Below are 101,103 nucleotides of genomic sequence, written 5' to 3'. Positions count from 1 at the left end.
GAGAATCAGAAGTGAGGGGAGGAAACAGCATTAAAATTTTAGATAGGGTAGCCAGCAAAAGCCTCACTGAAAAAGACAAATTTTGAGTAATGACTGAAGCAAGTGAGGGAACTAGCTATGCAGATACCTGAGGAAAGAGCATTCCAGATAAAGAACATCAAGCGCAAAGGCACTGAGGCAAGAGCCTATAGAGAACAGACGCAGGTGGACCAGCCAGACAGCCACGGGGAAAAGAACAGTCATGGTGATGGTGGGTGGAAGTGATGTCGGGTTAAGAGAGGACTGGCAGGGCCCCCAAGGGATATAAGAAGCCGTTGGAATGTTTTGAGCAGAAGAGAGACATGGTTTGACTGAGGTTTTAATAGAATCATGCTGGTGTCAGTGTGGTGATTGGCTGAAGAGGAGCCACAAACAGAAGCAAAGAAACCGGTTAAGAAGCTATGCTGTTTCGATAATAAACCGTGGAGGAGGGCACATGCAGGAGCAGAGGACTAGTTAGGAGGGGACTGCAACAGCAAAGGTGAGATCAGGAAAGCTTGTCCATTAAGGAAGAATGCTAAAGCAGTTGCCAGGTCTGATCCAGCAAATACCAAAGAGGCCAAGGGGAGAGGCATTTCCTGCTTTCTGCAGGGTAAGAAGTAAAGTCCTTGCCTGACAGCACTATTCTGTTATATTAGCTGGGGCAGGCTAACTGTTGTATCTGATGGACTACAAAACTTTGGAGACTTAAGTCAGTATACATTTGTTTATAGCTCATATAAAATCTCTCTCCTCCAAATGGTAATTTGAGAACTCAGGATCCCCCTTTCATCTTGTGGCTCCACCACATTCAACATAAGGCTTCCATAAGGAAGCCTGCAGCATTAGCTACAGAAGAAAGAGACAAAGGGTCTCACTTGGTAAGTATGAACGAGCCAGACCAGGACACAGTCAAGCACTTCTGCTCAAATTCCACTCACCAGAACTCTATCATAGGCCACACCTACACTGCAAGGAACTCTGGGAAGTACAGCCCAGCTATGCGCCTAGGAGGAAGGGGAGGCTGACCTAGTGAAGAGCTAGCCGTCCTCTCCAGCTATGAATGAGCATGCTCTTCACCAAACATTCCCAGGCCTCTTTCTTCAAAGTGCCAAGGGCCAGTTCCTCAGCAGATTTTGAATTACAGGGAGCTGGCTATTTGTGTGCCCACCAGTGTTTTCACTTACCAGCCACAACTCTTAAAGCTTTCTAAATAAGTCTAAGTTTTCCTCAGTGTAGTCTAGAATAAGCTGAAATGAATGAACTTGTAACAAACTGAATGACTAACAAACTTTGCTTTGAGAAATATAATCCTAAAGGGCTCCACCCTCATTTCCTAGAGTGCTTTATCTGCACAATTGCTTTATCATTTAGAAATAGATAGGGAACCCATTTTACATGTATTAGAATGGATATGTAAAACCAAGAACAACAGAGATGAAAGATCTGCTTTTTAAATTACACTTGTGTGCACAGTCAGTGCTTTATGATCTGTGTGAAAGAAAAGGAAACTTAGATAATCTAAAGCAATGCACATTATCTTTTCTTCTCTTAGGAATTTAGTCACTAACACATATATGCCTACCTCCACTCAGTCTGATTTTCAGAGCTGGCCCCACTGTCATTTATGACAAATGATCTGTAAACATTTGTTAACTAACTATAGGTTACACTCATAGACTGCTTTGAAAATATACTTTGAACTGCAAAATAAAAACATTACAGTAACAGTGGATGCCCATTTCAATCAAAGCCTACATTCTTTAGGCAAGTAAAGACAATTTGGTTATTTTGATAGTCTGGTACGTAACCAAGGTTCACACATGTTGTTTATAAACCATAACCCCGGTGCCTCCTTCTGCTTACTTATTAAAATTTTATTACAGTAGCAGTCTTCTGGAAATATCCCAAAAGCTACAAAAAATTTTTAAAACAGTGCATCATATAGTATTTAAAATTTAATGAATAAATCTAATGTTTTTACAAAATCTTAGGTGATAGCCTATTAATAAAAGTATCCTTAGTTTCTTACCTTCCACAAATATTAAGTGCTAATGCAGTCATCTTGAATGGGTAATAATCATATAGGTTATCTCTTCAGTAGCAGGTATTCTAGGGGGGAGAAAAGATACGCAGTGTTTTAAAAGAGCAAGTGAGAGAGATGAAAGATTCTTACCATTGGTTATTTCATAGCTACCCAAGGTAGAGTCAGAAGTCTACTGGAGGGGCCTAAAAATCTGTATTTTTTAACATTTGTTTCCAGTGATTTTAAAATCAGGCAAGTTTGGGAAACACCAACCTAGTACAAATGTAACTCCTCCAAGAAGACAGAACTGCCATGTGCTGAATTGTTACGTAAACCTACAAGGTACACTGAACATCTACCAATACATAAAATTTAGAGTAACACATAGAACAAATACAGTATATGCTAAAAAAAAATTCCAAAAAAAGCACGACTGAATAGTTTTACAGTGCAAATATTTTTGTTTTAATTTTTTGTCGTTTTGTTTCAACTACATCATAAAAATATAGCTTCTCTTGATGATATATTATTTAGTCATTCCATAAGATACAAATTATGATAATTCTCCTATCTATCTGAAAAGACTTTTATCATGAAATCATGAAATGAAATGCACAAATTTGAGTTAAGTATTATTTAGACTTAACTGTCACAGGACTTTGTGATATCAAGATATTGATTGAATACACAGAATAAATGGTTGCACTTTAATTTCAGATAATGCAGTTGATTCATAAAGCAGTTCCATAGCATTTGAAATCAAATTAATCAGAGCTAACATCATGATCATGGTGACAATCCTTCACAGTTGAAAACCATTTTTATTAATATTTTCAAATGATTGGAGTTTATAGTAAGACAATTACAATATTGACTGTTACCGTAATTTAAGGGATGTTCTCATAGCTCCACATGTCATTTATAGCCTGTCTTGGGGATATAAATTTTACATACATCTTAGATATCTGAACAGAAGGACGTTAAAAAGAAAATGATTTATCTGAAACTCGTAGTTTGCATTTTCAGTGCCAAAAAACCGAAGCCATTACATTTGGCAGGGTATAGACATATTGGGGTAAGAGTTAGTAGTCACTTAATCACTGTATTCATCACATTGCAATCATGTTCTTCCTCTGATGATATCAAAGATATTATTTAATTGTATAGAAAATGCACATTGGAAAACATTTTTAAAGCATTTAAACAGCAAGCTCACAAAGTACTTCCAACAAATTTCCTAAAATTCCTTTTTACCACCTGTACACTTATTTAGCATCTACTGTTTGTAGAATACGATTCTAGGCACAAAGGATATAATCAGAAAACCTTTGCCCTCAAGGGGTTATCATTTCATTGGGGAGGCAATAATAAATATCAGAAGAGATAGGTTACATGTAAGATGTTTCCCAAACTGCAGCTCTCTGGACAACTGTATCAGAATCATATAGGGTGGGTGTTAAAATGAAGATTATTTACCTAGACCTACTAAATCAGCATCTCTGGAGACATAGTTCCATGAATCTGCATTTTAACAACATCCCAATGATTCTGACTCTCAGTAAAGTTTGAAAATCACTAGTAAAATTAAATCCATAACAGACGGACATAGAGTAAGAAGTTGCAGATAACGATCCAGTCTTCTCTCAAAGAATGAAAAACACTGAAAAGAAATAACATTGCAATTATTCACAGGAGAGATTATTGTCTCAGTAGAAAATCAAAGAGATTCTGTGGGAGTCCATGATTGGGCAAAAGTGCTCTTACAACAGCTGGCCTATGAAAGCGCTAATGCAGATTGCCAGGCAGCTCTTGCCAGTATTCAAGCTCAAAACAAAACTATAGCCGACCATGTAAGAGCTTGCCAGAATGTGGGAACTGAAGCCCATCATACTCAGGTCCTTGCGGCTTTAATGAAATCCCCTTCTGCTGTGACCTGCTTTAAGTGTGGTAAACCTGGCTGATCTGTCATTATATGGATGACATTCTTTTAGCAGCTCCTTCACAGACAACTACTCTCCGCTTATAAATTTCTATAGTCCTCTTTGGCTTCTTTTGGTTTACAGATAGCTCCAGATAAAATGCAAATTGAACAGCCTTGGAAATATCTAGGTTACATTGTTTTCCACCGAACTGTCCGGCATCAACCTATTCATTTACAGACAGAAAATCTACAAACTCTTAATGATTTTCAAAAATTTCTCATGGCCATTAATTGGATTCGTCCAGTTCTTGGCATCCGTATAGGTCAATTGTCTCATTTGTTTAATACCTTAAAAGGGGACCCTGCTTTAGACTCCCCATGAACACTAACTCCGGAAGCTTTACAGGAAGTCGCTCTTGTGGAGCAAGCCTTGTTGCAAAAGCATTTTTCTCATGGACAAATTGGAAATCCCGTTTATCTATTTCTTTTTCCAACCCTTCACTCTCCCACAGGCCTCTTAGGACAGCTGATTAATGGATTAAGGTGCCTTGAATGGATTTTCTTACCTCATTCCTTTAAAAAAACTGTAACGAACTTTAATGGCTTATACTCAACAGCTTACAAATATACTCTTCAAAGGATGACTTCGCTGTCAACAACTAACTGGTTATGACCCTGATGTTATCTTCCCTGAAATTTCACTGGAAAACTTTAAGACTCTGCCACACCTTGGCTAGCAGCCTCCACCTGGGCAATTAACATCTCTCAGGGCCAGATAAAGAAATTAGAGTCTCAGGCCACTAAGGTCATGAGGGAGGCAAAAGTGCCTCACACTCCAAAATACAGGCTTCTGGCATATCTAGCAGTAATTTCTCATGCATCAGCTCCAGTACTGTTGCTTCTTTTACTCTTTCTGTCACTTCCTTTAAGTACAGGGGCCCATCTGTACTGGGCCCATATTATTGACCCTCCAGGTTTTCTGGTTAGTCACTTGGTGGGATGCAGAACCCCCACTCAGCACTAATGATACTCAATGGACTGGAGGAGTCTGGCTCATTCCTCAAAGTCACCTGTTAGAAAATCGTGATTGGATGATGTTAAATGAAACTGCTTCTTTTATCTCCTCTCCCCCCCCCCCCCAATTTGTGTGTCTAATGTCCCTTCATCCTTTTGCTTATGTGCTAAGACCCGTACTTATTTGTATTGTTTACCTAAGACTGGCACAAAACCTGCTAACTTAACTTTCATTTTTGCTGCAGCTTTTGACATTAATCAAACAATGTCTGCAGCCTTCCTCCACCTGTTGCTCGTTGTCATATGTCTAAAGAATGGAGTCCTCATAGTCAATCAGTCTCTTGGGTCCCTTGCAGGGCACCCAGTCCCCGTGGAGCCCCACTTTTTAACTATACAGTCTATGATTGGAGCCCACAAGGATATCTTTCTTCTAATCATGCTCATATTGGTTTTGGCCTTCCAGCCACCTCCCAAGTAACCTGGACAGATGGGGGACTCTCTGGGCCTATTTTACGCCTCTCTAACTCTCATGCCCACAGTCCCTGGCACATTCATCTCTGGCGCATTGCTTTGCCTTTCTTTCCCAGGACTCTATCATATGGTACGTATGTTACTAACACAGTTGTTAATACTCAGTTTTATTGTATTGATCTAGACTCTCATGTCTCTGATCATGTATTATTGTGTACTACTCACCCTTATGTTTTTCTTATGACATGTTCTATTCTTAATGTTACATTAGAAGATGGATTTTATACTACCCATGTCCGGCCTCCGGCCTGGTACACTTTTGTATTAGCCCAATAAACATTACTTCTCTCAATATCTCACAAGTACTCATTCTAAAGCAACAACCTCAGATTTGGCTACCTGTTAACTTAACCCGCCCCTGGGAGGGCAAAAATGGTTTTGTTAAATTAACTCATGCAATTTCAAAGTGGAGACCAAAACGCTTTATTGGTTGGCTGATTGCTTTTATCATCTCAGCTGTTGTTATTCTTGCCACTTCAGTAGCAACTGTGTCCCTTACTAAATCAATCCATACCGCTCAGGTTGTTAATCATGTTATGACTAATGTTACTCAGGCTATGATAACTTAGACTCAAATTGGTGATGGAATTATGCATTGGCTTCAGGCCTTGGAACGTGCTTTGGAATGGCTTGGTGACTAACAACAGCCCCTGCAGTGTGATTGGCAACATGATAAGATATGTGTTACTCTTCTTAAATATAACCACTCCCGGTATTCCTGGGACATTATTAAAAAACAACTTCAAGGAGTTTTTGCCTCTGATTTACAGAATAATGTTGATACTCTTTCTGCCCAGCTGCATTAGCAGCTCATTTACATTCAAAAGGAGACTCAAACAAATATGGAACAGGAATTATATGATAATATGAAATGGCTTAGCCCTACCAACTGGTTTAATGGCCTCAACTCCCACATTTAGGTTATTATTGGATTTTATATAATAATCGCTTGTGTTTTTCTTAGTCTGCAAGGTAATTTACTCCCTCCATGCCTCTTCAAATCAGGAGCATCAGGTGATGATGTCCCTTCTGCAATCAAGAATGATCCCCTTCAATCAAAACAAAAAAGGGGGATATGTGGGAGCCCATGATTGGGTTAACAAATTGTAACAATCCCAGCCACTTATCTCCTTAAGGAAGATGTGCTCAGTAACTGCCTTGAGGTTTTGGCAATGACTCAGGCTATAAACGCTGGGTGTGCCTGCTGTTAGTCTTCTATTCCCAAAACAGCCTTGGGCTGGAAGGGTAAAAAGCTGCAGACTCAGAGGTGAGAAAGCTGATTAGCCAATGACAGGGTAAGATCCCCTGAGGGGGCGCAATCTAAGACAGGCACAGCCGCCTGAGTCCAAGAAAAATCTTGTTAAGCAGCTGATTCTCATATGTTCTGCCTTGGTAAGCTGAAAGGCTCAACATGAATATGATTTACCAAAAAGGGTCTTCTGACTTTGAGCCAAACACCAACAATAAACAAAGCCTTTGTACTCATTGTGATCCCACCCTGTCCTTCCCTAAATTCCTGCAGTCCTCCTTTGACTGTACTCAATAAATATGAGAGATTTGAGAGGCTCATGGAGTTGGCTCCCGACTCCCTCACTCTCTTGACATTTTCCCACAGAGTCTTGAATAATTCATTCCATCTCGGTGGGACTTCTGCTGGCCAGAACCCACAACTGGTGATGAACCCACAAGATTCTACAGACAAATTCCTAAAAGAAGAGTTTAATAAAAACGAAGGATACACGGTCATTACACAAAGATTAATAACATTCCTATTCTTACAATTAGAAAATGTAACTTAAAAACACATATACCATTTATAATAGCCACAACAGTTACAGGGCTCCTAGGAGTAAATCTAATAAAATACGTGAAAGACCAAGCCAGAGAAAAATCAAAACTTTATTAAAAGACAGAGAAGATTTACATAAATGGAGAAATAATATCATGTTCATTGATGGGTCACCTCAATATTCTAAAGATGGCAATTCTCTCTAAATAAATCTTTGAACTTTAGGGCAATTCAAATCAAAATCCTAACAAAGCTTTTCACTGGGGAGAAAAAAAAAGCTGTTCTTAAAATTTCCATGGAGAATAAAAGAGAAAACCCAAGGAAGACAAATAGTGGAACAGAATAAAGAGCTTACGCAGAAAGACATGTGTGTGAGATCTTAACAAATGTCAAGGGACAGGGGAGGACACCTACCACTCACCTCATAGCAAAGGGCCAATCTTCCTACATATCTATTAAAGGCCTCCTAGAAGTTGATAAGAATAAAACAATAAAGGCTACAACCTGATAGAAAAGTGGAGAGTAGAAACATTCTACAAAAATGGAAATGTCACTTTGCCTTTATGACTTTAAAACATATGAAACAGATGCTCAATCTCACCCATCTTAAGGGAAATGCAAATGGCAACTACAGCAATATTCTGTATTTCACTTATCAAATTGACAAACATCCAAACATTTGAAAATAAATGTTACCTTCACTATAGGTAAGGCTATGGGCTGGGTGGGGGGGTGCTGGTGGCGAGGACATTTATACGTTGCTGTCAGGAGTGTAAATTAATGCAAAACAATATAGTGGGCAATTTGGCAGTAGCTAGAATTACTACAGATATGCTTACTCTCTGAACCAGCAGGTCCACTTCTAGGATTTACTTAGTGTGTGCAAGGTTATTCATTGTCACACTGTATGTGGTTAAGAGCATGAATGCTACAGCCTGACAGCCTGGTTTTAAATTCTAACTCTATCACTTTCTAGCATAATGTTCTTGGGTAAATCTTCCCATGCCTCAGTTCCTTCATCTCTGAAATTAATGTAATAATAGTATCTATCTCTTTGGGTTGGTGTGAAGATTAAATGAGTTGATCTATGTAAAACAGTACTTATTAACATCACAAGACTATAAACAACATACATGTTCATCAATAGGGAACTTGTTAAATAAATGATGGTAGAGTTATACAATATAGATGTAAGAGAGGAATAAGTAAGGTTTTTACGAAAGCATATTTTGTTTAGTGAAAAAAAAGTGCAAGCAATATGTATTTACTGCTTGTATAAAAATAGACAGAAACAGGAATAATACGTTCTGTTTAATTTTTTTTTTTAATCCCTTGAAGTATATTAAAAGGCATGGATGGGAGATGAGGTTGAGGGAGATTTTGTGACTTTTTGATATATAAGGCATGTGAATATATTACCTGTTCAAATAAAACAGTTTAAAAACAATTCCAGATGGATTAAAGATATAAATTTAATAAGGAAAAAACAGATTTTAGAAAACAAAAATGAGTATAACATTAGAAAAAGAAAACATTTCTCATTTGATAGGCAAAAAGCACAAAGCATAGGACTAATACTGATAAATTTAACTACATTTACATTTTTAAAATACAAGAATAACAAAAATCCTTGTAAAATTAAAATGTAAGTCCTAGACTGCAAAAAGATTTTGTGAAACATATAACAGACAAATCGACAAGAAAAATATTAGTTGGTATGACTAAACTAGTACTCATTTTTATAAGCAAATGACATGAAAAGGCAATTCAAAGAAGATATCTCAATGGTTAAAAAAATATAAAGAGATGTCCAGTGTCTCTAGGGATCTTGAAAATGTATATTAAAACAATAGTGAGAAACCATTTCACACCCATCAGACTGGCAAAAACATAAGGTCTGAAAACACCAAATGTTGGCAAGGATTTAGGGAAACAGGGACTATTAATACAATGTGGTGAGAGTGTAAATTGGCAACACTTAGGAAAGTCTGCCAGCCAGGGTTCTTGGTTGCAATCCATAGAAACTAACTGATTTAAAGAGAAAAGATGTTTATTGAAAACATTGAGAGCTTACAGAATCTCCACAAAGGCTAGATAATAGGCATGGAGAAGGTAGGAATGAAGGCAAGCTTTGCTGACAAACCAGACCTATATTTATTCCAGTGAATTAGTCTGGGAAGCCATCCGCGCCACTGGCAGACACAACCTGTCACTAATTTCAACTTCAGAGTCCTGGGGGTAGGAGCAGGGGTGAGGACAGGAAGTGGGGGTATATTGCTTGACCCAGATTCAGTCACAATTGTGGGTTCTAGCTGCCCACAGGGATTGCAAAGTGAGTATCATGCATTTTCAGCTTCTATAATGAGAGGTGAGCTCTGCCTTGTATGAAGTCATAATAGGAACTTCCTCAAATATAGGAAGAGGGCTCAAATACAGGGCAGCTAAGAAATAGCAAATGTCCGTAGAGGAGAATAATCAATTCCACGACCAGCAATCCCATTCTAAGTACAAACCCTAGAGATTTTTCTCCATGTATACGTTCCTGTATATTTACATGTATATTCTTGTCCACATTGTCTCCAGAAGGGAAAAAATTAGAACTAACACAATTTTGTTCATTAGCAGGCAAATGGATAAATAGCTTGGTCATACAAATAGAATACTATATCTTAATTAAATAAATAAATGAGACCTAAATGAATTAACATGAATAAATCTCAAAAAAAGTGTTGACAAAAGAACAAAGTTGCAGAAGAATACACACAGTATGATACTATTTACGTAAAATTTAACCATATACAACATTACTGTATACATTGAGCTAGATATAATGAAAGTATAAACACATGCATGGAAATGATACATAGCTACTTCACGATACCTTTGGGAGAAAGAAAGGAATTAGGGTGGGGTGGAACTTTAACTGTAACATTTATTTTCTTAAAAAAAAGAAGCCAAATTTGGAAAATATTAACATTTGCATACTGGACAATATTATTGTTTCACGCAGATCCCTCTGGATCCCTTACTGACTTCAATGAATCACTTGCACACAACTTTCTGTCTCAGGTCTGCTTCTGGGGAATCTGACCTAAAATAATCTGTTAGCACAAGCTCCTATCTCCCCAAGTCTGTGCCTGTAACTCTGCCGTCCCTCTGTTGCCTCTGAGTGAATGTGCACGTTCAGATCTAAGGCCAGATGCTCTACCTGCGCACCAAATCCCTCCCCTCTCACATACTCTCAAGGGCATCACTACAATAGTTGTCCTCTCTTTCCAGCATTATCAGTTTCCCCTTCTCTACTAAATTTTTCCAAAGTATACAAACATATTTTAAATATCCATCTTAAAAAAACAAACAAAAAACCTCTCTAGACTCAATTCCCTCCTACCATTACCTCATTTCTTCTCTCCTTTTTACTACAAAAATCCTTGAAAGAATTGTCAAAACTCGTTTTCTCCAATTTCTCTCTTCCCATTTACCCTTGAAACACTCCATTCAGGTTTTCACTCCTTCTATTTCCCCAAACCTGTTCTTGTCATGGTCAACAAATGACTTCTATATTGCTAAGTCAACGACCAATTTCTGGTTCTCAGCTTATTAAGCAATCACTTCCTCCACTTTGAAACACTTTCTTCCCTTGCTGTGATAAAAGTTTGAATTATTGTTCAGCAAATACTCATTCTCTTCACCCTTCCACTATGGGTTGAATATGCTTCCCACTCTCCTCTGCTGTTGGATTTGGCTCTGTGACATACTCTAGCCAATGGAGTATTAGCCAACTTGATGTGAGTAGAGGTCTTAAGTGTGCTTCAAAAATGTGAGCAGAGGCCCCCAAAGCATGTGGGTTTTGGATTGGCTCTTATACCCCAATAATCTACCATGAGAAGCTCTCCAGATGCCTGCTAACTTTGCAACCTGGGCTCCAGAATAAACACACATGGAACAGACTTAAGCTAAATCTGCAACCTAAAGCAGAGCCACCCAGCTGAGCACAGCCTAGGTCCACTGACCTGGAACCAACCTACTGACTCGTGGGCATGAGAACAGGTATACTGCTATAAGTCACTGAATTTTTGGGTGAAATACTGTAGCAATAGCTGACCAACACACCTGCTTTCCAAGAAACCACACTCTTCTGATTTTACTCCAGTCTCAGGACTGTTTCTCCTCATTCTCTGACTGCTCAATACTGAGTGCCCCAGGACACAGTTCTGAAACCTATTCTCTAGTCTCACTCTTGGTGCTCTTGGCCATTCTCAGGCCATTAAATACCATGCGGAAGCTGACTTCTCCCAAATTTATACTACCAACCCCAACCTCTCTCTTGAAACTCCAGACTGGTATAACCAACTGCCTACTTGACATTCCCACTTGATATGTAATAGGTATCTTAAATTAAATCAGCCCCCCCAAACAATTCCCAATTACACCCCCCCCCCGCCGCTGTCTTTTCTCAGTCTTGCTTTTCTTAGTAAATGGCAACTCTCACCTTCCAACAGATAGAGGCAAACACTCCAGAGTCCTTTGACCTTTTTTCCCTCTCATCAGATCCTCAGGAAATCAAAATATATTTTTAAATTTTGACCGCCTCTCAGCACTACCAATCAACCTGGTCCAAGTTACTTTTACCTTTCATCTGGATGTTTTAAGAGCCTTCTAGCTATCTACTTGCTTCTATCCTTCCCATCCCACCCCAATCCTACTCTCAAAAAAGTTGCCAGGGTATACCTTTTAAAATGTTCAGTTAGACGATGTCACTTCTCTACTCAAAAATGCTTCTCTTAAGTCTTTGAACTCACTTGTTACTACTGTCCTCACTATCCCCAATTCAGCCACTCTGGCCTCCTTGCTATCCTATGAACATGATCATCCAGGGCATGCTCATGCCCTCGGCCTTTAGTCTTGCTGTTCCCACTGACTGGAATGCTGTTACCCAGATAGACACAGGCTCGCCACCTCATCTCTTTACAGCATTGGCTCAAATGCCTCCTTAGATTGAGGTCTTATCTAGCCACTTTACTACGGCAACTCTCGACCTCCCACAACCCCTATCTCCTCCCCTTCTTTATTTTTCTTCCTGGCACTTATCACAACAGGAACACTTGTATTTCACTTGTTCATTCATCTGTGGCCAGTCATTCCCCAACTAGAATGAAGGTACACCCCCACTAGAACAGAGAATTCTTTTTGTCTACTTTGTTATCTGAATCTTCAGGGCCTGGAACATAATAGAACCCAATATATATTTGATAAATGAATGAATCTATTTGATCTTCTGCATAGTTGAAATTGTATAAATATATATAGATAGGTAGATAGTGACAGATGCAAAGGCAAATATTATTAAGCAATTATCTCCAATTCCCAGAGGATTTCCCAAATCTACTAAACGGTGTGTTTTTATTATGAAAGCAAAGTTTATCTAAAAAGAAGGAGAAATCTTTAGTTTCCCTGACTCTGGGATTCTCTTAAATTTGAGGGTTCATGTCCTCCGCCCCCCACCCCAGGCTACTAGAGGGGCTCTTAACGTTTTACATAAAACATTTAAAATCTCTTGTTGCTGCCTTAAGATTAGGTGGTGGAAGGCGACACCTGTCTTGGAGAAGGAAAACAAGCTTATGGCCCTCTGAGTGTTCTTCTTCCTATCCTCCCTCCGGGGTAGTCTGGACCCTTTTGTTGCGATTTCATGCTTAAAACTCACCGCACACCCACAGGCCACGTCGGTGAGGTGCTTGGGTCGGAACTGCAACCTTCAGGTTATTACTCAGGCTTCTAGAAGACAACTCAATTCTAGCTCTTGGTTTTTGCCTCCTCCTGAGCGAGTAACTTCTTTGGACCCTTATTTTGCCTTCCAGCTATTGATGCCAGCGCGAAACATGACAGCGATTAGGAGGCTCCTGATCAGACACCGAGCCCGGTTAAGTTAAAAAAAATAATGGAGCGCGCATACACACACCTAACATTCATCCTCACCCCACAACCCAGTCTAACATAGATAAGGAGAAATCTGTGTACCAGACTTTGTTTGCTGCAGCAGTTGCTGTCACTAACCAGGATGAAAAAAGTTAACTTAGATTATATACAATTTGCTCTTCATAGATTTAAAAGCCCCCCTTCACTCCCCAATATTTGCGGCAATTCTCCAGTTTTTACCACTCAGGGCTGGAGCTCAGCCAAATTGGGCTTCTCGCCGCCGTTGGGCCTGGTCTCCATTTTAGATAATGAATTAACCCTCCGAACAGCCTTTTCAGGAGCAAGAACTCCCCCTTTTCTCCCTCTGGCCCGCCAGCCTCACCCTCCGCCAGGTTTTTCTCATTTCAGATTTTTCTACAACTCAATCCTGAGTCATGCATGACGACAGTTTTATGTTAAGCCTCGAGATGCCCTCAGGTGATGACACTTGTGCTCAGAAAGAAAGGTAATTAGTCCGGAGGCCAGAACGGATCTCCCCAGGCGCCCATCCATCCCTGGTCCCAGCCACGGGGTCCGAGCGGCGGGGCGCCGAGCGGGGCGGAGGTGCAGCGACAGAGGCTGCGAGCCCCTCCCAGCCGCTCCCTCCCGGCGGGCGGCGGGCGGCGGGCGGCGCTGCGCGGCGTCACGCAACGGGGTGGGAGAGCGGGCAGGTGACACCCCGGCAGCCTCCGCCCCTTATCTAGCGCGCTCAGCGGCTGGGGCAGCAGAGGCCGCTGTGAGGAGCTCGGCGCTCGCGTCGCCGCCGGCTGCAGCCCGCCGCCGCCCTCTGCTCCCGCGCTCCGGCGCTTCGGCTTCGCTCCCAGCGGGGTGAGTGTGGGACTCCCAACCGGTGCGCTGGGGCCAAACTTTTCCGGGGAGCGGAGGAGAAGAGACGAGGTGGAAGGAGAGAGACCCGGGGGACAGGGGTCCGGAGACAGCCGAGTGGAGGAACTTGGGCGCGCCATGCAGGGAGTGGGATCCGGGTCTGGGAGACTCGTGAGCCGGACAGGCCCTTCCTGGACTCCGGAGGGCGTTTCGGAAATTCCCGCCGCACCGCCTGCGGGTGCCGAAGGCCGGGGCCCTTCCCCGCCGGAGGGCGGGGCCGCCGCGCTCACCTGCGCCCTCCCGGGGAGACCTCCGCCGCCCCCGGCGTCTCAAAAGGACGGCATTCCCCGCCGCCCCGGGGCTTTCAGCCTACCCCGAGCGCTCCCACGGAACGGGGCCCTGCTGTTCCTGGAGGGAGGACAAAGGTGTTCGCCAGTGGGAGTGGGAGAGAGAGGGACCTGCTCGACCTTGACCGCCGAGGTCACTTTCCCAGCTCCGGCTTCTGGCTTCGCTTATCACCACCCCGTCTCCCCCGGAATCCTCGAGCCCCTTGTCTTCTGCTTCCTTTTCCTCTGGGGCACTTTTGAGACTGGAATGAACTTGGGGCGCTGTGCTTGCAGCGGGGCGCTGCCTCTTTGGCTCCCCGAGCTGCGTCCTGTCCCGGCAGCGGCTGCTGGCTGAGGACAGTGATGAGTACAGAGCGGTAGAACAGGTCGTGCCGGAGGTAGAAATCGGGAAGCCTGTTGTTTCATCTTCCAAAGTATCGTTGATTAGGAAATGGGCCATCCCCCCTAATCAGCCAGGCTGATTCAAATTTACCGGATGCCGAGTGAGCGCTCTTTCGAGCTCCCTGCGGGGAAGCTGGGACAGGAAGGATCTAGTCTCTACCCTCATCCAGCTCACTGTGTGGTTGGGAAAACAAGTCCCACACCGACTGAAGAATAGTTTTGGCGAGCCAAGCCTTTTCCTCTTGCTGCGATATCCCCTCGAAAAGCATTTTCACTTAACCCTATACTCGCAGGTTGCTCTATTTCACTCCTCGATTTTATTGTTTAACTGCTGAGAAAGAGTCATTGATACTTTCTGTTGCCTCCGTCTTCTTAATCACTTGCTTGTTAAATCCCTTACTTTGTAGTTTCTGCTCCTATTGGCCAGAAAATTTACCCCCTAAGATCACCGAGGATTAAAAAAATCTTTTTCCTTCCAATGGCAGACATTTATGAAGTGCTTCTGTGGCCGGCACTGTTCTAAGAACTTGTATTAACTCTTTTAATCCTCGCAGCAATCCTATGGGGTAAATAAATGATGACATTATCCTCGTTTTAGTTGAGGAAACTGAGGCACGGGAACTTGCCCAAGGGCAGACAAGTACCTGGAGAGGATTGGGGGAGGGTGGGGGAGAGAAGACTCGGGGGCTCTGGTCCAGCGCCGTGGCTGTTAACCCGGGTACAAAGTGCGTCACCTTGAATTCCTTTCTTCGTCCTTACTTTTCTGAAGTCCTGTGCTGTTTCACGCTTCACGGACCAGGCTTTAATTCTCAGATTCGTCTTTTGACTTCTTGTGTGACTTTGTACTCTTTTTTTTTTCCTCATAGAACTTTGTTTCTTTGGTTATCACTGCTACTTTCCCACCTTAAGATTCTGTGCTTTCCATGTATCTTATTCAGTTATATTGTAGCATCTGTCATTGCACATTGTTAATATTCCATTTGGCCTTGCCGTGCTTTGCCCCAGAGCATTTCTATTGAACATAATTTATGATGGCCTCCCTCCCTTTTATCCTAATCACGCAGGTGCGAGACTCCTTGGTTGTCTCTCACGGTCATGTTTCTCCCAATTGTGAAATCTCTTCTATTCAACTTTTACGTTGTCTCTTCCTTGTAGCCTTCATCATTCTCACCCTTGCTCCCCTACTTCTCCTCCCCAGTTTCCCTCTCCCTACTCCTGGACATGCGTTAATCATTTATGCCATATTTTACTGTTGGTTATCTTCCATCCTAAATGTTCACTGTCCACAAAAAGATTGTAAACAATTTAAGACATTAACTCTTCAGGCCTTATAACTAATAGTTCCTTGATAGATGTTTGCGGAATATGATGCAATATGAATTAAGGTAACACAGATTGGGTAGATTGGATGATGGTTGAAAACTTTTTGAAATTTTTAAGCCAGGTTTTGTAGGATGTTAAGGAGTTTGCATTGGTAGACATAGAGGAGCTGGCAGGCATTGTGGAAGAAGGGGAGGAAAGCCTCTGCCGACTCCATTGCTGCAGACAGGAACCCAGATGTCCTGGCTGAACATTCCATTTAGAAGTGTAATGAAGTAGGACCATATCAGCAGAAAGCCATGAAACCTAACCTTATCCTAGCAAAACAAGATATGAAACCACAGTGAGTTATAAGAAAAACCCAATGTTATTGAAAAAGTAACACATGTATAAAAATGCATAAAACATAAATGAAGAGATTACCACAGTAGATATATTTAGCAGTAGAATGACTGTCTTATTCTGGCAGTAGATAGGAAGGTTGGATGAGACTGCAGAAAGGCCAAATAGGAATCTTTTCTTACAACCTCTGTGTAGGGTAATGTGGGCCTGTTCTAATTCTGGAGAGCCTTGTCAAGAGAGAATTGGCTGTGCTTGGGGAGTTTTGCAGTGAGGAGGAGTGGAAGCTGGAAGGTGGTACCAAAATGGTGAGATTAGGCAACCAAGAAGAAAGTTTTGACCCCTTGAGCATGATGCTACCACAATAAATATTTTGCCATTTTTCCTTTGTCTTTCTCCTTTTTTTCTGTGCATGATTTCCTACATCATACTACAGATAGAATTTTAGTGTTTTGTGTTTTTCTTGTAATGCATAGTAAACATTTTTCATCTTACATAATTTCCAAAACTCATATTCGTTGCATTATGTTCTGGTAATTATAATGCTATTCCCTTAACTAATCCTCTCTTGTTGGACAGGGATATTAGCAACAATTATAAACAACTTAAATTACAGGAATGCTGACCTTTGCAGGTATGTCATTTGACAAACTGGGGTTTCTTTATGCTAGACATTGGAATATACATAAAAGAAAGCCTCTGTCCTTGGATAATTTCTGGTTAAGTTGAAGAAATAGGACTTTTTAAATTTGTTTAACTGTTTATTCTCCTTGGTGTGCTACATGTGTAAACATCAGCTGTAGAATACGAAAGAATGCCATTTACCAAACAAATAATTCTGGAGCTTTTGTATATATGTATCATGTTAAATTGAGAACTAATCTTGAATTTCAATAAAGCACACCATGTAGCATGGAAAGAAGTATGCTGCAAATACATTTTTAGAGAGAACCATGTCTTGGCTGTATTTCTGTGACTCATCCAATTTGGACCTTTCACACGTTATGAAAAAGCTGAACACTAATGCAAATTTAGCACTTTATAAGACTGGTCTTTTTTTTTTTAATTGAAAATTTTAATTATTCCTTATTGATTTGGATATATTAAAAGCATATGTTACTACCTTGACAAGTAAAATTATCCTGTTAGTGTCAGAAGTAGACACACTGTCATCAGTATTTCTAACCAGATCATGATTCAGATAAGCTAGGTCATCATGTAACATGTGACCACGTTAAGGACAAATTTTCATCCACTTGGAGAAGCATCCGCAGGCCTTAAACACCAGCAGCCCAGCTCCTTTATCCCCTCTAATACAAACCCAGCCAAAATTAGGCAGAGGAGGGTGTGAGATAAGGTTGTCGAGGCATGCAGGGCCAAATTACTGAGAGCCTTGTTTGACCTAGTCAAGATTTTGGATTTTATCCTAGAAGCAATGGGGAGCCTTTGAAGACCTTTAAGAGAAGGGACCTGTTAAGATCTGTCTTTTGAAAGCACGCCCTCTGGCATATGCAACTTCACCTTTCTTGAACCTCCCTTCTCCCTTGGAGGCTTTATCTCATTTCTCTATGTGACCTGGAAAGGACAGCTACCTTCACTGTTTACATTAGGTATCTCAGTTATGCTCAATTCGCATAATATTTTGGGACTAGAAAGTGAACTTGTGCCACATGTTTACAGAATGCTCACATTTGCATTTAAATTTTTACCCTCTTAGTGACAATCATGAGGTGAAAAGTTTGGGCATCTTTTTGCCCCAAAATTTGAGATCTCAGCCATAGGTACACTCAGACACTTTCCATATATTTTCTCATGAATCTTCTGAAGCCAGCAAAGTCTGCACCGGAATCCTCACAGCACACATGGGTGCAGGAAGGTGAAGGTGAAGAAGCAGAAGCACGCTCATCCAGCGTGCAGTGTTACAAGTGTACAACCAGGATTGAAACCCAGGTGTAATTATGACTGAGACTCTTCCCACTCTGCATATTAACTGCAGGTTGATCACTCAGAGGGTATAAGAGATACTAGGGCTCTGATATTGTATAGTGTTGTGAGGGAATAAAGACAACCATAATCATAAGCCTGATTTGGATTTTTTTAGGGTCAGTGATAAAAATGTAAGAACTGGGAAAAGAGGGTTTGGCTAGTTGTCCCTCATCTAAATACAGCCCCTCCTTCCTCCTTCCTTTCCATCCCAAATTTTGGGATTTTTGTCTTAATAGTAGAGTTATGATTTGTTTGCTTATTGTAATTAAATGACATGTCTGTCTGGGGGCTTCTCTGCCCACTCCTCTTCTTACCTTCTAGGCAGGCAGTGCTGTGTGGGATCCTGTGAGACGAAAAGATTTATGTCTCAGAAGCACACAAATTATTGCTGACCTCACATTTTGATCCCTCTGCTGTTTATCCTTTAGTTCACTAGAAGGCACCTGCTTTTACCTTTAGCCTTTGAAAAATTTCTTTGACATTCTAACAGATGTGACTTTAAGGTAAAGAAAGAAAGAAGATAGAAATCACATTCTTAGGAAACCAGAGTCAAATTACTGATTATTTAATAGCCAAAGGGGTGTTCTGAGCAGATGTGGAATTTAAAAAATAAAGTTGTGAGAACTACTATTCATTATTCAAAGGAAGGAAAAAAAGGGGGTAGAAGATATAATATTTAACATTGAATATAGTCAATATTTTAAAAATTAAAAAATAGAAATATTAGGTTGAACGTATGGAATTGCCATTTCTCTGGGTAAAAACAGTTGGATATTGGCAATTACATATGGTTCACCCTAACATAAAGACAGTCCTCTTGGCATCTAACGAGTTGGTCCTGTGAGCCCATGCTCTTCGTTTCCCCATAAAGCAGACCAGACGCAGCCCGAGGATGGTGACCCCGGGCTCCTCGTGGCCTGTTCCCTGCCTGATAGCTGGGTCACTGGCTATATTTATTGCAAACCTGTTGGTGCCAGTTATGCTTATTATTGTAGATAATTAAAAGTGTGTAAGTCTGTGAAACATACGTGCAAAAGGAAAGAGGATCATTGCTTCTGTGAAAGGAATCTTGACTTCTTTGGAAAGATTCCATAAAAGTGAGTGACTAAACAGTGGCTGGGAGAACTGTAAAGAATGGAGAGAAAATTGTGAAAACTTGAAAGATAATATCCTGAGCTTGTTTTACAAGTTTTTGTTTGTTTTGGTTTTGCTTGTTTTGGTTTTTGTTGTTTAGTTTTCAGTCCACTTAGAACATTAAAAGTGGAAATTGCGGAAAATGAATTCTGAGTATGGTTTACGTGAGAAAAATATTGGTGAGGAATGAATCATTCCTCAAGGAAAATCTTGGAACTACTTTAGAAAATTGGGGAATTAATGCATACTTACATGTCTTATGGTAAAGTGAATGTTTATGGTGTGTACCTAATTTTTTGATTCTTTAATGTATATAATTTTTTTGATTAGCCAGCCAGAACCAGTCAAAATTGCTGCTATTAGTCTGACTGTAATCGTTTACACTGTAGCATAGTCATCAGAACTTTTGCCTCTGTAATTATTTTATATACTTACATTAGTAAAGACAAGTGAAACTTTGACATTGGGGATGTAAAAAGCAGAGTACATGCAGCTTTTTTCTCCTCTTTGCTTAGCATTCTATGCTGTTGGTACATAATCAACTCATACATCTTTTTTTAAATTTAGGCTTTTAGTATCCATGTGGCATTTAAGCTTATTTTAATAATATGAACCAGTATGTATAACCTAGAGCTGGTTCCTCCCTCACTTAAATGACTTCCATAAAGATTGAAAGCAAAAATACAGAGGATAGCATTAGCTGGAGTCTATTAAACTTGTTAAATTTCTTAGTGCTGTTAAGCTGACAAGTTGAATTGGGCAAGGTATAATAACTTATTCTAGATTCAAATATTAATTATAGAAGTAGAGTAATTATTTTCTGAAACATTACAAGTTAGTAAAAAAAAAAAAAAGCTACCAAACTTATAAAATGAGAAAAATAAAAGTACATTTTATAATAATAGCATTTATTGAGCATTTGCTATATGCCAGGTACTGGGCTAAATTCTACATATGCCTTATCTCATTTAATCTTCACAGAGGCCCTCCAAAGAAGGTGATATTGTTTCCACTTTATAGACAAGCAAATGGATGCATATAGAAGTTGAGTAACTTGCTTAAGATCATGTGGTTAGTAAAAACACTGGAAATCAGACCCCAGACCCAGTTCAATCTGAGTGCCCACGCCCATTTGCCCATGCTCTTACCACTTTATAATGTAGTACTCTAAATCTGAATTTATAATACATATATATTATTATTATTATTTTTTTTTTGGAGAGGTGATCCTAGACAGTACCAGCAGGGTGTACTTGTGAAGATGGTACTACTACCACCGTTGGTGCCTGGGCTTCCCTCCAGTTGGGATATGCCTCAGAGTTAACCCACCAAAGGGGCAAAGAAGTAAAACCTTTGCTGGGACATGAGTGTGTAGATACTTTTTTTTTTTTTTAATTGCCTGATCAGCTAAGGTAGGCAAGGTTAGAATTCCAGGTCAGTGTTCCCATAGCAGCTTTCACGGTCCAAGGCTACTTTCCCAGACAACCTCAGGCCCTTCCTCAGCAACAAAGATGGTTTTCCTGATGCATTTTTCTTGGTTGAGGCTGGTTGGATTTCTGGTTACCCCTTTCTCCTTTTAATGTGCTGTTTCTCCGTTACTGTAGTGGCTGAGAAGCATCCGCGAGGGCCAATGAGCTTGCCAAGTTGCTGTCTGAAGCCCTGCTTGTCCTTGTGAAGCAGGCGGAACTGACAGCTCCACACAGATGTCCAACAAAGGGCCTCGGGGCAGGACAAGGCAGCAGTCTCCCCCCATGTAGATACTTTTTAAAGACCTGTTAAAGTGCTTTGAGCTGGAAGGGGCTTTAGAGGCCCTTTAGGCCAACTTCCTCTTTTACAGATGAGGAACCAGAGGCCCAGCAAGGCCAGGTCACTTGGCCAAGGCCACAAGCCTATATTGAATCTGCTGGGCCAGAAGCAGGTTCTCTTGATTCTACTCCAAGTAGTTTTCTAACTTGCTAATTATTTTGTCTTCAATAACCTTAATTCTGATTATGGCTGTCCGACTGAATTTTTGAAGCTCATACTTGGCCCTACCCCAGTTTTGTCCATAAGTAACAACATTAACTAGTCCTGTAGACTTTACTGTGGATTGTACTTCCCCTGTGTTATAGGTAAGAAGATTGAAACTCAAAGCAATGCGATGGTGTACCTCATCCTGAGGCCCACGTGTTATAAAATCTAACCCGGAACCACGACTGAAGTGTAAAAGAAGAAAAATACATTATCTTAGCAAAGATGGCTAAACCATCCAGCCCAAGCCAGGCTCTCTTAGCTAACAAGCCCCTCCTGTCATCATTCTCAGACCGTAGCCCGAGTTCATCCCCTGTAGGTGACTGCCTGAGAACCTCATGGAAGTAGCATCTGTGGGGCTGGGTAGGGGTGAGGTCAGGGGAGAGTTGGTGCCCACTGCTTTACTGGGCACCCCCTAAAAATCATCAGCCCCCAATATCCAACTGTTTTTACCTAGAGCAAGGATGGGTTGTTAGTCATTTCCTTACTAACAGTTGGGTACATGCTGTTTCTCCTCCTTGTCCTCCTTTGCCTTTATGTGTCATGAAAAAACTGTATGTGTCATCTCAGTTTTTATTGGACCTTTGTGTGATATGTATCTTAACTCAATTATAGAGAAAAAAATCTGAGAATCCAAGAAATTTAAGTGATTTTTGCTAAGTTCAGCTGGATGGTAAGTGGCAGACCTGGGTCTAGAATACAGATATTCTGACTGTATACCCTGCCACTTACTACATGTGGCCTTTGAGTCTATTTCCTCATCTTTAGGAAAAAAGCATGAGGGAGGGCAGATAATATGCTTATAAAATAAGAGAGTTGCAAAGTTTGCATGTAACAGTATGTAACTTACATTTCATTTTTTTTCCAAAAAAAATTTGAAATGCTCACAATAAATATATTAAGATCCAAACATAGAAAGGGAAAATCTAGGTGATACAGTTGTGATAAATGGAACACTAATTTTTAACTATTAGCTGGGAGCTCATACTGAAAGAGTAAGGTAATGTTTCTACAACTCTAATGGTTTTTTTTTTTTTTAACATAAAACATAAGTTTGTAAGGTAGTATTTTTTTCTTCTAGAAATGGGATTTATCAAGTAGGTTCTTATAAAAAGGATCTGGAATCACCTTATATGTAATACTTTCAATAAGAGTTTTGGTAAAGATGGCAAGATATTCTTTTAATATTGATTCTTGATAACTCATTTATTATGGACATTAATGAAGGTAAACTCTTTAAAAGCATTTCTCCAAAGGCACCAGGGTGAGGCTAATAAAGTCTAGGGTCTCATAATGATATACAATAACAACTCAGACTCAGACTAGGTAGAGTAGGGCTTCTTAACCCTGAGATTTGTCTGTGGGATGGATTTTATAAGGTCCATGTAAACTCTAAAAGTCAAATTTGTGTGTACGTGTCATCTCTAGGGAGGAGGCCCACAGCACCATAGTCTCAAAGGTTAAAGGCTATTGATTTAGGAAAGACATGAAGTAATATGTGTAAAATGCCTAATAAAATCTAACTTACTGGATACATGTAAAAGGTCTAGCCTTTAATGCATATAATGTTGATATGAATCAACTGTGTAGACTTCATCCAGGTCACAAGGACACAGTACAGATAGTTAGGCCCTAGAAAAGAGATATCATCTCGTGCACCCATGATAGTTTTCATTTCTGGCTTCCTGGTTTTCTAGGAAGAAAGGTTTCTACTTTTTAAGTGTTAAATGAATATTCACTTTTTTTGTATATGTATGTATGTATTTATTGAAGTATAGTCCATTTAAAATATTCACTTTTTAATGAAATAAACACTGGCTGTTTTCTCTGTGCTAGAGTCTGGAGATGTAAAAATCTAGAGGGCAGCTCCTCTCCTCATTTCTCTCTTTATCTCATGCCCACATCCAAGCTAGCAGCAGTCATGTCAGCTACAGCCACAGAATGTATCCTGAATCCATCTACTTTAATAAACCCCTAATCCTGCTGCCTCCAGACCATCAATTCTCTACCAAGCAACCAAATTAAATTTTAAAAGCGTAAGTCAGATCATGTCACTGCTTTGCTGAAAAGCCTCTGATGAGAGTTTCAGTTTTATAAAATGTAAAGGGTTCTAGAGATCATTGGAGGTGGTGGTTGCACAAGAATAGGAGTGTGCTCAATACTACTGAATAGTGCGCTTCAAAATGATTCAGCTGGCAAACTTTATATTATGTGAATTTTAACATAATTTTTAAAGAAGAAAAATAAATAGTTATACACAAGAAAAACGCATCTGATGGTTTCCCACTGCACCTAGGATAAAACCCTGGCTCTGTCACTGAGGCCTCAAGACCCGGCATGCCCACTTCTCTGACTCATCTAGCATCACTCTGCTTTCTGTTCCTCTGATGTCCTCAGTGTGTTCCTGCCTCGAGGCCTGTGCTCTTGATGTTGTCTCCTCCAGGACTACTTGTCCCTCGGCTCTTCTCAAGATGTTCTAGACCTTTCTGGCTACCCTTCTACTGTTGCAGCCCTCTGCCTCTGGTGACCCTGTTGCATCAGTCTGTCGTTTCATTTCTTCATAACATTTGCCACTGTTTGTCTTATTTATGTTTGTGTCTGTCTCTGTTTACTTGTGTGTCCTCCCACAAGAAAGTAACATCCATGAGAGCAGGGATCTTGCCTTATCCCTAGTGTCAAGAAGGGTGCTTGGCATGTGTTGGGTACCCAAGTATTTACTGAATAAATAAATGAAGATGTGGTCCCTTCCCCCAAGGGCCTTGTGCTTTATGATACTGAGTCTCAGGAGATCTGAGATGTGATTGTGAGCGAGGCCTTTGAGAGCCTCGAGGTTGGGTCTCACGTGGGGAATGGGCAACCAGTTCTGCCCAAAATAAAGTGATGTGGGGAACAAGCAGGAGAGAATGATGTAGGGGCAGAAGAGTCAAAAACACATGAACTATTTATTCTCATTTAAGAATGGAGAGAAACCTTTTCTCTCTTCTAACTTCTCCCATCTAAAAGAAAAATAAGAGAAAACAAAAATATAGCTATGTATCAGTATGCAGGCACGAACCCTGCCCAAGCCAAGCTTAAAATGAAGATGATGTAAGATATCATATATCCCATTCCCAGAAACGCCTGCCTCCTCTGGACCATTTGCTCTTAGAGGGTCCATTATGAGCACTCAGTTGTATTAGTCGATAAGACCGTCTTGCCAAAATGAGACCAAAATCTTCCTAATCTATCTCTCACTCCAGAATTGTCTTCTCTAGCATGTGTTTCCCCACTGACAATCAAAACTCACACGTTCCATACTGCTTTCATACCAGGATAGTTCTGTGAATAACTGGACTTAAGCTGTTTATGTTTTTCATTAATATTTTTCATAGTAAATATAGGAAAAGATTTATGACATTAGACAGATTCTCTGTGCTTGACATATAATCATATAATCATAAAAATCAGACTACTTTCTATGATAATAGTGTATGCTGACTTTAGAAGTATGGAAAACTAGTAACAACAAAAAAATCACAAAACAAACCAAAACAAACTTGTAACAACAACAACAACAACAACAAAACCAGACATTACCCATAATCCCACCAACCAGAACTTACCATTTCTAGCATTTTGGTAAATTACTTTGCAGCCTCTTGTAGGCATTTTTAAAAAGGTTGTAGAAATTTTTCTTGGGGAAAAAATTGGGAACTATTTAGTTGAAGAACAAATCATTTCCTAGTATACTTAAAAGATATACTTATAAGCAGTTTTAGCATGGAAATTTTCTTTCTTTTTTAAAAACTCATGAAAATTTCTAAACATTTATAAAAGTAAAGAATAATATAATAAGCTAGATGTAGACATCACCCAGAATCATGGCTAATCTTATTTCCTATGTAAATATTTCAGTATATCTCCAAAAGATAGGGACTTAAAAAATTATCACAATACTCATTGTCACACCTAAAAAGTTAAATATAATACATTAGTGCCATTGAATATCCAGTCATCAGGAAGTTTAAAAGATAAATATAAATCAGGTTATAACTAAAAGGGAAGTAGTGTAGAGATTTTTGGCTAATAAGATGATATGCAATCCACTTCATAAATTATATAAACAGTTATAAGAAAAGATTAAAAACAATAGAAACTTACTTGACAGTGCTTATTTCATGTAGGTAAATATTAATATGTTATAAATAATCTGACACTATACTTTGGTAACTTTGCTATTTTTTAATTCTCAATGTTCAATTTAAAATGCAATGTCCACTTATAACAAATGAATTTTTAAAACTCTCATCCATTTTGGGGGCTAGTACAGGGCAAAAGTATGAACTGGGCATGTAAAAGACAGCAGTTTAAAATGTTCCCATAAGGTCCCATACTATGTACATTTCGTACCATTTTCCTGAAGCTATAAATCTTTACCTGAAGTGGGATAAAAAGACAATTTTAGACACATGCTCTTTTACATTAACAAAGCAGAGTAAAACCATTTATTCATCTAGGTTTATATGAGTAGTAGAAACCATTTTTATGCTTTAAAAGTACATGATAACTTTTAAAAGAAAAAAAAAGCAAAATCCTGAAAATCTCTGAATAATTTATTCCTATTTCAATTATTGTGAGGGTTTAAGAGAGAGAACCCAGGGAACAGCAAGAAAATTTACTTGATTAAGAGAATCATTGGGCAATTCAGGTTGCTGGCTTGTCACACTGTCAGTGTAGAGGAACCTAGAGGGCAAAACAGGGGGGACTGATCCCTTGGTCTAGCACAGAAGCTAGACAGATTTCTGCCTGTGTGGATGGAAAGGAACGAGAAGGGCAGAGAAAGTGAAGGACAAGTGAAGGGAAGGTAGGTCTAGATGAGAGGGGGGTAGGAGGTCAAGTTTTGGAGCCTAGGAACGTGAGTAGATCATGGTGCCAAGACTGGTCCTAGAGAAACTAATCCGGGGCGTGTTTTGATTGAGAACCTGGGAATTCTCTTATTTCTCTTACTTGTAGGTTAAGCGAACAAATGACATATTCATTTGTAGAATTTGAGACGTTTACTCAGGAACCTCTTCTGGGCAATTCCTTCATCGGGTATTTAGAGATTTAGTAATTGTTGAGATATTTCAAAGATCAGATGGTTAAAACTGATAAGTAAGTCCAGAATGTAGTGAATTGTTAAATCCAGAATCACTAGAATTTCTCCTTTGCCTCTCCTCCCCCACCAAGGGAAAAATCCATGGAAGTTATTCAAGGATTTCATGTAAAACTAAATAGAAAGAAAAAGTCCTTCTTTGTTTACTTAGAAAGATATTTGTAAATATTCGCTGTGACCACTTTCATAGGGCAGTCATTGTTTTAATCTTGCATTGTCTGCAATTTCTGTTTGTTGATGTTGAGCTGTTATTCGAAAGGGCCATAGCTGTAGGTGCCCACACTGAGATAATATTGAACTCAACTGTATTTTTCCATCCAGATAAATAGTGGGAGGAAATGTTACTCTTTACAAGTTGTTGCTTTGGGATCATTTGCATCAAAATTATTTAACTTAAAAATTAAGTAATGCTGTTTAACAGTACTATACTTCATTATAAATGTATTGTATTTTACATACATTATGCATTAAATCAACTTATCTACTACCCAGGAGTGTAACTGCACTTTCCTTGGGAAAATCTTTTCTTTGGTTAAAATAACCAGATTATAAATTTTGTTCTCAATTAGAGGTGTCTTTTGCAGACATATAATAACTGCAGATTCTCTATTGTCCTAAATCTGTGTTCATTTTTAATTTATTAAACAGCATTGAGACACCTTAAGAACACTTTATTAGAACTGAGTAAAGAACATGATGTACATGCAGAAACGGTCTACTAATCCAGGGGCCATTTATCATGACATTTCAGTACACAGAATGCTATTGAAAATCAGTAAGAAAGCAGGAAGGTCATCCCTAAGCAAAGAAAAGTGTCCTGAAGTCCACTGAGTAAATCTGTACTGGGTCTATATGGAGGTCCTCTGACTTTTTATCACAGCCCATGCAGCATTATTTTAAAACATCGTTGGAGTACCTCCTCCAAGAATAAATCAATGAGTAAACCTAAATACCTCCCCCCACCAAACAAACAAGCAAAAACATCGTTGGAATAAAATATTATTCCAACATCATTGGTTATCTAACTTCTCATCCCATAGCTGACTAGGGACAGCAAATTAGAATGGAACCTTAATGGAAACAGCAATGCTGGTGACAAACAGCATAGCTGCTAACAAGCTGATAGGGAGGAGACAGGAAATCCATCAAAAGCAGACACAGGTATTTGAAATGCCTGGCAATTTGGAACTTTTTAGTGCAGGGCAAAGGTCTGTAACCATAGACTTGGGTGGTCCCAGGGGGCACTGCTGTGGTATTACTGCTCTTAATAGTATCCCTAAATTATCCAGAAAAGTTCAGTCTACAAGATGATTGAAATCTTTAAAAAAAATGTTTTACATTTTTCTATCAGAAGCAGTTTTGAAGTGATTCCACCACAGACAAGCATTTCAGTTGTCTAAGCATTCACTTCTAGGGAGTGCTGTGGTCCTGGATGAGGCTGGGTAAATGAAGTGTAGAAAGCAGATGAATTAATTTAATCTTACTGTTGGTTATTTTTTCTTATCCACACTTCTTTTTTAGATTTTTTCATGTATTTTTTATTGACATATAGTTGATTTACAGCATTAGTTTCAGGTGTACAACATAGTGATTCAAAATTTTTATAGACTATATGCCATTTAGAGTTATTATAAAATATTGGCTATATTCCCTGTGCTGTACAATACACTTCATTTTGAAGACTTTTTCTTCCTTGTATGGGCTTACTCTGTGTATTTTATGGACGTGTACTATTATGCATATGTATATTATAATACCTTCCTTTTGTTCAAATTTGCAATGGGAAAGGCCATTATGATTTTTGTTCTGTCTAGGAGTTATCAATCCACATCACCTACCCATCCACTTCTGGGTACCATCTCCCTCCCCTGATGGGGCTCCTTGCCTTTTTCCGATCTCTGAACCTGCGAGAAGGTTCATCCATTCATCCACTCAAATTTTTGCATGTCGGACAGATCCCAGGCACTGTCTCAGGTGCTCAAGAGGCAGTAATGTACAGAACAGAAAAAAATCCCTGCCCTCGAGGAGCTTATATTCCAGTGTTATTGGAAAGTGGAGGGAATCAGACAATAAACAAATAAATATAGAATACTTGTGAAATATATGTAAATAATGGTGAAAAGTGTTGTGGTGAAAAATAAAGGAATAAAGACAGGGAAGTGCTTGTTGGTGGGGTGGTGAGGGTGACATGTTTGGAGAGGTCTGAAGGAGGTGAGGGAGTGGCTGTGGCAGATGTCTGCAAAAGAATTCCTCATTGTTGGGACAGCGGTTTCAGGTGCTTTGAGGCAGGAGCATTCTTGGTGTGTTCAAGAGATGGCAAGGAGCTCAGTGTAGCAAACGCTAGCTAAATAAAAGAAGAGACGGGAGGGCAGGAAGGTCAGAGAGGTAGTCAGGGCCCTGATCACATCAGGCCTTGTAGCCCCAGACTGCAACTCTGATTTTTAGTGTGAATGAGTTGGGAAGATGTTGGTGCATTTTAAGCAGAGAAGTGACATGACTTGGGTATTTTTATTTTGTTTTGTTTTTAATTTAGTGTGGCGAATACATCGAAGAGGGACAAAAGTGAGATCCAGAAGACCAGTTGAAAGGCTGTTGCAGGGATTCAGATGAGGAAGGACCACCCCTAGAGGATTCTGGAATTCTAGAATATATGTAGAAGACAGAGTTGTCAGGATTTGCTGATGGGTTTGAGGAAGGGGTGAGAAATATAGAGAATTTTTCTCATATTCAGAAGTCCTACGTGTGTGGGTGGACTGGCCACAATGCCCACCTCTTCATGTTGCCACATCTGAATCAAACTGTTACTTTTTCATTCTACTGGCAAATAAAACAGAACTCCTTTTTTGGATGTCTCCCTCTAGGGCTTTGATCTCTCTCTGCCTTTCTTAACTCTCTTTCTCTGTCCTTTTCCTCTTCAGTTCCACATGCATTATGGACATGGCATCTGATTTGTCCCCCACCTTCTGTTGCTCCAGGAGAGTCCAAAATGCTTTCAGAGGCCGACTTAGGAGTAGCCTTGTCTGACAGAGTTCGCTGTCTGACCCGATTGTGGTCAGCTCCACCACACTGTAACTGCCTGCTTTCAGAGCCTGTCTCTGAGCCTTTTCACCTGGAAATGTGCCAAGAAGGAATCATCAGCTCTAATAACCTGTCTTCAAACCCCAGCCTCTGGCTTATCAGCTTTCTTACACCTCCCTTCCTTCTTTTTTTTTCCCTCTCCCAGTTTTATTGAGATATAATTGACATTCAGTGCTGTATAAGTTTACAGCATAATGATTTGACTTATATACATCCTAAAATGATGACCACAATGAGTTTAGTGACCATCCATCATCTCATATAGAGACCAAATTAAAGAAATAGAAAAAAAATTTTTTTCCCTTGTGATGAGAACTCTTAGGATTTACTTTCCTAACAACTTTCATATATAACATACAGCAGTGGTAATTATATGAATCACGTTGTACATTACATCTCTAGGACTTAATTAACTTATAACTGAAAGTTTGTACATTTTGACTGCTTTCATCCAGTTTCCCCTCCTTTCATCCCGTGGCTCTGGTAACCACAAATCTTGTCTCTTTTTCTATGAGTTTGTTTCTTTTTGAAATATAATTGACCTACAACATTCTGTTAGTTCCTGGTATAGGACATAGTGATTTGGTATTTCTGTACAGTTTGAAATGATCACTATGGTAAGTCTAGTTACCATCTGTTACCATATAAAAATATTATGTAATTATTGTCTCTGTTCCCCACGCAGTGCATTTCATACTCATGAATCATTTATTTTATGACTGCAGGTTTGTGCCTCTTAACCTCCCTCACCTGTTCCTCTCTTCCCCCACCAACCCCCATACCTTCCCTTCTTTACTCTCAGAGAGACCTTTGTTTTCCCTCAGTCTCTCAGCTCTCTACTTCTGTATTTACCTGGAATATCCCTAACTCTAAATTAACCCTCCAGTCGTCCTCTGTATACCCAGGCAGCTGAACAGTATTGCGGAAAATTGGATAAAAAGGTAAATTGATCATCTGTTAGTGTATGGTTTCCAGTCTCAGCTAAATTCTGACCAACATCACTCAACTCTTTCACTCAGTGACTCAACCTTGTCTGCGTAACAGAATTGTCCCAGAACTTTAAAATTTCTCGAGGCCTGGGCTGTTCAGGCCAGCTAGATCTGAAATCTGGGAATGTGATGCCAGCGTCAGTATTTCTCAGTGTGCTCCAGGTGATTCCAATATGCAGCCAAGCTCGAGAGCCACTTCTTCAACGTGTCCTGGAAATAATATTTTCATTTTCCATTCTTCTCAAAGGCTAATCTCTTCTTTCACTACTCTCCCAAACCTCCCTACCTAATCCTATTTTCTTATCTCTTAGCCATCAACTTCACCGCCTACTAATTGGTATAAAAATTGAAGCTTTTTTTGGTGATTCTTTTTAAATTTTTGTCCCTGTTTCATCAACTAAACATTTAATTGGGGCCACATTAGTGCCAGACATTGTGCTGGGCATGGGGCATAGAGTGGTGAGCAGGATCAATACTGGAGCTTACAGTCTGATGCCACAGGCAGGCAGGTAAGTCAGGCAATTACACACATGGTAAGCCTGTGGTGAGGCAATATGGTGTCTTTGAAACACATGGGAAGGGCCCTAATTCAGACTTGGGCTGGGAAGGCTTCCTTCGCCCTTATTAACTCCTCTTCTTCCTGCTGTCCTTTCTCTCTGGCGTCTTGGAGGATGACGTGCCACCCTGTGCCAGTGGAGGCTGAGCATCACTTTGCTGGCTTCTGTCTCCATCCCCTCCATTTCCCCTCCAGATCTTCTTTGGTTGTTCCTCCTTACTTCTCCCCACTGTTTCTTCCTGTCACTGTAAAAGTACTTGAGGTTTGATCAGAATGGTAACGCTTGGTCTTGCGTCTCCTCCCTTTTCTCTAGCCATCACCAGCTGCCTCCAGAGAGTGACCCGTTCAATGTCTTTTACTCCTCAGCTACCTTTATATTCAGCTTTTGTGTCTTCAGTGTGCTTAAGTGTCCTCCCTTGAAGTCACAGGAGTTCCCAGGTTGACTCAAGTCACCAGAGACCCTTCAGCCCTGTCACACTGGACCTCCCTGTGCATTTGACTCTGTCCTCCCTGCCACCTTCTCCCGAATCTCCCCCACTTTTGTCTCTGTGATTCTGCCTGCACTCAGTTCTCCTCGTGCCTTTTTGACTCTTCCTTTTTCATCTTCTTTGTGAGATTCCCTCCCTCAGTCTGTCCCTTAAACGATGATTTTCACTAAGGGTTTGTCCTTAGTGAAAGGACCCCTTTCACTTAGACCCCTTTTTTCTCATTCACTCATAGCTATGGTTTTAATCTGCAGCTGGATGTGAAACCTTCCAAAATCTGTGTCTTGAGCTGTGACCTCCCTCCTAGGGGACTGCTGGACATCTGCACCTGGATGTCCCACAGGCTTGACACACTGGAATTAATGAGTTCCCTGCCTCTTAAACCTCGTCCTCTTTCTGTGTTCCTTACCTCTTCTGGTGACACCACCATGCACAGTGTCACCCCAGCCAAACCAGAAACTTTAGTCATGCTACCTTGTCCCTTTATCTTGTCTAGTGAATCACCAAGCCCTTCCTGTATTGCCTCATAAATATTTCTTGATTTTGTGTCTGCGTCTGCCAGCACTACACAGCATCAAATCCTCTTTGCCCTTGTTGACGCCTTTCAGCATTTCTCCTTAGGATGATTGCAGTTAACTCCCTGCCTTTAATGCTGCTCCCTGAGATTCGTCCTCCAATAGCTGGGTCACAATGCTGGTTTAAAAGCCTTCAGGGGCGCCCTCTGCCTTTTCTGAGGCTTGCAGACTGCTGAGAGGGTGCTTCTGGGGTAAGCTTAGGGGAGGAGTGGTAGGACTGTGACAGAAATGTCTGGTTGAGCTCTTCTACATGATTATGCTTTGGTGTAATATTTCGCCTTTCCTTTTTGCCTGTGCAGCATCTTTTCTTGCTCTTTCTGCATCTGCACTCTTTCCTCAATGTGTTTGCCCATGCTGTCACCCCAAAGTGCTCAATTCCTGCCAGTCACTAAGAAGTAGCTCAGACTTCATGTCTTTTCAGGAATTATTCTTATCATTCACATCTTTATTAATTTATTCACTGATATTTACTGGACATCTGCATTGTCTCAGGCAGCTGATAACATCCCCAAAGGTGGAAGATGGGAACATGCCCAAGTGCATTAGAGCAGTGTTCCTCAGATTACCTGTGGTGGTGGACTAGCTGAGTTTCTCTGTGTTTGTTTTTGCTCTATCATCGACCAGTAAGTGGTCCTGTTGCACACGATGAAGATGCATTTTGCGCCACACATGACTCACTGCATTAATTCAACAACACCCAAACTGGTTTAAACCCTGTTCAGCAAGTATCACATACTTGGATGTCACCACAATGTCAAATTGCCAAAAACATTTCTAAATACACTTGATTTCAGGACTTACCTTGGGCCAGAATGGTGGTAAACCACTTGTGACATCAGCACCAGTCCACAGGCCGCCTTTGAGTATCACTGGAGGGCTCACTGTAGATGCCATGGTAGAGAGGAGACAGCTTCCATCAGGGACTCAGAAGACGTGAGACAGAGCAGTGAGGGGAATGGAACCCTGTTAGAAGAGGACATTTAAAAAATGAGGTCTGTTTACCAGCCAGGTGAACAAGGCTTTTTAACCAGGAGGAGAAATTGGAGCATAAAAAAAATAGGGATGGGGAGCAGCTGGGACTATGGGTAGACAGAGCAAAGTGAAGTGGCTGCTATAAGGGAAGCGATGAGGCTGCAGAGTCAGGTGGGGTTCATTTTATTCATTCAGCGAATACTTTCTGAGAATTAACCATGTATTGGACTCTTCCTAGACACTGAATTTAGAAGCCCAGCAGAGACAGCTTTTGCTCTAGTAGCACTTAGAAGGGTTGCTAAAAATAGCCAAGGAGTTAGAATTCGACTGTAGGCGATCTTGAAGGATTTTGAACTGGAACATGCATGATCAATTTAATCCTTAGAAAAATGGTGGATTGGGGGAAATGGGCTTGGGGAAATGGATGGCTATTGAGTCAGGAAAGTTAGTTGAGTGAAAGTCATCACAGTCATCCAGGTAAGAGTTGGTAAGGGTCAGGAAGTAGCAGTTGGGGTTGTGGGAAGAACTGGGAGTGAGGGAAAGAGAAAGGGACTTTGAGGAGAAATGTTATTAGAGTGATATAAATCCTAGGTCTGGAGGGGTCAATAGAGTTTAGGATGGCTTGCAATTTCTGACTTGTAATAAGGTTGGTGGTCCAGTTCATCGGGAGTGGGGCATCTGAGGATGTCACACCAGTTAGGCACCTCCTTTCCAGACTCCTGCAGTGTGCTGTGCTAAATTCTATCAAGAGAATTGTTCAGTGGGTTTCTGTACTTGTGAGCTCCTTGAGAACATGTGCCCACTTTTCTATCCTAAACACTTGGCACAGGGCCTAACATGGAACAGGCTCAACAAATAAATGGTTCTTAAGCTGAACAGAGGGTGTCTTCATTTTCTACTACTGCTGTCATAAATCATCATATATTCGGTAGATTAAAACTACACAAATTTATTATCTCACAGTTCTGTAGGTCAGAAGGCCACGTTGGCAAGGGTGATCGCTTTACTCTGTGTTTCACAAGGATCTGGCCATCTTGGCTCTTACCAGAGGCTCTAGAAAGAATCTTGTTTCCAAGCTCATTCAGGTTGCAGGCAGAATCCAGTTCCTTGTGGTTGTAGGACTAAGGTCCCTGTGTGCTTGCTGGCTGTTGGCAAGGGCCTAGCTTGCTGACAGGGGTCCTAAGGGTCTTCCTTCCAGTCCTTGAACATGGGCCCCAACATCTGAGAGCCAGCAGTGGTGTATTGACTCCTCATGCTTCCAATCTCTCTGCTTTCTTCATTTGCATCATCTCTTCTGTCCTCTTCTTCCAGCTAGAGACGGTTCTCTGCTTGTAAGGCTCATGTGATTACATTGGGCTCACCTGGATAATCCAGGCTACTCTCCCTACTCTAAGGTCTATAACCTTAATTACATCTGTAGAGTCCCTTTTACCATGTAATATAGTCACCAGAAACCAAGGTTGGGAAATGAGGTGAGTGAGCAACAATGATGACTAACACCTGATTTCTGTCAGCTGGTTTTCAGTATATTGAGGTCTCCATCAATTTTTCTTAAATCTGTGTCATCTGCTGGTGAGTTTGGCCTGTCTTGGTAATGTTTTCTTCTCTTAGTGAATAATCTGTTTTTAGCACGCTGTAGCTTCAAACCATGTACAAAGGAGTCAGCAAATGTGTGTATTTATCATCATTACTGCTTGATTCACACCCTTCTATGTGGGGTCATAAAATTTAGGAAGCATTAATAAATATGTATTATTGTTGTTTTAATTTTTAACTTTATTTCAATAAGTAACCAGTATTGCCAATTTCTTATTGATCTTTCCAGAGACATCTGTGCACATACAAGGAAGTATTTATTTTGTGCTTGGCATTAATTATATTGTAGTGGTGATTCCATAGCCACTTAGATAAAGCTACTTTATTCCTTTTTATATCAACATAGTATTTCCTGGTATCAATGTGTTAACAAGTCTTACATTGGTGGACATTTGAATAGTTTTCATTTTGTTTGCTATTAAAAATTGTTGTAAAAAATCTTATACACGTACCTTACACACAAGTGTTAAGTATACATATAGAACATTTGCATTGCTGCAGTATTGTCACATCACTCCCCCAGAGGTTGTACCAGTTCACATCCTACCAGCAATGTATGAGAGAGCCTGCTTTTCTATACACTGGCCAGCAAAATACATTATCATACTTTATGATCTTTGCTAATCTGTTAAGTGAAGTGGTATTTCACTCTGATTCAGATTTGAATTTGTCACATTGCTGAGTAAGATTGGGCATCTTTTTTGTATGTATTTAAGAGTTACTTCTATTTGCTTTCTATAAACTGTTCATATCTTTTATCCATTTCTTTGATGGGTTATTGTTTTTTCTTATTCATTTGCTGGCAATCTTTACATATTAAAGAAGTTAGCCCTTTGGGAGATGGGATACATGTATTTTTCTTTTTGTTTGACTTGTCTTTTGACTTTGTTTACATAGGCTTTTGACATACACAAATATTTAATTTTAGGTGGGCATCTTTAATTCAGCTTTTACATCTATAACTTCCGAGTGTTGTGCCTTGGTTGGAATGGTCATCCTGATTTCAGTATCATACCATATCGCAGGTTTTACCAAGTTTTTATTTTTTATTTTGAAATAATTATAGACTCACAGGTAGTTGCAAAGTTAGTACAGAGAGATCTTGTGTACCATTCACTCAGTTTTTTCCCAACCACAGAGTATTTTTATAGTTTCATTTTTTACTTTTAAATTTTTGATGCACCTGAAATTTATTTTTGTATGAGATGAGACTTTTTTGATCCAATTTATTTTTTTCCAGTTGGTTACGCATTTGTCTTAACATTGGTTTTGTTGTTGTTTCTGATGGAATTAAAATATTTATTTTGAAATTTTAGAAGTGATTTTCACCTTCCCATGATTATAGAGAATACATGAAAGATGACTATACGAGGGGCAAGATAGTCTTGAAACTAAAGTAAGTTTCAGGATTTCACATCTGTTAAGTGAATAGTCAGAAAATTGGGTTGTATTTAGATTTTTTATTCTTGGCTTTTAAAATACTTTCGACACACACTAGTAAATGAATCAATGGATGACTTGATAGACAGGGGCAGTATAGGGAATGAAGGAGTCAGGTTAAAAGTGCCCATATTAACAGTGCCCTCAAATTTAGCCCTGAAAGACTGACTGAATAAAGATAATTGGCCGCACTTACAGTGGTCCACATACTCACTGTGCCTCAGAATCACTTGGAGGGCGTCTTAAAACAGGCTGCTGGCCCATCCTCAGAGTTTCTGATTAATTGTGTCTTGCTAGGTGGGGTTGAGAATTTGCATTTCTAACAAGTTCCCAGATGATGCTGATGTGTCTTAACAGTATTTGTTGAATCTATATTTTCCCCAATAATTGAAAATGTTGATGTGTCAATCGTGGGGTAAAAATGTATGCTGGTTAATTTTTCAAATGTTTAAAGTATCTTGAAGTATCTCAACCTGAAGAGATATTGAACTGTCAGCGTTTATTTTTCCAAGAGCTGCGTGTTGAGATGACAGTGCTGGCCTTGTTTCAAAATCCGGTCATGGCGTAATTTGGCCTATTTGTCTAGAATTGACTTTGCGTTGTTGTGGATTGTGCTGGGATACAGGTGAATAACATGCATTTTTTGGCCTCCAGGAGTTCATCTTAGCTTATAGATCCCAATTTGTTAAGGTAAAGCCTTTAAACTATGTAGTGCTTGGGGTTAACCACGCAGTTAATCTCACAAAACCTTTCTTGGATTTATCCCCATCTTGTAGATAGGAATAGAGGCTCAGGAAAATTAAAATTACCCAGACCTCAGGCCATAGAGCAAGCTCAGACAGGTTCCGGTGTGTGATTATTATTATCCCACACTGTCCTAGGACCTGTCCGAGATATCTCTTTACTCCATCGATCTCAGATAAAAACTGTCTAGGCTGCAATATAACCCTATTGTTCCATCTCAGCCTTTGCAAACCTAAATCACCAGTTTTCATTCCTGCTTTTCAGTGAAAGATAGATGACTTTTCCAAGGTTTTTCTGATTTCACTCTGAGCAATGCTAAAAGGAAAATAAAAAACTCTTCTGCTTGTTTAGTTATCTGAATTTAGGAGGTAGATTTAGATAATTCTTAAATTCTTTCCCAGCTTTGTGATTCTAGATATGTTCTTAATTTTACTAGTGCTTTCCATAGTTTTATGTTCCTATATAGGAGAGAATGAACAAAAGCATGTAAAGAATGACAAGTATTTTCATGTGGGTTATTTCGAGGGAAAACGTGTTAGAAATTCTTTAATCCAATTAAAAATCACATCTGTTAAGGGAAATCATGTAGGCTGGTTATTGTATGATATAATAGCAGCCTTGGTTTCGGTTCATTACATTAGCTTGCTAGCATATATTTGAAGACCATCACTTAAAATTCTATATGTGTTCAAGTTTTAAGTGAAGTTTAAGATTCTCAATTTGTACATCCTGTAAGGTCCTCTTACAGGTTCCTAACTGTTAGCTACAGTGTAGTCCATGTGATGCTCTTCATGGGACAGAGATTGTTTAGGAGAAGTAAAGCAAGTGGGTCTACAGCTCTGAATTTTCCACTCACTGTTAAGGATCATCACTATGGCAAAGTGAGGTCTTCCAGATGATTTTGGCCTCTTCTGTTTGAAGCCATCTCTGTGTGTGGTCTCTATGGAGAGCAGTCAAACTGGCCAATTTGGGTATCTGTATACATAAATCATTCAGTGTGTTTGGTGGAGAGGAGTATATATATTCTTAGGGTCTAGGAAGCTAATACAAAGCCAGCCACACCAAGAAATCAGTTCATAAACTAAAATCCCAAGTCATTCATTTTAAATTGGTTGTAAAAAGAACATGTATATGTAGACAAAAGCCAAGATTGAGTAAATGTGCCAGTGGATAATCCTGCTCAGGAGATTCAAGTCTAGATAAAAAGATAAAGTTAAAGCAAAGAGAGCTTGTCTAATTCCATTCTCCTCTCTAGAGATGATTCTGTCTTTTAAAACCTCCATTCACAACACCCTTCTATGCAGAGCTGAAAAACCTTGGTGAGTACTTTACCAACTGTGTTTGTGAGACTCTGAGGGGACCTCTGTTGTTTAGTTTGCGTTCAGTTTACATCACCTTTGCTAATTTAAACAGAACTGTCCCAGCCTACAAGTTTATCGTGGAGATATTGCAGGTTTGGTTCCAGACCACTGCAATAATGCAAATATCAAAATAAAGCAAGTCACATGAATTTTTTTATTTCCCAGTGCATATGAAGATTATATTTACACTATACTGCTACATGTGCAATAGCATTATGTCTAAAAAGCCAATGTACACACCTAAGTTTTAAAAACACTTTATTGCTAAAAATTACTAGTCATTGTCTAAGCCTTCAGTAGGTCATCATCTTTTCGCTGGTGGAGGGTGTGCTGACTGATCAGAGTGGTGGTTGCTGAAGGCTAGTGTGGCTGTGGCAATTTATTAACATAAGAAAGCAGTGAAGTTTGCTGCATTGATTGACTCTTCCTTTCATGAATGATTTCTCTGTAACATGTAATGCTGTTTGATAGCATTTTACCCACAGGAAAACTTCTTTCAAAATTGAAGTCAGTCCTTTCAAATCCCGTCACTGATTAATCAACTAAGTTTATGTAATATTCTAAAACCTTTGTTTGTTGAAATGACAATCTTCCCAGCATCTTCACCAGGAGTAGATTCCATTGCAAGAAACCACTCTCTTTGCTCATCCATAAGCAGCAACTCCTCAGCCATTCAACTTTTCTCATGAGATTGCAGCAATTCAGCCATACCTTCAAGCTCCACTTCTCATCCTAGTTCTCTTGCCTCTTCCATCACATCTGCAGTGACTTCTTCCACTAAAGTCTTGAACCCCTCAAAATCATCCATGAGAGTTGGAGTCAACCTCTTCCAAACTCCTGTTAAGGTTAATATTTTGACCTCTTCCCTTGAATCACGAATGTTCCTAATGGCATTTAGAATTGTGAATCCTTTTCAGAAGCTTTGTTACTTAGTTTGTCCAGATTCATCATAGCTATAGCCTTATGGCATGTATTTCTTAAATAATAAGACTTAAAAGTCAGAATTACTCCATGGTCCTTAGGCTCCATAAGGGATGTTGTGTTGGTAGGCGTGAAAACAACATGAGTTTTATTGTACATCTCTATCAGAGCTCTTGGATGACCAGATGCCTTGTCAATGGGCATTAATATTTTGGAAGGAATCTCTTTTTTTGAGCAGTAGGTCTCAACAGTAGGCTTAAAATATTCAGTAAACCATGATATCAACTGCTGTGCTGTCATCTAAGCTTTGTTGTTCCATTTGCAGAGCACAGGCAGAGTAGATTTAGCAAAACTCTTATGGTTTTTCAGAATGGTAAATGAACCTTGGCTTCAATTTAAAGTCACCAAATGCATTAGTCATTAACAAGAGAGTCAGCCTGTTGAAGCCAGGTACTGACTTCTCCTCTTTAGCTATGAAAGTCTTGGATTGCATCTTCTCTTTATATAAGGCTGTTTTGTCTCCATTGAAAATATGTTGTTTAGTGTAAGCACCTTCATTAATGATCTTTGCTAGATGTTGATAACTTGCAGCTTCTACATCTGCACTGTGCTGCTTCACCTGGCACTTTTATGTTATGGAGATGTCTTCTTTCCTTAAACCTCATGAGCCAACCCTGCTAGCTTAGAATTTTTCTTCTGCAGCTTCCTCACCTCTCTCAGCCTTTATAGAATTAAAGAGAGTTAGGGCCTCACTCTGGATTAGGCTTTGACTTACGGGAATGTTGTGATGGTTTGATCTTCTATCCAGACAGCTAGAACTTTCTCCATATCTACAAGAAGGCTGTTTTGCTTTCTTTATCATTCATGTGTTCACCAGAGTAGCACTTTTAAATTTTTTCAAGTATTTTCCTTTGCATTCACAACTTTTTGGCTAACAGGCACAAGAGGCCTAGCTTTCAACCTGTCTTAACTTTTGACATGCCTTCCTCATTAAGCTTAATCATTTCTAGCTTTAGATTTAAAGTGTGAGATGTGCAACTCTTCCTTTCTCTTGAATGCTTAGCAGCCATTGTAGGGTTATTAATGGACCTCATTTCAATATTGTTGTATCTCGGGGAATAGGGAGGCCTGAGGAGAGGGAGAGAGATGGGGTAATGGCTGGTTGGTGAAGCAGTCAGAACACATACAACATTTATCGATTAAGTTTGCCATCTTATGTGAGTGGGGTTCATGGTACCCCAAAATAATTACAATGATAATATCAAAGATCACTGATCACAGATTGCCATAAAAATATAATAATAATGAAAAAGTTTGAAATATTGTGAACATTATCAAAATGTAACACAGAGACACAAGTTGAACAAATGCTGTTGGAAAAATGGTGCCCATAGACTCACTCGATGCGTGGTTTCCACAGACCTTTAATTTGTAAAGATCACAATATCTATGAAGCCAGGTAGAGCACAGCACTATAAAACGAAATATGCCTTTATTTTGATGGACTGCCGAATTGTTTTCCACAGTGACCACACCATTCTACAATCCCAAAAGCAGTGTATGATTGTTCCAACTTCTCCACATCCTTGCCAACACTGGTTGTTGTCTTTCTTTTTGATGAAGGCTCTCCTGGTGGGTGTGACGTGCTTGTCTGGTTCACTTCTGAATCCTCAGCATAGGGCCCACTATGGTGTTAGTAAATGCTGATTTATCGGCTAAGTCTGTTTCGCCATCTTTCTTTTCCTACCACCTCTGCCTAGGAACGTGGTGTGCTTTGGCAGGCGAGCGTAGACAAGTCCTGCTGAACACTGAACATGTGCTCTGGAACATAATAACTGTGTGATCAGAAACAAATTACTTAACCTCTCTTCAGTTTCTTCATCTGTGATATAAAGATAATGATAGCTCTTTCCAAGGGTTGGTATGAAGATTAAGGAGATAACGTGAATGAAAGGCATAGCACAAGACCTGACTCAGGGCCCTTGGTAAGTGGGCACTGTTGTTCTCTTGGATAACATGGGTAGCAGCTGGCCCTACTCCCTTGACTCGGGAGATAGAGGCAACAGTTGATTTCAAATGGGCTTAGTTGTGCTGCCTGTGGTGTGCTAGGTCAGCTCCCTTTCTTTCTTCAGGAAAACTCCCTGCAAATCTCCGCATAGGATCTGTTACTACTGCTTTGGTTCTTGAGTGGTTCTGCAAGATAACTGCTGAGGTCTGATGAGAAAGTTGATTGTCATTTGTGGTTTTGCTGCTTCTTTAGGAATATCGGCTTACACTTTAACCCACCCATTTCATAGATTTGCCTGCTTCTGTCAACTCATCATTAAAAGTGTATTCTTTTCAAAAGCAACAACTTTTAAAATGTTAATTAAAACAGCTTTTTTAGCTGTAAAAATCCCTGATAATGAGGATTCCAGGTTGGCACGGGTTGATTTGGGCAACTGAGAAAAAAGTCTTTCCGACCTTTGTTAGAAAAGTTGCTTGGCAGAACTTGTGGCCGCCTTGTTTGTGGTTAATTTATGAAAGCAAAGGAACTGCTTTCATCTGCGACACACAGTGCCAAAGTTCCCACGGCAGGAAGTGTTTGACCTTACAGATCTCATACATAGTGGTCACGAGGGAGACGTTGGTATTTTGTTTTACTTGTTTGTGTTTTATGGTGATTTCATGATTGTTTCAGTGCTTTTATCCGAGAGCTGAATCTCTAAGATAAATAAATGTGACACACTTGCCCTTAGGGATATTCATTATTGAGCCTCAGTCTAACTGTTTGGTTTTATTTGCCTCTTCTCTTTACAAATTCTTATATTCTTTACAACTAGACTACTGGTCTTTTAACAAGAACTCTCTGAAATTTCCAAGTTCTCATTTCTGGTTAGTAGAAAAAATGTGATAGGTATAAAACCAACAGTTGATGACTTTTCAGGTTAAAAGGGAGGGGAGAGGACAGGTGGGAAATAGCTTGTTGGGAAAAGAGACAGAGAGATTTTAACATTAGAGTGTAGTAGGGAGTGGGGGTGGTGAATTTGAGTGGGGAGGTGGAATCAGATAAGGGCATTGAGAATTTGGGACTTGATGTGATTTGTAATGGGGAGTCATTGTAGGTTCTTGAGAAGGAGGAAAAAATGATAAAAGTGATATTTTAGGATCTTTTTTTCTGGTAATAATGTTAACCCTAAGCATGAATTTAAAGGCAGTAAGAGCAGAGGCAGGAATTGTCCCGGCCCAGTTGCAGTAATACAAGGAGGGTGAAGTGGGGTTCTAGTTGTTAGCATGAAAATGGTGGAGAAAAATTGCATCTAGGAAAAATCAAAGTAATTTGTTAACAGTTTGCAAGTTAGAGGTAAAAGAGCAGAGTCAAAGATAAGTCCAGTGTTACGTTTTTATTCATTATTTTATTATTTTAGTTTGGCAGAGGGGAGAGGTAATTAGGGTTGTTCATTTTTAGAGGAGGTACTGGGGATTGAACCCAGGACCTCATGCATGCTGAGCACGTGCTCTACCACTGAGCTATACCCTCCCTTGAGTCTAGTATTTTAGATCAGGAGGAAAATCAAGCTATTAACATCAGTGTATATATTGGATAAAGAAACCAACTGGTAGAAGGTAGAAGCTGGATAAGATGAGTTCCTTTCGAGATTAGTTAGGTTTCCTGGGACAGTGGAATAACCAAGTTGTAATGTTTATGGGCAGTTGGGAATAGTGGCCTCTGACATGCATGAAAGGTTAGAGTTCAGAGTGTAGATTTGGGAGTCATTATCATAGGAGTAAGAGCAAATAGGTAACAAGAAAAGAAAATGCCATGGATTGAGGGGAGAAAGCCCCAGTGCAGGAGTATGAAGAAAGGGACCGGTGGAAAGGCATGAGGCCAGTAAGAAAGTGCTGTATTCTGAAAGCCAAGGTCAGAGCTTCAGGAAGGAAGGAGAGGTCTGCTATGTGGGACAACAGGGAAATCAGGGTAGATAAGAACTCAGGAAAAGCTTTTGGGTTTAACAAAAGGGAGGTCTCTAACCTTTGTGTATGCTCCAGTGAGAAAGGACACATTTAACCAAGGGAGATGGTTGTCCGAGGACAGTCACACACTCCATCAAGCACCCTTGAGAGACATGAGGGTCCAGAATCCCCACCATGATGAATCACAGTATGTCAGATCTACTCAACAACAGTCTGTCTCTCTTATCTCATTATCATATGCCTTTTCCTCATTCTTTCCCCTGGGATTGGCAGCTCATCTGCTCCGGCCTGGCCAGGGCTTCTTGCTGTTGTTACTGGTGTACCAACGCAGGCCACAACCAGTTAAACTTTTTCCTATCACACACATGTTTTATGATGAAAATTAAATGTGTACAAATAGTAAATTTGGCTCTCTATTATCAAACTTACTGGGGATCCTTTTGTGACTTTTGCTCTTCCTTTTTCCCCTTAAGATAAGTTTTTATTGTTTATATTTCTGATTTTTTCTTTTTCCTAGGGCTTGTCTGAGATTAAGATTGAATTAGATAGAGAAGCATTCTCAGAAGAGTATAAAGAAGGGGAGCTAGGGTTATTAGGTCAGTTGTGGCCAGAAAAGGACTTTGCAGAGTTAATGAAAAGAGGTTGCGTTGTTACTGTTCTCAAACTCATAGCTCAGCCTTCCAAGAAGCCCATGAATGATGTTTGAGTGAGAGGTATAAGATCAGTACACTTCATAAAAGTATGATTCAAGGTTATATTGCTCAATTTTTTTGGGGGGGGGGGAATCACAAACTCTATAGCTCAGATGACAAATTGGAAGAAATCCAATGAATATTGCCTCTATCTAAGGTGGGAAATAAATAAAAGAGTAAAGGTGAAATCTTTTGTCATTTCAGTGGTGTGATTTAGTGGTAGGGCTGCATGTTTATATTATGATGGGTTATCTGGGATACTGAACTCTCTCAGGAAAAAGTTCCAGGTGACAAAAAAGGTAGTGCTCCTGTATCTCTAACTATGTGGCTATCAGACACTTGGAATTTGTTAGATGATAAGGATCTCTATAGTAAGTTACTCTGAAAAGATACTATGTGGCCTTATTACCCTGAAGATCTTATAACTTATTTATGCCAAAAAGTTTTTCATATACTTTATTGCACTTAAAAAAACCTTTGATATATGCTTAACTTATGTTTGGTTAAATTAGTAATATATAGTAACGGAAGGGTAAGGAAACATTTTTATGTGCAACTTGACAATGAACTCATCAGACTTTGCAATACCTGTATCTTTCTATTTACTGTCCAAAAGGAAACACATCAAATTTCCAGGGAACTCATGTTAGTAATATAGCAAGGAGAACCTGCAGCAGTACTGAATTTTGGTACCTTTTGTATTTTGTACTTTGGCTCAAAGTTGAAGGCCAAATGAAGAGAAAGGTTGAGCTACCCAGGCCCTGATTTCTCAGTTTCTGATCTTTATTCTTGGTTTTCCATTATTCATTAGCCTACTTAACAAAATACAGTGGGAACGAAAAAGAGAAAACTCAAGTTAGTCCTGTTGCTTATCAGGAGTCAAGTGAACTACTTTAGAAAGACTCTGAAGTCAGTAAAGAGAAACACCTATAGTGCCCAGTACAGAATTAGCTTTAAAAGCTAACTTAATGATACTAGCTTCTATACTATACTATACAATACATAATATTAAAAATATATAATATAATGCTATATTCTAATTTAAATGTATCATGTCTTCCTTTAACCCATGTGGATTTCATTAAATGGTCATAATTCAAATGAATAAAATTCAACTGATCTTATTTCTAGAGTTAAAAAAAAGTACAGCTGACCTTTTATAAAAACACATTCCTCAAGTTTTTCAGAATCCAATCCCATTAAAGGAAATCTTTTGAGAAGATCAAGGACAGCCTCTCTGTAAAAGGCAGAAAGCACGAGTAAATCCATTTAAACTCCAAGTAATTGAGAAGTTCACCTTGTCTTGTGAGTTATTTACGGATAAATATGCCTTACTTGCTGATGCTTTGACTTAATTTGAAGCTGAAAAAATTGGACCTTCCTGCTAGCCAGTGAAGCAAAATGTGGACATCAGCTCTGATCATTTACTTTATTGACTGATTGATTAACACCATGGTTATTTATTTCTTGCCTCACCTCCCCTGGTTTAGTTCTATATGAGATATAAATTTGCACATGATACCCCCCCACACCTTATCCCACAAGAACTTACAAGAGTTTTAAGTGATGCACATGTCTACAAATAAAATTAAATGGAGTTATGATGACTACCAAATATAGAGGTACAAGTGCAAGCAGAAGTGAGAACCAAAGTAATTAACAACCAGTGTAGCATGAATGTCCAGCCTACCAGATAGAACGCCAGCCATGAAAAACTGATCTGGTTGTCCCAATGCACAGGAACAACATATCAGTACTGGTTACATGTACTGTACCATAGGATTGCATGTGATTTGGATAATTCCATAACTAGTTCAGCTAAGTAATAATAAATGATATTGGCTAATCTATCATCAGTTTTGGACAAAACAATATTTCTATCATGAATTCTTTATAGACTCTGTTTAAGCAGAAGTTTAGATAAGCAGTAGACAACAGCTAAGCAGTAGGCTTAGAAAAACTAGAATGCATGAAAGGCCTTGAATGAATGAATGAATGAACTCACCTTCTCTCTTCCCCTTCAGCATGGGACTCTAATGTCAGTGTCCTCACGCATGAATGTGAAATGAGGGTGTGTGTTAAGTATTAATATATAGCAGAGAGACGGGCCCAGGGGTACTGCCCCAGGCTGGGCCATCCTGCTTCTTCTTGTTTTGCCCCCAAACATTTTCCTTCATACTGTAAGAAGTGCTTTATTTCATTTTTTTTTTTTTGAGTGAAGGTAGATTTATTCAGAGAGATACATTGAAAGGCAAGAGAAAGGCCACGAGGTGTGGGGGTTGGGTGCTCAGATTAAAAGTAGGTACACATTCCATAGACAGAATGTGGGCCATCTCTGAAGAGGGAGAGAGTGAGGACCTATTTCATTTTCTTAAGTACTTAAAACACTCAAAAATTCATTTGTGTGAGCAATGTTTCTCTAAGTGTGGTTGAAGGACCACCAGAATGAGATTGCTTGCGGGGGAGGCCCTGGAAATATGCCTTTTCAGCAAGTGTCTTAGCAAAGTCTAATGCACATTAAAGTTTAAAAGTTACTCTCTTGTTCTAAATAGTGATGAAATTCTTTTCTTTCCAGTATCTTTCTTTTCCTTCTGTTTTTTAAACATGAGTGTTCACTGAGATGCTGCCCTTTATCATGTTTCCTCCTACATTATTTATCACAGAAATTTATTCTGCTTCCATGATATCACCTCTCTTTATTTATGCTTAATGAGAACCTTAATCCTGAGCTCTGATTCTGGGTGTCTCTCCAAGTTGGCTGAACATTTTCACTTATTGTATTAGTTTGCTAGTGCTGCTGTAACAAAGTTCCACAAACTAGGTGGTTTAAGTAACAGACATTAATTGTCACACAGTTCTGAAGCCTCGAAATTCAAAAGCAAGGGGTTGGCAGGGCTGGACCCTTCTGCAGGCTGTGACAGAAGGATCTGTCCCAGGCCTTTCTCCTGAAAAAGTCACCCTCTAAATTCCTAGAGGTTGAGATTTTAACATACGAATTTTCAGGTGTCACAGTTCAATGCATAACACTTGATTATTCATTTCATGCCACAGATATTTTCTGCTTCATGCCAGGCATTGGTCTAGGCACTTGGGAACACAAAGATAGTTTGGCTCAGTCTCTTCCCTCTTGATGAGTGGAAAGATAAGATTTAATCAACAGGCATTTTCACTACTGTGCAGTGTTATCATAGATGGGACAAATTGTTATGAGAATGCCTTAGTGAAACACCTGGGCCTGATTGATAAAATCAGAGATGACACCTCCGAGGAAGCGAAGCTTTGGCTAGATTCTTCCCAACAGGATGCAGTCTCCACGTTGCTATTTTCCCTGCTTCTAAACCACTCCCTCAGGCACACAGCCCTAAACTCTACCGCCCAGATAATCTTTCCGAGCACCACTTTGATTAAGGCATTCCCTGATTGGGAAACCTGTAATGCCTTCTCATTGTCAACAGAACTAAGTCCAAAAAGATTCTTTAGCCTGGCTTTTGGTTCATCCACTGTCAAGTACCAACACTAGAATCTACCTTTCCTGTCTTGATCTTTCTACTGTTCCCCTCCTTCACTCTGTCCATTGCCAAAATGGACTCAACAAACATTCTGGAAACACACTTGGAGCTTTTCTATAATTTTGCTTTTTGTTGTTGTTGTTGTTGTTTGGGGGGGGCAGTAATTAGGTTTATTTATGTATTTAATTTAATGTTTTGCAGTGGAGGTACTGGGGATTGAACCCAGGACTTCGTGCATGCTAAGCACATACTCTGCCACTGAGCTATACCATCCCCTCTCTACAATTTTGTGAAAGCAGGAGTTTTGTTTTGTTTTCTATTATATCACTGGCACCTGAAACAGTGCTTGACGTATGACAGACCCTGAAAAATATTGGTTGAATAAGCAAATGAATGATTCCCTCCCTGGGAGATCCCTCTGCTTGTGATGTATGCCTCTCTTCTCTCCCAGGTGCACACGTTTTTGCCTATTGAGTTCTTGTATTCAAGGCTCAGCTCACACGCCCTCCTCTGCTGTTGCCTTTCTTCTGGTCACTTGTCCCTGGCCTGAACCTTCATTCCTAGAGGCTGTATTCTGCGTGACCTGTTTGCGTGGCTCTGCACTCTGCTTTTAGGTATCTGTATAGGCATTTATTTCTCCTGCCAAATTGAAAGTTGTTTGAATTCAGGAACCAATAACGTTGTATCCTGTATGGCACCTCCTTGCACAACAACAGATGCGCAAAAATTACTTTTAGTTTGAAGAGAAAATGCGTGACAGGAGCATTGCTTTCATTTGAATAAAAGGTAGAGTAGGTGGCCTAAGGGAGTATTTGGTCTCACCCCCTTGCCTTGCCTTGTTTTTCTGAGTTTGCACTTTAAAATTAATTCAGCAGACATTTATTGGGGACCTACCAATTTTACTCAAGGCGTTGTACTAGGACTTAGCTTACAAATAGGTATGAAACTGCTCTTAAGATATTTATCACTTTTGACAGAAAAAGGAGTCCCATTGATCCTGGTGGTCACTTTAGTCTGTTAGTCTAGAGGGTCACAGATATGTAGTATTACATTTTCCAGAAGCATCTAATCTGTATAATTTTTCAGATGCTTTTCTCTTCTTAGACTTACCGAATTTTCTGGAATCCTTCCACATGTTGAGGCTGCCTGAGGACAGGTCCCCGTCTTCATCCTCCTGTCCCCTGCTGCCTGGCCCTGAGTTTTGCACCTGCTGGTGATTTGAACAGGTCCTTTATTTCCCCTAAAAGTTCTCTGGCTCTTCTCTAAGTTGGCCTTGTCTCTCCAATGATAGAACGCTGCATTGGGACTGGAGACTTGACAAGGATACTGATTGCTCTGCTTAGCCTGGGAAGCCATTTTTTTTCATTAAAGTAGTAGTAAGCACAATACATAGTGTGTTTAGCATTTTGCTGAAGGTTTTTCTTACGTGAGTTGTATTTCCTTGTGGGGCCTGTTGTTAATATCACAGGTTTCTAACAAGCTGTCATATTAACATGCTGAGGTTGTTAAGTGAACATCTAAACTCTCTCTGTCTCCTTGTGCATACTCATGAGTCAGGATGATGGGGCAGAGTCAAAACAGGAAAAAAACCTAATGTATATAATGTGTGCATGTATATAAAGTGTAACTTAAACCAGTCTGGTGGGTCATGCATATATAGTATTAGATTTTCCAGAGGCATCTCATTTTCATAGGTCCCTCTATCAATGGAAGGCAGAGATATGAAAATCAAGATGAAATAATGGAATCATAAGGAAAGGAGGGGATGGTAAAATATTTGTTCTGAGCTTTTCTTGACATGGAAATTACTACTCTTAAAGTTGACTGAAGGACAGGCCTAAGTCTATTCATATAGAGAGAGTGTTAGTGTGTACTCCTATGTCATTGTCACTGAGGGTAGGAAACACCCACTTTACTTAAACATGCTGTAGACCAGTTGGAACAATGTTAAGTTTATGAAAGTGGTAATAAGAATTACAATGGTGAGTCTAGCTCTATGCTGTCTGTGTTTATGGACTTGTAGTATGTTATCCATATCATCAAACAGACTGTGGCACAAGATAATTCCAAATAGACATGAAAATTCTCTACAAAGTTTTATGTGGTGCTGTAAAACATGCCTAACTTATTAATCATGTTTTGTTTAAACAAAATGTTTCGGGTTTTTAAAATTTGTTTCTCATAGAGCTCTATGGTGGCATATAATAATAGGTACTCTATATAAATTAAATTGAAAAATTAAGCTCCAGCAGATTGCACAGGTTGACTGTTAATAAATATATCTCTAGGTAATTGTGCCCCAAGACTAGCTCATGACCACTCTCCCTCATCCAGAGAACTATACAAAAGTAAATACAGGCTTGGAGGAGTGGAAGGGAGAACATGCCCAGTTCCATGCTGTAAGTTCTCACTCATACCAGCCACCCGTGCCCTGTTTCTCTCCACTGGTTTCACCACAGGGAGCCCCGCGCTAACTGGACAGCTCAGACAGGAAGGCCTCTCTCCAGTCGAGCCTTCTCAGAAGCAAATGGGATTAACAGACACACAGTACTATATATAAAATAGATGAACAACAGCACTTACTTCATAGCACAGGGAACTACATTCAATTTCTTGTAATAACATATAATGGGAAAGAATCTGAAAAGAAAAAATATATATGCATGTATATGTATAACTGAATCACTCTGCTGGACACCTGAGACTAACTTTGTAAATCAACTATACTTCAATAAAAAATTTTTAAAAATCAATAATAAAACAGATGGCCACGTACCTACCACCTAACTTAAGCAATAATTCCATTTCTTAAAAAGCTATTTTTTGTGATTCTTAAAAAAAAGAAAAATCAAGATTAGTTTATCCTGAGCACACATCACTAGGATGAGCAGAGAGTAGCACTTAGATGGATGGGCTGGCTCGCTGTCAGAGCTTCAGTCATATTTGAAATGTCACTGCATAGTGAGCTCTTCAAGTCACAATTAAACCAGACAGTGTTTCTCAAAGCTATTTCTCTTTCTTCCTTCTGGGTTAACCACTCTTCTCTCTTTTTCAGGCATCTCCTTCCTTCCTGAAGCTGTGTGCTTCCCCATGTGTGCAGGGTGGGGATAAATGCAATACCAGTTACCCTACAGAAAACCACTGCAGGCCCAGTCCTTCTTCAGTGGTTGGTTTAAATATTGGCATGTGAACAATCCTGGGAGGAGGTATTTAAGGGGCTTCTGGGAACATTGGGGAAGTTTTTTGGTATTTTTTTTTTGTACTTAAAAAAATTTATTGAAGTACAGTGATGAATAATGTTTCAGGTATAAAGCAAAGTAACTCAGTTGTGTATGTATATGTATATGTATATATATTCTTTTTCAGATTCTTTCTCATTATAGGTATTACAAGATATTGAATTTAATTCTCTGTGCTATACAGTAGTCCTTTATTGTTTATCTGTTTTATATTGGTAGTGTGTTTCTGTTAATCTCAAATTCCTAATTTATTCCCCCACCTTTCCCCTTTGGTAACTATAAGTTTGAGTTGTATGTCTGTGAGTCTATTTTTATTTTGTAAATAAGTTTATTTACATCATTTTTTTAGATTCCACAAATAAGTGATATCATATGACATTTGTTTTTCTCTGTCTAACTTAATTAACTTAGTATGATAATCTCTAGATCCATCCATGTTGCTGCAAATGTCATTATTTCATTCTTTTTAATGGTTGAGTAATACTCCATTACACACACACACACACACACACACACACAAATACACACACATACATGCCCATGTATACACACACACACACACACATATATTCTTTATCCATTCATCTGTTGATAGACATTTAGGTTGCTTCCATGTCTTACCCATTGTAAATAGGGCTGCTATTGGAATGCATGCATCTTTTTGAATCCGAATTTTTATCTTTTCCAGGTATATTCCCAGGAGTAGGATTGATGGATCATATGTAATTCTAATTTTATTTTTTTAAGGAACCTCCATATTGTTCATAGTAGCTGCACCAATTTACATTTCCACCAACAGTGAAGGAGGGTTCCCTTTTCTCCACACCCTCTCCAGCATTTATTTTTTGTAGACTCTTTGATGATGGCCATTCTTACTGATGTAATGTGATACCTCATTGTAGTTTTGATTTGCATTTCTCTACTAATTAGCGATGTTGAGCATCTTTTCATGTGTCTGTTGGCTATTTGTATGTCTTCTTTGGAGAATTGGCTTGTTTAGGTCTTCTCTCCATTTTTTTATTGGATTGTTTTATTGGTGTTTTGTTTTTTTTTTTGATATTGAGCTCTATAAACTGTTTGTATATTTTGGAAATTAATCCCTTGTTGGTCACATTGTTTGCAAATATTTTCTCCCATTCTGTAGGTTGTCTTTTTGTTTTGTCTATGGTTTCCTTTGCTGTGCAAAAGCTTTTAAGTTTAATTAGATCCCATTTGTTTATTTTTGCTTTTGTTTCCATTACTGTAGGAGGCAGATCCAAAAAAAATATTGCTGGGATTTATGTCAGAGAGTGTTCTGCCTGTGTTTTCCTCTTGGGGTTTTATAGTATCTGATCTTAGATTTAGGTCTTTAATCCATTTTGAGTTTATTTTTGTATATGGTGTTCTAATTTTATTCTTTTACATGTAACTGTCCAGTGTTCTCAGCACTACTTATTTAAGAGAATGTCTTTTCTGCATTGTGTATTCTTGCCTCTTTTATCATAGATTAATCAACCATAAGTGCATGGGTTTATTTCTGGGCTGTCTGTCCTGTTCCTTTGATTTATATGTCTATTTTTTTCTGCCAGTACCATACTATTTTGATTACTGTAGCTTTGTAGTATAGTCTGAAGTCAGGGAGTGTGATTCCTTCAGTTCTGTTCTTTCTCAAGATTGTTTTGGCTGTTTGGGGTCTTTTGTGTTTCCATACAAATTAAAAAATTTTTTTTGTTCCAGTTCTGTGGAAAATGCCATTTGTAATTTGTTAGGGATTGCATTGAATCTGTAGATAACCTTAGCTAGTATGGTCATTTTAACAATATTGATTCTTCTAATCCAAGAACACGGTATATCTTTCCATCTGTTGGTATTGCCTTCAGTTTCTTTCGTTAGTGTCTTACAGTTTTTGGAGTTCAGGTCTTTTGCCTCCTTAGGTAGGTTTATTTCTAGGTATTTTATTCTTTGTGATGTGATGGTAAATGGGTTGTTTCCTTAATTTCTCTTTCTGATATTTTACTGTTAGTGTATAGAAATGCAGCAGATTTCTGTATATTAACTTTGTATCCTGCAACTTTACTAAATTCATTGATGAACTCTAATAGTTTTCTGGTGGTGTCTTTAGGATTTTCTATGTATAGTATCATGTGATCTGCAAACAGTGACAGATTTACTTCTTTCTTTCCAATTTGGATTCCTTTTATTTCTTTTTCTTCTCTGATTGCTGTGGCTAGGAATTCCAAAACTATATTGAATAAAAGCTGGTGAGAGTGTGTGTCTTGTCTTGTTCCTGATCTTAGAGAAAATGCTTTCAGCTTTTCACCATTGAGTATGATGTTAGCTATGGGTTTGTTATATATGGCCTTTATTATGTTCAGGAGTATTCCCTTGATGCCCAGTTTCTGAAGAGTTTTTATCATAAATGTTTGTTGAAGGGAAAGGACTTACAGCTCCTAAAAAGAGACATAAGGGAAAGACCCTCTTGCTGTCCTGGAGGGTGGTCTATGAGAATGTGATATTTGGAATGACTGTCACCATCTTTTTCCATGAAAATGACAAAATAGAAATTAACTCAGAAGAAAATTTCCTACCTTTGAACTTCTTTTTCTGTGAGATAACACATTCTCTTACTGCTTAAGCCATTTTGAGTTGAGTGTTCTGTTGCTTGCAGATGAAAGCATTGTCCCTCATACTGTGACATTCCCATCTGAAAAACAGAAAGTTAGGTGTGTAGTATCTTATTTGATATTTGTGTTGGTCAGTTTTGTTTGCCTAAAAGACAAGACTTATATTCTAATTTTCTGTAATTTACTAAGACCTAAGATTTAGCAATAATTTTCTCTTTTCACAAATGCTTAAGAACTTCAGGCTTATCTTACCCTTGAAATAGGAGTTTAGTTTCCTTACATCCTAGATGTATATGCTGACTCGAAGATCTCTGGGATTTCACATCTGTTATAATTGTTTTTAATCACCAGAGGCATCTTTTCCAGTACTGACTGCACCTCCTGTTCCTGACCTTCTTGACCCGCATGTCCAGGTGATATTCACTAATTGAATCCTTTGTCATGAATTTTATGCCTATTCCTCATATTGTGGGTGTTGTCATGTCTGCGAACGGTTTATGAAGTGTTAAGAAATTCCCAAACCTATCTCATCTCAGGCTCTCCCGAACATCCTGACTGAATCCAAATCTCTCTTTAAGTAATTATGACAATCAACCAGGTCTGCAACCACTGGTGTAAGGGATATAGAAGGGAGGAAAGTTGTATTGACCAGATCCCATACCCAAAGTAAATGGTTACAAACCTTCTTGACGAAGTCAGCTATATGAGAACACAAGTTTATTTCTTTGTAGCTTTACTTTTAATTTTTAATAAAGGTTTCTTTATTCTTTGGGGTGGTAGGAACCTATTTCAGTCAACTCTAAATGTGATCACCCCTCTCTCTGTCCCCTTCTCAGCAAGTTAATAAAAGCTTATGTTTATCAAGTTAGTTGGGAGGAGTCCTTTGGTCCTCCGTGTCCTCTGTTTACATTGCCATCCCCTGAGATGTCCAGGGTCCCATCAGGTCTCTGACCAGTAGTCCGTGCAGGTCTGTGTTGTTGCTAGTTACATGACTCCTTCATTTTCTATAGCTCTTCTGTAGTGTTTCCATGTCAGAAGTACCCTCTGCTCTTGCTTCATGCTGGACCAAAAGAAACTCTCTGGCTACCTAAGGCCCCATTAGCCACCTGTTCCTGCTCTACCCAGACAACAGAGCCTGATCCCTTCTGCCCTCTGTTCCCATAATCCTACTTGGCACCTCCCCAGGGCTTTTTGCCCTTCTCTCTGAAGTCTGCACTAATTGCTTTTCCTCTGACTCTCCCCTCTCCCAAGCCTGAAGCATGCTCTTCTGTGCTGGGAGGCATGGAAACTTCAGAGGTTCCTCCCAGATCTTTTGTCTCTGCCCTTGGATTCTTTTGTATGGCTGAGTGTCTAAGCTTTTGTAACTCAAAATTTCGGATAAAATTTTCTATTTCTTTGCCTTCTCTGTTGAGTTTTATTCCCATGGCAATTTGAATAACCTAGCTGATAAAAGAAATCTCAAAAAGAAACAGAAGTTCGTGTATATACGTATACATATATCTATATCTATCTATCTATCTAGATATAAAAGAAACATTAAAATAAAACACACATCATGTGTGGAAGGTGTAAGAAATATGTTTTTGCTTTTGAGATATGTGTATGTGTGGCTGTACTACGTATGTGTACGTGTGGCTATACTACAGATGTGTGTGTACTAATTAACAAAACTGAGAATCTGTCATTTGAAATAAACTTTTACTGAGCCTGTTCACGTTCTAGATTTACTTTCTTTTAATCTGAGTTTATAACAGATGACAAAGAGAAAAAGGGTTTAAAATAATATTCTGGAAAGTACATATTGCACAGAGTGGGACAGGGTTCCTATCCATTTATTCCATTCATATTGCCATAGCCCTGAACACTTCTGGATTTGTTCCTTTGCAATTGCCTTCACATTAAAAAACTTCAATTGAAAATGTCAGTAGTAAATTGTGATTCATCCCACCTCTGCTTCCCCCATTCTCACTCCACTGACCAAGCTGTAGCTGAGCGAGATCCATTTGTCTTCAAAACCATTCTTCACTGAATTAGTTACAAGTTTGATTTTTAGAGGCAGTAGACAAAGATTATTCTCCCTTAAAGCCAAGTAAATGAAATTCTGAAAAACTCTGAAGTTAATTTATACAGAATAGCTCAGAAACTGTTCTGAACCACAGTATCACTGAAATAAATATATACTTGCTAAAGTGATACCCTGAAGCAAACAAACTACTTTTATTTGGATGAATTAACGTTGGTCATTGGGTGTAAACCAGTGGTTCTCAGCTGGGGATGACTTTGCCCCCGAGGGGACATTTGGCAATTTCTGGAAACCTTTTTGGTTGTCTCAGCTGGGGAAGAGGTGTTCTTGGCATCTAGTGGATAGAGGCCAGGGTTGAAACATCCTGCAACGCTCAGGACAGCTCCCCACAACTGAGAATTGTTTGACCTAAAGGTCGATGCAGCTCAGGTTGAGAAACCTTGGTTTAAACAGTCACTTCATAGGCATCCCTCTCGTTTTAACTTTACACTTAAAGTTTCTGACCCCCTTTGCCCAGCCTCAGTCTTACTAGATTACTGGGACAGAACAAGCTCGAACACCCAGATCTTTCTGTCCAGCACTCTGGTGCATGACCCCTTTGACGCTTTGTTTCTATTTTAATTGCTGAGGGTAAGGGTGGGAGGGGAAGTGGTTCCAATGAGAAAACAGATGGAGAGGGGGCTCTCACAGGAAGGGAACTCTTGGATTCATATCTAGGTGGAAGTTTCCCTAGCGATCTAAATTCTTACTGAAAAGTGTATTTCTTAGCTCAGGGTTTTGTTTTTGTTTTTGTTTTTGTTTTTACTTTCCCAAGATGGCAGAAGTGGAGAACCCCCCTAGACTCTGGTTTTCCAGAATCACAACCCAGAGGGAAGCCACCTGTGATCCCATGTGGAAAAATCTCACCACCCAGCCGACTGAGGTCCCATCACCCCATTCTGACTCACTGTTGAACTTCCCCCATCCTTTTCTGATGAGTCAGGGTGTGCTGCCTTTTCCTTTTGCCCTCCAGACTGACCCTGCTCAACTCCCTTCCACACCGTCTGCCTTTGAAGGCTTGTTTCCTGTATCAGTTCTCCAACGTGCAATTACTGTTTTGTGGAATAGCTTGATTTTGCCCTGTTCTTCCCTCCACCTTACTTTATACAAGGGTAAAGTTTTAAACCACTACCTCAATGTGAGCCAGACTTGGCTTCCCTCAGGCAGGTCAGCTCTTTTGTTCTTACCCTGTTATCCTCGCTTCCATCTGTCTGCTGCAACCTTCCTACAGCTCATTTCAGTTTATGTGTCCCCAAGCATCATCTGTGGCTTAGCCAGATCCATTCTTGCAGGTTTCCCGGATGTCTGATTTCCAAAGCAGAGATCATTGGGGAGCTCAGAACCTCCCAAACATCAAAAGAAAAAGGGAAAACCATATAGCTGTGTTCCGGGATCACACTCATGCCCTGGGAAAGCCATATGCTAACGTTGCCCTCCTTTCCCGCTAGGAGAGTGTCCTCAGCATCTTTTGCAGGGTTTGCACAAATCTCTACACATGAAGATTCACCTGGAAATGGTTGCTCATGGCTGTAAATTTCTGGACTCCTGCCAGGTGCTTCTAGTAGGGGCAGTCCTAAGGTCGCATCTCCATCTGAGTGAATTCTAGCAAGAAGTCTTCCCAGATAAGTGCTGTCTTGTGAGTCCTGTTGAGGTAGATCCCAGAGTGATCAGATCCCTCAAGTACACTCTCTGGGTTCTGGTATTCGTATCTAAGTGGCTTTGAAGAAACTGCAGGTAAACTGTATGCAGCAGGCGCATTTCTCACATTTGAACTTGACGTATTTAATTTAGGTCTAAATAAGCTAGTCTGGGCAGATTAAGACCTTCCTTTACCAAATGACCCAGTCACCACGTGATACTGTCTTAAAACAAGGAGCAGAATTCATGGGTCAGTTGGTGGGCAGTGGAAGTACCAGCACCAGTTTCCTATCAGTGAGCTCCTGCTCTAATCCTGCAACTTTGAAACCTTTGCATGTGGGCTAAACTCTGGCAGGGAGACATTTTCTTCCACCGTAATGGAGGTGTGGTGATTTGTCTGCTGTTTTTAAGTTTTAAGTCTCTGCTTCACATACATGAGAGCCCTGACTTTCCTGGCATCTCCAGACCTGCAGTGTTTTGGCATTCAGTATTTTAAACAGGTCATGAAGGTCCTAGTTCTGCTGTTAGCTCAAAGATACCTCTATACCTTCACCACACTGAATAAGTTTCTTCCCATTTCTGTGTATCATTTCTAGCAATCAAGTGTCTGGGTGAAGTCATGTTAAAGGTGGAGTTCTGGGGTGAGGGGCTGTGAGGTAGGCCGGGCTTTAGCTCAGGAGTAGCACTGTATTCACAGGACCACTCAGGTTACCCCAGATTCAATTGTTAACTGTTTCCTAGACCAGTCCCTACAATGTAATGTTAGCATCCAGTCCATCACTATACCAGCTTACAAGGAAATTCTCAGCAGTTTGTTTAGCTCCAACAAGCGAAAGGGGTTGGGCTTTCTGTTCAGGCCCCATCCCTACACAATTGTGCCCATTCCTGCTCTTCTTGGGGGGCCCGCAAGTGTTAGGGACTGTTGGATGGCAGGTTATCTATAAGTAAATGTTCAGTGAGAGAGTCCCCACTCTAGAAGGCCTGGGCCAACAGATCCCATTCCCCCCTCTCCAGCCCTCCACCTCACCTGCTTGAAGGACACCTCCTTCGGCCCCTCCTTCCCATCTAGTGAGTTACTCCTCTGACGACCTTCTTCCTCCTTCTCCATCTCAGTCTTGTGAAGTCTTTTGGATTAGAGAAATCAGCTCTTTTTGCTGCCTATGACTATTACTGGTGTTCATTAGACTGTGGATTCTTTGAAGCTTTGTGCTTTATTGAAGGCTGGAGAGAGGAAAATGGCCTATGTGGAGCAAGTTGGGGGAAAAAAAGGGAGGCAGGAATTGCACAGAAAACAGAATAATACTTTGAAATGTAACTCCATCATATGCCCTATAAATCAGAATCTTTCACTCTGACTAAATAATTTAAACAGTATTATTTTGGCAGTTTAATTAGAGTAGTGGCTCGAGATCTGATACATCAGTGGTTAAGGGACTGGGAAAGTAGCTTTTATCATGGTCTAAAACTCTCCTACCAAAACAGTTAGAAAACATCAAGGGAAGTCATGTATAATCTGTGACATACCAGCTCCTTGAATGAAAGTAGTAGACTTTTCTCTAGAGTTGTTCCGTATACTGCCATTCAACTGTACTAGATAGTGAGTTTGGCTGGATATTTTCCATTTAAATTGGTACAATTTATCTCTCAAATGATAATGTCTGATTTTGATTGAATGTTCATTCTTTGCCAGATTCTGTGCTCTAAACTTTACACATACATATTATCTCAAATCGTTCTCAAAACAACTCTGAGTTTATTTTATCTTGGTAGGTTGTGGAATTGCCATTCTGCACATAAGAAAATTGAACTTTAATTTTGTCCAGGGTCACACAGCTAGTCAGTGGTGGGATTCAAACCCAGGGTTTCTGCTCCTACCCCCTTATTATACCTTCACTATAGAAACAGTCCACAGGAAAACTAGAGTCCAGGCTGACTCTGGCAAGATCCTGGCATCACCACAGCGAGTCTTGAGTCTGAACTCAGCTTCAGAACCCTGGGTGCATCAGATCAGAGACTGTGCTGAGATACCACCCTGGACTTAGAAAGAGCCTCTACAGTAGACAGATCTTTGAGGAACTGAGACTAAAATCCCTCTTTTGTGTTTATGTGCATGTGTGTATTGGTGTTTTAAGCAACAAGGTGCAGCTGATTCCATCCTTTTTTTTTTCCTTTAAAACATTTTAATTTTTTATTTTTGATAGGTAGTATATTCAGATGAGTCAAAATCCAAACAATATAAGGTCTTCCTTCCACCCCCTTCAGCCCAGTTTGTGCCCCTTCCCTTCCCAATGGATATTTTTTCAGAGTTCCTTTTATGCTCGTAAATAGATGTAAATTTATATGCTTACTCCTTTCATCCTCTTCTGTGTAAAAGGTGGTTGGTTGAGAATTCTGTACTTGGCTTTTTTCACATAGACATTTATCTTAGGTAGCTTTCCGTGTTAGCACACAGAGAGCTTTCTCATTCTTATTTACAATGGCATAATATTTCCTAGTAATAGATGTATCTTTGTTTACTAACCAGTCCCTTTTTAATAGACATTTGTCTTATTTCCAGTCTTTTACTGACTGATGCGATGAGTAAGTTTGAATGTATGTCATTGTGCATATGTGCATGTATCTTTATAGGAGAAGTTTCTAGAAATAGGATGGCTGGGTTAAAAATATGCATTTATAATTTTTTTTTAACTGATAATGCCAACTTGTTCTCACTAAGGATTATACTCATTTGTACTCCCACCAGCAATGTGTGAGTTTCCCATAGTCCTTCCAACCAGAGTGAACACATTTTTGGATTTTGGCCCAACTGATTGATTAAAATGTTTGGACTTTGGCCTATCCAATGTAATAAAATATTGTAGATTTCTTACTATAATTAAAGTTAAACAGCTTTTAATATGTATAAGAGCCATTTGTATTTCCTTTTCTGTAAAATTTGCACATTTTTTTCTTGGCTTACAGGTCATTTTCTTTTCAATTTCTAGGAGCTCTTTATATATATATGAGAGAGAGTAACACTTGTCTGTATTATGAACTGAACATTTTTTTTCTGTTTGTGATTCGGCTTTTTCTTTTTTTCCCTTGATTTTCATATGATTAAATTTGTTAGTCTTCTCTTATGTCTTATAGATTTTAAGCCAAAGTTTAAAAGACTTTTCTACTCCAAGGTTATAAAAGTGTTCTCCCCACTGTTGTCATCTAATACTTTCATGGCTCTTTTAAAAATTTTATTTAATTGTCTTGTCTACTTGGAGTTTATCTTGGTTTGTAGTATACTTTTTGGATCCAACTTTTTTTTTTTCAGGTGGCTATCTAGTTGTACCACACCATTTACTCAATAACTAATTATGTCTAGTGGCTTGAGATGCCACTTTTATCATACACCATGTCATTTTTTTGCCATGGGAGGTACAGTCCATACCTGATATATGTTGTTGCCATAAAAGGGAAATAGATTCTCCTATGAAAGTTCTTAGAATCATTTACTCCTTTTGTATCTCGTACAGGCTGTCAGCCTTTTTCAGTGAAGTAAGCATTGTCCTTATGATGGAAATTCTTACATGTTTGCAACTGTATCAGGGTTTAATGTGGTTCACTAATGCATGTACCCTCAGTAAGTTTGTTGTTTTGCCAGTTATTCCTATTTAATTTTTAGCATTTTTAAAATATTGTATCACTAGAAAGTTGGCTTTATTTGTATCTGTAGATCATAAACACATTTCTTTTTTGTTTTACTGGGGAACACAGGATAAGATCCAGTAAATCCTGTGGAAGATGGCCTTCAGTGATTTTACATCAAGGACCGTGCGTCTTTATGATAATTGGATCAAAGATGCTGGTAAGTAAACAAATTTCCTAATGGTGGCTCATCCTTCCTTTTTCTGTTAGGGTCTTCTTTTTTTTGTTTTTTCCCTTGGGTTTTCAACTTATGCAATGATACAGATTGCATATAGATTTCCTTAGGGGCCATCCTTCTCTGAAAGTTTACAGTAGGTCTTATAAATTCATTATTTAATTTAAAAACTATTTTGGAGGTTTTGTTCTAATGGTTTTTATTTATTTTTAAAAATACTGATATTTTAATTTCTTTTCAAAGTAGAGGTGTACCCATGCTACCTGAACTCTTATGATTTAAACTTGGGAACCAAGTAGTTTGGATACATTTTTTAGGAATAGACTTGTTTGGAAGAACAGATCCCTTGCTTTCTAACTCTTGCTATTCATTATCAAATGCAGGAACCCAAGAAGGTCAGATAATCAGTGTCCTAAATCAAGAGCCAAATAGATTCAGATGATGATGGGCACCTATATAGTGTTAGAGGTACAAAATGTTTTAAAGTGAACTGCTTCTAAATTCCCCTTCTGCTTTTACTCATGGGTCTACTCTTAACTTTTTCTTAGGAATAATTACATTGAAAAGCTCAGTAATAATAGATCAGAAAAATAAATGACAAAAGGGTGGAGGTGAGTAGGGAGAGAGGAGAGTCCTGCAGGGAGGGTGAGGGAAGAAGCAGGCTATGCTCCCTTTCTGAGACGATGCTAATTTGAAGTTTTGGGTGAGGAGGGAGGGTGTGTAATGACAAGACCTAGATTTAAGTTTATCATCTGTGAGTCTCAGGTTCTTTGTTAGCAATGGTAAGAATGATATCACCGACTACCAGATAATATGCATGAAAATGCTCTTTTATTTTGGAAGTGTGCCAACACAGTGGTAGTGGTGGTTGTTCTAGATGATTGATAGAGCATTTCCATTTTCAAACAGGGCCCTGGAGATTGAACCCAGGACCTCGTGCATGCTAAGCAATCTCTCTACCACTGACCTATTACCCTCCCTCACGCCACCTTCAAATGCTTTTAATGTAGCAAATCACTTTTTAAAAAAGTTTCTTCACATTTTTTCCTCCCTGTCAGGGTCTAGAAGGGTCAAAGTGTTCTGTGGTTAAGATTTACAACTTTATGAGAACACTATTAAGTGTAACAGGAAAGGTTTTTGCTTCTGCTTAGTGTGATATTGATCTCTGAGAGCCATTAAATCTCTGGCCATCTTAGTCCAGTTTTACTTTGCTTACCCTGCAAAGGTCTGAGCCCAGGATCAAGTGCCAAGAATTTCAAGTGTATTCTTGGCTTTGGCCCTAATCCTGAGTAGCCTTTGGGAAACCTACTGATACTCATTGGTTTTCTGATAGCAAGAAAAGTAGGGGTCATGCATAGTTCTTTCATGTGGAAAATTCCACAGCTACAGAATTATAAAAATGGTTTAATTAATACTTAAGCCAAAAGAGGATTTATTGTGATTCTGAGGTATGAAATGTCAATTTTTGAAATAATGCTACAATGTTTTTAGTGTTAAAAAAGCAGCTTTTCTAGTATTTGGATAGTAATAATGATGACTTTTCAGACTTAGTTGTGATCTTTGTGCAAGAAGACGGAGTCTGAGTAAGATTGCTGCCACTTTGAACCTTTAATACTTTACAAAGTCCCAGAGGAACATGTTTGCTTTTCCTTCCAGCTTCTGCATCGTCTTGGTGCTTGGAATTTTAAAGGGTGTACTCTCTGAGCTAGTACATGCCACTTAAGAGAACACCCTCGTACAAGCAGCGGATGGAAAAGTTCATTAATATTCTATATATGTGGCCCTTGTACTCCCCTGTACTCTCTTCCTGGAACTCTCTTAGAAAAGAATGATCAGGCTAGTGATAAGTCAGAACTTGGATGATCACTGAGATATGGACTGTCAGGCAGCCTGCCTGCCCATCCTCTGCTTTCCTCTCGGCTCTGCTCGCAACACTGCCACCCAACTTGGATGCTAAAGGGAAGGTACAGGAAGTTCTCCCATCCTCAACAGTCTCTTGTCTCTAGGGAATTCAGTGCTCGCTTCACCCCTGAACCTTTTGTAATTTGTGGGATCACAGACTGAGGCAGACAACTTTAAATGTTGTTGAGCAGTCCTTTCTACAGCCCCTTTGTCAAGTCAGCACCCACAGCCGACTTGCGACTTGCAGACATCCCATTGTAGGGTGCCCCCTGCCTCACAGGGGAGTGGGCTCCCTATTCAGAGAGGTATCACTGCTGCCGAGAGAGAAGGCAGGAAACATGAACAGTCCTCAGAGTCACAGACATCATGTTAAAGACTTTAAATTTGATTTGCTCAGTAGGGAGAGCTAATTTAAGCAGAGGGATAATCTGAGCAAAGCTGTACTTCTAGAAAGTGAATTTGACGCTTGCATAGAAGACAGGATGCAGCAGATTGGATCAGGAAGCAGGGAATCCACAGAAAAGATTGCAGAGCACTGAGCGAGGGACACTGAGGCCCTCAGCGTAAGTGAAGGAAACACTGAACCCTCGGTTCATAACACGAAGGGTTCATCATGGTCACCTTGGCAGCTTTTTTCAAAATATGTTTGCCTGGGACCCATACCCTAGGATTCTGATTTGGCTGGATCAGGGTCTTTTTTTTCACCCCCGTTTGATTTTTAAACATTCCCAAGGTGATTCTGCTGTGCTGACAGAATTGAGATCTGCTGAGGTAATAGTAGATAGCTTACTGAGCACTTAGATTGTGCCAGGCTCTTTACATGTAATCAGTCACTAAATCCTTACAAGATGAATGCTGTTTCATGCCCAAATCACAGATGAGGAAACAGAGCACAGAGAAGTTAAGTCATTGGCCCCAGGTCACATAATGAGTCAGTGAACCAGGATCAGAGTGCCACTGGCACACTCCAGAGCTTTGCTGAAATAGGATTAAAAAGCTTGGTGTTTTGTTCTGCTATTTCTTTGAAAATAACATGAAATTTAATTAACCAGCTTTTCCCAAAAGATAAGATTTTTTAAAAGTCTATAGAACTTGAAAGTCACACTCAGGGTCTTAAAAAAAAAAAAAGTGTGCTTAAAATGTTAAATTACAGGAAAAAGTGATTTATTTAAAATTATTTTCTTCTGCTTCCTGAGCCAGCCCAGCATGCTTTTCCTGGCTTTTTTTTTCCTACTGCCAGTGGAAGAACAGAAAGATAATGTCATTTGATATCTACCCCCAACCCCGCCCCTGCTGAGCCAATAAAAGAGTAAAATAAAGTATCTCTAATTCAGGAATTCCTTTACTGACAAAAGGGAAAAAAACTAGCTTTCAATCATACCTGTGATGTCTATTAATAAGAGAACCATTTAAAATTTCTTATAAAGAGAAAGAAAAAAATCATCTGTATTGTCACCATCCAAAGGTGATAATGTTACCATCCTTCTAGAAGTCGTCTTTTGGTACTGGTTTTAAGTCCTTACTTCATTGGAGATAAAAACTAGACATTTTAATATGGCTTATGATATTCATATATCTAAGGTTTGGACTACCCACTGTTGGAAGAAATCGATCAAAGTTTGATCAGTTCTAATTCTATCCCTTGGTCCCCAGTTTTGTGGGAACTTTTCTTCACTGAGATTTCCCTGGTGAGTTACGGGCCTGTGGCTAGGGCTCCTTGTGACCTTTTTAATTGTACTTGGCACCCATATATCCTGGGAAACTTGTTAAAAATAAGAAGGGGTACTAATAGAAGCAATAAAAGACCTGGGTGATGTGTACCTGGGGGGTTGATTTCAGAGCTTTTCCTGATTTAAAACTGTGACGATCTTGATAGAAATTTTTTTTCAAATTTTGAGAACTTTGTGTTCATATGAACATCAGCAAACTTTTGCTGAGTTTCCTTTTTGTGCATGAAACTTTACTGAAAGTGTTCCTGCTGAGAGCATCAATCCGGAGACACTTCTCAGCCCACATTTTCCTTTACCTCTCTGCCACATTTGATACCTTGACTCTTTTCAGAAGTTCACCCCTCCCCTGGTTCCAAGATTCCTTACTTTTGCGGTTTTCCTTCTACCTCTTTGGCTGCTCCTTCCCAGTCTTCTCTAGTTTCCTCTTCTACCACTCCTCCTTTGAATGTTGAGTCCTCAAGATTCTGACTTCGGTCACTTACTCTCCTTGCTCTGCCCACTTTTCCTAAGCTAGATTCACTCCTTTTTTGGGTTCATCTTTTATGTGATGACAACCTCCAAAGCTGCATCTCTGGCCCAGATCTCTCTCCTAATTCCAGATCCATATATCCAGGTACCTTTGGGGGTCTCCCTATGAATGTTTTACAGGCACCCCAGGTGTAAGATGTTCTCTAACATAAGCCATCTCTCCCTGACCAATCTGGTTCCTTACCTTGTATTCCTAATCTCAGTGAGAGCAGAGTTATCTAAACAAAACAAAACAAAACAAAAACTCAGTGTTTTCCTTCACCTCCACCTGTCTCTCATTCCCCATACTTGACTGTTTATACAATGTTGTATTTTCTGCCTCCTTACTAGATCTCAAAGTGATCTGATCCTGTTGCTCTTCTCCTATCATTGCTTAATTTTGATGGTTTCATTTATACATTTATTTTAGCAAAGAGGGCTATCTTTCCTAAAGTGTGTTCCACAGAGCGTTAGTTCCACAAGGTGTTAAATGGTATTCTACCAAAAAAAAAAAAAAAAAAAAAAAAAATCAGGGCTCCATGGCCAAGGAAGTTTGAGGAATGCTGCATACCACCATCCTCATCTTAGCAATTCACAACAAACACGATGCACTAAGAAATCCTGCAAAAAAGCACCTTGTTTAACTTAGCATTCCTAGTAGCCTTTCCCCACTTTTTGTGGAAAGACTTTAAATATCTTTCTTACATTGCATATTTTGGAACATGCTTAGATAGGATACAAGATAAGGAACAAACTCATTTTTCTCCCAAGTATTCTGTCTCCTTTTCTCTCCCTACTTGTTTATGGGACTTTCTTTATCATATTTTAAATTTCTAAATATTTTGGGGTCCATCTTAGAGCTGACTTTGAGCTTATTTAATATTTTGAGATAGGGCATCTGTCAGTATTTTTGAGGGAAGTCCATTTCAGTATGGAATAAATCATCATTAATAGTTGCAGCCATACCCAAGATCATTTAGGAATCAAATGTGAGCTTTCCAGCAATAAAATTGAGGCCAAGTGAGTTATCAATCATGGAGTCTATTGAAGAAATTTTTGCATTGGGTAAGAAGCCAGATTTTAAAGGATATTTGAGTGTTTTTCAGTAATTGGTTATATCATTAGCAATGAGCAAGGGCTATATTGCCCACTCTTCTTTTCCAGTTAACAAGGGTGATGGTATATAGCAACCTAAGGTTAGTCAAGACTCAGTTTTGAGTTAGATGCACCTAGAAACTTGTCCATACTTCCTTTCCTTTGTACTATTCTGGCTTCATGCGACAATTTAGGAAAATTGCACCTGAACTTCTTAAGGTTATAGAATTAATCACATTTCCTCTTGAGTTGCAATTTTTAATTGGTCTAATTCTCCTGGCTTGGAACTAGCAGTGACCGTGGGAATTTCTTTTTAACACAGTTGTGAGGCTATTATGTTTTTTTGTTTGTTTTTGTTTTTTTGCTTAAAATGTCAGGTTGGTTTGCCCACACTTTAGATACTTAAATGATGCTAATGTCCCTTTCAATTCTATGACACAGTATATATGGAAATGTCCCACTTTTCCTGGGGGAAGAAGAAAGTTAAGAAATAGCAAACCTGGACATATTTTTATATATAAGAGAATGTCTGGATGGAGAACCTTGACATATTACTTATGGTTGTAGATGGATGGTAAAACTTTGCTCGATGTCTTCTCTTCTTTAGATCCACTCTGTAGCCTGCGCTGGGCCCTGGAGAATGACCAGTAGACTATATCCATGGGCTTGCTCCCCTGCCTTCTGGTTTCTGGTTGGGTTCAGCCAATGGAGAGCCCCACTGAATTAGAGAGAGGGAGGAGGTGGGGCTGGGATATTGATTCCCCTGGCTCCTTACTACCAGGATTGGCTTGTGCTGGCTAAATCCCTCAACCGAAGGTCACAGCTCCTTACCTGGGGGGCTTCTTCGCATAACTCTCTACTGGGTTCTGGTAACCACTACCTCCGTTTGCTCCTTGAAGCCCAGGGTTACTCCTTCCAGCCCCATCACTATCCCTGGTGATTTCCCTTTACACTTCCTGAAGATTGGGGTGATCACTGACCAGACAGTTCTCTGTCAACATTACCTTCTAGGTGCTCACTTAAATGCTGGCTGCTGTCATTTACCACTCCACTAAATGGATGTGCACTTACATCTTGTCTTCCCCTTAGATCCAAGAGTTGAAGACTGGCTCTTCATGTCCTCGCCTGTGCCACACACCGTCATCCTGGGGCTCTATGTCTATTTTGTCACTTCTCTGGGACCAAAGCTCATGGAGAATCGGAAGCCCTTTGAACTCAAGAAAGTGATGATAACGTACAATTTTCTCATAGTACTCTTTTCTGTGTATATGTGTTATGAGGCAAGTGTCTTCAGTATTCCTCATGGGAGAATTCTGCCTGAGTCTTTGTGTTTAACTGTCATGATGTTTCTTGTTATGACTGCAAGGGTAACTCTCCAAGATTCAAGGGGTTTCAGAAACTTAGCTCACTAGAACCGATATTTGCCAAAAAATTGTGATGTATAGACCAGATATTTAGTATGGCCTACCTCATGGGTAGTGAGAAAAATTAACATTAAGTTTAGGGACTTGCACATAGTTTATCATAAAAGACAACTGAGTGAATCCATAAATGTTGGTTTTAAGGAAACTCAGTTGTAGAAATTAAGTAACTCACTCAAAGTAGTGTAGCTGGTAGGTGGAGGACTAATGTTTGAATCCAGGTCTGTCTGATACCAGAGCTCATCTGAGTTTGTAATGAGTTGTCATCATCATGGGAGGAACCTTTTGTTTCTGCTTGCCCTGATGAGCTGTAAGACAGTGGACTGTTTTGGTTTGGTTTAGCTGGGCTTTGGGGGGACAGGGAACTTAGACTCATACAAAGCAGCAGGTGAGGGAAGCTGTCCCTTACTTGCCAGTAAAGAGATGGAGCTCTTCCATGACCCAAAAGCAGACTCAAGAATTCTTTCTCTCCCATTCTGCTGATAACAGGTCTCAGCCACCCTCTCTTACCTCCTTTCCTGGGAGTCCTTGCTGCTTTTCCAGTGCTGGCCAGCTTCCTCATCCTCTGCTCCTTACTTTCCTCCTCTGCCACACAGCCTGTGCTTCCTCCCACACACCTGGGACTCAGGAGGGCCTAGCCTGACCCCTCTGGCTTCTCTGAACATTTCGGGCCTCTGCACGTGCATCCTTCCAACCTGATTCCTGCCACAGATAGATCTACCTGATCGGATCACCTTAAATCTGCTCTGGCCTCATTTCTCACAGGCCTCTCTGAAGTCCAGACTTACCTTGCTGCCTTCTACTTTATTTCCAAAATTAATTCACAGGTCATCTTACTGTCCTTTCTGGAGCATAAGCAACTGAAAGAGAAGAAGTAATAGAGTAGAGATGAGGAGCAGCAAAAGTACATGCTTTTAGCAGGTCATCAGAGATAGAATATAACCTACTATAGGACAGTGCTAAGAAAAGGCCTGAAAGCCAGGAGACCAGGGACTAGTTAGTCCCAGTTATACTACTAACTACCTAATTTTGAGCTAGTCTCTTAACGTCACTAGGTCTCAGTTCTCTCATTTTATAGAATCAAGATTGAACAAAGGTGTCTCTCAGGTCCCTTTATACTCTGTGATTGTGTCATTTAATGTAATGTCCCCAAATAAATTTCTCAGGAGGGAATCCAATTATAACCAGTAAGTTTTGGTTCCTATTTTAGTAATTACAACAAAAGATTTGAAAATATCTGAATCTGAGAGTTTCTATCTCCCATTAACCACTAATACTGGAGTTACTTATATGCCAGTTTTGGGGGTTATTACCTGCAAAATATAAATTATTACTCTTCCTTTGTGAAAGCCTGAAGTAGAGACACATATGTCAAAAGCTCCACAGACTTTTGGAATGTTCTTAAACTTAGTATCTGGAGAGCATGAAGTTCCACTTTCTGTTTAAGCAGAGATTTTTGACAGCTGAGCAGCGTGTCACCTCCAGGACATGTCAGAACACATGGTTTATTGGGTGGAACATGACTGCATTTGGTATACAGAGTGTATACCTCCACTAGGAACGCTGGGGCAAATACAGACAAGGCAAAAGGGAGTGCATCAGACTACCAGAACCCACTTGCCTTATTGTGTACTGATGGTCTGAAGGTGCTAGATACTTGGCACCTGTCAGACACTAATGAAGAGAGAGCAGTGAAGACCCCACAGAAGCCACCACATCACACAGCTTCTCCTGTTTAGCACGGCGCTTGTTTGGGGGGTAGGGCAAAGTGGGGGATCGGTCATCCCAGGCTGAGTAAATGGACTTAGAGTGTTACTTGCATCAGTCAGAAGTGAGTCCAAGTGCAAGAGAATATGAAGACACTCACTGACAGATCAGGATTTTGTAAAACAGAATTAACTACTTCTGTCCCACATTCCCTTGTTCCTTTGAGACAATTAATAGACTTGTTTCTGTAAGATATTTTTCTCACCCAGGAGATGTGTCTTACACTTTCCTGAATCTTAATTTTCAAGATTTCATAGCTTACAAAGTTAACAGTGTGATTAAATTCTATTAAAAATCAAGTTAGGAGCTAATATCAAAAAAGGATAGTGTGTTTTTAAATACCGTAGTCTAAATGGTTTTTCTTTCTCCCTTGTTTCTTTTCTTTTCACCATTAAAATCTCATTCTGATAATGCCTGACAAGCTTTTGCCTTTAGGAGTTAATTTATCGTGAAGTTGTCATTTCAGCTTTAATAGTAATTAAAAATTGAAACTTGAAATGTACTTCAGTGGCAGGACATGATATAATCATTATGCTGAAAGAGAAGACGTTCTAGGGAAGATGTTGGCACCTGTGAAAATAGAATGGCAGAGAACTGGTCATATCGTCAGAACCCTAAATTAAGCCAACCATTTAATATATACATTAATTTTAAAGTAGAGTCCTTAGCTTTACATTTTCAGATAGTCTTTGCAAAGGAGACCTTCCCACTATCAAACTGAAAGAATGTCAATATACTCTTTGAATTATGGTTCAGACTTATCAATAATGGGCCTTTTCTTCTCATCACTAGTCTAAGGTCACTTTGTGGGTGTGTTGGAATTAAGGCTTGCCAGACTGCACTCTATTGTTAATATTTTCATCTCTTACTTGTCATGGGGATCTAAAGGAAAACCAACATGTGAGTCTTGTGTTTGGTCAATCTTGATTTAAAAGCCATAGACAACCACTTCACATTCCATCCACTAGCCAAGACAGGAAAAACCCAGTTGTTGTGGTCATCGGAAGAGTACATTGAGAAAGTTGATTTGCCCATTTGTGTATTGACTAACTGCAAAGATTGGAAATCATCAGAAAAGACTGAATTCAGACTCAGTCACCTCCTTCAGAGTACACAAACATAGGCGCAGACACATATAGATATACACAAGGTAGATTACCTACCAGTATTTGCTGTTTAAACAAAACATCCCTAGTGTTTTATTCTCCATTGTATTAGAATAGTCATTCCAAGAACCAGCCATTTTAGTCAGAACACAGTTTATATAAATATGACTTTACGATTCAGAAAATTCTTGATGCTTTGATATCAAGCAAGTTCCTGGTTTGTAACTGTTCTCGCCCACTTTTCCTTCTGCACTGACTGCTGACTCAGCGGGTCATAATTTCCTTTGTTGTAGCTGTTGAGAAAATGCTTCCTTCTTTAACATGCGTGTGCTCTCTTGCAGTTTGTGATGTCTGGCTGGGGCACAGGTTATTCATTACGATGTGAAATTGTTGACTATTCACGATCACCTACAGCATTGAGGGTAAGTTTCTCTTTGGAAAAACTTGTAACTCAAAATCAATGTTAAACCTTTGGGGGCTCTATTTGTAAACACTGAATGTGAAATCAGAATGAGTAAATGACTCAGTTATTAGGTTGTACGTGTTAAGAAAAAAGCTAAAACATTATAAGAAAAAATCAAAGGTGTATAGTTTTCTGTAAAATGAAGGCTAGTGCTTTTCTTTTTGAATTTCTTGGATTTAAAAGTAAGTTTATATCTGGTTCCTCAGAAGATTAAAAACAGGACTACCGTGTGATCCAGGAATTCCACTTCTGGATATGTACTTAAAGAACTTGAAAGCCGAGACTCAAAGAGATATTTGTACACCTATGTTGGTAGCATTCTTCACATTAGCCAAAAGATGGAAGCAACCCATGTCCATTATTAGACAAATGAATAAATAAACTGTAGAATATACATACAACAGAATATTATTCAGTCCTAACAAGGAAGGAAATTTTGACACCTGCTACAACATGATGAACCTTGAGGACATTATGCTAAGTGAAATAATCTAGGCACAAAGGGACAAACAAATACTGTATGATTCTGTTGTATGAGGTCCATAGAGTAGTCACATCCAGAGAACAGGAAGTAAAATGGTAGTTGTCAGGGGCTGGATTCCCAGATGGGGACTTATTGTTTAATGGGTACAGAGTGTCAGTCCTGTAAGCGGAAAAGAGTTCTTTGGATGGGATGGTGGTGATGGTTGCACAAGAATGTGAATGTACTTTACGCCACCAAACTGTCTGCTTAAAAATGGTTATGATGGTAAATTTTATGTAATGTGAATTTTGCCAAAATTAGAAAAAATAAAGTTTTCTTCTATGTTAAAAAAAATAAAATTCATATCTCTGTGTGTTTCTGCAGATGGCACGCACCTGCTGGCTTTATTACATCTCCAAATTTATTGAGCTATTAGATACTGTGAGTATGTAGTCACCATATTTGATAAATGTTTGATGTTTCAATGAAAGCAATAAACTGAGTGTTCAGTTGTCTGGTAACTTTGGTTATCTCTCTTTCTCAGGCAGACCTACTATTATCTTCTACTTTTTATTATCAGCAATTTTAGAGAATAGATAGGATGAAGTTATTTTTCAGTCTCTTGCAAACTCCAAAAGATTTTCTTATGTATCTACACATCTGGCTAAGATAAGAATGTAACTGTCACATACACTACAAAACTGTGCATCTTTATAAAGACTGATGACAGTTGTTTTGTGAAGTTCAGGAAGCAAGAAGCAGGGAATACCTTTCGTTCTCTGTATCAAAGTACTGTGTCATTCATACTCCTTTAAGAGAATAACTGCTTCAAAATTCATAAACTTACACTAGAATATTAAGTTACCCCTGGGTAATTTATCAATAATTTTGGTAATATCAAAACTGTTTCCAGCTGCTTTTCTGAAGTCCATGCTTCCTGGGTCTTCTCCCTTCCTGTGCATCAACTCTGACTTTGAGTGACGGGGCCCTGGGAGAAGCAAGTGCCACAAATTAGGATCCAGGATGAGAGGAGAAAGCTCTGCACCTTTGTTTCCAGAAACAAAGGAAAGTTGGATATCCGTTGTATCTTTGTGGCATGTGGATCTTAGTTGTCTGGAATCAGTTCTGGATGTAAGACTGATAAGTGTGTTCTCTCTTCAGAATATATACAACTACATTTCTTGTAGCAAATCTCAACATGCTTTACCTTCTCAGCTGGCTGCACAAAATGTTAGAATTAGAAAGGAGAATTTATTGAGTATAGAATCCCAAGGTTCCCAAACTTTAGCATTCATTAGAATCACCAGGAGAACTTGTTAAAAACACATGTGCCTGCACCCCACCCTCAGAATTTCTGATTCAGTAGGTCTCGGGTGGGGCTCAAGAATTTGCATTTCTGTCAAGTTCTCAAGTGATGTTATTGCTGTTGACTTTAAGAGCCCCTGCTGTGGTCCAGTGGTTTTCAATCCTGTGGTACTGTAGACTTAATAGCATTAGAAAACAAAAACCTGCGTCCCACCCACAGAGATTTGGAGTCAGAGAGTCTAGACTTAGAGATCATGCGTGGCTATTTAAAAAACCAACAAGAGCGGGTGGGTATGTATGCTCAGTGGTAGAGTGCAGGAGGTCCTGGGTTCAATCCCCAGTCCCTCCATTAAAAGCTAACAAACAAACAAACAAAAAACCTTCTCAGACATTGTAATATGCAGACAGGGTTGAGAACCACTGATCTAGCTCAGAGCACTCAATCTGAAAAAAAAAAAAATGGAAGCCAGAAAGTTACAAGACTCACCCAGAGGAATGCCGCTACTGACTGGGACTGGGACCCCAAATTGCTGGTTTATGGCTTTTTCTGTTGGACCACATTGCCTTCCTCCATGTGCATAAGCAAATGCATTTTCGCTTCATGGTTTCTGCTTTGCATGTTCTCAGTGCCAGGTTCCATAAGGAAACTGTTGCTGCCTATATGTCCTCTGAACCACGTTTCTCAGATACTCTTATGAATACTTTTGTTTCTGCTACTCTGTTTAGTCCCCTATTTAGAAGTCTGACTCATCACTGATCTTCTGAATTTTGAATATTTTTGAACATTTAATTCTGCTTTTGAATATTTTTTGGGGAAAAAAAAAGAATTTCCCCCTCACAGCCTTCCTATCCTACATCTTTGTTTGTTCATAGAGTTTCTGTAAACCACTGGGTTTCAACCTGGTTGGTGCTTTGGTTGCCCTTCTCATTTTTCCTAAGCAGCTTTGCTTTCTTTTCCATCCTGTTTCCCCTATTAACTCTTCAAGTATGTCCTTCTTCATCTTTCTTTAGTAATAATTGGCTAACTTTTGACTTGCTTCAAGTTCTCTTTCAGTTTGCTTGATCCCTTATCTGGATTAGTAGGATATGTTAAGGAGCAACGTAGAATTCCAGTCCTAGGACTTAAACATCTCTGCTTTCCCATATATGTCAAAATTCACAGAATTTTTTTACCAGTAACATTTTTTCAGTAATTTTTGGTCATATTCTTCACTTTGTACCTTTGATTTTAAGTCTACATAATATTTTTTTAACCCGTTGATTGGTTCTTCCTTGACTAAGCATCATACCTAAGTTCTCTCCTACTAATTCGCTTTTGAGCTGCCCCTTAAAGAATCAGCAGCTTCTGTAAGCCTTCTATAAGCCAATTCTTTCAAAGCACATTACAACATGAAATAGTTTTCACTTTGTAACACTAGATAAATTATTGCATGGTTTTATATGAACTTGATTTTCTTTAAATTATTTCAGATCTTTTTTGTTCTACGTAAGAAAAATAGTCAAGTGACTTTCCTGCATGTCTTCCATCATACCATCATGCCATGGACCTGGTGGTTTGGAGTCAAATTTGCTGCAGGTAGCCAAGGGAGAGTTGGGATCATGTGTTATAAATGATAATATTTCTGTATGCTGTAAGCATAAATTCTGTTCTTAACTGTGATTTAAAAGAATCTCAAAACGTCAAAGAATTACTTTAATCAAACTTCTGACTTTCATTAATTATCTGAGACATAAACATAGTACTCCAAACTAGATCCCTCCCCCACCCCACACTCTTAAATGTGCATGAACTTTGGGTATAGGCTTCTACACATATCCTTTAGTTGTTTTGATTGGATTTTATTATTTTCCTATAGAGTAGTAGTAAATTTCTTTCAATAAATAAATAATAAACAAATAAAAATGTAAAAACCTTGGGTTTATAGGAATATAGTTAGATAACTATTCCTCGTATGTTTCCAGGAAGTTACAGTATTTATCTCAAGTTCTGGGTCTTCTTTGTTTCCAAATTTCCAAAAACTGATACACATCCCATCTCCATAACAACTTGATTTTCTTTATATTATTTATTTACTTTAAAGAAGATGGGTCAGATTGAGGTTGTTCCCCCCTCACCAAGCACTTTCCCATATTAAAGGATGTCTTGATACTGTGTTTTAGGTCAAATGTAGTTTAACTCAAAAGCTTGGCAAGAAGGGTCTTTAATTAGTTTTGGTTTTATGCTTCTGAACATCTAGAATATGAGATAACAAGCAGGTAAGTAATCTTACCCTATCCATAAAGTTTAAATAAGGGATATCCTCAAGGATATATTGTTATCTTATTAGCAAAGGTTAGTTGGGGCATTTATTTGTGCCAGTTTCTTACGTTTAAGAAGGCTTCGCGTAGGCCTGCAACCCATACTAGGCAATGAATGCTTGGACATTTCTGTGAATAGCTCACATCAATCAGGCATTCTGACTTTGCAAGACAAAGAGAAGAGAAACCACAACTGAGAAACTCCTGCTTGAGTTTTAGACTCCCTACGCATGGAGGGAAAATCTGCATGTCTCTGTGTATGCGGGGACATGGATAAGCCAGAACCTCAGGGAGCCAAAATGGCTGTCCCTACCATGGCCTAAGGACGTAGGATTTTCCAGTATGTGAGGTATCTCCTTGCCCTAAATTGGCATTTATCTGTGGAGAATTTTTTAAAGTAAATGTAGCTGTTTTTCTTATAATGTACATATGTTAATTTAAAAATTGAACTCACATTATAACAGGATAGTCCCATTTGTATCCATTTCACAGATCAAAGGTAGTTATATTATTTAATCTCCATTTTTTTACTTATCTTTACTTTCTATGTTTTTTTTCTCTCACTTGCATATTGTGCCTCTCAAGTTCTTCCAACAGTGATGTTCTTTGACACCTTATTTCTGTTGGTGAAAATTAGAAGATACCTAAACATCCAATAATAGAATAGTTGTGACGTCTTGTGTGTATAATTGTGAAATGCAAATGCTATTGAGAGGCATTTAACTCATCTTCTGTTAAGCAGCCTGACTCCTAAATTTTCAGAGATAGATGCCTATTCTGACTATTCTGTTTTTAAAGTATGCTAGACAAGGTGCTTTCACATCCTTATAATTTATTTATTCAGATTTCTTTCATAAGACCAGAATATTCTATTATAACACTGAAAAATAAAAATAAATAAAATATCTATAGGAAGATAATAACCATAAATACAGTGATTTATAAATAACTGAGACAAAAGTGGTCTCCCTCTCCTTCTTTATCCATCTCTGTATTTTCTAATTTTTCTAGTTTGACTATCTGTTAGTTCTACAATGGGAAAAATAAATTTTGTTTGAAGAATAGAGTTGAGCATTTTTCTGATTTCTATCTTTGAGTACATTGTTAGTCTGGCTTCCATTTCAAAAACAAGCGATGTTTTCAGTGATGAACATTTAAACATATACTATGCCTCAAGTTTTCAGTGTTACCATGTTCATGGACATAAAGCACTTTGCAATGGGTTCATTGTCTACATCTTGATCCCCCTTCTGCTTTAGAAATTGCAAATAGTAGAAAATTATGTTTTCTTCTCTCTCATGTGTTCCATAAGTTGGCACTTCTATTCAGTCTCATGTGGACGCTAGTAAACACTTGTACACCTGATGTCTGTTCAGTGACAAGCACAACAACAAGACTTGAGTATTTCCAGAAGTGTGGTGTGGCATTGGCTTTCATTCCTAGAATGAAACTGTCCAGTTTAAACTGTCCTTTTAGAAACTTGAGCACAGCTGATCTCTATCTGGTATTTAATTTCCTGTTTGCCTATTGTCTTCCTCTCTGGGATAATAGCAAGCCAGATTTTCTTTTGAATATGATGAAAATATTTTTGTGGCAGGTTTTTATATTAATTATGTATGTATTCCCTTCCAGAGATACGGAGAATTGTGATAATTACACAGGTGGTTCCTTTATTTTTTCCAAACCAAAGGAGTAAAATGTGATGGTACTAATTATAATTCATTCTGAGGTGTTTGCTTTTCAGAACTGTTATAAAGAAGAAAGTAAGCTTAGAAAATACTTTATTAGAAAATCCTTCCAAAGAAGATATGAAAAGCATTACTTATTAAAATGTGATTGTTCTGTGAATAAACATTAAAATAACTAAGAAAATATTCATTATTAAGGCAGGAGGGTATAGCTAAGTGGTAGAGTGCGTGCTTAGCATGCACAGGGTCATGGGCTCAATCCCCAGAACCTCCATTAAAATAAATAAATAAATCTAATTACCTCCGCCCCTAAAAAAAATTTAAATATGAAAAAATTAGAAATAAGTATCATTACTAGAGAAAATAAGTAAGTTAATTTTATTTGATAGCTTATTTTGATCAGTAAGCCTTACTAAACACTCTTAGCTACATTAGTGCTTTCTTAAATTCCTGTTCATAAGACCTTATTTTAGAATATTTAAATGGTGAGACTTTCTGAGTGGAAAATAGAACTCTTCTACCAAAAATGGGAGAAGTGTCTTAGTGAGAAAGGCTCTATCTGATGTAGTTCATTATCAAGCGTGAAATAGATTTCCTGTGTGTATGTAATTGTGAGACAGCAATGGACTTGAGGTGTTTGGCTTGTCCCCATGTTAAGCAGTTTGATTCCTAAACTATCAGAAATAGACAACTTTTCTATTTTTAAATTACCCTAGAAAAGGTGTTTTCACACCACACTTACTTATTCAAGTTTCTTTTGGGAAATAAGACAAATCCAAATGTAAATAATAGGCTGGGAAGTTGTTAATAAGCTTCATTAATTCAGTTTTTTCTGACTTGAAATTTGTGATAATTAACAGATTAGCTGAAATGTGAATTTACTCTATTCAGGGGAGGCAAGTTTATGAAGCGCAGTATAGCATAAATGAGACTTTAGGGGAATAGTTAAACTACTTAAAAGTAATTATTTAAATTAGGTTCTTTTAAGGGGGTACTTTAGCAGTGGTAGTATTTAGAAGTATCTAGCATTGCTGCAATTATGAACGGTTTTTTAAAAATAACTATTTCTACTATGAAGCAGTTTTTATGACATTTCTTCTTAGACTATATTCAAAGTAATAAGTTTGTATTTTGCTTTAAGCTTTCTATAACTCAGTGTTCATGAATTCAGTCCTTCCTCTAACATAAGCAGGCACATTTGTGAGGTTTTGCTTTATTTCTAAAATTAAAGAATTCTAGAATAAAGAAAACAGAATATTTTAGAGAAAAATTTAAATTCCAGGTCGACATTACTAAGCTGAATGAGGCTACACTAAAGAATGAAGATTCTTCTAGACTGTGCATCTTAGGGAAGAGCCTTGTTTTTTTTCCTCCACTGTCAACTAATTCATTAGTTGATGAACAGCCAGTGGTTTTACTGCCAAAATTTTGTGGCACTAAAAATATTTATTGAAAATTATGGAGAGTGCAAAAATTGAATTTGATTCCACATAATGACATGTAGAAAAATATTCTTGTGGCTTTATTTATAATAATCCCAGTTGGAAACAACTCAAATGTCTTTTAATAGGAGAATGGGCAAATACGTTATTATGCATTCATATCATGTAATACTACACAGCAGTAAAATAGCAATCTACTAACACACACACCAAGACAGATGAATCTTAAACACAGTATGTTTATGGAAAGGAGGTAGCCACAAGGAATACATCTTGTGTAATTCTCTTTATATGAAGTTTTATAACAAGCAAAACTAATAGTTGATGATGGAAGTCAGAATAAAAGTTCCATTGGGAGGGGCATATTGTTGGAGAGGGCACATGGGAACCTATTGTAGTGTCAGAAATGTTCTGTATCTTGAATTTGGTGGTGGTTACATAGGTGTCTGGTTATATAGAAATAATCATCAAGTTATACACTTAAGATTAACGTACTTCGTGTGCTTTAGATATGTTAATCATCACTAAAATGAATTTAATTACTATTATTTAGCAGTATATTATATTTAAAAGGTAATTCAATTTGTTAAAGTAAATCTAAATCATAAGATCATCTTAAGGTTAAGCTATAACAGAACAAAGACTTGCTAAATTTATTTTTTAAGATTTGTATTTTATATTTTAGTAAATGAATGTATTATCCAGCTCTGTCTAATTTGATGGCTGTTTAACAAGAGTGATATTTCATATATATATTTTTCTTCCTGCTAAAATTAAAGAAATTATACTAAAACCTGAGTTTAGATTAAAATACATCTCATTTTAAGGAGCAGTGCCCCCATTTTACCACCTTTTTTTTTTTCCAGGTGGTTTGGGAACATTCCATGCCTTTCTGAATACAGCTGTACATGTAGTTATGTATTCCTACTATGGACTGTGTGCGCTGGGACCAGCCTACCAGAAATATCTGTGGTGGAAAAAATATTTGACATCATTACAGCTTGTGAGTAACGAATTTTCTTTAAAACCAGATATGAAACTAAACTGGAGTCACTTGTCTTCCTTATCAATGAGGATACTAACTAAATAAAATACAAGGTTTACAAAACATAGTGATATAAAGTGTCTGGCCCCACATGGCAGGCTGTCATCACCTTTTCTGTATTATGTGAAGTTTGTCAAGAACTTTATTGAAATAAAAGCACATTTAGTAACCAGGAGGCTCAGTCAATTAAGCCAGCATGTGTTTCTTTATACCATTTTATACTATTTTATGCATTTATATAAAATAAATATATTTATGGTCAAAATAATCTCAAAGTTATGTAAACCTCAACAGGCATAATATTAAATTAGAAGTTAGAAATTCCATATTCTAGAGCTAAATGACCCTGAGGGAACGTAACTTTGAGGGACTTAGGAGCCTTCCTGTAGGGCTGCCTATCTAGTAATAACAATTATAAGCCTGTTTTTGTACCAAATAGTAAAAGTACTGTGGGGATTAAAGGTGTAGAGTGGTAGTGTCATATATATACTGAAAGAGTTGAAAACACCCTAAACTACCAACTATAAAGAAGTGGCTAAATATGTTATTTTAATTTCTATTTTGGAATATTACAAAGTCATGAAAATTATTTACGATTTCTCTCTAAGTGTCTTTTTCTGATAACATCAGTTTAAATACTGTCCTCAAGTAAACAGTGTTCAAGGGAGCAGAGGCACTCAATTTAGAGCTAATAATACTTTCCAAGCATGAATCCTAAAAATACATGGCATGCAATTTTTTTGAAGAGTAACCATGGATTGGAGATGATGATTTGCTTTAAATTTTGCCTTCTGTTAAGATAAGAATTCTATGATTCTCGTATTTCCAGACTTACAGTCTGTAATAAATTAGTGTCATATTCTGCCAGCAATACTAAAGAGAAAGTATGGATTTAGGTGTAGATAGCCTGTTGAAGCTTAATTTCTATTAAAATTCTGTAACTTGTTAAATGAAATCCAGCATATTCATATGGTGTGTTCTCCCAGATGAGAGAGTGAGGTTTTAGTGTATCAGGATGTTAAATCAATATCATAGCATATCCTTGCAGGGTTGTTTATTGTATCCAAAAGTGACAACACCCTAAATAATCAACCATAAGGAAATGGTGAAATAAATTATTTAAATTCCTACTTTAAAATATTATGAAGTCATGGAAATATTTCACAATTCCTTTCTTTTTAATTTTTTTTTGTGATTGTAAAGTAATATATGCTCATTGTGGTGAAATGAGATAAGCAAAGAGAAAGAAAAGCAAACATAATTCTGCCACTGAGGGATAATCAGGGCTGATTTATTTCATTCACATTTGGATTTTCTCCTCTATGCATATGTGTGTATGCTTTTTGCATGATTTGTATTATATTGCATATAGAATTTTGTATTATGCTTTTTTCACTTAACATATTCTTAAATGTTGTAAAAACTTTTTCATAATGTGAGAAAATACTTACATAAAAAAAGGATAGATGTTTGTTCATTATTATTTCAAACATTTTGATTGTACACAAACATACCTGCAGAGAATGTTGAAGATATTGCTTAGGTTTCCTAAGATTTCCTCATCTGCAAAAATGAGAGGAATAGTTGTAGTCACTGCACAGGAATGTCCTAAACATGCCTTAAGATAATGCAAGGAAAGCTGATGATGATGATAATAGAAACTAGGTGAAAATCTTAACTATGGTTATAACAGAATGGATTGTGGGTAATTGTAATTTATTTTTAGGTATAGATTTTTACTTTTCTAAAGTTTCTACAGAACACATTGCCTTTTAATTATGAGAAAAAAGATGTCCAGAAAATCTGGACATGAGCCCAGAACATGTCCCTCTTAAGACTGTGTAGAACATTCTGGATCACACAGCCCTTGGGCATCGCTAGGAGGGTCACCAATGCTCACTCACCCCTTGCAGATTCTCTGCTGCAGTTGGCAGATGGGACATAATTTTGTCTGTGACATATTTTTATCTAGAATAGGTGGCAGATATGAGGACTCAGAGATGCTTTGGCTCCTACAAAATTAACGGGTCTCTAATTAAAATGTTTTTATTTCTCCCCAAATAGAATATCTGGTCTATCAACAGGATAGAATGTTTGAAATCAAAACTGTCCTAGAAAATTAGGCCATAAAGGGGTGTGTGCATTTCATCAGTCAAAAACTCAAGTCAGAAACTGATGGTTTTCTGAGTTGGAAAGAGCTGCAGCGCTGCTCTGCTCAGGGACATTTACATAGCACCCCCTGGAGCTGTGCACTTTGTTGGGACTGAATACTAGTCTCAAATTCCCATCTGCATTTTTGACAGTGTTCCACCCACTATCACTCCCATGGAGGCTAGACTGAAAGATTAAATTCCCTGTCCAACAGTAGGCTAGATGTGGCTGGAGAGTGTTTAAACATAAGCAGGCAAAGAATGCATTAAATAATTGCTCCATTGTGACTCTTCATCTCTGAACAATACTTTTCATTCTTTCATCTGTTAGGTCCAGTTCGTTATTATCACCATCCACATAGGCCAGTTCTTTTTCATGGAGGATTGCAACTACCAGTTTCCCGTCTTTCTATACGTCATTATGAGTTACGGGTGCATCTTTCTGCTGCTCTTTCTCCATTTTTGGTACCGTGCTTACACCAAAGGTCAGAGGCTACCCAAAACCGTGAAAAATGGAATCTGCAAAAACAAAGATCACTGAAATTCAAGCACAACGTAAGTCTATGAATTAGACTGATATCTTGTCTTCCTTGACAATCGAGATATTTCCATGTGCAGTGCATTTTATATATTTTTCAAAATCAAGATCTTGTATTTTTATGATAAGTTATTGGGGTTTCTGATATTTGAGAGCCCAAAGCTCCCAGATAGTAAAGTCTTCTGATAATTAGAGCCTGAAGCAGCCAGTTTTTCAGATGCTTTTAAACCTAATCTAAAAGTTTTATTTAATACATTTTTTTTAGAATGAAAGAAGGATATGAAACAGTACAGTAGTCTTCAAAGAAGTCCAGTATAGATGAAAAATATCATTAGATATTTTGAGCATGGACAAATGTCCATTCCGTACAATAGATTCCTTCTGCTAGGTCTGGAAACCTCTAACTGTGGACTCTGGCTTTGTTGCTTGTTGACTATATTCAGAAAACACCATATTTACTCTAGAGTTAAATTCCCATTCTAAAGAGCTAATGTGGATGAACGTTAGTGAAGTTTTGATCAGTTATCATTTAAAATCACTAACAATAATTTGTGCTGGATCTCTTGGGTAGGCTGGCACCAGTTCTGCTTGTAAGACTTCTTCACAACACTTTTGTTGGGTAAACTTTAAAAGTAATGATCCTTTAGGTTAGTACATGGGTGCACTTGAAACTAAGGTTAAGTTAATATTTTGAAAACGATGGATTGTTCTGATGGCTTAACAAACACGTTGCTATTCCTGTTTTACAGTAAACTTCGTGTATTTCTGTAAAGAGATGAATTTGTCAGTGGAAACAGTATTCCATGGTTCAGTGGAAAAAAATCTGTTGTCTGTAGTATTGTAATGTCACTTTCTCGTATTGTCATGGTTTAAAGGATTATCTTGGTTAAATATACATTGATTGGATGTATAAATGTTCATATCATTAGCACACATTAAATGGTTTTTAGACCACTCAGTATTCGTTATACACAGTTTCCAGAGATGGATGAGAGTGGCTTGTGAAGTAACTGGAGGCACGTGGTGGCACAGAGATTATCCAAGGGAGATTTAGTTACAGGGATCTCTCTCATAAAGAAAGAGAGTGTGAGAGACTACATAATAATTATTACAGATTCACTGCTTGAAAAAATATCTTCCAGAATTAGGAATTAATTAGCAGCCTGCATATCTTTTTTTCAAACTTATAAAGTATATAACGAAAGATGGACATTCATTTGTGTAGCTTTCATTTCTTTATAATTGGCTATTTTCTGAAATTCTCTTCTCATGTTTTCTTGTTGGAGAACCCAACTACTCATCAGTAGAGTTTTGCCCAAGAAGCAGCAATATTGATGTTCCTGAATTTTTCCTCATTGCCTTTTTTTCTTGTTATATTTATTCTTGATTTTGAAGGACTCCTTATACTTGTATAACTTTAAGCAATTAGTACCCCAGTTACTGTGTAACACACAGTGATACTTAATTGTACTAACTGTAAACTCCCAGTGTTAGGTGTCTCCCTCCTAATCCATTAGTCTCTACCACGGCCTTTTCTCTTCACACTCACCAAATTCATAAGGTTATTTGCCATTAAGTGACCTTTAGTGATTTCACTTGCTTACAGTGTGAGAAGATAAGGGTTGATAAATGGGGAGAATTTCATTTTTTTAAATAAATAAAAAAGAACATGAAAGCAAAGATAAAAGAAAGAGAAGTTCTAATTTTCTCTCTGAGATCTCAGGGTTCCCTCAGTGTTTTCCTGTTTTGGCTCTTTGGATCCAACCTGTAGTAATACGGGGAGGTAAGGCGAATGCTATCACACATACGTACAATTGCCAAAGACCCAGAGACTTTTTGGGCAAAAACCAAAAGGAAGCAAAAATAAAAGAAGATGAAACAGGAGAGTTTGATTTCTTTTCTTGCATACTTTCTGACCTATGCTGAACAACCTCTTCTCATAGTCTTTAAAATGTTTGAGGTGCCTCTGAACTAGCAGCAACACGTGGTACAGCCGCATTCTACATTCTGTGACTGGAGGTGGAGAGCTAGAGGGCTACACGAAAAGAGATCACAGCTGGTAGAAGTAACTCCCTACGAACATCAGCAGATCAGGATGGGTATCACTTGGTGTAGGACTGGATAGGCATTGTGTTGTTAAAGGAGTTTCTGCTGGGGATTCATCCACTTTTCAGGACCTCGTTGCCTTTGAGTTTGCTTACCTAACAAATAAAAGCCCAGCTACAAAACCTGGTTTATGACATAAAGTTCTATAAATCCTTTGGAACTTACATGTATATTATAAATAAATATAAAAATAAAATTTTAAGTATCTATGGGGCATTTCCAATTTACAGTCTTAAATTGAGTAGAATTTTTAACTGAGCAGACTGCATTGTGCCATAAATTGTAAGATTGTGAGGTTATATTTCTTCAATATCCCTTTTTTCTGTTAAGTTTTTAAGACAGTGGGAAACTCTGTAGATACTGTCAAAGTTTGGGTTTGGTTGTTGTGTGTTATAATAAATTTGTGGTGTTACATATATATGTGTGTGAGTCCTTCATTTTGGAATCTAACTGCATATGTTTGCATAGATAGGTGGTTTTTAATCTGAATACTCATTTAACCAAAGCATGTTATACATTTGTTGTACAACTGCTATGTTCAGAGCTTGTGTGATACAAAGTACAAAGATACCTACCATCCAGTTGGGACATCCCGCAGGTTGGAGCTCCCAGACTGGCAAAGGCGATTATGTTACTGGGACAGTAAGTGATAGATACCATATAAGTGAAAGTCCTGGCACTTAGCAAGCAAGGAAGGCTTCATGAAGGCATTTAAATTTTTTTGTTTTTTGTGTTTAATTGAAGTATAGTCGATTTACAACGTTGTGTTTGTTTCTGGTGTACAGCATAGTAATTCAGTTATATATATATACACACATACACACACACCTATATACACACACGTATACCTTTTCATATTCTTTTTCATTATAGGTTATCACAAGATATTGAATATAGTTAATATATATAATGTATGTAACTATAAATATAGTTACATATATTATATATAACTTTTATATATAAACTATATTGAATATTGAATATAGTTTATATATATGAATATAGCTTATATACATGACAAGGAATATAATTTATATATATGAAAAGAAATATATATGTGTGTGTGTGTATATATATATATATATATACACACACACACACACACATACTCTTTTTCATTATAGGTTATTATAAGATGTTGAATATAGTTTCCTGTGCTGTATAGTGGGAACTTGCTGCTTATCTATCTTATATATAGTAGTTAGTATCTGCAAATCCTGAACGCCCAAGTTTATCCCTCTGCACTCCCTTTCCCCCAGTAACCATAAGTTTGTTTTGTGAGTCTGTTCCTGTTTTGTAAATAAGTTCATTTGTGTCTTTTTTTTTTTTTTAGATTCCACGTATAAGTGATATCATATAGTATTTTTCTTTCTCTTTCTGGCTTACTTAGTATGATAATCTCTAGGTCCATCTGTGTTGCTGTGAAGGCATTTAAATTTGAGTCATGTGTTTAAGATACACAGAATATCAAAGTGGGTGATGGATTAGTGGGCAAGTGGTCTAAGTGGAAATAAATAATAAATTGAAGCCCAGGGGAAGCCTTGCTTTAGGAGTGTTTAGAGAATGGCCAACAGACCAAATGAAAGTGAGGCATCCTGTGGGTGATACAGAGAGATGAGACCAGGAAGGGAGGAGGGCTCTAACAAGGGGACGTGCTGCTGCTGCATCCAGCCTTGATTCCCCAGGCAAATGGGAGCATTCAAAGGTTTGGGGGAGAGGAGAGGTATGACCAAAGTGGTACCTGAAGAAGAGTCACCTGGTGGGGTGGGGTGGGATGGGGGCATGAGACCCTAAAGGCAGAGATAAATGAGTTAATTAGTGAGGTGAAGGGAGCCAGAGTGTGTGACTGACTGGAAAGAAAGAGGCTGATGTGCGAGAGCTTCTGATGGAAGGGTCCAATCTGGCTACTGATTGACCAAGGATGAGATGTGTTGCAGGATTCAGAGAAGCAGTGTGCTGGGGTGTGTAGGGGGAGAGGGGGGCATGGAAAGGAGGCTGAATCTGAAGCAGTGAGGCATGGATATTAGATGCCAGGTGACCTTGGACAAGCCAGGTAACTTCTCAGAGTTGGTTTCTTCATCTATAAAATGAGAGTAAGAGTACAAGTTCTCCTTGCTGGATTGTTGTATGGCTTAAATGAGGTAACGTATTTAAAAGCCTTTTGTAGTAACTGGTTAAAATGTGAAATAACATAAGCACAGAGAATACAGACACCAGATTGGAGTAGGGTGGAAAAGAAGGTGGCTCCCTAGTCCAAGAGAGAGAGAAAGGGCTGTTTCTTTCTACTTTACATGGAGTAAGGTATGTGTTGATTGGGAAGGGGGTGGGGACAAAAGCTCCTGTAGACGTTTGCAGCAGGTGCAATCACAATGGAACAGGCTCACCACATCCTGTTATACCAGGCTGCCCCAGAGAGAGGGCCAGAGGACTCTTATTTTTATGCGGCTAGCTGAGTGTGGCCATGGCTTTCACTGACAGCTGGGACTGGTTCAGGCAGTACATGCACATATAACCCATCATCTTTACAAACTGCAACACCCTTAAAGAGTATTTGTACCTAGAGTCAAGCTGTAGCATTTTGAAAATATCGCCGTACCTTGTGTCAGCAGGTAAAGCCAATAGGATTCAGTTAATTTAGGTGAGAGTCTGATTGCTAAAGAGAAAAGACTTAGTGCAAGATAGTATTGGCTTCCAGTGCCCAGGGGACGTTATGTACTCAGTACTTATAATTTCAAGAGGCATGATGTAAGCATTTGACTACCAGATCGTGAAAGCCGGGGGCTCGGATCTGCTGCCTTCTCTCTTAAAAGCTGCACGAATCCTTGTCAGCATGTCCCGTGCCTCCTTTGTGTTATCTTGCCCATGAATCCGCTCCTTTCTTATTTTTCTTGTGCCAAACATTCTACTTCAAGGCCAAATAGTTTTGGCCCAGCTTAGAGAATTATTCTTGGTCTTCTCACATTTTTACCTAATGTTAAGAACCTTTTATCCACGACGCTGCTCTAATGGAGGGAAGCTTGGTGCAGTGGTTGACAGCACCGACTCCGGAACCAGCCAGCCTGGTTGGGTCCTGGCTCTGTCACTTATGAGCTGGATGACCCGGACAACCTCTCTGAGTCTTAATGTCCCCACTGAAAGTGGGAACAATGGCACTACATCCCTCCTCAGTTTAGTGTAGAGATTTGATGACTTAATACAGGGAAGTCTTTTAGGGCAGCACCTTCCTTCCAGTTCAGGCCCCAAACCATCGACTCATCCCCAACTCCTCTCTCTCACTCAACATCAAAGTCTTCCTCTGAAAGTATCACCGGAATCTGACCACTTCTGGGCCCTCATGTCAGCCTGGATTTCTGGAATCACTTTCTATAGGACTCCCTGTTTCTGCCCTTGCCTCCTACAAGGCATTGTCTATGTAGTACCCAAAGTCATCTCTTAACACAAGTTGATCACATCACATTTTGACTCAAAACCCACCAATGGCATGTGACTTCACCCAGAGAAAAAGCCAGAATCTCTATCATAATCTCCAAAGCCTCCCATGGCCTGTCTCCACCTGCCATTGCCCCTCTGTCCTCATCTCCTAAGACTCCCCATGTGGCTTCCTCTGCCCCAGCCACACTGGCCTCCTTGTGTTGTGTTCATTGGACCATGCAAAGCACATGCCCATCTTAGGCCCCATGGTTTAGCTTTTGCCTCTGCCTGGGTGGGGCTCTTCCCCAAGTAACTGCTTATCTAAACCCCTCATTTCCCTCCAGTCTTTGCTCAGATCTCACTTTCATAATGAGAACAACCCTGTCCACCCCCTTCACTACTGCAACCTTTTCCTCTCTTTGCTTTGCTCTTTCTTTTTTCCATACAGCTCTTACTACCTTCTAACATGCTATACAATGTACTTAGTTATTCTTTATGTTGTTTATTGTTTATATTGTTTATTTATTATGTTTCTCATTAGAAAGTAACCTTCTCAGGGGTATACATTTTGTCTGTTTTGTTCACTGCTGTTGCCTGAACAATGGCTGGCATATTGCGGGAGCTCAGTAAATACGTGTTGAATGAATTCGTGAAGCACCATATAGGTATTTGCTATTGTTACAGGTTCTGTTCCTCTGCTCATTCTTTTACTGATTTAGTCATTCATTAAACAACAGTTTGTTAAACACCTACTATGTCCCAGATTCTGTGCTGGACCCCGAGTATAAAAAACAAGTCAAATCATAGCAATCCCCACAGAAATTTACACTTCGATGGACGGAGACAAACATGTAAACAAGTCAAGTGTTCCAGCTGTTAAAACGGTGATTTTTAATCTGCATACTGCAGGGATACAAAGGAAAAATAGTTTCCCTGGCAGAGGGCAGGACTTCACAAAAGCTTGAAAGAAGAGGTAATACCAGCTGACTCATGAGACATGAGGGCCTGTTTGTCAGGCAAAAAATGAAGACAGAGTGTGCCCAACAGATAATTCCAGGTGAGAAAAGGAAAGGAACATCCTGGCATGAGCTTGAGGGAAATGTGTAAGGTGGACGCAGTGTTTCACAGTCAGGGGTGCAGGCTGGGGACCAGGACTGACTGGGAAGCAGGAGGGAGGAACACATGGTGTGCAGGTTTTGAACATGCTGATTTTGATGGTCATCCCTCCAACAAATCTGCTCCTTTCCCTTAGGCAGTAGTGTGATGACTATTCTTTTAAGGAGCTGGGACGAGAAGAGAAGGATTAAGGGTACTAGGTAAAGAAATAATGGGACTGAGGGAAAATTTTTTTTTTCTTTTAAAGAAGCAGCAGCATAAGCATGTTTATTTACTCTAGGGATGGCTTGAGGAGAAGAGTGAAAAGTTGCATAAACACAGGGGGAATGGATGTGCCCAGGGACAGACACAGATTTCAAATATTTCCCAGCCTCCAGCAGGGTCCTACTGAGGCTGGAGACCATACATTTGTAATGGTCCCTATGTGCATAATTGTGTTCATCCATGATTGTGTGGGCATGGAAAAGACTTGCATTGACCAAGGTGGGGATTTGCAAGAAAGACAAAGCAGCAGGACAAGGAAACGAGGATGCTGAGAATGAGGATGCCAGTTAGAATGGGTGAAGTGATGCATTATGGGAGCTGAAATCAAGACTCTCAAAGGACAGTAATGCTTACTAAATTCCTTATATATCTCATGCAGTAAAATCCTCACAACATCCCATAAGGTAGGTACAATGAGGAAGGTATAGATAAGGAAATTAATGCTTATAGCATTTAGGTAAATTGCCCGAGATTAGGCAGTTATTAGGTGGTAGAGGTAGATATTGAATCAAATCTCTCTAATGTCAAACCTCTTACTCTTTAACCATTTTGCTATACTGCTGGTATAGTGAGGGGTTGATGGAATCAGGGAGTGAACTGATTTGTAAGTTCAACTAGGAATGATGAAAACCCAAAATAAGTTATTTAAACAGGACTGAAATTCTTTCTCATGTAAAGTTCCAGAGAGATGCAGTCAGACCTGGGTTGGTTACACTTTAGTATTAAGACCTAGGAACTTTCTATCTTGTACCTCTGCCATATATCACTTCCATTCCCATAGTTACCTCATGATCCAAAATGGGTGTTGGAACTCCAGCCATTGCATACATGTTTCAACAAGCATGAAGGAGGAAGAGGACAAGACAAGGACTTGATCTGTCCATTAAGGATACATAACAAAAGTGATACATCATTGGCCAGAATTTAGTCATATGGGCCACATGTAGCAGAAAGTAATCTGGGAAGTGTAGTCTTTGTTTTAGGTCACTCTGTATTAAGCTAAAACCAGGGATTCTATGACTATGGAAGAAGGAGGTGAATGGGGATATTAGAGGGTATAGGCTGTGGTCAGAAATTCAAACTATGGATATAGCACTGTATGGCTCTGGAAGCGAGAGGCTGATGTAGAAATTGCACTATGGTCATTAGAATTAAACATGTTGAGGAAGTGTTAGGCATGGTGTTGGATTTGCGGGGTTGTCCCCGTAAATGTTGAAGATCCTTAAGGTGATGAAGAATCTTGGAATGAAGACTAGCCAGGTGAGAGAGTGCTCTGAATAGGGGTGTGTGGCCAAGAAGACAGTAGATGACAATAATGAGAAATGCAAAGTAACACAAGCCTCAAAGGCTGGGATGTGCTTTTTAAAAATAAACTTTACTTTTGAACAGTTTTAGATTTACCAAGTGAGTACAGAGAGCGCCATAAATGCATACCCAGTTTTCCCTATTATTAACATCTTATATAAGTATGGTACATTTGTTATAATTAATGAGCCAATATTGACACATTATTATTAACTAAAGTCCATACTTTATTCAGACAGCTTTCCTTAGTTTTTGCCTAATGTTCTTTTCTGTTCCAGGATCCCATCCAAGATACCACTACATTTAGTTGCCATGTCTCCCTAGGCTCCTCTTGGCTGTGATAGTATCTCAGACTTTCTTTGATGACTTTGACTGTTTTGAAGAGTACTGATCAGGTTTGTAGAAGGTCCCTCAATTAGAATTTGTCTGATGGTTTTCCCATGATTAGGTGGGTTATTAGTTTTCAGGAGGAAGACAATAGAGGTAAAGTATCATTGTTACAGCAAATCAAGGGTATGTGCTGTCAATGTGACTTTTCTCTGCTGATATTAACCCTGATCACCTGGTTGAGATAATGTTACTCTTTTTTTTTCCTTTTATACTTTATTCTTTGGAAGGGAGTCACTACATACAGTCACACGTAAGGATACCCCCTTGGGGGCAAAGTTATCTACGTAAATTATTTGGAATTCTTCTGCTTGGGTAAGTTGCCTATTCTCTCTCATTTATTCATTTTCTCATTTATGTATACTAGTATGGACTCATGAATATCTATTTTATATGTTGAGTTAAAATCTAATACCACCTCATTCATTTTGCTGCTCAAATTCTTCCAACTTCTGTCATTGGGAGCTCTTCCAGAGGGCCTCTGTGTCACTCTGACATGTCTCAACTTACTGACTTTTTGGCACTGCAAGATGCTCCAGACTCATCTTCATATTCAGCCCTAGAATCAATGAATTCTCCAAGAGGATTTGACTGGAGAATGGTGTTAGAGACCAAAAGCTGGCGCTAGGTGTGCTCATTGCCACTGGGGTGTTATTGGATATAGGCCTTCTCAGCTGGCAGAGCAAGGAAGTATATGTTTGTATACTATCCAGTATATATGCATACGTCTATCAATGTTTCTATGTGTAACCATCTGCCGCTATATTAAGATAAACATAAGTTCACGTTGATTTATTCAATTTTAATCCATTAGTAAATGGATCATTTTAGCCTTTGCCCCTTGCTTATCTGTAACTCCATGAGAAACCTGGCCCCGGCATCTGCCGTCTATTTACTTAGCAGTTCAATTCTCATACACATGAATAGTAGTTTCAGAACTGTTAACCCACATCCCACTTGGTCAACTAGTGTTGCTTTTGTTTTTCATTTACAGACTCCACCCATTTCCACAACTACTTAGGCCAGCACCTTCCCCCTTCATTGTCTTCAACGAGGTTGTTTCACGTATTTGTAATGCAGTTAGACTGTTTTGTCACATTCTACCTTCCATCCTGGGACCCTCGCCACTGCTGAAAATTTTTTTTTAATTTGCATCCTTTAAGCTTAACTTTTTGTGCTTTAAAAGCTCTTTGAGTTTTGCCAAACGTGTGATGTCATATATCCATCATTACACTCCCACACAGGATAGTTTCACTGCCCTAAAAAATCCTCTGTGTTTCAGTGGTTCAACCCTTCCCCATCCTGAACCCCTGGCTTCAACTGATCTATTTACTATCTCTATAGTTTTGCTTTTTCCAGAATGTCATATAAATGGAATTATGCAGTGTGTAGCCTTTTTAGATTAGATAGTTTCATTTAGAAAGATGCATTTAGGATACTCTGTGTCTTTGTGTGGTTTAATAGCTCATTCCTTTTTATTGCTCAATAATAATCCATTGTCTGGATGTACCAAAGTTCTTTACTCATTCACCTATTGAAGGACATCTTGGTTGCTTCCAGTGTGGGAGGATTATGAATAAAACTGCTATAAACATTGACATGCTGGTTTTTGTGAGGACATAGGCTTTCAAATCAGATAGATAAATACCTGGAAGCACAACTGTATGGTAAGACTATGTGTAGCTTTTTTAAAACTGCCAAAATGTCTTCCAAAGTGACTGTACCACTTTGCATTTCCACCAGCAAGGAAGGAGAGTTTCCTGTTGCTCCACATTCTCACCAGAATTTGATATTTTCAGATTTCTGGATTTTAGACATTCTAATAGATATATAGTATCATCTCAGTATTGCTATAGTTTGCAGTTTCCTCATGTCAGATGATATTTAGTATAGTTAAGTTCTTTTTATTCCTCACATGGGATGCCTTTTATTTTCTGATCTTTGCAAATTTCCACACGTTATCCAGCCTTTGTTCAAGTGCTTTATCCTCGTGAAATCTCTATAAATCTTATGAGCCCTTAGCAGCACCTTCCTCTTTTGACTTTCTATTGCACTGTAGTGGAGTTACATCATACTTATATCTAATTTGCTCAAATTCAACTGCAGAGCCACAATCTTTTCCTGTGATTATGAAACCCAAAGTTTTAAGTTTGCAGCACGTGTATCTGGTGGCCAAACCTGACTTGGGCATTGAGAGACTATCCCTTTATTCATCCACATAGGGTCAATATTCATATATTTTACTGCAGAAACATTAATGTGTTTGCCCAAACCTCTACTGCGATGTTAAATAAATACACTGTATATGTGCAACATATTCCCCTGAAAATCATCCTAGGTTTAGTAATCCTTAGGGAAGTGGCAGTATTTTAATTTTCTAGGGACAGGGAGGAAATGGCTCTGAAGAGGTTGAGAGATCTCTTTGCCTTCTGAGAGCAGAGGGGACTTTCACCTTCCTTTGATAGTGTCTCTGGAGAGAAACGGCTTCAGGGGGCATTTGGTTAGATAGGTTCAGAAAGAGCCTAGTAAAGATTTCTGGGCCTTGAGGCTGGTCCTAATGTAGAAAGGAGCTGTTGTATCTATGGGGAGAGGGAGGGAAGGTCAGTGAGCATCACAAGGGTCATCTCTTAGGTAAGGAGACAAAAGTCATGCTCCCTCACCCACTCCTTCCCAGACCTTGAGAAAACCGTGGAAAGAACTGAGGGTATATTTTTATCTGTTAAATGGGACCAAACAAGTAAGAATAAAGGTCAGGTTAGAAATCAAGTTGGACTATGAAAAACAGAAGAGGCTCTATTTCTTAGAGTTGTGAGTTTGGGGGCTAAGAGTCCTACCTGGCACACAGAGGTAAAATGACATCTAGTCTTCACACAGAGGACTAGATATCCATATTATTGAAATAAACTGCCCAACGCACATCTGGGAGGTCTTTGAATCAGCAATCAAACCTGACTAGTGATTCACAGATCAATGTAGTTTCCTCTGGTTTTCATTTGTTGATAGCCCTGTGGTGTCCTGTGGACTGATTGCTTACATTATGGTATTTATCCATATATTTTCCCCACCTGTGTGCTCCATCACTTTCCAGCTTTCTTCCTGGTACCATTTTGTGAAGTGAATCAAGATAAATGCTTTTCACAATTCCCCTACGCATCGTAAGAGTAATCACAGTTGCCAAGAGAGAAGTTTTAAGACTGTGATTTGTAAGAATATAAATCAGTTTTATACCTACAGGCAAAGCAGCCTAGCATGGCAATTCCTCATTTAAAATACATTACCTTTGTCATTATTTACTTCTTTCACTGGAGGGCGCTTTTGTATGAATGTGCCGTATATTTTGTCCTAGTTGAATCAAACAAAGAGTTAATTTAAAGGAGTAGTATCTAATTTCTTGTCCCTGGCTATAAGAGGGAAGGGAGCATCTGTTTCTTCTTGATGGTGGTGGTGATAGTGGTGATGGTGGTGGTGATAGTGGTAGTGGTGGTGCTGGGTGATTGTGGTGGTGATGGTGGTGGTAGTGATGGTGCTGGGTGATACTGATGGTGATGGTGGTGGTGATGGTGGTGGTGATGATGGGTGGTGGTGTGGTATGTGTAAAGCATTTTGTTTTTTAAGCCATTAGTGTAAGTAATTTAATTCATACTATCCAGTTATAAGTTTTTAAAAAAAAAACAATTCTTGAAAGGAAGCTGATTCCCTTTGTTTGACATCATATAGTAACTATCTACCCAATGTTTTCTTTTTGTTCAGTTTGACAGGTAAAATAAACAAAATCCATTTTTCTCTAGGCAGAAAGAAAACTTCAGACATTTGTTATCAAATAAACAATATAGATACATTTAAGTATTTCTAGCTACTTTGCTCTGAACTTTTAATAAAAAGTCATGTCTCTGACACAGAGATTGTAAAATGGAAGAATAAAAGCTGCTAGTGTAAAACATTTCAGTAACATCAGATTACGGTATGTTTTCTGACACTAATTTTTTCAAATGTGCCCTTGTTGGAGCTGTGTTTTAATGGCAGTACATATCCAGTTGGCAAACACATAAAAGACACAGCTTTTTTACAGTCGAAGACAATCTGGGATAATATATGGAAAAAGACATGGACTGTATTGATAAATAACTTTTTATACTGATACATAAAATAAGAAAATGGGGCAGAGTATTACCATGGCTTATTAACAGACAGATGGTGGGGTGCTTCAATATTGCAAGAGCTACATTTCAATTCTTTCCCCCTAATTAGTTGGTAATTGAATAACATATTGATTCTTTAGTTTCTCCTTCCCTTATTTTTATAATTAAAAAAAGGGAAAGGTTTGTTAGAATAAGGTAGAAGTGTTTGGTTCATGTGTTTAGAGGCCGTGGAGGAAAGAAGTTCTGTGCATCTGTGTTCATTAGGGAGGCCTTCCAGGAGAAGAGCACCAACACAAGCCCATAATGATTTTGTTGTTAAGAAGTCATATTTTTTTTTACAATGCTTACAATATGAAACTTTCAATGCTTAGTTGATTGTAACCTTAAATGCACTGCAGAAGAGAAACAATTTTATTCCAGTTTAAGTATAAAGTTAGGAAGAAGAAACAACTTCATTATTTCTATTGTTTTTGTTTTCTCTCCTAATTCTTCTTTTCAAATATGTTCGTTTTCTCCCTCTAATTTAAAAGATAGTATAGGTTAAAAGTAAAAATGTGGAAAACACAAAAAGTAGAGTTGGAAAATGAAAAATCTACCATATTCCTGCCATCCAAAGAGATCCACTGTTAACATTTTGTTACAGGTTTCAGGTAACTCTTGGCAAATAATACTGCTTAACTAACAACCTCAAAACTTTCTGTGGTTTACAACAACAAATATTTATTTTCCATTCATGGGTCTATGGGTCTGTGGGTTGGTTAGGTTGATTTTGGCTAGACTTAGTTTGGTTTGGCTCTAAGTAACAGGTCCCGGTTGAGCCCATGTCATGTGACTTATTTGGGGCCCCCAGTTTAAGAGACAGAACTACAACTGTCCAGTGAAATGACATGAAGGGGGTATAAGCTAGGCTGGGAAAGAGTGGGTGAGACTGTGGATGAAATAGCGTTGGCCATTGATTGCTAATTACTAACATTATGGATTTGCTATACTATTCTTTCTACTCTTATGTTTAAATTTTTACGTAGTGGGGAAGGTTATAGCTCAGTAGTAGAGTGCCTACTTAGCATGCATGAGGTCCTGGGTTCAATCCCCAGTACCTCCATTAAATAAATAAATAAACAAACCTAATTACTACCTCCCACAAAACAAAATTTTACATAATAAAGAGGTAAATTTTTAGCTAGAATAGTGCTCTTACGATTAGAAAAATTCTTTAATACCAGTCCTTTAATATCTACATACTACATTATTATTAATTTATTTGGTAGTGAATTCTGCACATTCAGTGTCTAACCTGTGATCTGGTAATGGTCATGAGCTAGTCTTAAGATCCTTCCAAAGGCCCATTAATTTTTATTACTCCTGACTTCTTATTTGATTTACTATGTTTTCAATAACAGATCCAGACAAAACTGGAAAATGTTTTAATAATGGATCCACCAGGATTACCATCCCCTCCTTCCATCCCTGGCCAGGAATAGTCATATCCAAAGTACTTATAAAGTTTGTTTATCCATAGAACATCTGACACCCTATGTATTTGCTGTAGGTTCCCAGGGTTTATCAGCTGCATTCCTCCATTAAACTGTGAGAGGGCTCCTTTCAGTGGGGACTGAGCAGAAGGGCTCTCTATTCTGACCCCACCCAGCTTCGTCTACCCCTGCATTTAAGAAGGTAAGACATCCTCAATGAGGGGCTAGCTCATCATACTCTCCTTCAGACTGAGGTCGAGGAAGCTCACAGCCACTAGGACCAAATCTCCTTTTCCCACAGGGGGACTAATACAGGACATCCTCTCTGTCATCAAATGCAACTGTAAACCCCCCACAGTCATAGGACACGTCCACTGATGGGAAACTGAGAATGATCTATCTGCACAGCCCTATCAGGAGTTTCACCTATAAGAATAACCTATCTGTGGAATAAGGACAGCATTCCCAGGAAGTCATCACTTGCTGAATATTCTGAGTTCTTTGATTTTTAAGCACCTATAATGCCACTAATTCTTCTACTAGACACAGGTGAATCAACAGTCTTAACTGGTAGTTGGAGTTACTTTCTTTGTAGTGCTAGGAATTTCACTATTTGATTTCGTTATCTACTGTTGCACAACAAATCACCCCAACAAATCAAACTTAGTGGTATTTAAAAGACCAACAACTGCAGGTTCTGTGAATCAGGAATTCAGATAGGACACAGCACATATGTTGGTCTCTGTTCCATGATGCCTGGGGCCTCTTATTCTGAAGATTCAAAAGGCTGGGAATGTCTTGAAAGGCTGAGGGCTGAAATCACCTGGAGGCATCTTTATTCACAAGTCTGGCAGCTGGGCTGGGATGGCTCCAAGGCTGGGCTCAGCTGGGCTGTCAGCCACACTAACACTTGGCCTCTTCCAAGCTTGGCTTTTCACAGCATGATCGCTGGGTTCCTAGAGCGAGGACCCAGTGAAGCAACTCCTGTAGAGTGAGCAGTCCAAGAAAACTGGGGGGAAGCTGCATGGCCTTTCAGGACCAATTTCCAGAAACCACAAAGCATCACTTCTGCCAGACTCTATCAGCCGAAAACAGTTACAAGACCACTGGATTCATCAGGGAGACAGAGCCCACCTCTTAACGGGAGGTATATCAAAGCATTTGGGGGGCATGTTTTAAAACCGTCACACAGCTCCAGATTCCAGGGGGAGCTGCCGTGCCTTCAGAATCCCCAGGTGAGGGGCTTTGCTGTCGGCATGATAACCAACATGAGTGCAGGGTAAGTGCTGTCTGGCTTTGCAGTCTGAACAGAGTGCTTTCATATTCTTGCTTCTTTTCCAAAATGCTTTCCCAGCATTCTTATCTCTGAAACAAACTGTGTAAGTTTGACTGTTTCACTTGTGTTTTTAGAGCTTTTTAAAGGCTCAATTCTTTTCTGTATCTTCTGAGGAGCTTTCCAAATAGATCATTGGTTTTGGTGTTAGGGAAAGAAATGTTTCCTCTGGCTGTGCAGCCTCTGGTTTCTTGAATTCAATGGATAAACCAGTTGAGGTCACAGTCCTTGCAGGGCAGGGTGTTTTTGACACCCCTCCAGCTGTAGTAGCTGCAAGAGGCCCCTTCACCCTGTGTCCTCACCAGTTGGAAGTTGCGAGAGAATTAGGCAGGCTTCCACCCTTATCTCAACACCCGATACCAACCGTTTCACGTAATTATTGGCTACTTGTTTTATCCCTGGCAAAATTCATGTGCTGTCCTTTGCTCATTTTTCTATTAATTAATCTCTTTGCATTTTTGAAACAAAAGTTTTTTTTATGTTTACAGAGCAACCCTATGCTTTTTCATTTTAAAATGAAACATTTAAAGATAGTTTTATTTTTGCTTTTTCTTTCATTTCTTTTTATTCTGTACTCTAATTACTGCAACAAACATACATCCTTAAAAAAAACCAAAACACAAACACCCCTTAGGATGGCTACCATTTAAAAAAACAAACAGGGATTACCAAAGGTTGGTAAATTGGAGAAATCGAAATCCTTTTGCAGCTGCAATGGAGAAAAGTTTGGTAGTTCTGCAAAAAAAAAAAAAAAAAATTAAAAATACAATTACCATATGAACCAGCAATCCCACCTTTGGGTATATATGCAAAAGAATTGAAGCAGGGGCTCAAAGAGCTATTTGTACATGCATGTTCATAGCATTCTTCACATTAGCCAAAAAGTGGAAGTAACTCAAGTGTCCATTAAGGACAAATGGATAGGCAAACAGACAATGGAATATTATTCAGCCTTAAAAAGGAAGGATATTCTGACCTATGGTACACCATGGATGGACCTTAAAGACATTATGGTAAATAAAAGAAGCCAGATACAAAAAGACAAATACAGTATGATTCCACTTACATGAGGTACTTAGAGTAGTCGAAGTAGAGGGGTGGTTGCCAGGGGCTGGAGGAAGAGAGGGGTGGGGAGTGGTTTAATGGGTACAGAGTTTCAGTTTCACAAGATGGAAAGAGTTCTGGAGATTGCTTATACAACAATGTACATGTGCTTAGCACTACTTGAACTGTCCACTTGAAAATAGTTAAGATGGTAACTTTTATGTTACTCCTTCCTCTTTCCATTTACTATGTCTGTCAGACTTGGTGTCAGTTTTGCTAACATTGTAAAAGGGATTGGGAAGCTTTAACTTTTTTTTTTTTAGAATACTTTCACTTGGCTTACAAATTGTATGCAGCTTTAAGGAGTCACTGAGGTTATTCTTTGGACTGCCTTCCTCCCAGCTATCACTGCTAAAATTCTCCACCTCTCCATGGCTGGCACAGACCAGGTTTTTGGTGGTGCTACCTCTTATGAGGGCAAAAGCTCAGATCTTCTGGAGTAAAGGGAGGGCGAAGGTCAGCCCTGTGCTCACACACTTCCCTCCCTTAAGGTCTCGCCCATCCTTTCCTCCTTCCTGGCAAAGATCCAAACAAATTTCCAGCTCTTATCCCATCTCTTGCTCTTGCTCCAAAGACCTCCACCCTGCCTTTGAAGGCTTTTGAAGCATGTTTGTCTGTTGGTCTTGTGTACCCATATGTTCCTAAACTCTCACCATTATCAACTCCCATCTCACTTTTATGTTTCCCTTCTTAATATCAAAGAAAAAAAGGGAAGAGAGCATGGGAGTTGAGGGCGGAGGGTGGGGGAATTCAGAGAGGAGCCCATTAACTAGGCTTCTTGTTGTCTGTAGCAGTTTTTAGAGAGCCACAAAATGGGTGGGTGCTAGCTTCAGCAACAGGAAGTGACAGTGATATTTCACAGCCCCTACCCTAGGACGTTTTTCTCGCCTGCTCTCTGTGCACTACTGCAAAGGCCTTCCAGCTGGAGTGTTATCATGCACACTTATCCCAGCCAATCTTGTCTACCTTCGTCAATATTCATTTTAAAATATAGATCTTATTCTGCCTCTCTCCTGCTTAAGCCCTTTAAGGGCTTCCCATGACTTGGATGATGAAGACTAAAACCCTTGACATGCTCTTAAGGACCTATGGAGTCAGCATATGCCCAGCTTTCCAGCTACCCCATCCATAGTCCCTCACCCTAGCTTATGACTGAATAAAGAACTCACGTTCTTTTGCTTTCTCAAATGTTCCAAGTTCCTCTCCAAGTTCCTGTCTAGAACCTGCCAGACTCACTACTCCCATACTCTCTGCCACCACCACCACTTCCCCCAACACACACAAACCCCTTCCCCTTGACCTGAGTAATTCCTATCCATTTTTCAGATCTTAGATCTCAGTTCCTCTTTTAAGGAAATCTTTCCCAACCCGGAGTATATCACACTGCCTGTTGTATGCCTAGAACTCAGTGTGCATATTTTTAGACCACTTACAGTATTTTTGTTAAATATTGTATGGTCATCTGATTCATATTTGCCCTCTCCACTAGACTGGAAGCACAGGAAGGCCATGGCTATGCTTGTCTTGCTTCAAATCTTATCCGGGTTGTTTAGCAGAGTAAGCATTCAAAAAATATTTGTTAATCCCACATATAAGTGATATGATATTTGTCTTTCTCTGTCTGACTTATTTCGCTTAATATGATAATCTCTAGGTCCATCTATGTTGCTGCAAACTGCATTATTTCATTCTTTTTTTATGGCTGAGTGGTATTCCATTGCTGAATAAGAATATATATGCATAATTGAATCATGTGTCCACCAGAAACTAACACAACATTGTAAATCAACTATGATTCAATAAATTTTCTTTTAATTTGTTGGGTCAATATAGATATGTAAAGATGTAACCCTATTCTATATTATGCTGGGTCAGGTATTGAAGAGTAGAGGGGTTAATACATAAGACCTTATTTTTCACCTGCCCAAGTTTGGAACGAACTTGGAGATAGATTCAGGAGTCAGGCAGATAAAGATAAAAAGCTTCACTGTTAAGTTTTGAAGAGAAATGATGTGACAAATACCATCTGCAATTAAAAGGAATGGGTACTCCTTGGAGAAATTGTTGATTCCAGGTCTTGAGAAGGAAATATATTAGATGAGCTTAAACCATCTTGTAGCAGAAATAAAGACACTATTTAAAGACTAATGGGGATATATGGAAACAACACAAGAGCTGGTTTCAAGAAGACAAATGACAGTAATGGGCCATAATTCATTAAATAAAGGAATCCATGAGTCCATAATGATATTCAAAAAAAGCAGGCAGTGAGGGGAAGGGAGGAAAGCTCTTCTTTACAAAAGAATTCCAGATTAAAAATGCAGAAGGAATAATAGAATTAGAAAATCACTTTTTGCAAGCATCATTGTAATAACTGATTTTCCATAGATGCTAAAACCAATGAGTGTAAGTTTGTTGGGGAACAGGATATTCATATAAGCTCACAGTGTCAGCTGACAGGTTATGTATTAAGTACAAAGGGAAAAGATACCTTTAAAATGAAGAGATCTGGTGGGCACTACCTTAACCCAAGTGGTTAAATCTGGCAT

General features: G+C 39.1%; 1 protein-coding gene across 1 annotated transcript; it reads left to right on the top strand.

Moving 5' to 3' along the window:
• The first annotated feature begins 13,946 nt into the window (after positions 1 to 13,946).
• Positions 13,947 to 84,441, top strand: ELOVL7 (ELOVL fatty acid elongase 7). Its single transcript, XM_032472785.1, has 8 exons — positions 13,947 to 14,082; positions 60,892 to 60,982; positions 67,321 to 67,511; positions 70,867 to 70,947; positions 71,836 to 71,892; positions 74,227 to 74,332; positions 79,051 to 79,187; positions 81,711 to 84,441. The coding sequence occupies exons 2-8, from the start codon at positions 60,919 to 60,921 to the stop codon at positions 81,918 to 81,920; spliced, it is 846 nt and encodes a 281-aa protein (XP_032328676.1). The 5' UTR covers positions 13,947 to 14,082; positions 60,892 to 60,918; the 3' UTR covers positions 81,921 to 84,441.
• The last annotated feature ends 16,662 nt before the right edge of the window (positions 84,442 to 101,103 follow it).

Source organism: Camelus ferus, chromosome 3, assembly GCF_009834535.1.
Source record: "Camelus ferus isolate YT-003-E chromosome 3, BCGSAC_Cfer_1.0, whole genome shotgun sequence".
Taxonomy (NCBI): Eukaryota; Metazoa; Chordata; class Mammalia; order Artiodactyla; family Camelidae; genus Camelus; species Camelus ferus.
The sequence above is the reverse complement of the archived record's forward strand: the minus strand, read 5'-3'. Positions and strand labels throughout refer to the sequence as shown.

Excerpts from the sequence above, each read along its gene's own strand:
- ELOVL7 (XM_032472785.1), top strand. The coding sequence starts at position 60,919 with ATGGCCTTCAGTGATTTTACATCAAGGACCGTGCGTCTTTATGATAAT. Across the intron at positions 60,983-67,320 it reads TAATTGGATCAAAGATGCTG|ATCCAAGAGTTGAAGACTGG; the intron begins GTAAGTAAACAA and ends TCTTCCCCTTAG. Across the intron at positions 70,948-71,835 it reads GATCACCTACAGCATTGAGG|ATGGCACGCACCTGCTGGCT; the intron begins GTAAGTTTCTCT and ends GTGTTTCTGCAG.